This window comes from Camelus ferus, chromosome 5 (genome assembly GCF_009834535.1).
Source record: "Camelus ferus isolate YT-003-E chromosome 5, BCGSAC_Cfer_1.0, whole genome shotgun sequence".
NCBI lineage: Eukaryota > Metazoa > Chordata > Mammalia > Artiodactyla > Camelidae > Camelus > Camelus ferus.
The window spans coordinates 70,730,193-70,858,505 of NC_045700.1; the positions used below are offsets into that span (position 1 = coordinate 70,730,193).

The 128,313-nt window shown below is 37.7% G+C and overlaps 5 protein-coding genes and 1 long non-coding RNA gene across 11 annotated transcripts; 3 read left to right on the forward strand and 3 right to left on the reverse strand.

Moving 5' to 3' along the window:
* The first annotated feature begins 4,554 nt into the window (after positions 1 to 4,554).
* ORC2 (origin recognition complex subunit 2) lies at positions 4,555 to 41,821 on the forward strand. The gene is made up of 18 exons (XM_006189952.3): positions 4,555 to 4,864; positions 7,935 to 7,983; positions 8,905 to 9,008; positions 9,478 to 9,621; positions 16,985 to 17,074; positions 18,540 to 18,632; positions 19,303 to 19,334; positions 22,055 to 22,115; positions 24,339 to 24,532; positions 25,498 to 25,596; positions 28,470 to 28,579; positions 30,677 to 30,809; positions 31,537 to 31,633; positions 33,578 to 33,724; positions 34,319 to 34,490; positions 37,142 to 37,203; positions 37,888 to 38,006; positions 40,027 to 41,821. The coding sequence occupies exons 3-18, from the start codon at positions 8,912 to 8,914 to the stop codon at positions 40,111 to 40,113; spliced, it is 1,737 nt and encodes a 578-aa protein (XP_006190014.2). The 5' UTR covers positions 4,555 to 4,864; positions 7,935 to 7,983; positions 8,905 to 8,911; the 3' UTR covers positions 40,114 to 41,821.
* Positions 41,822 to 42,073: 252 nt separating this feature from the next.
* Positions 42,074 to 58,964, reverse strand: NIF3L1 (NGG1 interacting factor 3 like 1). Its single transcript, XM_032480088.1, is given in 8 exon segments — positions 42,074 to 45,522; positions 49,971 to 50,054; positions 51,694 to 51,832; positions 53,511 to 53,637; positions 55,619 to 55,734; positions 55,736 to 55,782; positions 56,671 to 57,122; positions 58,941 to 58,964. Coding segments are annotated over 7 exon segments (1,125 nt in total). The 5' UTR covers positions 57,098 to 57,122; positions 58,941 to 58,964; the 3' UTR covers positions 42,074 to 45,337.
* A 71-nt stretch (positions 58,965 to 59,035) lies between these two features.
* On the forward strand, positions 59,036 to 68,098 carry PPIL3 (peptidylprolyl isomerase like 3). Of its 4 annotated transcripts, none has more exons than XM_032480089.1 (7): positions 59,036 to 59,107; positions 59,950 to 60,030; positions 61,241 to 61,315; positions 62,370 to 62,463; positions 62,820 to 62,887; positions 65,549 to 65,667; positions 67,735 to 68,098. In XM_032480089.1, exons 2-7 carry the CDS (start codon positions 60,028 to 60,030, stop codon positions 67,859 to 67,861), a joined length of 486 nt encoding a protein of 161 aa, XP_032335980.1. In that variant the 5' UTR covers positions 59,036 to 59,107; positions 59,950 to 60,027; the 3' UTR covers positions 67,862 to 68,098. The 4 variants fall into 4 exon arrangements, with proteins under 4 accessions (XP_032335980.1, XP_014419184.2, XP_032335982.1 ...); XM_014563698.2 differs by lacking the exon at positions 59,036 to 59,107 and adding an exon at positions 59,120 to 59,427; XM_032480091.1 differs by lacking the exon at positions 59,036 to 59,107 and adding an exon at positions 59,468 to 59,496.
* Positions 65,666 to 74,257, reverse strand: LOC116663747. 2 transcript variants are annotated; one of them, XR_004320058.1, is made up of 3 exons: positions 74,085 to 74,257; positions 72,667 to 72,715; positions 65,666 to 66,777 (listed from the first exon to the last, which is right to left on the reverse strand). It is a non-coding gene; the product is annotated as an uncharacterized LOC116663747 (long non-coding RNA). The 2 variants fall into 2 exon arrangements; XR_004320057.1 differs by lacking the exon at positions 65,666 to 66,777 and adding an exon at positions 70,260 to 70,903 and having other exon boundaries at positions 72,589 to 72,715.
* Positions 74,242 to 83,490, forward strand: CLK1 (CDC like kinase 1). The gene is made up of 13 exons (XM_006189956.3): positions 74,242 to 74,395; positions 75,808 to 75,968; positions 76,374 to 76,602; positions 77,627 to 77,717; positions 78,135 to 78,201; positions 80,187 to 80,303; positions 80,387 to 80,553; positions 81,092 to 81,186; positions 81,280 to 81,409; positions 82,006 to 82,088; positions 82,548 to 82,627; positions 82,901 to 82,991; positions 83,113 to 83,490. The coding sequence occupies exons 2-13, from the start codon at positions 75,808 to 75,810 to the stop codon at positions 83,254 to 83,256; spliced, it is 1,455 nt and encodes a 484-aa protein (XP_006190018.1). The 5' UTR covers positions 74,242 to 74,395; the 3' UTR covers positions 83,257 to 83,490.
* A 9,909-nt stretch (positions 83,491 to 93,399) lies between these two features.
* Positions 93,400 to 109,713, reverse strand: BZW1 (basic leucine zipper and W2 domains 1). Of its 2 annotated transcripts, XM_032480086.1 has the most exons (12): positions 109,576 to 109,713; positions 108,270 to 108,343; positions 105,752 to 105,928; positions 103,631 to 103,725; positions 102,778 to 102,843; positions 102,027 to 102,162; positions 101,084 to 101,193; positions 100,765 to 100,935; positions 100,315 to 100,461; positions 99,484 to 99,622; positions 98,156 to 98,278; positions 93,400 to 97,800 (listed from the first exon to the last, which is right to left on the reverse strand). In XM_032480086.1, the coding sequence occupies exons 2-12, from the start codon at positions 108,331 to 108,333 to the stop codon at positions 97,769 to 97,771; spliced, it is 1,260 nt and encodes a 419-aa protein (XP_032335977.1). In that variant the 5' UTR covers positions 108,334 to 108,343; positions 109,576 to 109,713; the 3' UTR covers positions 93,400 to 97,768. The 2 variants fall into 2 exon arrangements, with proteins under 2 accessions (XP_032335977.1, XP_032335978.1); XM_032480087.1 differs by lacking the exons at positions 103,631 to 103,725; positions 108,270 to 108,343; positions 109,576 to 109,713 and having other exon boundaries at positions 105,746 to 105,829.
* Positions 109,714 to 128,313: the final 18,600 nt, after the last annotated feature.

The following is a 128,313-nucleotide window of genomic DNA, read 5'->3' on the forward strand; positions in this document are numbered from 1 at the left end:
AGCATGATTGAAATTAAACTGATATCTTTAAAAATCTCTGGGTAGAAATTATTTGCGGAGGCATCTGCTACTGACATTCTAGACCTATCCTAGCCTTATCAAGTTATGTTTAATGTTACGTTTAATGAATAGCATCTAGGTCATTTCATATCTGACAAAAATTTTATTGCCAGTTTTCATTCTCTTTAGCTCAGTGGTTCTCAACCCTAGCTGCACGTTTAAAATCATCTGGGAATTTTTTTTTTTTAATTCTGATGAATAGGCCACATTCAGATTCTCTGGGATTTGGGATCTGGCATCAATAGTTTTAAAAGCTCCCCATGTAATTCTTATGTGCAATTATTATTGAAAACTCTCTTTAATCCTGTAACAATCCTTGGCATTAATACCTAAACTTTCCTTCTTCCATCCAGAACCACTGACTCAAGAATGTTTTCCTAGAGAAACAGATAAAACAGTAACTGATGATATAAGATAGTAATCCATTCCATAAATATAAAAAAAAGAATAGATTCATCTATATCAGTGCTGCAATTTGCCTTCTCCATTCCCTTACTCAGACCATTGAACATCAATACAACTTCTTTGGGCCAAACTTAAGCCCCCAGTACTTTGAGGTCCTTGTCCTTCTTGTCCTGCCCTCTTTCTAGTCCCATCAGTTTCTGTTCCAAAACTCTATCACTTTAAGTATCACTTTCCCAGCAGCCTCAACTCTTGCTTCTTCCATAAAATGGAGACGATCAAGCTAGAACATTCTTAATTTCCTCTTCTTCCCTACCACTTTAAAAAACAGCTATGTCTAGAACTACCCTCATCTCCTTGCTGTCTGCCTCAGAAGATGAGGTATCTCAATTTCTTACTGTACTCAACATCTCTGGGAAATTCTTAATCTTCCACCTTTGACTTTAATCTCTATGATGATGACCTGTAGACCTCCATCTCTAGGCCTTGACCTCTTAAATGAATTTCAAACTCATATCCAGCTGTTTGCAGGATGTTTGAATGTCCTTCAGGCACTTCAAAATCAAGATGCCCCAAGATAAACTCAATTCTTCTACCCCTTCCCTCTATTTGTAATCTCTCATTCACAGCACAATCAGGAATTGATATCCAGGCAACCAAACCAGAAACCTGGGAATTATTCCTTCCCTCTCCCTTACATCTATAACTGGTCTCCAAATCTTGTGGACTTTATCTTTCTGCCCGCCTCCAGCAAATCCATCATTTTCTCTCAACTTTTACTACTACAGCTCAAACTCATGTCTTCATACCTAGACTGCTTTGATAGTCTCCTAACTAGACCCCTAGCTCCTCTCAAATTTATCTTCCTTTAGTGATTGATATAAAACACCAATCAGTCCCCAGGTTACAATTATTCAATGGTTCCATCACAGAGCATAAATTCTGTGTTCCTTGGCCTGGGATTTACTTCTCCCATCCCATTTCCTATCATTCTTACTTACACTTAAAGTTTTAAGTAACACCAAACTGCTTTGTAATACCACATCCAGTTTGTATTACCATACTCTTCCTGAAATTCTTCTCCACCTTCAATCTCTACCATTGGACGTTGGCTTGGCCTTTCCTCTGCTACCTGGCCCCCTTACTCACTTACCCGTCGGCCTAAGCTAAATGGTATTTGTCCTAGTAGTTCCTCGGTAAATTTTACCTTTGCACTTAACACCTCAGTATTGAAATTATGTGATTGTTTCCTAGATACTTAGTTCTTTAAGGGTAAGGAGCATACCTGGGCACTATGTCTCTGGTACAGGTAGGCGCTCAGAGTTCACTGAATAAACTGAACTGTTCAAAGAAAAGTACCTAGAGATAAAACGGATCTTTTCAAACAGCAAAAGTATCAATATAAAGCTTTTCATGAAACTGGCAATAAAAATAAAAGTTAACTGAGTTTCCCAAATTTAGGAACAAATGCAAATATCTTTTAACTTGTCCACAAGACATTCTGATTTGTTGTGCTGACAAATGAGATCATTGGTGAAGAAAAATGTGCAGCTCATATCTTGATACTGCAGTCTGCTGTTTAAAAATTAAAACTTTAATTTTTTTTTCTTTAAAAATCTAAATTTGATGACCCATATTCCTTTTTATGTTCCTTCTTTTACAGATACAAAATCTTGGTCTCTGAGGTATTTTTAATTACAGTTCTGAGTAAATTTTCTTCTGGATTCTACATTGTCTGTTTGCTCTTGTTCTATTTGTTTTGTCTCTTTCACAGTTTAGGCTTTATCATGAGTTTGGTGCAGCCAAAACTGATTGGAAACTCTGCTTGCAGGGCAAGGCTTATCCGCTAGTAGGTTTCAGTGTGGATCAACAGATGAACTGGCTTTTTCAGTTGGGGCCTCCTCATCTTCTGATTAGTCAGTCCGAAGAGGAGGTATTTAAATTTAAAGGCCAAGGGATATATGACTAGTTGCCAGTGTTCTGGGAGCCAAACAAGAGAAGATTCTTTGTTTTCCACATAATCTGTCTAGTTTCACCCCCCCCCCCCCCCGTTTCAGTATGACTTCTGATTCTTACCCTGTTGAGTCTGGACTCTCTGGTTCACCTTGTAAACTGCTCTTCCACCAAGTAGGACAAGAGATCTAGGATCTAATTGTTCCTTGTTTCAGACTTTGACCAATCCTCCAGTTCTCAGTCCCATCCTGCTCTTCTGACCTCAGAGGTTCCTGTAGACTAATTCCTGAGACTAACCTGAGTTCCGTGACTGGAATAGGCTTCTTCTTAGAATCCCTTTGCTAGCCTGACTTTCATCTTACTCTGTTTGCCTGATCACCACACATCTTCCAAAATTTTGTTAACTCATCTCACCTCCTCTCCTGTTCTTTTGTGTGTATGTTTATACTAAAAAAAACTTTTGTGACTCTTTAGTGGCATTTCAAGACAGTGTTCAATTCACCATGTTTGAGAGATTATATTAGAGACTTTTAAAGCCAGGCCCTTAATTTCAAACTATAACCCAATTTAGCTGCTGGCATCTCTGCCCCCTTAAGATGTATGTAAAATCAACCTGGTCCTCTCTTTCTCTATGGAAAAGTCTAATGTTCTACCCAAAATGTCTGTGAATCCATGGGGGAGTTGCCATTTTATAGTCACCTCTGTCTTCAACTTTCGGCCACCCCTGAATTCTGGTTCTCCATTCTGAATGGTACAGCTCTTTGTTTTTTATCTATCCTAGTATCAATCTGAAAGGAAGACTCAGTTCCTTCTCTCCATTTTCCACACATACACCCTAAAAACAAACCACCACTCACACCAAGTCCTCTAAATCTGTAGAAGACTTTAAGATTTGCAGGGGAGATGGAAGAGAGTCTACACCACAGAAACATGAAGAACATATTAGTTGAATAGTCAATATTCCTAGATCTTCAAGTTTTTAAGAATTGTTCAAGTACTTCATTGTTAACTGTTGGCTGTGTTCTCTTTCCTCTTCTCTCAACTCACCACCCCCCCCCAAATTATTTATTTCTAATGTAGAGACATTTACCTTTCTCTTTTGTTTTCTTAAATCCTGCTAACCAAAATGAAATATTGAGGTATCCAGGCTACTATCATTCCCATTTCTCAACTGGATTTCCTAAACAGCTTCCAAAATGGTATGATTTCATCTCTTCCTTCCTTACCTCTTTTATCCAGACTGATCTTTCAATACCATTATGACTAGTGCCAGAAGGGCCAAACTAGCCCTTCTTAAGAACAGATCAAACTTTGGCACCTGCCTCTTGTCCCTTTGTGCATCTGCTATATTGATTTGGGCTTTCCACCTGGAAAATTTTACCCCTCCTCTTTGCCTGGCTTAAATCTACTCAGTCTTCAAGTTTTAGTATAAATATCTCTTCCTCCAAGGAAATTGTTCCTGAATCCTTCTGTCCTTTAATTAGATACTCCTGCCACATGGCTCAATAAACACTGGACTTCCCAAATCGTAGCATTTTCTCAATATTGTCTGTTCAGTATCTTTCCCTATAGAACCTACTCTGAGGGCAGAGATAGTGTTTAGCTCACTCAATAGAGTAACGTTACCACATGGGTGGGAAATACTGTTACCCCAGCAAGTTCATTTCTTTTCTTCTATTTTACCCATTTCTTCATCCTATTAGCAGCCTGATCCCACTTCCATATTCAGTGCCCAGACCCTAATTTTCTTAACAGACAGCATTTCTCCTCTTCTTGAGATGCTACCTTTCACACCAAATGAGGAAAAGTTTAAAAATAAATAAATAAATAAACGCAAATTCATCCCCACTATCCTTTTCCCTCAAAAGAAGACATCCAAAGAAACCAGTGAGCACTTTTAAGATTGCCTAAACACAGGGAGACGGCTCAGCCCGCTACAACTCCTCAAGTTTCCTCAGGTGTAACCAACACTTCCTTCTCCCTTCCCCGGAAACGGAAAGAGAAAAGGCAAGCCCCAGAACCCAGAGCTTAGGGATTCGTTTTCCTCGGGTTTTGGTGGGCGGAGCCAATAGGCTGGCGCCCATTGGTCCGCAGAACCGTCGCTTTCGGCCGACTCCACTTCCTATTGGCTCCCCAGGGCTCCGCCCCCGGAGCAGGGCGGGAGATTCGGTGTGCTGCAGGCAGGCCTCCCATCCCCCCGCCGGCCTCCGGGGCTCCCCTGCTCGACCTTGCGACCCTGCGACCCTGCGACCCTGCGACCCTGCGACCCTGCGACCCTGCTCCCGCACTGTCTACAAGAATCTGGCTTTCCCTGCTGGGGCGAAGCCGCTTTCCCAGCGCCGACCATTCAGCGGAGTGGAGTCCAGTAGGCGCGCCTGGCGGAGACCTGGCGGTGCGTGGTGGGGCGGCGGGGCAGCCTGCCTCCTCCTGCTTAGCTGGGGCTTGCGAGGTGAGTCTAGGGGAACCCAGTTCCCGGCCTTCGCCTCGGCACTCGGGGCAGGGACGCCGCACCTCCATCTCTGCCCTCCTCAGGCTGTCCCCAGCCCGGCCGGCCTGAGGACCCCCAGCTGGCGGAGCGCAGCCAACTAGTCAGTTGCGCGAGGCCCAGACCGAAGTCTGTAAATACTTGTTGGGGTGACAGGCTCCCTCTTTAAAGACCGTTCGTCTGTCCAGCAGTGATGGGTCTTCTGTGCAAGGGATGTCTGTTACCAGCATACATGTTTTCTGGCCTTAGAAGCCTTGTGCTTGCAGAGAGAGATCTGTAAAAATCCGTAACGAAAGTAGTAGAGTATCCTGGGAGAGGAGCAGGTACAGTGAGGGCCAAGGAGGAAGAGATCTTGTCCCAGAACTGGCTGCCACTGGAGCGAGAACCTTTTAATGTCATCCCAGCCTGGAAGTACCAAATGAATCCTCCTAACTGAACAGTCACCTTGGGACAGTGCTTGATTGTAAAATATTGATAAACGAGGCTCGTTTGACGGAGCTTTTTAAGTTAAAAGGATGTTTATGCATTACTTTTCGTTTTACAAGTGAAATCCTTGTAAATAGAACCATTACACTTTTCCCTAATTAAATTGCAATCTGAAGAAAAATAGCACGGCCCCACACCTTTGTGTAGTAGCACTGCACGTGAAATGGACATCATTTTTTCAACATTTGTTTAGCACTTTTGCTGTTAGTTGTGTCAAGGAAAATTAATCAGTAGTCGATCAGTTGAAAGAAATGGAAAGTTTTGTGCCAAACAGGATTACCACCTGGGAACAGCCTCTTAGAAAACTCTGAAGATTGTTCCATCTGTTAGAGGTCAAAGCACAGTTACATGTTTTTAAGACTGTGGACAGTACATTAAATGATGTATTATCGACGGTTTACACAATCCACATCTACACATTACAAAGCGAGTCGTGGGTCAAGGGTCATGGTGGCCCCCCAAGATTAAGAAGGAATGTTATCTCCTAAGGAGGTCTGGTTAATGTAGATGTGCAATACACTCTAAAGGGGAGGGAGGAGGCCCAAATAGGCAAAGAAAAATTTTATGTTTAAATTCTTCTCATCATAAAATATGAATTTTATCTCATTGGATAAAATTGGTGGGATATAGAGGTGTATAAGAGATCAGCATGGTTAAGTTGAAGTGTAAAGTGAAAATACCCATAATAGAGAGCCTAATTAGCATCTTCATAGGTAGCACGTGATCTCAGTCGTCACAACTTTGTCCAAAGTCACACAGCTGTGTGTATGTATGTGGAATTAAGATCAGAACCAAGGTTTATCTGATACTCAGATTGGTGCATAACCACTAATCTATACAACCTTCTTTTCTTTTTTTTTTTTTTTAAGGATTATGTTTTTTAAAATTTTAGCAAATCCTTTATTTGCTCTCAAAGGACAGTGTCTGCTGTTAACACTCATTTTGTACTGCTGTATTACCTTGTTAACTCCCTGAAAGGAGTCCACTTAAAATTAAGCACCCAAGGCAGTGCCTTGAACAGTAAATTGTCATTAAATATTTCCATTTAATTGTGTGATGTTAGTGGGGGTTTTTTGTTTTTGTTTTCAGGAATTGTTGGAGAAGAACGAAGGAAAGTTTTCTTTCAAGGTCTTTGTAGAAATTTCTTCAATTTGGTGATTCTGTACTGTATAATAAGATGCCTTAAAAATCTAGAAAAGGAAATTACATATAAGTGCAGTCGGCTACAAACAAGACAAAGGCTGCCTCTGTCCAAGCAGTAAGGCAATTCTTATGTAAAATACCACAGGGAAATTGCCTAGGACAGTATTCAGTTGTCTAGACTATTTGTTTGTAAATTTTCCTTGAAAAAAAAATTTTTTTTTTTGCCCCTGAAGGAACTACTAAGCTTTTGCTAATAAGACTTATATAACTGACCTTTACTCCTATAGATTACCAGGAAGCTCAGAGCCAAAATTCTTTATATAATTTTCTGCCTTTACATTTTCCCTGATCCAGATTCCCTTTAGTATTTATAGTTTATCATTTGTTTTATTGCATTTGCTTATTGTCACTGCTTCAATTCTTGCAGAGCACAGCAGTATATAATTTTAAATAATATAGATTATGCTGCTCTTAAAGGCATGCTTGGTGTTCTAGTGATGTTTAACCTAATGAAGTGGAAAAATAGGGGAACCATGGAAGTCCTCGGATATTTGAACTGCCGTGTGGGAAAATGACTAAACAGGTTATGAATAGTTTCCAGAGGTCAAGACAAGCATTTAGGATAGCAGATTTGTATTTAATGGAGGAGAAGTGTGTCATTTAAAAGAATGATCAGTTTCTTTGGAATTAGTCAGACTTGGATTTCAGCCCTAACACACTTTCTAATTGTGTGAATTTGGGTAATTTAAAATATATAACCTCAATTTACTCATCTGTAAATTGGGGAAATTACATACATTTTTAACTACCTCAGAGAATCTGAGGATTTATTGATCTGGTGTATGTAGAAGTGCCTAACACAGAGCTTGACAAACAGCCCCTCAAAAAAACCTTTTCTTTTATACAGGTAGAAAGAAATTGTGTCTCTTAATTTTATATAAATGTCACATAGATGCATTAAATTTTTTCTCTAGTACACTCAAATTCCCTGTAATAAGCAGCAGTATCATGACTGCAAAGTTCGCCCCAAAGTACATGTTCTACTGGCAATGGTCATACAAATTATAGATGAAGTAATACCTTTATATATAAACCTAATAGAATTGTTCTGAGGATTGAATAAGAATACATATAGAATATTCAAAATGGTGTCCAGCACATAGTGAGTGCTCAAATTTCGACCTCCCCTCCACCCACCTGCCCCCTCACAGTTTAGATCTCAGTCTCTAAGGCTTCCCGGCCAAAATGGCAGTGGTCGTTTTGCTGTTTCCTTGCCATCGTAACAACTTTAGCTTTGTAAGAACTGCCTTTGTCTATACATCTTGTTTGTTAAAATTCATAAACTTCTCTGGTTGCTTTCATTTTCCCATTAGCTGATCTGACTGAGTTCTTTTTCCATTTATAGGTGGCCCGACCTGAATTTTCCAGCTGCAGAATGTGTAGTACCTTTAAAGGTAAATGAAAACTGAGACAAAGCATTTAAGTGGGCTAGTTACAAAAGAAAACTTAGCAACATTTAGTAAGTAATCTGCATGCAAAACAACAGTTTCATGCGGGACTCAGTAGATCCTCTTGCCAGGAGAAAAGGCATGAATAGGATTTATAAGTGAGAGAGGAGACAAAAATTCTTTTTTGGGGTACACTGATTAGCTGGCAGCTAGTTGGAATCATTCATTCATTTCAGGCCATTAGCATTATAAGTTCTGAAACTAAATTTTTGTCAGAGTAGCCAGAGTTGATCAAAGTTTTGCTTGCCAAACTCTGAAAATTGTTCACTGAAGAACTAACTATAAAGTATTGCAAAAATTTATGCTTATTGTTTAGTTACCAGGATGCCTAGAAAGCCATATTCATAACTGTAAAGTTGTTTGGTAAGCATGCAATTCAATAGTAAAGGAGGGTGCCTGAGGATTATTTGGTCCGGGCTTGGTACACCAGTGAAGTACACAGACTTCCCCCAGTGGACTATCTTTCTAGTGAACAGATAATAAAATCCACCGAACTATTATTCTTTGTTTGGCTGTCCCTTTTCTAAACTGTCATGTATTAACCTCCCCTTTCAGGTTATGTTATTCTGTAGATTGGTTAGAGCTTTCTTTACAGGAAGAGTTGTTTTCCTGTCATTACATTTTAGTTACCTTGATTGGGTTTGGCTTTTTCCTATCTCAGACACTTCTTCCTCTCTTCCATTTTTCAGATAAAGAATTGAGTTGCTTATTATCAAAAACACAGTATTTAATATAATAATACATAATATATTTTTCATACTTAAAAGACTTAAAAATGTTATACAAATACATATATTCATTATATGAATGTTTATTTGGCTGTTATGAATTTTCATCACTTTTGAGTGCTTTATTGCTTTTGTTTAGGTTGGCAATGATGAGTAAGCTGGAATCAAAGGAAGAAAAGATGCTGGAGGTTCAGTTTGTGGGAGATGATGATGTTCTTAACCACATTCTTGATAGAGAAGGAGGTACTGTGTGATTATACAATTGAAGAGATGCTTATACAATGGTTATGTATCATTTCACTTTTTAAAATAGTTTAACTTTTCATTTTGAAAATATAACAGAATGTTTGATCTAGTAGGACTGCAAATAAAAACTACTTTACTTTTTAGTTTATTCCATTGAAACTTTATTGAAAATTAGAAATAATAAAACCTCATCTAATATGAAATGTTCCTTAGTAATGGTAAGTGATAACTACCCATTGTAATTAAAACGTATAGTTATTTTGACCCCCCAAAATACACACTTTCAAGGTTTTTTTTAACTTATATAAACTGGAAGAGAGGTCTGTACTTGAATCAAAGACAAAACACTGAATTTTTTTCCAGCTTTTAAGTAATGATAACATCATAGTACAGTTTACTTATTTAAATGTAGTGATTAGAAAGAATTTATACCTGTCATGTTCTAATTCTTTTGATATTCTTATAGGAGCTAAAATTAAAAAGGAGCGAGCCCAGCTTTTGGTCAACACAAAAAAAATAGTAAAGAAGCCAGAATATGGTTTGGAGGAAGACGACCAGGAAGTCTTAAAAGATCAGAACTATGTGGAAGTTTTAGGACGAGATGTTCAAGGTACTGGTAGGATTGGGGGGGTGGCTGGAGTTGGGAATGCATGCTTATATTCCTGCAGGTGGCTGAAATTACTTTGCAGGATACATAAAAGTAATCTAGTAGGTTAGACGACATTGTGCTATTTTTTTTTCTAATTTTTATGAATATAAAATATACATAACATAAAATATACCATCCTTATTGTTTTTAAGTGTATAGTTCAGTTGTATTAAATACATTCATAATGTGCTACCATCACCACCATCCACCTCCAAAACTCTTTTCGTCTGGTGCACTGTGTTATTTTTTTTCTCATCAGAAAAGCATTGCTTCATGTTTTTTTCTCTACAGTTGTAAAGGTTGGATGCACTGAATTTCTACTATAGGTTTTTCTCTACAGTTCTTCTTCTTCTTCTCTTTTTATTTTACAAACAACTAGTCTGGCACTTAATTATTTTTAGGAAGAGAGTCTACAGACCAAGCACTCTAAAATTATTTTTTAAGATATTTATACTTTTAACTAATTTGAAATAATTCTATAAAGCGAGCCACTTTACCTTGATCTTCTTTACAGAAATAGTTAGAAGGAAGATTCCAAGAAGTCCTATGTTCTGACCTAGGCATGCTAGTGTTAGTTTTTTTTTAACATCTAAGCCAGATTCCTGCCAGGTTATACTTACAATTTTTTAGACTTGTATTATAATTTATGGAAGTTAGGGCTCAAAGAGCACTAGACTTATATTACAGTGCAAGGAGCACAGATCTACTTAAGTTGACTTAAAACAAAGAGGAAAATCAGTACTGTTGGGCACGAAGGACATTGGAGCTGGGACCACATTAAAAAATGAGGGACTTTGCTTTCATGGACCTCCTGGTCTCCCTCATGTCATCTCTGTGAATCTGTTCTGTTCTCTCTGGGCCTCCTGTCTCCCTCGTGTATGTGTTTTTTACTCCCTCATATTTGGTTTATAAATGGCCACTGTGACTACTCCTGACATTTGTCACTTCTTAAGTGATAACGCTCCTGGTTTTGTTCCCAGTGTTAAATGACATGATACAAAAAATGACCACTGTCCCTCAATAGGTTCAGTGGGCCAGGTAAATTCTTTTAAAAGAGCTCTCAACTAGACAGTTGACATTTTTAGAGCATATTCTGAATAGAACTTTGGATTCTTGACTGCCTATTACGCTAGACCTAAGAAGAGATTGAAAACAACATTTAAATAAAAAGTGTTTTCTTAAAAATTGTTACTTACTGTAAAAGTAATACATCTCTGCAGTAGTAACTCAGTGTCTCCGACCTTTTTCACATAATAGCACCCACAGCAGATGATATTTGGAGGCGCACCCGAATAAAGAGGAAAACGCTCCAGACCACCCCCTCTGCAGGCCCTGACTGCATCCTCAGAGGCCTGAGAGGATCACAACACTCAGCACTGCAGGTTACACGATACCTGTAACCCATGTCTTTAATTTCTGCATACTGGTTGGGGAACTTTGCTTTAAAGCAGTATTTCTCAACCTTTTTTTTTCATTATTATCCCCTAAGGAACCTTTTTAAGATTTTTTCCTCCTAATCACACTCACCCATGAAATTTTAATACTACGCATATGCTGTATGTTTCCTTATGTACTATGACCCGTTGGAGGGCCACAGACCATTGTAATAGCGAAGGTGTTTTTCACATTCCCCCTCTTGCCACTGAGAACCATTTTCATTGCGACAGGAGCAACGTTATTCCTGTTGAGAATGCATGGTTTAGAGAACATGGACCTGTTGACAGTTTGGTGTGTATCTGTCTGTACAAGCATGCACACACATAGGTTTGTCTCTTAAATCCAGGAAGTGAGGCTTCCATTTGGCTGTGGGCATGTGCAACAGAGGAGCCCATAAAGTATAATCAAGTCTTGCAAACAGTGACTCTTCCTGTTTGGATTTGGTTTTTTGTTTGTTTGTTTACCAGAGCATGTAGAGGGGTGGAAAGTGGTGTTCCAGAAAAGGTTTAGGAAGGAGCGTTTTCTTTTCATCTTTTCTTCAGGGATGAAGAGGTAACATATATCAGTTTCCTTTAACCTTATTTGAGATACTGAACAATAAGTTTTTGCCTAATCTTTGATTATAAACAGAAAATAGGTGAGCATTATTTTTTAAAACACAGAAGGATATTTGACAGAGAATCTTCAGGAATATTTAAGAGAAAAAACACATTCAACAAGGAGCTTTAAATTAATAGTTTATAAATTAATCCCTTTCTATTGAAGTGTAAGCTGCTACTTATAAGCAGCACCCATCATGACATACCTGGCATAATTCTCATATTCTATTAAGCCATCCACTCTGGTGAAAAATCATTTCATGGAGGTGCTAGGTGATCACAGGCAGTAAGTAGAAGATTATCCTAAAGATCTCCCCAAAACAATCAGACAGGTTTGCTCAAGAGCAGTTTGTCTCATTGATGCCCCTCTTGAATAATTGTTTTTTAATTTTATGAACAGTATAATTCTATAGTTGATTCTTTATAAGTTGGCGGTTAGAAAACTCTAAGACAAATATGTGGTCTGTCCGTGGTATTTTTAATTTAGCCTTATTCAGAGTTCCATTTTTTAACTTAAGGTCTATATTAGGTTTTTAATTGCAGTTAAATTTAAAAATGTACTTTTAAAAATTGTGGAAAGATATACATTAATATAAAACTTACCATCTTAACCATTTTTAGTGTATAGTTCAGCACTAAGTACATTCACATTATTTTACAGCTCATCTCCAGAACTCTTTTCATCTTACAGAACTGAAATTCTGTAGCCAATTAAACAACTCCATAGCCCCTGGCAGCCACGATTCTACTATATTTGACTTGATGTATTTGACTACTCTAGGTACATCATATAAGGGTAATTGTACACTATTTGTCTCTTTTGTGTCTGCCTTATTTCACTTAGCCTCAAGGTTCATCCATGTGATAGCATGTGTCAGAGTTTCCTTCCTTTATGAGGCTGAGTAGTATTGCATTGTATGTATATACCACGTTTGGTTTATCCATTTATATGTTGGACATTAGGGTTGCTTCAGCCTTTTGGCTATTGTGAATAATGCTACTATGAAGATGGGTGTACCAATATCTCTTTGAGATCCTGATTTAAATTCTTTTGGGTATATTTCCAAAAGTGGAATTGCTGGATCATATGGTCATTCTATTTTTTTTTTTTTACTATTTTAACATTGGTCATTCTATTTTTAATTTTTTGAGGAACCACCTTACTGTTTTCCATAGCAGGTACATCATTTTGCATTTCCACCAACAATGCACAAGTGTTCCAATTTCTCCACATCCTCATCAACACTTGCTTTTTTTTTGTTGTTTTTGATAATAGCCATCCTAATGGGTGTGAAGTGGTAGTGCTCTTTCTAAATTTAACATATTGTTAAATTCTTAGAGACTATTCTCTAGACAAAAAGAACTTTAATAACTGAATAATAATGCACTCTAATCCATAAACAATATACAGTTTCCTCTATTAGACTTTTGAATTGTTTATAAGTTTTTATTATAATAAATAATGCTGTAGTGATTACCCTTGGACATAAATCTTTGTTTGGATATCTTATTTTTTCATCAGAGACTCCGAGAAGTGGAATTACTGGTGAAAGTGTATGAACTTTATAAGGCATACATATTGCCACATTACTTTCTAGGAAGATTGTATCAACTAGTATTAAGATCCCTCATCAGTATTACACATTTTTTCGTATATTTATTAGACACTTTAATTACTTCTGGAATTATATATTCATAGTTTTTTGGTGTGGTGTGTTTTGAGTAATTTAAAAACTTTTTAAAAGTTTTATATATTATAGAAAAGCCCTCTTGGCCAGTGCGATTACAACCATTGTTTGTTGGTCAGTTAATCAAAATGTCAGAAAAGGAAGTCATAAAAATAATTTATATACTCTAAACATTTTGTTTTACACATAAACATATATATAAGTATACATGTATCAGAGTCTTTGAATATAAGTTTGTCAGAGGTCAGCTGATTGAAGAACAACAGCACCTTTTTGTTTTGGGGTTTTTTTAGACAGCATAATGCATCAGCTAGGATTTTCGGTTTTATTTTCTTCCATTAGATTGAGCATTTAAAGACACTTGATGCAATCTGAGTGTGATGTGCTTTTATGTTTTTTAAAATTTTTTTCTTAAGTGTTTTATGATTTCTCATCCATACCTAATTTTTTTTTAACTTTATTTTTTAGTGACATGTAGTTGATTTACAATGTTAGTTTCAGGTATACAGCAAAGTGATTCAGTTATACATACACACACACACACACACACACACACACACACACACACATATATTTAGTTTCTTTTTCTTTATAGCTTATTACAAGAAATTGAATTAATCCCCTGGGCTATACAATAGGTCCTTGTTGTTTATTTTATATATAGTAATGTGTTATCTGTTAAACTCCTAATTTATCACTGTCCCCCTTTCCACTTTGGTAACCATATTTTGTTTTCTATGTCTGTGAGTTTATTTCTGGTTCATAAATAAAATTTGTATTTTTTTTTTAGATTCTACATATAAGTGATATCATATGATATTTGTCTTTCTCTGTCTGACTTATTCATCAATACCTAATTTGAAACCAATTTTTAATTCATAACTTTTATCAAGTCTTTCTAAAGCAATTACTTTAGTTTACATAGAGACCATTTTAAATTCATGTTTTGTCTGTGTGCCAAACAATTAAGTTATGTAATTACAGTAGCAAGTTCTCAATAAACAGACTCATGCATATGTGGAAACTAGATATATGATAGAGGTAGCATTGTAGATCACTAGGCTAAGGTCAATAAATAGTGTTGGGACAATTGGGTGTCCTTATGAAAAATAGAAGTGGCAGTCCTAAATGCCATCATAAATAACTTAACTGCCTTGATTAAAGATTGACACTTGAAAAGGAAATTGTAAATGTTTTTACAAGAAAATATAAGAGAATATGATGTTGGTCTTAACTATAGAAGAATTTCTTTAAAAATATGTAATCAAAAAAAAACTGACAAATTCAACTAATTAAAATTCAGAGCTTTTCAAGAAGACAAACCATAGACTAGAAGGAAATATTGCAAAAGCCATATCTGTTGAAGAACTATATATCCAAAGTATACAAAGAGCTCTTAAAATTCAACAATAAGAAAACAAACAGCCTGAGTAAAAGATGGGCAAAGTCCTGGAAATCGCACCAAAGAAGATACACAGATGGCAAATAAGCATATGAAAAGATGCTCAACATTATGTGTCATTAGGGAATTGCAAATTAAAACAACAGTGGGATATTACTACACACCTGTTGGAATGGCCCAAATCCCAAACATTGACAACACCAAATGCAGGCAGAAATGTGGAGCAACAGGAACTCTCATTTACTGCTGGTGGAAATGCAAAATGGTACAGCTCTTTGGAGGTCAGTTTGGCAGTTTCTTACAGATTAAACATATCTTACCATAGGGCATAGCAGTTGTGCTCATTTGTATTTATTCAAATGAGTTGAAAACTTGTCTACCCAAAAACCTGCACACATGTTTATAGTAGCTTTGTTTATAATTGCCAAGGCTTGGAAGCAACCAGGAAGTCAACCAAGGATAAATAAACTGATATATTCATGCAATGGAATATTATTCAGTGCTAAAAAAATAAATTATCAAGCCATGAAAAGACATGGAGGAGCTTTAAATGCATATTACTAAATGAAAAAAGCCAATCTGAAAAGGCTACATACTGTAAGATTCCAACATTGTGACATTCTGGAAAAGGCAAAACTATACAAACAGTGAAAAGATCATTGGTTGTCAAGGGTCAGGGGGAAGGAAAGGATGAATAGATGGAGTGCAGAGGATTTTTAGGGCAGTAAGTCTATTCTGTATCATACTATAATGGTGGATACATGTCATCATACTTTTGTCAAAACCTATAGAATGTACAATAGTACCATAAACCCTGATATAAAACTATGGACTTTGAGTAATAATGAGATGTCAGCATAGGTTCGTCAGTTGTAACAAATGTACCACCCTGGCGTAGCAGGTTGATAATGGGAGAGGCTGTGCATATGTCAGGCAGGAGCTTTATGGGAAATCTTCTGTACTTTCCACCCAAGTTGGCTGTGAACCTAAAACATAAAGTCTATTTTTTTTTTAATTCAGTACTTCTCTTCATCAAATGACACTGTAGAGAAGAGGAAAGACAAGACACGGGATAGAGAAGATAAATTTTCTTCTAGAAATAAGAAACATGTAAAAAGGTATTCAGCCTCATCAGTGATTAGGGAAAGGCAAGTTAAAACGCCTCTTCCTGTGAGATTCATTTTATACCCACTAGATTGGCAAAGATTAAGGAGTTTAGATAATATCAAATGTCAGTGCAAATACACATCAGTGGGAACTCTTAAGCAGTAAGGAGAGTGAACACTGACTTCGGAAAACTTTGGCACTGTTTTCTAGAAACCATGATAAACCCATTGGATGTTAACATAAATTACATATGTTTTGATGAAAAACAACTATTTTCCCAAAAAAGTTATTAAAGAGAGCATTGTTTTACATTTTTACAAATGTTTTTAATGTCTGGCTTAAAAGACAACTGGATTTTCCTACCTGCTTCACATATTCCATTAGCTGACAGGGTAATGATGTCACCATGCATCATGTAGTCTCTGGAATACCTCACTACACAGTCTTGATTGAGGGTCAGAAAGTCAGATCATGTCTTAGTGTTACTGTGAAATAGTTTTGGCCTCAGGGACCTCAGAGACCACCCACCAAACTACACTTTGAGAATTGCTGTGCTAGAGAGGAGGCTACTAGCCATGGGTGTCCAGTATGTTATAGGTAGCAATTGTTATTTAAAGGGAAGATTAAAGAAAGAAATCAGTGTCTTAATTGAGAGTAAGAAAGCTTCTATAATGTAACTACTGTTTAAATCTTAACCTCAGTTGACAGTTGGCTTTGCAGGTTTGCTTCAAGAAGGAAACATAAGTAATATTGTCCCTTCTGTCCTCCCTCCTCAGGGGCAACTGCTGTCATGAATTGAATGCATATTCCTCCAGTCTGGAGTTTTTTAGTGGACTTCTTATTGTTGTTGTGTTCTTATATATATTTTTGTGTATCTGAATAACATGTTTTCTATGTTTTAAAATTTATATAAACAGTATCATAGTCCAATGTGTATTTTAAACATTTTGTTTATAAATATATATTGTTGAACCTTTATACAAGACAGTAAGGGGTACAAATCTTAACTTTTTAGTTAAAATTTTATCTTTTTTTCCATTAATTAACTTCGCCCATTTTCCCTAAATACATGTTGCATTTTTTTCTTTCAGAATCCTTGAAAAATGGCTCTGCTACAGATGGTGGGAATAAAGTGTATTCTTTTCAGAATAGAAAACACCCTGAAAAGATGGCTAAATTAGGTATGTTGCTTTTCTGATTTCTGTAATCACTTTAGTTTTTTTTTTTATTAAGTGGAGGTTCTGGGGATTGAACCCAGAACCTTGTGTGTGCTAAGCATGAGCTCTACCACTAAGCTAAACTTTTCCCTCTGACTTCTGTAATTACTACTCACCCTTTCTCAGAAGGTATATTAACCACATTTCCCCCAGTTACCATCTCATTGCATTCACTAAAAGAATGATGAGGTAAACAGCAAGTTTATACTGTATAGCACAGGAAACTATATTCAATATCTTACAGTAACTTATGGTGAAAGAGAATATGAAAATGAATATATGTATGTTCCTATATGACTGAAGTATTGTGCTGTACATCAGAAATTGACACAACATTGTAAACTGACTATACTTCAATAAAGATTTTTTTAAAAAGCTAAAAGAATGATGAGGGGTATTATTTTATATCATATAATATTGAGCATACTTTATTATATACAGTAGTTTTTTTCATGCTCGGATGTCTCCTGTTCTTAGCTAGGTTATAAGCGTCTCATAGTAGAAACTCTCTTTAATTTCTCCCACAATATCTAGCATAGCTTCTTAACTAATTTTTGTTAAGTAAATGAGTGATATAAGTCACACAGATATTCTGAATTTATTAAATAAGAGTTTTACACTTATAGACATACAAAAAAAGTATTATTTGTATTATAGAAAACTATATAAATTGTTAGGAATCAGTTGTTAATAACATTTTTCTTACCCAAGTTATGACTTATACTAATTACATATGAATTCCTGATTTTCAGAGGACTAGACTTAAATAAATTACATAGAACATTAAAATTAAACTGGCAATTTAATTCCTTTATAAAATTCAGATGGCACTATATTTGGACCCTGTGGTATAGAAGCGTCATCACTTTTGAAAGCTTGAGGAAAGGAAATAACATGTGAAACACTTTAAAAATTAAGTAGATCCACAAGTATATGAATGCTTGGGAATACCAAAAAAGTTAAGAGCACGGGAATAATAATAAACTACCTGCTAAAATGTAATTGTTGTGTAAGAGGACTTTTAATCTATAATTATAGAACATCTATATATATTTCTTAAGTGGTGTATTTTTGTGCAATCATTCTAGCCAATGATTATGTAAACATTCAAGGTAGAGTGAAAATCACCCTTATTAAATATTGACACTGATGAGGGAACATATAAGAAGTAATTATGAAACCTGTATTTCTGAACATAATATAATTTAATCATTTGCAAAATCCACTTTTTCTGAAAGGTATATTATATGCATCGTTAATTTTGAACTTAACATGGTACATACAATAATTTACATTAGTTGATGTGTTTCTTAGTGTTAGTGTCTACATCAAGAAATCAAAAGTTTTTTTTAACCTGTTAAAATGTATATATATATATATATATATGCACATACATATATTTATATATTTTTTTCTGGTCTCTTTACAGCTTCAGAACTAGCGAAAACACCAAAAAAAAATGTCTCATTCAATTTGAAGAATGATCCTGAAATTATGATAGACATTCCTCAATGTAGCAAAGGTAAGATTTTTATCTCAGTTGTTTAAAGAGAGTTTTCATAGTCGCTTCAAGTTACAGAATGTTACTTTTTTCTTGTCTAAATGCATTTTTATATATATTTTTTCTGTTCTGAAAATTCATTCAACCAATGCAGTTAATACCCTAACCTGTGTACTTCAGTATATACGTATTTAGCTGTCAGTAAAAGGGAAAAATACCTGTGCTGGTTGAAGCTGTACAAATTGACAGGGCCAATTAGAAGCAGTCTTAAAATCCTGTTGTCATTTGCTTGAGTAGCCAAATGTGCATGGAAGATTTGCTTTGGCAAATACTACTTGAAATAAGGCTTTTGAGGTTTAGAATTCTTACAGTTTGTGGAGAATTGTGGAGTAGTTGTTTCTGAATAACCTGTTCCAAGTAGATTAAACAGTGTACTTTTTAAATAATAAGCAATGAAAAAGACTGCACTTTTTCTTGTTACATGAATGCTATGGAAGTGTAGGACGTAGATGTCACTAATGGGAGTAATCATAAAATGAATAGTGACCTTTCGGCCTGTAGTGGAGATGCAATTAATTGAGAATTCAATAATATGTAGTGGTTTCTGGGTAGAAACTGCGACCCTGCTTTTAATGAAACTAGGCTATGGTGAAAAATGTAGTAAGTAATGGTTTTTTGTTTCATTTTTTAGGGCATTCTGCTTCAGACAAAGTTCAGTTGAAGGTAAGCAGTTGACTAAAAACAAGCAAAAACCTTAGTGTTACAAAGTAAGACATGATATAAATTTTCCATTTCATCTCTTTGGGTAGTATTTTACAGGTATTTGCCCATTAAATACTTTACTCATAGATGAAGAATCTGAGGTTCAGAGAGGTGAAGTGTCTTGTCTAAGTTCACCAAACTAGGAAGGAGAAGAGCTGGAAAATGAAGCCAGGTTTTTCTGGATCCAACTGTCATGCCTTTTCTGTGCAGGAACTATTCCTGGGTATTTTTAGCTTGGCCTGGAAATGTGTTGACTTGGTTTTTCTTTTGTATATAATGTTCTTTTGTTTCTTGGGAGATTGATCCCAAGATCCATTAAATCCATTAATCTATCGTTTTACAATTTACACTTGAAAACTAAGTTGGCTTTGGTAAATTCATTCCATGGTAGCTGACAATAATTGACAAGTTTATCCTCTCCTTTGTGTTTTTGTGGTTTTGTTTTTTCATTATACATTGTCACGTGGCCCTGCCTGGATGTGGGCAAGCCCAGATGGGCATGGATGAATCCAGGACAATGAGTATGCAAGTGGTGAGTGTGTCCAGGCCTGGTGGCTGTAGATTTAGACATGCCTGGACTTGTGTACAGGTTAAGTTGAGGAAACCCCTCATAATAATGTGAGTATAGACATTCAAGGCCATGTGCAGGAGTGTCCTATTCAGGCAAGTCCAGGTATGGGATTAGACATGTCAGAGCTTCCCTTGTCTTTAATAATGTTTTTTTCCCATGTTATATCTTGTATATTGCACTACTATAAAAGGAAAAAACTTTCCCATAATCCAGTCAAGAATTTAGATATATTAGCGCATTCTTTTTCAAGTTGTGGATTACAACACATTAGTTGATCTTGTTGGTTCCCTAAAAGACCATCAGAAAACCTGTTAATCAGTGGTATTATACCTACCACGAAAAGAGAGAACGCCGCTCTGAGAAAGTCTCAGTGCATTGTCTTAGAAGGGGGAGTTCAGGAAAGAATATGTGTAGGGCTTGGGGATTTGGACTTGAGGGATTTAAGGCACATCTATCAAGATGGGGAACTGATCTGTATTAGACAAAATTCATGACATGGTGTTTTAGGAGTAGTGGACATAGTGAGGAGAGGGTCTTGAACTGAATTTTGATAAGTAAATCAATATTTGATAAGCAAACTGTTGGCTCTGGTGACTAATCTACTGCCCTGATGGTAGAACAGGTTCCCCAAATGAGCAAACTGTCAAGATAAATTAGTTTGCAGAAATATCAGTAGCAAACAGTGACGTTATTATTTGATAGCCTTGTCTTTTTGAGCAAGAATTTTCTGAAATGGTTATTTTGACACAAATATTCTCAGACCTGATAATTAAGCTCTATGGATATAGGTTGTCTCAACTCTCAATCTTTTTATTTGTTTGTTTTGTTTTGGGGGGGGTAATTAGGTTTACTAATTTATTTTTATTTAGCAGAGGTACTAGCTAGGGATCAAACCCATGACCTCATGCATGCTAAGTGTGCACTCTACCACTGAGCTATACTGTCCCCCTTCAACTTTCAATCTTGAAATCAGTTTAGTATGACATGATCTACAGTTTTAAAAGTGAAATTGTATAAGCATTATTTTATTATAATTTGTTTCAATTGTATAGGCACGTGTGTACTGGATCAAAGTAGCAAAATATTAAAAAAGAATTTTGAGGATCTGGATCAAAAAAGTTTGAAATATACTGTGATATACCTTATAAACCCGTTGGGATCAGCTCCATTATTATAATACTCTTCTTAATACCCCAAATCAAAATTTAGTTAGTTATATTTGTAACTAGCACCAACAACCTATCACAAGACAACAGACTTAAATTTTTTGTCCTATTTTCATGTTACCAAAAGAAAAAAAAAAATGGTACTTTATTTATCAGTACCGTTGAAAGTTAACATGTATACAACAGTGGGCATCTTAGTGTGCTAGGAATTAAATGGTGGTAAAATATGTTCTGTGAGGAAAAGAAAAACATACTTTATACCTCTATAAAATGTTAAAAAATTTACAAATACAGGGGGAGGGTATAGCTCAAGTGGTAGAGCACATGCTTAGCATGCATGAGGTCCTGGGTTCATTCCCACTAACTACTCTAAAAATAAATAAACCTAATTACCTCCCCCACTCCTGCCAAAATAAAATAACTAAATAATACAATGATAAATATATAAAAATTTAAAAATTCAGAAGTAAAAAGTAAAAATCTCTGTGTATTAATTCTGTAAGGAGGGGAGAAAAAGAGATTTCTACTTTTTACTTCTGTATTTTTACATTTTTAAACATTTTACAGAAGTATAAAGTATGTTTTTCTTTATAAAAAAATACATTCTGTTAATATGATGGTGAAGAGTGGTAGATAAAATTATGTTTTTTCTTGACAGAATAATAGAAGTACATACTTCACAGATGTCTGGAATACAGCTTCTAGAATCACTCTACGAATCCCTTGGAGTTTTGTCTTACCATTTTTGTTGTTGTATTCTATTTTTTTCCCCAATGAATTCATTTGTTGTCTTGTAGGACGTAGGTTCATCTAGTGCTAATGTTATCTGTTGAAAACAAAATGTCTTTCTTCTTTTCTTGCCTTTCACTCAGATCTGTCATTAATTTCCATGTCATTATTATTGGACTATTTAAACTATTAATTGCTTTTTTCTTTTTAAACAGAACAATGATAAAAGTGAATTTCTGTCAACAGCACCTCGTGGGCTACGGAAAAGATTAATAGGTGTGTATTTCTTTTTACACTGATTTTTAATAAAAAAAAGATATAGATCTAAACAAGGGCAGTAATGGTTAAGTATAGAGGTTTTAGTCTTGGAATGCATGTTTTTCTCTTTGGCCTGCCACTTACAGGGACCTATGTCTCAGGTGTTTCATTTGCAGAATAGGGATAATAATGGTACCAGCCTCAGAGCTGTTTTGAGATTAACTGAAGTAAAGGATGTCAGAAGTGCTTAGTGTAGTGCTTGACCTTGATATTTGCTTAACAGGTGTTAGCTATTATTATCTTTTATTAATATAACTACTTATTGCTATTTCTTTTCATGAAAAAAAGGATTTGTTCATGTCCTCAATTAGACTGTAGATTCCTTAAGGGCAAGGACCGTAATATTTTAACTTTAACACTTAGCACTGCCTTTCACATTAAAATCAATAGATACTGAGTTTAGTTAAGATGTCTCTCCAATAAAATAACATGCCTTTTAGTATATTTGCTTTGAGACAGTTTGGGAAGTGGTTCTATTGATTTATTTAGAAAATATATATTGAAATAATTTTAAATATTCACAGCTGTACTGGATGTTATACAAAGCCAAGTAAACAGACATGGGTCCCACTTTCAGGGAAATTAAAAATGGTTTTGGGTTTTTAAATATTTAACTTTGGAGCAAATGACTTTGTTGACCTTTATATTTCAGGATGTCAACTCCTTTCTTAGGGTTGACCCCTTGACAGTAATATTAGCTAATATCGTCAAATTGATGCTATACCCCTTCTCTTTTCAAGGGTAGAGTTGATAATACTACATTTTTATCAACATAAAAATAATAATACTAAGTGATTGGATATGTGAAGCTATAAGAGATGATATATGCAGTTACGATTATTATTTTGTCAGATAACATCCCACCTCCTAAGTTTCCTACATACCCCGCAGAAGAATCCTTCTTCAGAGAGAAGGTGAACTTCCTCTTCCTTCTCAATCACCACCAAACAAATATACCTACGTGTGTGATGTATACATGTAAATAGGGTAAAGATGTTTTCTGGCACCTCCTACCACTTCTAACCCATGCGTCTACCATGGGCAGCAATCAATGGAAATCTGAATCTGCTAAGCTATATGTGTGCCCACAAAATCAGGCATTTTTTTTTCCTTCTTTTTTTTTTTAGTATTATATTTGTTATATGCTGACTCTAGATATTCTGAAATATATCTATTGTTCAAAATAGTGATTTGCTTAAAGTTATTTCATTCATATTTTGAAAGTTAATCTTTTATAATAGTTTTATACTTATTGAGTGTAACACTAATTTTATCCTTAATGATTATAAAACTAGCTTTATTATTTCTGGAGGGTGGTGAGGGTGGCCATGGTTTGTTTAAAAATATAATTCTTATATCAACTCTGGATGGATTCTGCCTGTGTATTGGTAGTACTTATAACTATCGTTTATCAAGTGCTATGTCAGTTAGGATGGCATTTTCAGTAGGAAACAATGGAAAATTCTACAATAATGGCTTAAGCCATAGACATTGAAGTATCTCATAAAGAAATCTAGAGATACACAGTTCCCTGGTTGATGTGGTGACTTAACAGTCTTGAAGGATCCAGTTTCTTCCTATCTTTCTGCTTTGCCACTGGCATCATGATCTTTAGGCTTGATATTTTATACTGCAAAATGGCTTCCATAGCATTATGCCGTGGGTATAAGTAAGGGGCTTTTCTTCTGTAAGTGAGAAACATCTTTCCTAGAAGCTTCCGGCAAATTTACCCTGAAGTTTCATTGGTTAAAGGGTTACATAGCCAACCGTAGTTGCAAAGGATGCTGAGAGAGCACGTATCTGGCAAAGGTGAAAAGACAACTAAATTACCATGATTGTTTATCCCATAGGGTGGAGCACACTGCCAGATTTTACAAAGAGTTCTATTAGCAAGGAAGAAGGAAAGCGTTCCTATGTGTCAGGCATTGTTAGTTGCTCTACGTGTATTTCAGTGTCATCTTCACAATGGTTTTTTAAATTAAGTACTGTTAGCCTCATCTGATAAGTGAGGAAACTGGTACTCAGAAAACTTATATAACTGGCTCAGGTGAAACCATCATTAAGTAGTGACAAAACCAGAAGTCCCAGTCTCTTACTTCAAAGCCCACACTCTTCCTTTAACCCCACAATGTCTCTCTTGTCAAACTGTCCAATTTCCCCAATTGCTTGTTTCCCCCACAGTTCCAAGGTCTCATTCTGACAGTGAAAGTGAATATTCTGCTTCCAACTCGGAGGATGATGAAGGGGCTTCACAAGAATATGAAGAGGACACTAATGAAGTCATACTGAGTGAAAAGATTCAAGCTCAGAATAGAGTAGCTTCAGCTCCTGTTTGCAAAGAAACACCATCCAAGAAAATGAAAAGAGACAAAACAGTAAGTGGAGAGAGAGACTTCAGCCTTAAAGAAAAATTATGTAATATCTCAAAGTTAAGCTACCTGAGGGAAAAGATCCAAATTGGAGGATCAACATACTTTTTTTTCTTCATTTTTCTACATTTTTGCAGCGTTTCACATACATTCTCATATATTGTCTGTTTCTGAACTTTGTGTCCTGGCCTGTCTGCATCCATATTCATTTATCAGTACCATAACATGTGCTGAAGGTGACAATTCAGTTGGATAAAAATGAGCTTTTAAGTAAAGATTGATTGGATAATCGGAGGCAAGACTTTTCAGTACATACTTTTTTATATACTTTCATTTTTGTAACACGTCGATGTGTGCAAGTTAGTGTAAGTAATAAATGATGTGACTGTGGATCCACGCTGAGTTGTTTGGAAGAACACTGCAGACACCTTGGCCTGAGAATAGGCTCAGGACCCTGGCGTTCTCTGTAAAGACGCAGAGCAGTGCAGGAAGCCTGCTGCTTGAATGGCTTTCCATTCCTTGCTTTCCACCATGGAGTCAGTCCTGCCCAACAGTAGAACATGAGGGAGTCATTTTACTGGCATAGTAGGCGAGTCTTCTTTTCCCTCGCTGTTGCTGTCTCTCTCATGTTCACAGTTCCTCAGCTGTGCTAATATTAAAGGATTTGTCAAGACTGTGTGAGGCAAAACAAAGGTCCTGATATCTAAATGGGAATTATATGTTGGAATTTAGGAATCATTTTTGGGAACAGTCTGCTTCAATCTAGTCATTTCTTTAACTTTATGGTCCTAAAAGTTTTATTACTAGAATTAAATTTGCTTGGTCCTTAATCTCTGTTGTTTCAAAAAGAAAATGCTGACTACCAAATAAAGAATTTCACATATCCTATTTTTTTGCTAATATTACTGTCTAGTTTTGATATAAAGCAAGTATCTGAAACTAAGAACTGGCATTGCTTTGTCCCCTTTTAGAGTGACTTAGTAGAAGAGTATTTTGAAGCCCACAGCAGTTCAAAAGTTTTAACCTCTGACAGAACGCTGCAAAAACTAAAGCGAGCTAAACTGGATCAGGTATGTTGCAAGGAATGTTACTTCTAAACATTCTTATTGTGAGCTGAAAAATATACTACGTAAGCACCAAATCTAAAGAGTACGTATACACAGACAGCATTAATGTCCCAATAAAATGGAACACAGATTAATGTCATGTAACTATTACATATTTTATTATGTACATGGTAGACAGTTCACTGGATTAGAATTCTGTTTGACACACTATAAGTATACATTTTTTTCTCTTATTACTTTATCATTTCTTCAGCATCTATAATAATCATCAGGGTCATAGTTTCTTTCCTATCTGTGTACCATTAATCTCTGTTCTTCATTTAACTCACATATTCACTGAACCTCACACTAGTCATAAAGCAAAGACTGTGACCCGACTCAGTTACAAACTTTGCAAAAAGCAGAGGGTATTCTGCTTCTTGATATTATGGAAAGTCTGTCCAGTGTAATAAGGTAACAAGGTTACTATATACTATAGTCCTGGGGCGTCATTTTATAATCAATACCATATAGTTATGCTCAGGGCTTTGATACCTCCCTAGGAGAGGACACAGAACCATCTGAATAAGAAAATTTTGTATTAGAAAGTGGGCTGGGTAATTTAAGTCAAGAAGAAGAGTTGGTTGTTGGTTCAAGGAGTAGCAAGATATTTTATTCTCTGCAAACTAGAATTCAGTGCAGTTTTCTAAGGTGCACAGACAAGGCTTTTGACAGAGTTTTCAAGCTACAGAAGAGAAGAGAATATGGGGTAAGCCTCTATGTCCTGGATGGCCTGGTGCTTTGTGGTTGGGGTTTTTTATTTTATTTTCTGTAGGTTTTTTTGTTTTGTTGTTTTCCCCTCCCGGCTCGTTGGTACTACAACTCAGATCACAGACTAGGTGAAAACATGTATCAGCAAACCAAGTTGTTCCAAGGAAGAAACGGCACTAACGTGTGTTTAGTGCTTGTATTTTCATATAAGCAACATGGGGGAAGGATAAATGGATCTGTGGTCAAAATAGGACTTCATAGGACCTGGAGACTAAAAGATCTCTCAGTGGCTGAATGGAACACCTGTTATCGATAATGAGGGAAAGGAAGTTCTTTCTTTGATTGTGGACATAGCTAACGGATACAGTCTCAGTAGCATGTGTAAATTATTTATTTCTCATATCTGTGGGTCAGCTTGGGTGGGGGAGTTGGCTGATCTAGGCTTTGCTCCATGTCTCTTTTCCTTGTTGGATCTCCTTGGAAGGCTAGCAGAGGCATGTTCTTCTCATGACAATATCAGAGATATAAGAGAATAAGTGGAAAAATGCAAGACCTCTTGAAGCCTGGGCTCAAAACTGGCTCACTGTCACATCTCCCTCATTCTAGTGGCCACACTGAATCACATGGCTGAAAACAAAGTCAAAGAGCAGGGAACTGGACTCCACCTGTTCAGTGGGAAGGATTACAAAATCAGGGCAAAGGGTAAGGATGTAAGGCGGGGCAAGTACTGGGGCCAGTAGTGTGATCCTGTACAGATACTAAAGCCTGAAATGAAGGCTCATAGGTACAATAACATTTCAGAGTTCATGCTAAGTGTGAATATGCGCTGATACTTCGGTATAAACGGCTACTGCAAAAAGTGAGCTGTGTTTGATTCAGCAGCGAGCGTGAATTTCCAAGTTTTAGGTGCAGAACAATTCATCTTCCTTAGTTTATTTACGTTACTATTTTTAAAACTATACCATACTTATCAAAGATAAAGGATTTGTTAGAAATAGCTTTTGGCAGTCCCACTCCTGGGCATATATCTGGTGAAAACTATAATTCAAAACGACACATACACCCCAGTGTTCATAGCAGCACTGTTCACAATAGCCAAGACACGGAAACAATCTAAATGTCCATCAACAGATGAATGGATAAAGACACACACACACACACACACACACACATGTATTACTCAGCCATAAAAAAGAATGAAGTAATGCTATTTGCAGCAACATGGATGAACCTAGAGATTATCATATTAAGTGAAACAAGTCTGAGAAAGAGAAATATATGATACCACCTATATGTGGAATCTAAAAAAAATAGGAATTTTATTTACAAATTAGAAATAAACTCACGGACATAGAAAACAAACTGTGGTTACCAAAGGGGAAAAGTGGAGACAGATAAATTAGGAGTTCAGGCTTAACAGATACACAATACTATATATAAAATAGATAAACAACAAGGACCCACTCTACAGCACAAGGAACTGTATTCAATGTCTTGTCATAAATTATAGTGGAAAAGAATCTGAATATATATATATATATATTCTGAACTGCTTTGCTGTATACCTGAAACAGACATTGTAAATCAACTACACTTCAATAAAAAATAAAAGAAATAGCTTTTGGAAGAGGAGCAGTGAATTTTACTGATGATAATAATAAATTATAAAAAAACTTTAATATTTTCTGAGAATTAACATTGAACTCTTACCTCAAACTTTTACATTTTTCAAATCCATAGGTTTTTAAAAGTCTGGATTTGTTGTCAAAGCTGGGAGGCAGGTTTAATCATCTCCTTATGGTAGCAATCTTTTTAGAAATTAAAGCCTTATGTTTGAAATTTATAATCACTGTAAGTAGTTCTAGACAAAACTTAGCAAATTGTTTTCTGTTTTACGTATTTGTATTAAAAGGAACATTTAAAGTATTTTAAGAAGACATTTAAATCGTGTTTGAAGTATTATGTGTATTCGGTTGATGCAGTCATTACTGAACCTGATTAAAGTAATACGTCCATTAATGACCTCTTCTAACCTCTGCCTCTAAGGAAACATTTTTAGTTTGGATTGATTTGATGTATGTGGCTTGAGAGTGATTTTCTTCCCTCCCTCTTCCTTTTCTTTAAAGCAAACTTTGCGTAACTTATTGAGCAAGGTTTCTCCTTCCTTTTCTGCTGAACTTAAACAACTAAATCAACAATACGAACAATTATTTCATAAATGGATGTTGCAGTTACAGTAAGTACTGTCGTCATTGCAAACCCTTATAAAATAAAGAATAATATTTATTTATATAGTCTAAGTTAAAAGCAAAGCAATTTGACATTTAATTTTCTTTTTGCAGTGAACTTGATATGTATTTTTATTTATATATAAAATCTGAAAAATAGGTGTTTTCCCAGTTTTATTATGCAAATGTAGAAATGAATATTGTTATATGACTCTTTTTAGAAGTTCCAGTTTTCAAGAAATTTGTCTTTTCTAAGTTTATCAAATTTGAAAGCTATCAGTAAAACAGCCTTTCTTAGAATGATAGATAATTACTAATAAAAATATTTGAAAATATAATTTGCCAAGATTGATAAATACATCAATTAGATTTTAATCCAGTTTTTCACAGCAAAATTCCTAAAATGAAATACATTTTCTTTTCTCTTAATCTCATTATATACATATACTATAGACCTTCAGAATTTCATATCTGTTCTTATAAACATTATTTTACCATTTAAAATTATTTCTTAGAATATTTTTTCAATTTTATCATTTTTCACATACTTTAGGTTAAATTTTAAATTTTCATTAAAATACCTAGAATAACAATTAAAATTAAGGGTTTTTTTTACTATAATTACTTTCATACTTGTATTAAAAAGGACCTTAGTATAAAGAAGTGCTTAAAGTTTATGTTAAAATGTGAATGTCCAGTAAATACATAGGAACTGCCACAGTTTTCCGCAATTGATCCTGGTTTTCTTTTGCCAATAATACATCAAAGGATTATGCTAGTAGGAGAATGATTATCTTCCCTGTTAGGACCTCTGCTTCTCTCAATCATCATTTATGGATCTGTTCATTATAAGTGTTTTTAAGGTAGATCTTCACTCTGATCCCATCCCCCAGTTCACCAAGTCTTCCTTCTTCCTGGATGTCAGCTTCGATAGCTGGATTTGCTTTACTTGTCAGCCCAGACCTCATAGTCAGCTCCTTTAATAGGATTGCTAGTTCTCTGAACTCCCTTGCTGTTTTTCTGTTGCTTCTGCCTTGCTAATCTCGGCCTTTGGGGGTTATCTCTTTTCTGTTTTTCTATTTCTATGCTATCCTGCATTGCTACAGAGCATTACACTAGTAATGTTTCTGACTGGCCTCTGTACACAATGATGGAGTTGAACTTCAGCTTAACCCCTAGTGCTTGGTGTTCTGGGTCATCTCATTCACTCTCTTGTCTTCAGCTGCTTTTTGTATGTGAATAGCTCCCATAACTGTATCTCTTGCCCAACCAGATCTCACTCCTCAGCAGCAGACATGAATGTATATTGGAAATTTCCATACGGATGTCCTATAAATAATTCAATACACATAAAATTTAACTCATCTTAAACCCATCATTCCCACCTGCCCCTACTACCTAGTGTAATGTCACCCCCTTCATGTAGTTGCCTATGCCAAAAAACTGAGCCACTCTTAGTATTCCCTCCCCCTTCCCTTCCATATCTAATCATTCTCCAAATCCAACTGATTTGACCTATAAAGGTCTTGACACCTTACATTTTTCTCCATGACACCTAATTCTAGTCCGTAGTCTTTGTGGTTTTGCTCTCCTTATCCATTCCCCGACTCAGCCAGTGTAATCTTTCTAAAAAGATTATATTACTTTCCTACTTAAAACCTTTCAGTTAACACCTATTACTTTTCAGTGCTTGTATTCCTTAGAATAAAATCCAATTAGTGTCTTAGTTGACTTAACAAGACCTTTGTGACCTGGCCCCTGCTTACTTTTCCGTTTTAATCTATCAATTAAAACTACTTCAGCCTCTAAAACGTTTTAGTGCCTTGTACGTACCATGTTCTCCCTTGCCTCCAGGCATCTGTCACTTGAAAGGTAATAGGAGCTGGAGAGAAAGCTACTGAAAATTGGAACTATAAGCTTGGTGTACAGATAATAAAATTGTGTTTTTGCTTTATATATAAGCTGGGAATCAGTATAGTTAGCCATTCCCATTCTTCCTGTATTTTTTATAAGCTCAAATTAAGGAAACTGATTGATTATAAAATTCGTAGTAAGAAGTACTGAACTTTAATTAATTTAATAAGAAAGTGTTATCTTTCTTACAGCCTGGGGTTCAACATTGTGCTTTACGGTTTGGGTTCTAAGAGAAATTTACTAGAAAGATTTCGCACCACCATGCTGCAAGATTGCCTTCATGTTGTCATCAATGGCTTCTTTCCTGGAATCAGTGTGAAATCAGTAAGTTTTAAAAATGTTAAAAGAAACAACATCATATCCACTGCCAACCCACACCCCCCATGTTAATGACGATGCTGTTTCACATTCTGGAGTGTCCGATTTTTGTTTTTAGCCTTCACAACAGGAGGACTGCATAGTGCTTAAGATCATGTGTTTGGACTAAGAGGGTTCTAACTTTGAATCCCCATCCTTGGATTTCCTTTTTGGTGACTGATAATGTATTAAATCTTAGGGAAATGTTAACTTTGTTTATAACACCGAATATCAACAGTACTTCTCTGAAAGACAGAATTATGGGGCACTTCAATTTTATTATACTTTTTTGTCACTTTCATACTCTAAAAATAATAAAAATATAAGTAATAGTTTATAGTTGTTTTTAAAAATGTCCTTAATGTTTGTGTCCTCTTTCATCTGATAAATCTACAGTGTTTAATATTTCTCATGTTGTAGGGGGGTGGGGTGGTTTGTTTGTTTTTACTACCTGCTTGTATTATTTTTACATCTTTGCTATTTCTTCCATTTCCTTTTAGCCATAACTTAAGCAAAAATGTGAATTAGATATATTTAAGTACCAGTTGAATTTTTGAAGTGATTTTTTAGACTTTTGGTGGGAAATCCAAATTCATTTTTAATTTATAAGAAAAGAATTGGTCTGCTAGTTGTATTCATCCTACATGACAGAGTAAGTTATAATTGATAAACCTCTTGCGTTTTTATGGCATAGATCCTGAATTCTATAACAGAAGAAGTCCTCGATCATATGGGTACTTTCCGCAGTGTACTGGATCAGCTAGACTGGATAATAAACAAATTTAAAGAAGGTAACATGAAATAGATGCTCTGGTCTTAGGGTGTAGCTAAGCATACACTTCTACTTATTTGTGTACTAGTATACACAAAAATGAGGATTATTTTAATAATGGCACTTCTCTCAGTGCTGATTTAGATTTAGATTTCTTTAAAATACTTTGTCCATTTTCTGTGAGCTTCACTTACCTAACAGGGAAGAATTTCTCCCACTACCTTGAATTTAGCCAAAAGCCTCTTATTTCAGAATAATTTTCAAGTTTTCTTTGGCCGCTGTGAAGTGCCTCCAGTTAATTGGTACATCTTTGTCTGATATTTTTATATTGTTTAATATGTTTATAAAGCATACTTACATCTTTATCCTGAGTAAATATCAATGCATTTGAATAATTTCATTTCTAAAATCTGTGGAATGAGGAAACACATTTGTTATTCTTTTGGTGTGAATGTTTTGTTTATATGCGTATTTCAGAAAATTAGAAATAAAATTAATTAGGTTCTAACAGTTGGCATTTAGTCATTGCTTAAGAATTAAATGGGGGAGGAGGATATACCTCAAGTGGTAGAGCGCATGCTTAGCATACACAAGGTCCTAGGTGCAATCCCCGGTACCGCCTCTAAAAATAAGTAAGTAAAACCTAATTACCTCCCCCTACTAATAAATGGAGTAATTGGTTATGCTTAATGATTTGATGGATAATTTCAATATTGTTTATATGCTTATTAAAATAGGTGCCTGGGTCCTTTTATATATTTATATACATATTATATGTTATAATAAATATATATATTTATATAAAATATATCTATAATTAGATGTTATGTTTTTACATAGTTATATAAATGTTATATAATTATGAATTATATAAACTAATTTTTATATTACATATATAATAATTGTTTATGTGTGTTTATGTATAATTTAAATAAAAAAAGTGACTGTAGTCACTTCTAGAATTTAAGGAACCTTGGACTTTCAAAATGTGTCATCTCAGAATCTTCATCACTATATTGTTCCTCTTTTCCCTCTATCCCCAATGGAAGAGAAATTTACTTATTCTTTCTAAAAGTCTCATCTTCCATTATAAATGCCAATGTCCCATTTCTTACCAACTCCTGAGGGACTTAGCAATGGTTTTAAAACATGTACAGAACTTTTTCCATCTTAAGAAAAAAATCTGCTTGATTCTGTTGCCCTTTCACACTATTTTATTTCCCTGTTTCAGTACAATTTGAGGGTTTTTGAAGACGAGTCTTGCCTTGTACTTTTTACTGATTTGTTTCTTAATTTCTTGCTTCTGTGCTACCTGAACTGTATGCTCAGAGAGGACCTGTAATTTCCTTCTTACTGAACACATTGACCTTGGCTCATCTTTTGTTTATATTGATCGCTCCAGTATTTGTTGGTGTTGACATCTCTGTCATGCAAATTCTTCCGTCATTGACTTTTGTGATATTCTGCCTCTCTGACCCTACTGATGGATGCCTTGAGCAATATCCTAAGCCCCTCCTCTCTTTTTCTGTCTCTTGACTTTTCTGATAATCAGGGTTTACTATATTCTCAATGACTAATGAGAACTTTTTTGGGGAGCATGTCCCCACTCCACTCCCACCTTGCAATTCAATATGTACAAATTCACTTTCAGTTCAATATCTGTCTTGCCTGATTAAAACTGCTTTCTTCATGGTCTGATTCAGGTGCTAACCATTCCACTTAAGTCTCTAACCACTCCAGTCCTTAGTAATTTCCAGTGAATTTCTTTTTTTCAAAGACTATAATAATGTCTTGCCTATCTTATGAGTGACTGACATATCTTCCCCAATAAATTGCATACCCCCAAGCAATAGTTTATTTTGCCCTGTACTACTTTGCTGTGTTCTAATACAGAGGCATTGCATGTGGTAAGGACTTCACAAGTACTCGCTGAAAATAATAATTGAATTCTCTTTCCTTTCAGATTCTTCTTTAGAACTCTTCCTTCTTATCCACAATTTGGATAGCCAAATGCTGAGAGGAGACAAAAGCCAGCAAATTATTGGACAGTTGTCATCTTTACGTAACATATACCTTATAGCATCTATTGATCACCTCAATGCTCCTCTCAGTAAGTTGAAGTGTTACTATTTTTTCCTTCTTGAGATACCAGTCTTACAAAATTCACTTTCTCAATGTTGTAAGTCGCAAGATTTTTGTTTTGCAGTACAGTTTTCCTTTGTTGCCTGTTTAAAGACATGGTTGCCAAAAATATGTGTCCTCAATCTGATTTAGAATGTAATTCTTAGAAATAAAAATTTAGATACTAAAGGGTGTGTTTTATAGCTAAAGTTTCATGAAGGAGACCCAACCATTATTTTGGTTTCCTTCTACTCTTCTCTGTGGTATTGCAAAATTTATTTTATGCATTTAATTCAGGGACTTTGTGATAATTGTATAAAACAAAATGTTACAAGAATGCCTTGGCAGTGCTAATATATTCTGACTTGTATTTAATATACAAATAAAGATTTAGATGTCGATTGACAATGAAATTAGATTGTGATTTGGATGGGGAAATGGCAGAAATGAAAAATTTTCAGGATTCACTTTTTATTTAATGCTTTCTCGTTCTTTCCTAGAGTGGAATCTAATAACATGACAACATGAAAATAATTAGTAATTCTTGTTTTTTGGTTTTTTTTTTTTTGCTTGTGTGCTGTAGTGTGGGATCATGCAAAGCAGAGTCTTTATAACTGGCTCTGGTATGAAACTACTACATATAGTCCTTATACTGAAGAAACCTCCTATGAAAATTCTCTTCTGGTAAAACAATCTGGATCACTACCACTTAGTTCTCTAACTCATGTCTTACGAAGCCTTACCCCTAACGCAAGGTAAGATTGAAAACTATGGTTTCTTTTAAAAAGCTCTATACATTTTAAGATACACACTACGAGGTTTTAATGGCAATGGTAAAATCCTTACTTAGTTTGCACAATTAAGAGAAATAGTAGTAATAATAGTTGCCAGTACTGGGTTATGCATTAGGTAGTCTACCAATTAGCCTGATAATTAGGCAGAGTATCAAATTTTTTTTCTTTAATAGATTTTTATATTTCTGAACAAAAGCATCTCAGCCATCATAGAGAAAGAAGCAGGATTTGTTGAGATTTTACTTCTTAAATTTGATAGTCCTTTTTTTTTTTTTTTTTTTTTTTTTTTTTTTTTTTTGAAAAGGAACCTTTCTCTTAATTGAAGTGTAGTTGATTTACAATATTGTATTGGTTTCAGGTGTCCAACACAGTAATTCAGTACTTCATTTAAAGTTGTCAGAAAATACTGGCTATATTCCCTATGCTGTGTAACATACCCTTGTAGCTTATCTAATTTTATTTGTTGAAGTAGCTGATTTACAATGTTGTGTTAGTTTCTGGTGCACAGCAAAGTGATAGTTATCTATATGTATGTATTTTTCATACTTTTCCTTTTTGGTTTATTACAAGATATTAAATATCATTCCCTGTGCTATACAGTATATACAGTAGTTTGCATCTGCTAATAACAGACTCCTAATTTATCCCCCCATAGTTGTTTAATTACATAATGAACATTATGATTCGAACACAGGGCCCTTATGTGAAATAGTTCATTTGATCCTCACAGTCACTCTAAGGTAGATAGTAAAGGGCACAGAGATTTTGATCCAGATCTGCTTGGCCCCAAAGCTCAAGCTTTTCAATATCTTTGTATAATGTCTGCAGTGAAGCCCTTCAGCAGCCTAAGAAAGAGGCATGTCTGAATTAATAAAAGCTAAGGAGAAAGTTGAATATAGTGTAAGCCAGCAAGAGATAAGCTGCGCAATTAACCTGTTGAAAAGGCTTTTAGTAGCTTCACAGGAGGCTACAGAGAAACGTACAGGGAGGTCCTGAGCACTCCTTCCCCAGCCAGCGCGCTGCCAGCATCACACCACAGAGCAGTGGGAAAGCCGACACACTGATACTGGCACAAGCCATGGAGCCTGTTCAGATTTCACCTTTGATATGTACACTCGTTTGTGCATGTGTGTGTGCGTGAGTTTTGTCACGTGTGTGGCCTTATATAACTGCTACCACAATCAAGATACTCAACTATATCATCATTAAGACTCCCTCATGTTAACCCTCGAATGGTAATTTTAATGAATTTTGTTACTCTGTAAAGCTGTTTTTGTATACTTGAAGATTATCATTGCATTAACGCATTAATATTGAAATATGCATTAAATGGGTAAGTAAAATTTTTGATGGCACTGGAAAGAGAAAAAGCATTCATCCAATTTTAGACTTAATTACAAATGGACTGTTGCAAGTGGCTACACATAAAGCTGGGCATCCATGCAGTGCAAGTATTCACAGCACTAAATATGACACTGACTGCTCTAATGCAAATATGTTTTAGTTTGGCATACCTGAATAGCTGTGTGCTAGCCTCCAGTCCTTTTTATAAAAAATTTAAACTATTTTGAAATTATGGGTCATCCTGTATACTCCAATATCAATTATCTTTACTTGGTATGAATGTGATTGATCAAAAACCTTCACCAAAATTTAGCTGTGTAGTCAGTGGTAGTACTTGATTATAAAGTGGTCATATAGATGATCAAAAATATGCTTGTAGAAATTATCTTCTGGACTATCATAAAAGTGAAAGTGCAAAGGTTTAAAATTTTCACCACACTCAAGGACTCCTGGGAAACTTAGTTTGTGTAGCACTGCTTCCAATCCCATAATTCTACCTGGTGTACTCTCCTACAGAAGCAGTTTAAAATATGAAAGAATATTTATGTACAGTTTTATTAATTAAAATTGGAAGTAATGTGGACATCCAAAACCAGTAGGGAAGTGGTAAATCTGTGGTATGATGGATGAGCAGCCATTAAAAATAGTTTAGGAAGAATTTTTAAAGACATGGGAAATCAGTAAGTGAAAAAGTGAGGTATAAAATGGTAGTATCATATATAAATGCCTGAATTTATATTTTCACCATTTCATTCCATAAAGATTTGAGAAGGGAGCCATACGCAAATGTGATCTCCACATCAGTGCTAGCAGCTGTTACCTTGGTTTTTATTACTTATTCCAGGTTTTCTGTAGTGAACTTGTAGTCTAAAAAGAAAATAGTTGAGCCTTGAACAACACGGGGGTCAATCTGTGTGTAACTTTCACAGTTAGCCCGGCATGGCCATGGCTACTCTACATCCGCAGAGCCGGCTAACTACAGGCCATGTCGTGCTGAAGTACTTACTGTTGAAAAAAATCTGCATATACCCACATAGTTCAAACCTGTGATGTTCACGGGTCAATGGTACTCCTAGATTTTCCGTAAAAGGAAATAAAGCTTCTCCTTTTTAGGTAGACCAGGATATGACGTTCCTTGGAGAAAGGAACAGAAGGTAATACAGACAGACCAAATGTTTCACTTTCTCTTTGTGTATTTTACTGTTAGCTGTTATCTTTTGATGTTAACATTCTGGCTTTGAATTCCTGTTTGTCTGTTTTTTCCTTAGGGGGATTTTCAGGCTACTAATAAAGTACCAGCTGGATAACCAGGATAACCCTTCTTACATTGGTATCCAATATTTATGATATTAAATTGTGTGACTTTTGTTTCATCCCATAAATTCCTTTTTCTAGAATCTACTAATAGCACTGCAGTTTTTCCCAGCAGTGAATAAATGGTTTGCTCTGGGATCAGTGTGTCTGTCATATCGCAGACTTTCAAGTAGCCCTTATAGGTACACTGTGGAACAGGCTGATTGTCAATACGAATTGAAAGACAAACCCAGCTTATTTTTTTTTATTTCCTTTGCTAACTATGGATGTTGTGTCTACCAATTACACATATTTCATATGCTGGGCATCGTAGATTTTCATCCCCTTCGGTAAAAATAACGTTAATTTAAACACATTTTAATAATCATTCAGCTCTCATTTGACTTACTAGTTCCCTCTTTAAAAGTCAACTTTATTCATGTTTAAACTGCCCACAGGACTATGTTATACTTGATAGTTGACTGCTTTGAACTAATCAATTCTCTTTAAAAAATGTAAGCCACAGTATATATAACACCTAAATATTTGTAGTTTTGCTTCTTCCAGAGGTAGTTATTTCAGTACTGACTGCTTTGACATACTTTGGTAACAGTACGTTGTTTTTTGGGGTTTTTTTTCCTGCTCTTCAGTATGGGTATCCATAAATGGGGTCACATCTTAAATACTGACTTACGTTCACATTTCCTTTCAAATTCTCCAGGACTTTCTTTTCAAGACTTTTACCAGCAGAGTCGGGAGGCATTTCTTGTCAATAGTGATCTGACACTTCGGGCCCAGCTCACTGAATTTAGGGACCACAAGCTTATAAGAACAAAGAAGGTGAGACTTTGCTGCTATAACACTGTATGCGAGGAATAGCATATCTCATTTACTCAAGGACAAGTATGTCTGATCATGAAAGTGAGGTTCTGTGATGGGTCACAAGGATCCATTTAAGCAGATGGACCATTTGAGTTGTGTAGGAAGAGATAAGGTAGAAGTACTCTGCTTCAGAGCAGAGCAGAAGACTTAAGACTTCTAGTCCAGAGTAGTAGGCCATTAGAAATGAGTCAAATAATTCTATTCCCTTCTCCCTCTCTTCCTTCTGCCCCATTCATTAATGCAGTCTGTATTCATTGGACACTAACTTTACATCAGATACTGCACTAAGCATCAAGATACAGTAGTAAACAAAATCCTAACTTATTTCCTCACAAAGCTTAAAGCCTAATGGAGGAAATGGACATTTCTCAAATAATCACACACACGTAAAATTTTAACTGTGGTAAGTCCTGTGATCAGAAGGGACATGGTTCTGAAAGAGCCATTACAGTAGGTGGATGTGACCTAGTTATGGATATCAAGAGACCATGAGCTGAGACCTAAAGGAAGACTAGGAGACAACTAGTCAGAGAGGGAAGGGAAGAGCATTCCTGGCAGAAACAGCACGTAGAGGCCCCAGGACAAAATGAAGGCCAGTGGGGCACAAATGAGGCTGTAAAGATGGTGATGTAAGAGCTAGATCATGCATGACTTTTAGGCCAAGGAAAGGGCTTTAATTTTTATTCTAAAATAACAGGAAGTCATTAAAAACTTGTTCTGACTCTGGTATGGAGAGTGGTATGGGGCAGGGTGAGATGGGGATTGCCAAAAGTCGATGCACAGAGACCAGCTAGGAAGGTGTTAGTAATCTGGGTGACTAGGGTAAAGAGAGAAAAGTGGCTGGATTCAGGATACACTTAGGAGGCAAAATTGACAAGAACTGATGATAGATTGGATGTGAGAGCAAAGGGAAAGTGTCAGGAGTGATTCCTGGTTTCTGGCTTGCATCACCAGAACGATGGAAGGATCACTGGATGGGAAACTAGAAGAGCAGCATTATAGGGGAGACACATCATGAGTTCATGATCTTAGTGCATTTGGACTTACTTTATTTTGGGGTTCTTCTGAGATTTCCAAGTGGAGATGTCAGATAGGCATTTGGATTCCTGGGGTAAGAAACCAGAGGAAAGATCTGGGCTAGAGATACAAGATTATGATTCCTACATATTCAGATTATAACTGAAACCAGGCATCGATGGGACTACCTAGAGAGAGGACATACAGTGAGATTAGAGGGCCAAGAACTAACCCTAGAAGTGTGGCATTTCACGGCCAAGGAGAAGGCAAGCCTGCAGGGGTGAAAGAGCCCGAGAGCCAAGGAAAACAAGGTATCACAGACAGCAAGAGAAGCATGTTTTAAGAAAGAAAGGTCAGCAGTGTCAGATGCTGCTGAAAGGCCAAAAAGACAGACTGAAGATACCGAATTGAACTTAGGAATACGAAATTCCTTGGCAGTCTAAGCAGAAGCTCTCGGTGACATGATCATAGTGGCAGTAGCCCTGTTGGCCTGGGTCGAGTGAAAAGTGAGGAAATGAAGACCAGCATTTATAGACAGCTCTTCTGGAAAGGTGCCATGGTTATACGATAGTTGGAGAGGAAGCAGCAGTCTAGTGAGGGTAATTTTAAAATGAGAAATACCTGAACCCACAGCCACTGGGAAGGATCCAATGGAAAGGGGAATAAAAGCACAGAGAATTCAGTGGTATAAGGTTCTAGAAAGAAAAGGAAGGCGGGGGGGAAAAAAACCTCACCTACTCATCCTCCAGTCTTCTTTTCCACTATGAAGTGGTTTAAGTATGAACTCAATGTATTTAAATATATATATATGTATGCCTGTGTGCCCTTGGGCCTTAATTTTTATACTTTTATATTTATATAAAATATTAAAGAAATCAAATCCATTTTGTTTAACCTAAAGTAGGATTCAAATATATCTCTTTAAAATGACTAAAATCCAGGGTATTCTTACATCTTTTAGGGAACTGATGGAGTGGAATATTTATTAATTCCTGTTGACAATGGAACACTGACTGATTTCCTGGAAATGGAAGAGGAGGAGTTTTGAAGCTCTTGAATCTTCTGTGGGAGGGTTTTTGTACCCCAGCTGCCAATCCTCTAGTCTGAAGTGTTGTGTTTACATTCAACATTAGACTCTTTTTCCAATGTATAAGATTTAAAGTTGGGAGGGGGGAATGTCATCAGTTAGAACCTTGATTAGCCTGGCTGGTGTGCCATCTCTAGTACTATGCAGCGGTCCTCAAGTTGGAGAAAATGTGCCTTTCGTTCATTACCTCTCTGGAGACTTCTTGTCGGAATGAACAGGGTGTGCTCAGGGACTATTTGGAACTGGATGTTTCTGAATTCTTTTATACCAGAGATGATGATATTCCTAGTTTTTTGAGGGCCTTTTAGCACTCCTGGAGCTGACTGCAAGTGTGCTTGTTCCAGAGTGTGGAAGTACAAAGACATTGATTGGCATCACATAAATCTACTTTATTTACTATTCCTTGTGTCAGAACTGATGAGTATAATAGAGAAAGAAGGTCATCTCTTACTGTTTCTGAAATGGCTTAACAAAAAAGGTGTGAGACTGGGGACAAGTAGGTGATCCAGCTTTCTCCTCTTGGATTTAGGCTACATACTGGTAGAGGAAGAGGGAGCAGGACACTATTCGGTTGGGAAAGTGGGAAAAACATAACAAATATACAAGGTGTTTACCCACCCAGGAAAGCACAGAACAACAACATACCGCGCTACTCAGGAAAGTTAAGGTCTGTGCCATCACCTTCATGATACAAGTGAGAAGCCAGGCTAGAGAAACACAATCCTGAATTACACGTTAGTCATTTTCTTCTAAGACAACAGAAGATACAGATTTGTTCCTGTATATCAGCATATTTTTCTTCTTGAATAACATGCAGGTGAGTAGTAGCATATTAATTTAAATTAATCTTAATTTCTCTGTCAAGTAGACCTAAAATTCACTGTTAAGACATTTCAGTTTTCTTCTTAAAGTGATGATTTCAAGCCTCCTTAAATACTCAGACAAGCCTTTTTTCTTAGGAAGGAAAAAAAGGCAAACCTTGGCTCCTGTAGTCAGATGACAGTCTTCACATACTCCATACTCATATTTCATACTTGGAAATGAAATTCTTTAAAATATCACTGTAATACACTGCATCAGCATTTTTCACTCATTTCTTATCTTGTAAACCCCTTTCATGAAAGTATTTCCCAAAATGCTCTAATTTAATATTTCTTTGTCATATAATGAAATAATTTTGTTAAATCCACATATTAAGGGGTTTAGTCTTAAATATAATTACTAATCAAAATACTTAAACAAATTTGTACTTGAATATGATTCTAATTGTTTTTAATTGTACCAAAGGATATTCAATGAAAAATCAGTTTCCTTACCATTCCCAAATCCAGTCCACTAGGCAGCACTGACAGCAGTTTAAGCATTCTTCCAGATGCACATCTAAGGGTATCTGTCTCTGTATCTCATTTGAAGAACACAAATGGTAGCATATGACACTTGCTGGTTTGCACCTTGTTGTTGTGTTTTTGTTTTTTTTTTTCTTAATATATCTAGTTTATAATAACTTAGTGTAAAAAGTATATAAAATCTTTAATGACCTAATGTGCAAACTTTGCATTTGCCCTTAAATATCAACTGGTTTATTTTTATAATTTTTGTGTCTATACTGTTTGCAAGCAGTATGTGTGAACAGTCTTTATTATCAATAAAGAAACCAATTTGGATAGAATCACTTATTTTTCATTTATGCTACTGGTTTTTGCTTTGTTTTGTTTTGTTTTACTAAAAATATCTTGAAGTGCTTCAAAAATTTCACAACTGCATCTTACAGTTCTGATGATGATCTTGGCAGAATTATATGTTCTTCATTAACTTGTGTCAAGGTCAGTGTTGCTTAAGCTCTATCAGTTTGACTGCTCAGGCTCTAAACTTCTGCTGTTGTTTGATTCTGGCAAGATGGAACAGACCTGAAACCTTGAAAAATTTTTCTGGATACTTTTAATAAAATGGCCAAAAAAAGAAATAGGGGATGTAGGACAGACAGTTGCACTCTACAGACTTGGCACAATACTGAACTCCTTATGCAGGAAGGGCCACACCAGCTCTTGTGAAACTCCAGAAACTGGACTTTCTTAAACATCATGTTTGTTGTTTTAATACATGAACATTTCATTCATCTAAAAGATCAGTAAGTTTGAGGGACAGTTAATAGATTCTACTTAAAAAATTACTAACAAAACTCTAGAAGTCTGCCACTGACCCCTGAACAGCATATGTTTGAACTGTGTGGGTCCACTGATTGATAGGAAGATTTTTTTCAATAGTAAATACTACAGTACTATATGATCCACGGTTGGTTGAATCCATGGGTATATAAAGACAAACCAAGCCTACGAAGGGCCAACTAAGTTAGACTTAGATTTCTGACTGTGCAGAGGGTCAACACCCCAACCCCTGTGTTGTTCAAGAGTCAGCTGTACTACCTGCCCCCTCTAGCTAATTCACACCTGGAGCCAGTAGCATTATTCTGAATGTATTTTCCTGCATTCTAGGAGATGCGGCAACTCTTCCAGCTTAGTCCTGAGTAGCTGCCAGAGATGACAGTGAGTCATGAGAGTCTGCTTCATCATAGGTTGTGTCCCTTCTTAAAAACAAGGGATGAACACTGTCATGTAATGACTTTCTCAGGCTTTCTGTAATTACTTGATTTCTCACTCATGAGAGTCTTCCACATTTAAATTTTTTAAATTGTTGCTTAATGATTTAAATTCATGTTTGTTGAGCACTTACTAGGCAGAAAGGTCTGTGCTAGACAGCTGAGAGGATACAAAGATGTAATGTGAAATATCCAGCTGAGATTTTAATAGCATTAAAATTACAGTATCTTTATTGTGTTGAATAAAGTAAATTTAAAATAACTAATGCTATGGAAAATATAACTTTAAGTGTGCGTATAACTAAGCTCATTACCAGATTTTCACAATTTTGGCATATATCCCTTTGGCTGTAAGTCTTCCAGAGTTCTCAGGTCACCACCTTTACTTCTGCCACCCAAAGTGTGGTCCTCAAAATGGCAGCATCAGGAGCTCCTGGGAGTCTTAAGAAAAGCTTGGGCCCTACTACTGCATCTGAATCAATCTGCATTTAACTCAGTCTCCACATGTTCTTGTGCACATTAAAGTCTGACAACCACTAAGCAATCAACACGTTAAAATTAACAGTTCAGAAAATCTGATAGCTGAAAGTGAAGAATAATCTTGAGTGACACTTCATTTTTAAAAAATTGTAAAGGATGTGTTTGAGGGTGTTTTTAGTTATCTAGAAATGCTAACATGCCAATAAAGAAACTTTAAAAATATATTACAGTAATAATGTCATTCTTAAAACTATGTGGCAGTGTGTCCAATCATAAACAAATTGTTTGATCCCCTAACCCCTTCTAAAACTCTACCAAAGGAATTCATCTACAACCTTCAACTCCTCATTGCTGTCAGCAGTCACAGTTACAGATGAAATCACATCACACTTAAAAGTGTCCTATAAAGAAAAAAGGGTTTGAGAGCCATTGGCCTCAGGCTATTTCTTCATCATCAGTTCTGTTCATACCTTTCCTGCCTCCTGATTTCCACTGTCAGGTAATGAATTAATTACTTGGGCTTTTTCAATTTACTGTGCTGTTTCTCTATTTAATGCATTTATTTGTTCCAGCTGTCCCTCTTGACTTTATTCTACCCCTTTTTCCCAGAAGACCTTCCCTATAAACCCTCTGCATACCTTTGTCGTAGTTACTTAAGAGTTTATTGAAATCGTCACAAATTTCTGTCCTGCCCTCTCCACATCTCTAAGGGCCCAGCACACAGAAAGCAAACAATGAGTAAGTAAAGAAATACCATTAAGATAGTCTCTCAAAGCTGCTATCTCATTTACTCTGCTTCGACAAAGGTGACCATCTCTCACTGAAGCTTTCTCCTTCTTGGCTTCTGACACTTAGCTGTCCTCTTCCCACCTTTCTTGGCGGCTCCTCCAACTCTGAGGGGCATTTCATAAGGCTCACTCCTACTGGTTATTTCTACGGTGAATCGGTATTATAGGCAAACTACCAAGAAGAATTTATAAGTTAGTTTCCCAAATCCTCCAGGAGATAAAAGATTGGTAGGAAAAGGGCCTTACAAAAGAAATATAAAATTCTATGCTTTCTCATCTTAGTATTGTAAAAGATTTGCTGTTGTCATTATCACAGTAATATGCTCAGTAGAGAAATCAGAAATAAGTATAAAAGCATTAAAAAGAAAAATCTTGCATACCACCCAGAGAAAATTACAGTTAAATGGATTTTTTTCCCCTTTAGGATTTCTCCCATACCTCTTGTAACAATTCCATCATAAATGTATTTGAAAGATACACGAGGGTTAGCACACAGGCTCTGGAGCCAGACTGCCTGAATTTGGGCCCTGACTCCTTCTCTTCCCAGCCATGTAGCTGGCCTTGGGTAACTGATTTAACCCGTGAAATGGAAATAATAATACCTACGTGCTTGTTTATGAAGGACTGAAAGTGTTCATGAAGCACCTAGTAGAGTGCCTGGCACAGAATTAACACTGTATAGTAATCTTGAACCAGTATTATTTTGAGAGCTAACAATCTTTATAATAATTTATAACCATCTTCATAATAAAATTACAGGTGAGTAAACCCAAAATGCAATAAAGCAATAGTTATATGAATAATTATTACGTATATTAAAAAAACTCATCCTGATAAATCTTATTATGATTCTGAAACTTAGGTGGGAGATTAGTGATCTAGGAACAGGAACATACAAGACTATCTGGAGGCTACTACCTAGAAGTAGGTGCTCTAATCCCAAGGTTTTAAAGTATATTTTTAAAAAGAGATCTAGAATGACACAGCTCAGCTACAATTCAGTAAAGATGGTTACTTGAGCTACTTCCCAAAAATGTTAAGTAAACAGACTTTAGTCCATCATTCCTAGATTTTATAATGAATATATATTATACAATATATTCTGTTTTTTATAAGTATTTGTTCTTTAATGGTAGTTACGTTATAGATTTTACCTTATGAGCTATAGTACATTCAGTGAAGCAGATAAGAAACCAGAAATAATAATGTACCTTCTAAGACACTCTTCCAGAAGAATACCAACCCCACTGACTCATGTTATCTATTCAAGTTGGGAGCCAATCAATTTGTAGACTGTATCATCCTGTTGTTCCTATATACATTATACCACATGAAGAGGGTCCCTGTCTGTTTCTGACAGGATAATATTAATCTTATTCTCCAAGTGAGCACCCAGCATATCTTGAAGATCAGAAAGAAAGCCTCTCTCAGTGTTGCTATGTTCACAGAGGATGACACTTATTCCTTGGGAAGCAGCATCCAGAACATCATGATGGGACATCTCACCTGCCAACAAAGGAAAGAGCAAATACTTAAATACTATACAGAGGTCTGTGGAATGCTGAACCATAACACTAGAAATATCAAACTTATATTTTATAAGAGGCAAATGTAATATAGCAGAACTTTACATATAAATCTAGAAAGTTATGTGCATGTTTCTTACACGTCCTCCAATTTAAAAAGAGATGGAGACCATCCCACTGAGAATACCAAATTCCTTCTTGGTGGATCCAAGGCAAGAATCCAAACTCACATATCCAATAGTATCTAATACTGCCACAACTAGACCTGTAAGAACACCCACTCAGTGTTTCCACAATGAAAATTAACAACTGCTAAGTAAAATGGAGCTTTCAGAAAGTTTCTTATGTAAGTATTAAATTAAAAATACCTTAAGAAAATCGTAGGTTTACTTCCCAAACACTCCTTTATGCTTTGTGAGTACCAAAAATTTCAGCATCAATCCTAATCTAATTTATAAAGATGAAGTGAGCTGAAGGTTATTTTCTAAATTAAAAACAAGGTGTTTTCCTTTGACTTAGGCAAACCTGCTAGAAATTCTGAAGTTACTGGTGGATGAGGATCTCATCTTTTACGAAAAGATTTTGGGAAAACTCAAGTGTTTTGAATTTTAAAGAACACCATTTGCAAATCTGGTGACTTCTAATTTAAGAGAAAAAATACACTGTACACAGTTTGGCTTGTTCATAAAAAGCATAATTTTGAAATATACTTAAGGACATAAAGGCATAAAAAACAAGGGAAAAAAAGGTTCTTAAGGAAAAAAAGTCCCCCTACCCCAATCTTCAATTCCCCACACTCCCCCCACCCCAATGTGTCATTTCATTATAAGGAATAGTGTTTAGTCAAGCACTTTTTAAGACATCTTAATCTAAGTAATGGTAGAGGTAAAGTGAAAGGAGAAAAAGACACTATGGTGGCCCAGTGAGAAGTCATGCTCTAGGAAAGACAATCTGGCTGCCTGGACTGTTATAAATGCACTGGCTGGAGAAGGCATCAGAGTGGGGAAATCCATAGAGAGTAAAATAATAGGTGAAGACAAAGGAAAGAAAAGCCTGGCTCAGGATGGCAGATACGGAAAAGAAAAAGCAAGTGAGACTGTTTATACCTGCAAGGAGCAAGCTCCCCATCTGCTGGTCTGTCTAGGGTATTGCCCTTAAGGACCTAACTGTCAAGCTCAAAGGAAGGGTGATGATATCAGCAGAGGCCTGCCTTTGATCTTTTGGCTGGGGCTTCCCATGCCTGAAGGTATATTCAAAGTGATGCCTTACAGATCATAGACATCTAAAGTTAGCCAGATAAAAAGATATTTTCTATTTCCCCAAGTAACCAGAAAGGGAGGACATTTTAACGTTCTGGAACTGTGTATACTTATCTTCTGCACATACTGTTTTATAACAACAACAACAAAAAAAAACCCCTAATTTTAAAAAAGTCATTATTTATGAGGAAACAATCAGACACTCCAAACTGAAAGATACACAACAAAGCAAATGACCTATGCTCTTCAAAAATGTCAACGCTCTGAAGACAAATTTGAGAACTATTTCAGATATGTTGTGTAATCATGGATTGGATATCAATTAGAAAAAAGAAATGCTATAAATCTTGGTCAATCAGAAAAATTTGAATATAGACTGTATATTAAATAAGTTATTGTAACAATATTAAATTCCTGCATTTGATCATTATAACATGATTATATAAGAGAATGTCCTTATTCCTAGGAGATATAATGCTGAGGTATTTAGGGGTCATGTCTACAATTTCTTACAAGTTTGGGAGTAAACAGATAAATATATATAGATACACAAATGTATACACACATATATATTACATTACATAGAGAGAGAGCATACAAATGGAGCAAAATATAACCCTTAGTAATCTAGATGAAGAGCATACAGGAGTTCACTATACTACTGCAACTTTTCTATGGTTCTAAAAGTCCTTCAAAGTAAAATGTTACAATTAATTTTAAAATGGTCACACCGCATTGTAAGATGTCAAACTGCCTATACACTGAAAACTTACTTCACTCTGGTATAAATGTGAGGGCTTATAAAAATCTCACATATTGAGAAGGACAGAAAAGAAAGCAGATAATGGTCACATACATTTTTAACTGGTTCAAAGCAATTACATCAGGCTTGTTTAGATGCTGCACCTTTATACTTGGGGGTGTGACAATGTTTCAAGTGCAGCAGCCTTTGTAAGAGGGTGTGCTAGATAATAAGGCATGGGTGTGGGTGGCAGGAGAGGCTGAGTGATGGAGAGGCTCAGATGTAGCCAAAGGAATGGGCAGAGGGTTAAAACCCTTGAGTCTAGTTCTAGAAGTGGGAAAAGGAATCTTAAACCCTTGTCTCCTAACCCTCAGAAGGCGCAGAGGTGGAAATGCGGCTGGCAGCAGCAAGTGTACAAAGTGTTTGTACAAAGTACAGAATTCCTTTGGAGGAATGATGGGCCAATTAGGTGTTACCTGCAAGGACAGAGTGGAAAGCCTGGGAGCCAAACAACTGCTCTCCAACAGAAATGCATATTGAAGGTTAAGGACAAAGAGACAGGAATCAGGAGAGGAAGGCATGACCATCAGGGGCAGGAGCCGGACATGGTCAAGAAAAAGCTTCTCAGAGGAGCTATCTTTGAGCTTATCACTAGAAGTACAAGAAAGGAACAAAGAAAAGGCATCCTAGCCAGGGAAGACTGCATGAGCTAAGGCTGCATGAAAGAGGATGACACGTTCAGGCTTCACCAGGACAGATAAATCAACAAAGGGTTTTTAGCCAGGATAGTATTATACGCCACCATATTTGTACTTTTGAAAGTTAATTTTGGGGGAGTGTGTGGAAGACTAAGACGAGAGGCTTGATGAAATATTTCAGGTAGATGATGCCTAGATGGAGATAACGGAAAAGTTCTACAAGGATTTGGGGCCGAGCAGTCAGACCAGCCACTGAGAGGAGTGCTTCCTGGGGGCAGGCTCTGCACATCATGGGGAGACAGACACTGCGGCCTGGGAGCCCTGGGCCCTGGCAGCCGAAGGAGAGCAGGAGGAAGAGGCAGGACCCAGACCAACAGTGGGCAGTGTTCGAACAGCCAGGCTGTGGAGGAGATGGGGCTGTGTGAGGAATCAAGCCCTTGGCACGGGACTGAGGATATTGGGGCTCAAAGACAACGTTGCTGTGGGGATCTGGGCTCCAGATGGGACTTAGGGAATGGGGGCAGATGTGAGTTTGGCACCCAAGGGAAAGCGGGCTGAGAGGGACCATATTTTGAGGACCCGTGCTTCTAAGAGGGTTGAAAGGAACGGGGCGTGAAGACATGGGCTCCTGAGAGAGCGGAGCGGTGAGGACTTAGGCTCCTAAGAGGCAGAAGCAGGACAGTGAAAACCCAGGCTTTGAAGAGCTCAGAAACAGGGCAGCGAAGGCTTAGGTTCCTGGGAGGCAGGAGCAGTAAGAGAACACCTGGGTTTGGGAAGGAACAGGAGCGGGCGGTGAAAACCTGCTTCTGTGTGGACAGGATGGGGGCTTAGAGACGCCGAAGTACCTGAGGGACCAGGGCTGTGAGGACCTGTGCTCCTAAAAGCGGAGAGTGTAAGGGGCCGTGGCTGTGAGGAGATCAGCCTCCAGGGAAAGGGAGAGAGTCTGGGAAAGATATAAGGATCCATTTCTCTCATATTCTCTGAACTGAGAGTGGTAAAGGATGTATTCAGGAAAGACGACTCCTTCACGCTGCCTACTTGGCTTTTGGTAGGTTTCTTGCGTCAGATACAATCTCAGAAGCCCACTTGCAAGCATCTTCACTTTCTGCTTCATTCTGGGGAAGCACTGGTATGAAGCTGAAGCAGTTTGAACTCAGTTACACACTTGCTAAGTGCTTTCAATACCATTCCACGCAACTCTGACTAAACACAGATCTCTGCATCTCAAATAAGAGAATGTCAGAGATGGAAAATCTGGGTTCTTTTAAACTCATATTTTATGTGAAGGGAGGCTAAAATCCAAAGAGGCAAAAAAAAAATTTTTGGAGCCAGAACTCATATAAACTGATGATCGTCTTTAGGACTGAGTAAGAGGAAATATTTTCTACCTAAGGCGACAAGGTGAAAAGTGTCCCATTAACTTACATATGAAATCTGAGAGAAGTCATGTTTAGGAAGAAGACAGGTTAAATAAATGCTGAACAGCAGTGTTTTAGAGAACCTAATTCTGAGACTGTTACTTTTTCCCTCCTCAAAGAATATGGTATGGTATGTCCCCAATTTTGGCATAGTTTCTGTTGAGTTCAGGTTCAAAGAACATCATTTAGATTCATCTGCATGCCAGGTGCTGTCCTAAAATGTGCTATTTTATAACTTGTAAAAATATAAATCAAGGTAGGGAAGGGATGCACAAGGAAAGGGTAGAAAACAGATGCAAAGGCTGTCCTACCTGTGAGATAAAGGTCGGCCTCGGCCCCCTGCAGCACACTGCTCCCAGAACCCGCGCACAGGGCCACGACTTTGACTGGGGACTCTTCAAGATAAAGGAGACAAGAGAACAATACTTTACAATTCCCCTTCATTTTAGTATCATAATTTGTACTGAGAATCCTAAACGTAGTGCAGATTTCACTCCTGATGTTATCACCAGTGTATGAATTTTGCTTACTAAATTAAAAAATATATATATGTCTTTATATAGGTGAACAGACGATTCCTCGGTGTTGCAGAGTTAGCCCAAGGCAGGGTTATCATTCCTTTGGAACGTACACTGCTGCACAAGCCCACATAAGGCAACTCTGAACAGTGTTCATCACTAACCCTAGGCTTTAGGCTTCATCACAATGCTGCTCAGAAAGCAGCCTCACGTGGGTCTCCAGGCAGCAGTGAGAGGTGGGCAGGTACCACCTCTGCTGCCCGGTGAGGAAGCTGAGGAACTGAAAGGGCTAGTCAGTGGATACTATGAGTGCATTTGCCACATTTTTTTAGTGGCATATTTATCCTAAAAGAGTATCCTCTGAAGAGTGGAATACAGAAACTTTCAAGCCAGAATCCAACAAGTGTTTAGCACTTAGGTTTCTAGAATGGACGCTTCATTAGGGGTATTTCAAAAGAGGGGCTTTGGAGCTGCTCAGAAATCAAAGCCTGTCTCCACCATCCATCTTCTTTGGAAACGAACTCTCATGAGTTGTTTGATCCAACTGTGGACTTTGGATAAGTTACTTATCTCTCTGAACCTCAATTTTTTCACCTGTACAACAGGAATAATAATACCTACCGTGCAGCTAACAACAGCTAGCACCTATTGTCCTTAACCTGCGGCAGTCACTGTGCCTTGTCACATGAACTACACCACCTCCTCAGTGAGTCAGGTTTTATTATTACTGCAGTTTTTACAGCTAAGGCTACTTAGGACACAGAGGGGTTGAATAACCCGTCAGAGTCACACAGCAGACAGGACAAATCTGAACCCCAGGTGTTCAGACTCCACACTCATAACACCTGCGCCCTGCTCACCACCTTTGTAGCGGGAACTCACACACGCAGGACACTTGGTACGGTGCTAGGCTCACAGCAAGGGTCCAACAAATGTCCTGTTCCTGTTGTTCCCCAAAGTACTGGGAAGAGTCAGAAGGAAAGACTGGCTACAAGACTCAGAAAAGTGCAGTGGATCGTTTCACTTGGCAGCACCTCACTGTGACATATCACCAGCACTGTAAAACTTGAGATTTGCGTGGTAATTGGAGCAGCCACAATTTCCAGCTCTCTTCCTGTACTGTGGTAAGGCTCTCTTCATGTCCTCACTAGGCTGTGCTGAGCAATAGGACTGATAATAGACAATGAGTTGAACAGAACATGTGTCATTTCCAGGCTAGAATGTTTAACTGACAGTTAGACCCTCCCTCTGCAACAATGACCAGTTAACAATGAGCAGACTTCCCCTGCTGACTTGAGATGAATGTGGAGTGTGACTGAGAAATAAATCTTGTCTAGACCAATGAGATATATACCACAGCATAACCTAGCCCAGCCTCATCGATAAAGTAAACCAGTCGTCTTCTGTGAGCTGCTAACCAGTCTACTATCACTTATATTGATATAACCAAGAGTTTGAATTTTTGCCCCACATTATCAGTAGGTACATACTGGACAAATAAAGGGGACATATTTACCTAAGGTCCTCCCTACTCCAAGAGCAAGGCGAACATGAGACAGTTTTAGGTGCCTTTTAATTCGCTCAATCATAGTTGCCAAGGAGACAGACTCATCCAGTGTGCATAACCGTCCCATTCCAGTATGTAGAAGCAGAGGCTGAAGAGAAACAGAGGTTAGAAAAACTGTCCATCATCAGTCCTAGAAAAGTCCTAGAAAACAAGCCTACAGAAATGCTGAGATCAATAAAACAAGCATACCATGAACTTACTATAGCCAGCTCCAGGTTACAGTTTGGGGATGCAAACCTGGCAAAAATATTCTGGCTTCTAGGAGCTCACAGTCTCCTGGGAAGACAGATGTTTAAAAATCATAATAAAAGGTGCTTAAATACAAGATAAGTGCTGTCTTTTATGGGAGCATAAAGGAATGACAAAATAAATGAGTTGAAACTTGGTGGGTACTTGGAGCAAGTGGAGTCTAACAAGGACTTGGATCTCGAAGACAGACCAGAAAAAAGTTAAAAAAGGAATGTGAGTCAAGTGCAGTGTGGCAGGTTAGGGATAGGGTGAGATCTGGAAAGGCATTCTAAGCAGAGAACGCGCAGAAAGGTGCCAAGGTGTGAGAGAGCACACTGAGGGCAGATGCAAAAGCAGACAGAAGACCTGGTGTGCAGAGCAAGGGATGGGGATGGAGAAGAGGCTGGAGACAGAGGTCATGACCTGTGAATTTTTGCCCCAGCTAAAAAGCCTGGATTGTCCCTTGTAGGTACCCACTTAGGAGATTATTCACATCCCAAGTGAGGGAAGATGAGAGCTTCAACTACTGTGGTTGCAGACAGAGAGGAGAAATATTGTTTAGATTTAGGGACAAAATCAGCAGGTCTTGGACTTATGGGGGCAAGAGAGAGTTGGGCAAACCTGTAAAATAAGGTAGATGATGATGATGTCACCAATAGAAGAGAAAAAAGAAAAGTCGTATTTAAAGTAGTGGTACAGTTAATATTTGTATATATTGGATTTTAAATACTTGTGCAATTAGTAAGTGGAAAATGTCCAGAAAGTGGCCAGAAATATGGCTTCTTTTTTAATTTTTTATCTTAAGAAAGCATTCCGAGCCAGAAAGTGAAGACACAGGAAACATCAAACAAATGGCTGTCAAGTTAAAGGAGTGAATAAAATGGTCCAGGCCAAGGGTATAAGAGGCTGAACTTATAACTGAGTCTCTAATCCTGAAGAAGTAGTGCTATGGTCTGGGAGTTTCTGTCCCCCCCAAACTCATATGCTGAAATCGTAACCCACAAAGGTGATGGTATGAGGTGTAGCTTTTGGGAGATACTTAAGTCATGAGGCTGGAACCCACATAAATGGGATTAGTGCTTTAAAAAAGAGGCGCCAGAAAGATCCCTAGTCCCCTCTACCATTTGGGGACAAGAGAGAAGGTGTCATTTTGAACTATGAAGTAGGCTCTCCCCAGACACCAGTCCAAAGCTGCCAGAGCCGCGATCTCGGACTTCCCAGCCTCCAGAACTGTGAGGAATATCTCTGTAATTTATAAGCCATTCACCCTGTTACAGCAATCCAGACGTGTTCTAAGCCATCCACTCCGTTGCTACAGCAATCCAAACGTGTTATAGCAGCTCAAGTGGACTAAGACAAGTACCAACATTTTTCTATTCCTGACATGTCTCCCTTTTTCAATATACTTCTCAGGGTATAACACGCCCTCATCACCACTTTGTGCTTCTTTAGGTAATAGTTAACAGTCTGTTTATCTAATGATTTACATATGAACTTGTCAAACAAAAATGCACAGTAATATAAGACATTTTTATTACCTTCTCCAGTGAGAGAATTTCAGTCTTCTGATAAAACTCTCTGTTCTGGGAAAGAAAAGCCACCACCTGCATCAAAGCCTGCTGACTACAATTCAGACTGAGTCGTGTTTGTTCTTCATCATCAGTCCTACAAAAAAAGTCACTTGCTGGCTTAGGATAATCATAAACAATATATTTAAAACAATCCACAGTTTACAACATCCTGTAATAGATGAGATTTATATGGAGCTTAGATTTCATTCCAAACCAAGCTATTTTCTAGAATAGTGTTTCTCAAACTTGAGCATGCATCAAAACCACCTTGTGGCCTTATTAAAACACGGACTGCTAGGCCCTAGCCTCAGAGTTTCTGATTTAGTAGGTCCTCACTGGGGCTGAGAATTTACCTTTCAAAGAAATTCCAGGTGATGCTGATGATGCTGGACCAGGGACCTCACTTTGAAACCCCTGTTACAGAACTGCTCTTAGTCCTAGCAGTGCATCAGAAATCTCCTGCTAGTTTCTTAAAATAACAGCTGCTGGACCCTTCTACTGATCCAGTGACATCTATGAATGGGGCTGGGACAAACTGAAAAAAATTTTTAAAGCCCTAGAGAAGTTAATTTTCAAACATCATTGAATACAAGAATCTCCTGGACAGATTCTCAGGCAAACCCCTCCTAATTACATAGACCTAGGATGAAACCAAAAATTTGCATTTTTCATAATGATTCTAGGGGTCCGTGAATCACCTTCTGAGAAGCAATATCCCAAAGCCTCTCCAAAAAGAAGGCATCAAGAAAGTTGTGTATTTAACCATAAACTTTAAATATGATCACAGAATTCTAGAACTAAAAGACACATTAAAAGATAATCTAGAAGTATAGTTTCAACATTAGAATCATCTGCGGAGCTTTGAAAAAACAAGGGAAAAGCAGTGCCTGGGCCCCAACCTAATGGTAAAACCCAGATACTATCTGTAATGTGGAGAAACTGGAGTTAAACTAAATATGCATCCATTCTTTAAAAAGTCCATCAGTTAGGAAGAGGAATGCTTCAAGAAACTACTGTACATCTATAATAAGAAACACTACACAGCAGTTAGAGAGAGATAATTACACGGAAAAATTTCTATGACTTAAGTTAAAAAAGGCAAATACAGCACAGCATTTAATTAAGAAAACAATGAATAAAGCAAAACTATTCACGTCTTCATTTCCCTGTACGTGCTTGGAAAGGTACCCACTTCTCTGAAAACAGGAAAAGGTGAGTTGAAGATACCCGGGACTGAGTAGAGGCGACAAGGAAGACCCGTTGTCATTTGAATTTTTCATGCTTTATTGGTGTAATTTTCTTTTTATTTCAGTATTTACACAGTATTTTAGGATGGTTAAAAAACATCTATGACTGGAATCTAATTTTCCTTGAGATTCTTGAAATTCCCCAGTAGTATTAGAGGACATTTAAAATGATTTTACTATAAGATATCCACATTTAAAAACTACTCATTAAAGAGTCACTTTTTGGTGTAGCCTGATATAAATCTCCGTTTTATTAAAAAGTCACTTTCTTTGTTTTTAAACAGTTATTAAGTCCTAGCTTTGTTTAACTTGTCTTTTATGAAGCTTCAGCAGACATTAGGATAAATTAGCCTAAAAGAAAATCTCCTAGGAGGCAACATTTTGGTATCTCAACCTTAATTAAAGAAATGATTGAGCTTGTAAGAGGCACTTTAATGTATTTTTCCCTTTCAAGTGTTTGGGAATCATCATTTGCTGGGAACAGATAAAAGTAAACCTATGTCATCAGTATATCACTAGGGTTTATCCATATACCCTAAGGGAAAAATACCTGCCCTTTCAACATCGCCAGGATTAGATATACTGTAAGATGTGAAGTATAGCTCCTCCCACGTAGAAAATTGTCAATTAGTGTTACTTATCATTTTTACTGTTTTGAAAAGGTCTCACATTTTTCTTCTTCAAGAACCCATATGCAAATAAGTATACTGCTTTGTAAACCCACCAAGGGAAAATAATTTGTTGCAAACTAAAATAACAAGGCTATGGAATTTATAAAGAAGATCCTCACAAATGAACAAACATGAAAAAGAGGAAAGCACATCGTACCTCGCAGAAAAAGAAGTGACAGAAACACCTGCAATTCCTTTCACTGCAGAAATGACTCTGTCCAGGTCCTGGGTGTGTGTAACATTGAGTTCTACTCTGTGTGTTCCCTCCGTGGGGATAGTCAGGAGCTTTGGAAGGATGGATGGGCCTGGAGGTACAAACTCCTAGAAGAAAAATTGTCAGGAGCTGGAGTTTTTGTGGAGTTTTTTTTTTAAATTAAAAAGATAAACGATTATGGGCAAAACTTCTAAGAAATGAGTATTTTTCAAAAGACTCATTGTCAGATGCTTATATAATACACACACATATACATATCCCTAACATAGACATCCAATAGCTCCCATAATTTAGGATTTACTACAGACATACAAAATCAAATTTATTTTCAGAATTATTTTCCAGAAGACTCTTAAATGTCACAAAAACTTGGACAAGAAAGACTGACTCATGAAATTTTTTTTTCTGACTCATGAATTTTTAAAGGACATATAGAATTGTGACTGCTCACTAAATTTACTCATGTAAACCATGATTCAAACTGCAAATGCTCATTATCTGCTTGACCACATTAATCCAGATTATATCATCATAAAAGCTTCAGCCCCAAATGAGTAAACTAAAAAGACTTCCTAAAAATAAAACTAAAACACACTTGTTAAATTCCCTCACTGTGGTCATAAGTAAGCATTCAATTAAAACTGTCTATTTGACTGACATGTGAATTAAATTCTAAAGAGGCCTGAGCCTTTAATTTAAGCAGCATTTCTGGACTGCCCAAGTGCTAGGCACTGTGCCACATGAGTGAGGAATCACAAAACTCAGTCAAAAATGAAGATTTCCTATGCTCTCCTTATTCATTAACGATAAAAATTTCATTTTTCAAATGCAATTTAATTGCCAGAGTTCTGCAAGATTATTTTTAAATATATCATATAAAAATAGAATAATGGTCCCTACCCCTAAAGCAGTTAAAACACATTGGAAAGACATTCTAAAATGCCAAAGCATTGGTAGGAAAAATACTAAACACGAAAGAACAAGAAGCTTCTCACCAAGCCCTTTAGCTAACCAGTTGTTGACTCCCTGGGGAGCAGCGTCATAGGCCGTGTGAGGAGAGTAGATTGCAACTCTGTTCTCCAGAGCCTGGATCACCAGGCGCTCCTTCCAGCTTTTCCAGGTAATGCGTTTCATGGGTCGGAAAATAGGCGGATGGTAAGAGAGGATGAGATCAGCCTTCTTTTGCAGCGCCTCCTCCATCACTTCCACTGTCAAGTCATTGGTCAGGAAGAGTGTGTTTACAGTGTGTGGTGGGCTTGGTTCCACCAGTAATCCAACATTGTCCCAACTCTCAGCAAATGAGAGGGATGCAAAGTCATTCAAGGATGAAAGGAGAGCTTTCAAATCCATGAAGGAACGGGAAGAACTGCAGATCAGGGAACGGACTGTCGTGGGGACCAGGCGGACACGAGATGACAACATACAGAAATCAGGTAAAACTGAGTATCTGAAGTGAAAACACAGAAAATGGAACACATGTACACTTAAAACTCAGACCTCTGAGGCATGCAAAGCACATGAGCAAAAGAGCTGTAGCCACACATACCTGGGTTTAAACACTGCCTACACATGGTATCATAAGTAAGTCATTTAACCTCTCCAAGCTTGTTTTCTCATTTACAAAGTAGAGATACTAAAATTTACCTCACAGGCCACCCAAAAGGAGTAAATGGATTAGTATGTTTCAGTCTCCTCGCACAAGCCTGGTACATAATACACACTTACGCCCATCCCCTCCTCCCTGGCCCACACGCAACCTTGCTATTGTTCTCCCCAAACTTGCTTCAACCACCTCCTCCCTTCTCTACTTCTTTAAGTATTACCCTTTTTTCTAATTTCCCTTCGACTTCCTAAATAAAGTTTTTCTTGACAAACCTGTCTTTTCAGTGTCTCCCACTCCCTGCCCCACACCTGCTTCTGTCCTAGTTATTCTTATAATGTTATATTCCTGTTTGTCTGTCTCCTCCAGGACGCTAAAGCTACTGGAGAACAGGAACTCTTTTCTGTATCTCGGTATCATCATCACAGGCCAGCACTAAATGCTCACTGCACAAATTGACACATTCTCCATTCCCCCATGAGAGCAGAATGTGGAGTTAAGGGTGGTATATCTTGACATTAAAAAGTGCTTTATCAAAAACAGTAAACATACTATAGATCAGCAGCCAGAATCATGGGATGCATAAGTGGGTCACTCTAGGAATGGGCAGGGTCCAGGCAGTAAAGGGCAGCAGCTGCTGCCCCTGAATCAACGCCTGCCACACAAAGGGCTGGCTCACGAGGTGGGGGAGGTTAAGTTGCAGGGTATTCTGCCCACACAGTCTGTCAGCCTTCTAGACAGCTATATCCAAAACAAAAGACAACACTGTCAACTCCATTCTTAAATTTAGTATCTACGAACATTATTGTTCTTGAAAAAAAGCATTTAATAATATGCAAAATAACAAGCATAATCAATTGTGAACATGGAATATTCATAGCCCAATGATTTGAAAAGCAAATTTTTTTCAGTATTTCTACAGCAAAAATATTTAATATTTAATGTGAGTACTTAAATACGCGGTTCGGAGAGATGCAGAGCCTCCACAAACCGCTAGAGCCAGGATCATGGAAGATTTTCGAAGGGTCCTTATACCACACTACTTTCCAGACTCTTCTTAATCTGGCAAGCGCAGAAGTGAAGCTCTAGTGGGCCACCACGCTGGTTCTGAATTATCTCCTGTTACATATAAACGAACCGTTGGAAATTATTAATAAAATACCCCCCCATTTCCTACGAAGCTACGTAGCATGAAGCCACAACAGTGAGAGGCAGCAGAGCACAGTGAGAACAATGACTAAAACCAGACTGACTCCCAGAGCCAGAGCTTTGTATCAGATTACTCTACCTCCGCGGTTACCACCTCTGAAGAATGGAAAAAAGTGCCCAGCTCACACTGTTGTCGCAGAATTAAAAAATAAACCGTGGAAAAATGCCTGGCCAAGTCAGCACTGTTATTACAATTAGCAGGGCCTAGTTTACAGCCTTAAAACTGCGCCCTCTTGTCTCAGTTCCACTTCAGGCCTTTTCCAGGACAATGAAGAGCCCAGGTGGCATGGTCGGTAAGCCCGTGAGTCAGGACCCTGTCCCCTCTAGAGCCTTATGCTCTCGTGCGGCCAGCCGGTTCTCTCCGCCTGGCTTGTCCCCGGCCGCCTTGCCCCACAGCACCCCCATAACTACAGCCTACACGGACCACAGCCTACCGCCAAGGCCTTAGCTACCCACATTGAAACGTAATTCACCCAAGACTCACCAGTTCCGGGACTGCGCGAGCGCTACTTCCGGTCCTGCGCGGAACTTCTTGGCGTAGTGGGCGGGGGTGGGAGGAACCCGGCGGGGGTGGGAGGAACCAGGCGGAAGTGGGCTTTCCCAGTTTTACATCTGAGTCCGAGGTATTTCTAGAGGTTGCTCAGAATTATGCTTCTTGTCCTAGTGTAATTATTAAGCGAGCCCCCCTTTCGCGGTCAGAAGTGTTCTGGTGGGGATAAATTACATTGTCTCCCTAGTTCTGGTCCTTCTGGTTTGAGATCGGAGGGAGGAGGCGGGGAGGAAGAAGGAGGCGAGCAGGCGAGGGGCGTTCTCGCAAATGGGTCCCCTTCTCGACTTCCGGTGCCTGAAGAAACTAGTTTCGAAAATACAGACCCAAGGGGGCACCCGCGATTGCGTCTTTGCTGTTTTAACAACAGCTGTGCTAATCGAAGTGGTTAAGTAGGTACGGTGTAAAGTCACTTATTCTTTCATTCACTTAACTCAAATGCTTGCAGGGTGCTGTGTTTTTCGAGTGAGTTTCCTGGACGGGTAAGGTGTTGAAATAAGACAATAAAGCATATAGTGTATTAGTACTAAGCGTTATGGGTAAAGGAAATTAAGGCAGCTTTAAATGGAGTTAATCAGGTCAGTGAGACCTGACTTTTGAGCAGAGGCTTGGTGAGGAAAATAACCATTTCAGGTAAAGTGAACCCCCAGTGCCTAGATCCCAAGGCGGGAATATCCCGCCTTGTTAGAGAACTTGCAAGGAGGCTCTTAAAAGAAGAGTGAACAGGGGAAGTAAGAGGTTGAGGGGTTTAAGTTGTGTAAGATAGCCTCATCCGTTTCCATAACCGGATTTTTATTACTTGCCGGGGATGGGGTCGGAGTGGGGAGAGTGTACTTCGAGAGTTTTTCTTTTAAATATTTAGTAAAAGATGAGCATGTTTGAGTTAAGGAAATGAACTTTATTTTTTTTCTTTTGTAGAGACTCATTTTTAAACTTATCCCAATAAACTGAGAAAGTAACAAACAGTAAGTACTTCCTGAAACTATCAGAAGAAAAATGGTAAGTTTTATAGAATTATTATGTCTTTCATTATAAGTAATTTTTAGAAATTCAAGGGAAATAAAACTGCATGGAAATTGCAATGACAAGATAGAGAAAGGATACAGTGTAAAATTATTCTAAACAAAACCAGAAATAAGCGAAATAACTTTAAATCTTTGTTTTTCACTTAAAACACACAATTTACCTTTTATGGAAAAAGATTGATTACAAAGTGGATAGAGATAGGAAGAAGGTGTTGCAGGAGTGGAAGAGTGTAGCCAGGTGTGGTAATTTTAACTGAACAATTTTGCGCATGATCTAAGGAGGGCAGCTAGAGCTTAACTGGAAGAAAAGCGTTGTGCCCCACCTCCACCACACACACATTTACACTCATACTCCTGCCCTCTGTTCAACCTAGTCATAACTCTCACTACTAGATATTTTTGTAAAAAAGAAGTGAAATTAAAAAGGAAGCCTCAGAATAGTTTTCTACCCTTTCTGGAATGGAGCAACAAAAGGAGTATTCTAGCTACCAAAACAACAGATTAAACAAACAAGCAAGCAAGAGCCCTATGGTTAACCTCTGCACATTTAGGATCTGGGAACACTTACGCTTTTTATGTCTGTTGTCTTTAGTGTAGAAAGAAATTGTCTTTTAACTGTCTCTCACAATTAAATTACATAAGGGAAATGGTGAAAACTATGTAAAATTCATTTTCTTAGTGGGTGTATAGTATAGCTCAGTGGTAGAGCACGTCCTTAGCATGTGCAAGGTCCTGGGTTCAATCCCCAGCACCTTCATTAAAAAATTTTTTTTCCTAATTCATTTAACTCATTGTCTGTTTTTCAATAAATATTAATGATTTAGTGAATTGCCATTTAAATCAGTAATGCTAACATAAAAATATTTTTATTTATGAAAAATTCAAATTTAATGTAATTATTTCCATCACAATATTTGCTCCTAAATTTTTAGCATAGATACCATTTTACCTTACCATTCATATTTATCTTCTGGAGTTTTTTTTCTACTGATGAAATAAATTTTGAAGAAATACAACTTATCTCTCAGAGCTACTATGTGAACAGGTCATCTCTGTAATGGTGTTTCTTTTTATTTTTGTTCAGTTTATCATCTTTAGTATCTAGTTACGGAGATGATAAAGTGCATAAAGTCACTTGAAGAAATCTCATTTTTTTTCTCATGTTCTCTCCCTCTCTTTTTTAGTCGGTGACATTGCATACAGACGTAGGTGATATTAAAATAGAAATCTTCTGTGAGAGGACACCCAAAACATGTGAAGTGAGTACCATAATGTACATATGAAAAATGAGTTAATGCAACAGGATAACTATTTTGAAATTGAGTCATCTAACTTAACATAAAAAAAACTTTTCTATAAAAACCATTGTCAAGAAAAACCACCAATCATAATTTCTGGCCTCATTTCCACTTCCTTTTCTGATACCAAAGGTGGACAAAGAAAAGTTAGATAATTTTTCTCTAACCATAGAGTAGCTGGTATCTTTTTCTTTTAGCTTGTTTTCCTCAGGAAATGTAAATAATCATTAGATATTAGGTAATAGAACTGTTCCATACATTATTTCACTTTTTTAAATGACAAGGATGGAAGGAAAGAGTCAGCTATGTATATTCATTAATTCAACAATTTATTTGTGAAAGGCTGTCTTGCCCGTATCTGAAACACAGTGATGAACAAGAGACATTCCTTGCTCTTGTGGAGCTATTATTCTACCTGGGAAGATAGGCTGGGGGTGGGGGGTGGGGTAAAAATTATTTCCAGAAAAAAAGCATTTCTAAAGGTTGACAATGCTTTGAAGAAAATGAAGTATTGAGATAGAGAATAATGGGAAATGATTTATTTAAAAGGAGGGCAAGCCTAGCCAAGGAAGTTATACTTTAAAAACTGAGTGTGAAATGTAATGAAGGCATCTCCATGCAAAGACTTATAAAAAGAACATTCCAGGCATAGAGATAGCAGGTACGAGGGCCTCAAGGTGGGAAAGTCTGCCTTTTTTAGATGAATTTTCAGAAGGCTGATGGGGTTAGCATAGTAAGCAGCAGGGAAGAGTATACTGTCATTTTGAGATGTAGAAGTGTAGGCCAGGTCATGCAGGCCTTGTTAGACTCTGCTGAGGACTTTGTGTTTTAGTCCAAGAGCAGAAGAAAGCTATTTAAATGTTTTAGGCAGGGAAGTGACATTGTCTAAAGTAATGCCTTAAAAAGACATAGTTTAAATATGCTTTTGTGGTGTTTTCAATAAATACAGTTGGTTCCTTATCTTAAATGTGTTTCTGCTACATCATATCTCAATCGTTATTTTTATTCTCTTCAGAATTTCTTGGCTCTTTGTGCCAGTAATTACTACAATGGCTGTATATTTCATAGAAATATCAAGGGTTTCATGGTTCAAACGGGAGATCCGACAGGTAAGTTATCCCAATAATATCTAGGGAATTGGGTACACAGTGTGAAGAAGAGAATAGACAAAAAAATAGACAAATAAAAGAATGTGGAGTTTTTATAACTTATTTTTAAGCAGAAGCTACTAGCACTGAGCCCTAAAATATGAAAAATATTGATAAAGGAGGGAGAGTTTTTGGTTTTTGTAGAGACATTTTATTTTTCTGATCTTTAAAGTTAAATTTTGGGAAGTAAGAGGACATATCAAATTTTATTTGTATTTAAGAGTTATACTATGTAAACTAGCCCTTATGTTTAGAAAATGAACCCTTTTTCAACTTTAATTAAATACTTCTTTTCATTTATTTGTCTGGTAATACAGGTACGGGAAGAGGAGGTAACAGTATCTGGGGCAAGAAGTTTGAGGATGAATACAGTGAATATCTTAAGGTATATCTGAAATACTTCAAAATCTATTTTTTCATGCCTTGTTTATGGGAACTTTGATACATATGTTGTAGTAATACAAGTTAAAATAATTAGTAAACAAATACACTTTTTTGGTATTTTTTGCACACTTGATAAATGATGTCAGGAAGAAGATATAAATGGCAGTTCTAGCCTAATATATACTGGAATCTCACCATCACACGGATCTTGACACAAAGTGAGCTCATCTTTTGGTCCAATCTGAAATTTTAAATCAGTAATATACCTAAGGGGCTTAATGACTCACTACAAAATTCATGTTGAATGACATGAATCATTGGTCTTTTTTGAGAGTGGGAAGGAAAGACTATCAGACCTCCTGGTGGCAATAATGCCCATTATCAGTCTCCAACTTTTATCATCTTTTGTTAAATGTTTGAATATTCCTGAATTAACTTTGTCTGTGGTAGATCTCAACTAGGTTAAAAAGAAGTGCATATAAATAAATCTTCAGCATGGTAAAATTAGATATTTATATTTCCTTTGGGGTTTTTTTTTTTTTTGTATTTTTCAAACTTTTTAAAGAAATTTTTTTCTAAAGTTAAGAAACTAGTACATACCTTTTTTTAAAAAAAAAAAATCAGTTCCACTCCTTAGAGAAGACATCAGTTAACAATTTATTTTGTGATCTTTCAAACTTGTACCGTGCATAGAATGATAACTTTATAATTAGAAAAAAAGAGATCAATTCTCATCAATCAAAATATATAATTTAGTATATTATATTTCAGTTATAGTAAAATATACTCAGCAAAACTTCTGAAAATTATTCACTGCAGTTTTTATCTCTAGATGGGGGAACTCAGAGTAGTTTATCTTTTGGCTTTTCTATCATAAAGAAATATTGTTACAAAGTTTGGGTTGGGAGGTGATAAATTGTTTAAGAAGTCATCCTTTTCCTGAATTGGAAACAAAACAATTTTTTAGGCATTAATTATTGACTGCTTCCATGGTACTAATCTGCTATCCTATACCAGTGGTTTTCAAACTTTGCTGCTACAGACTCACCTATGGAAGTTTTAAAAATATAAAAGATTAGGGCCTTACCTCCTAAATCTAGAGAAAAAGTCAGTAGAACTGATTAGGACCATGATTATAATTTAAGGTTCTCTGGTGATTCCTATGTAGCCAAGGTTAAGAACTATTTTCTTATATACCACAGTTGAGAATGTGCATTGAATATTCATATACTCTAACCCAGAAATTCCATTCCCAAGTGTTTACCTTAGAGAAACTCTTGCATGTGTGCACCAGGAAACATGTACAACAGTGTTCCTAGGGTTGTACAAAACAACCCAAATGTCAATTAATCTTTAAATGGACAAATTGTAATATATTCAATTGTAAAATATTATACAGCAGTAAAAGAAATCAGAACTATAGCTATATATACATATATGTATCTTAGAAACATAATATTAAGTGTAGAAAGCATTTCCCAGAAGGCTACAAATAGTATGATGCTATTTTATTGAGCTCAGAAATGAATGAAAGGAAACAATATATTGTTTAAGTAGGTATAAAGATATTAGAATAATGTTTACCTGTTGGAGAGGCTAAGGTGATAGCTGAGAGGAGCACATAGGCATATGCAACAGTTTGATAAATTTTACTTCTTATAGTTTGGAAACAGGTTGATGAGTGCTTATTTTATTAAGCTGTAAGTGGTACATACATTCTTATGTATGTATCAAATACTATACTTGATTGGAGGTCACCTTTTAGGGAGACAATAAAGCATTAGTATCTCAATGTAGCTGCATCTCTGTGGCTTGTCTCATTTGGGTCCCCTGACGAATAGCTAATCATTGAGTTACTTATATTTGGGCACCCCTCGGTAATGTGGTCCTATCTGTCTTCAATCTTATCAGTAAAGTGTACGTAGTCCCTTATATAATGAATGTTAGAGCTCGATGAGGCCTTCCTTAGATCATCCAGTGCTGGGGTTATGAACTAACTGCCCATAGGTGGAAGACCCGCAGATGCATTCTCTATGGCCATTGGTTCCAAAAATATTGTAAATGTCATGAGGCAAGAGATACATTATTCCTTTTGCCAGATCCGACCACTCTCTTACATTCATGGGCATGGGTAAAATTGGGCATGTTTATATTCTGCCCACTTATCAATTTATTATTTGCTGAGCCTTGTGAGCATTTGAATTATGAATAAACCCCTGAATAGTCCAAACTCCCTTGTTTTACAGATAAAGAAACTATCCAGAGTCCACTGTATGTGTGAAGAGATTATGGGGATTTTGGTTTTGTTGTCTGCCTGATCATTTGTCTCATGCCAGCACACTGTTACTTAATATAAATGTAAGGATTATTTCTATCATATACTGCTATTGCCAAAAGTGTTTGTGGCTGTACTTTTCCAAAGTGAAAATGAAATTAATTGTGGAATATGATTGGATATATAAACAATTTACATACAAGTTTTCAGAGATACAGATAATACAGAAACTGAATATTTGGACTAGCCCTAATAGAAGCTGATTAGATGTTTTCTTGATCCCTTAAATATTGGAAAAGTAAAGAGTACATGTCTTGTTTTAGTCCTATTTTGGGGATACTTATGTAAAGACACAGTTAAATTAATAGTGTGGTCTCTCTTTTTCAGCACAATGTTAGAGGTGTTGTATCTATGGCTAATAATGGCCCAAACACCAGTGGATCTCAGTTCTTTATCACCTATGGCAAGCAGCCACATCTGGACATGAAATACACAGTGTTCGGAAAGTGAGTATTCTGGTTATGGTTTTCTTTAAGTCTACCACTAAGTCTAGCCCTGTGACCTCAGGAAACTTAAAATTTCTCTCAGAATCAGTTTCCTTATTTTGTAAAAGAGGGGCCAGTACTTTTTTTCAGGATTATTATGCAAGTTAGCAGTCATTTATCTGTTTTCATTAAGAATAGCATATTGCAGCAGCTAACAGATCTGAATTACAGTGGCTTAAAAAAGATGGACTGGGGTGGACTCAATAAAATCAGGCTTCTGTGAATAAGGGGACAAGGGAGGGTATAGCTCAAGTGGTAGACTGCATGCTTAGTATGCACAAGGTTCTAGGTTCAATCCCCAGTACCTGCTCTAAAAATAAATATAAATAAACCTAATCACTCCCCTCCAAAAACACCCCAAAATAAAAAAATAAAATAAAGATTAAAAAATGATAATTAAAAAAAGAAGGGGAGACTGGATCCTAGGGAGGTGTTCAGCAGTCTCTGCCAGAATATCCATTACAAGAACTGTACCTGGGAATTGCTTTTATAAATCAACAGAAAGTCAGTTTGTCAACAAATATTTACTATACTCCATAAACCAAGGCACAGTTCTAGGGTTTGTTTTATCTAAAACAATGGTTCAGATGCCAACCTAGGTTACTTAAAAATACAAGAGTCAGCAACTTTCTTTCTCCTTCCATATCATGTCTAATTTATAGATTAATAATAATCAACGAAGAGGAATTTTACAGCCTGTAATAGTTTTTGTGTGTATATGGATAATCTAGATTCCTTTCCTTTTATTTTCTCCCTAACCTACCATTCAGAATTACTGATCAGTAATTACCAGGACTTATTTTACATGATTTGTAACAAAACTATACTTTAGGACAAGGATTCTTAACCTTCGGTCTAGTAACTCCTTGAAATTGTGTTTTGTGTAAATGCACACACAGTTTTTTTGGGAACATGATAGACAGCTTTCCACTGGTTCCCAAAGGGGCCCATGTCCCAGATACTTAACTAGACTTACCTCAATGCTACATGCCCTTTTTTTCTCTTTCTTTTTTTTTTTTTTTTTTTTTTGCCTGAGATTTGTTTCCTGTATCCTCTGTTTCTGTTACTGACCTAGAAGGTAGGAAAGCCTTTAAAACTTAACGATTTAAAGACCTTAATTCTCCTACATTTGGGAGTAAAATCAAAAGCTTTTGATTATAGTACCATTTTAGTGGAAATGTAAAATAAAATGTAAATCTGATACTTCTTTTAAAATTTATTTTTATTTATTTATTTTTTGGGGTGCAGTAATTAGATTTATTTATTTATTTTAATGGAGATACTGGGGACTGAACCCAGGACCTTGTGCATGCTAAATGTGCACTCTACCACTGAGCTATACATTTCCCTGCTGTTACCTTTTTTTTTTTAAGTTCATTGTGTTTTGAGAATTGATTTGAATTGCACTAAAAGGTATAATCTAAAAAGCCACATTTTCTTGGCAGATGTTTCAGACTAACTTTCGAGAACATATTTGAAATACAGCTCTCAATATTTTTTTTTCTTGCAAAAACATGAAATGAGCTTGCTGGAAGTGGGCTTAACTATCTTTTCTGCTATTCTAATGACTGCTTTTAGTTGTCCAGAAGCAAAAAATAAAACACCATATTTAAACAATAAAGTGCAAAGTGGCCACTTACTTCAGGACCTTCAGTGTAGGGAAGAACTGATGATGGTGTCATTCTTACATACTTTCTTTAGGTATTTTCTATAGCAAAGAAAACCTATGACTGGTTATATTGGCTCCACTTTTAGCTATTTTGTGTGAATGAGGCAGAATACAGTGTTTGGATACATTAGTGGAAATATTCCTGCCCACTGCTATTGTTGTCTAAAGGCATAAGAATGTTGGCCCATACCTATGGCAGAAAATCAACACAGCATTTTATCATACACTCAACTAGGGAATTCAAAGAACTATGAGGCATGGTTCTTTTTTCTTAGGGAGAGTATAATTGCTATAGGTATCTGGATATTATGTTTCAATCTCAGAAGAAATGTTAAAACATGATATTGTTTTTCTTTCAGGGTAATAGATGGTTTGGAGACTCTAGATGAATTGGAGAAGTTACCAGTCAATGAGAAGACATATCGACCTCTTAATGATGTACACATTAAGGACATAACTATTCATGCCAACCCATTTGCTCAGTAGCTATAATAGACCTGAAAAAATATTTGGCAGACTACTAAAGAATCACACCTATTTTGGTTTACCCAGTGTTAATTATGTCAAGAGATTACATCATCGGCTGCTTGTTTACCAGTAGGATATTCTATGAGTTGGTGGTAACAAAGGGAGCCAGTTTTTACTCTTATTCTTATAGCATGTTCTTTACTGTAACTATTATCCAATGTATTTTTTAAAGTTTAATTAAAAAAAAAAAAAAAACCCTGTTTAGATTTGTTTCTACATATAAACACTCATTCTTAAATGCTGAGTCTTGGGGGTGGGGAGGGGATAGCTCAAGTGGTAGAACACATGCTTAGCATGCATGAGGTCCTGGGTTCAATCCCCAGAACCTCCTCTAAGAATTAAATAAATAAATAAGCCTAATTACCTCCCCCAACCAAAAAAAAAAAAAAAAAAAAAAGGATAAATGCTGAGTCTCAAGTCCAGGCATTTTTGATGCACCTAATTACATCCTCATATATAGTTCACATTCTGGAAGTATTATTTTCTATTAATTTATTCGCTTGGTACAGTTAGAAAGAGGAAGGACAGATAAAGAGATGGCCTAGAAAGGCCAGTCAATCCATTTGCTGTTTTCCCTGGACTTTAAATTTATAATAAAGGCTTGGAGAAGTCCTGGAGTATAGTAAACACTCAGAATTTCCCAACTGATTTGCCCATGGAACTTTTTTTTAAGTGTATCTTTTAGGAGTAGGCAGTGGCAGAAAAAAAAATAAAAATAAAGTATACCTTTTAAAACATTGCAGGATAGAGTTCCACAGATAATCCACTTGAAAAATACAATTAGTTGTAGAGTCCTAGTCTGTCTGAACCACAACTCTGCCCCCTACTAGTGACTTTAGGCAAGTTAACATTTCTAAGCTTTAATTTTCTCATCCATAAATAATATTCCTTCATATGACTATTGTGAGGATTAAATGAAATAACATGTGTAACACTTCTGGCATGTAACAAGTGTTCTGAAGCAAGTAAATGGAAGCTGCTCTCCTACCACAGCAGGGCTCTAACCTAATCAAGCCATTTAGCAGGCTCTCCCATTGATTTGATCAAGAATTATGCCCCACTCACTGTCTAAATCACCTAGATTAGATTTTGGGTATTACTAAAACTGATAGCAAAATTCTTGTTTTGTATCATTTCTGCAGATGGCTGATATAATTAATGTTTTGATTCTTCCTTAACTGCAGTTTGGGAGTTAATTTGTAGTTATACTCTTGTTACTATCAGTACCCTCCATACCTTCCACTAAACCAAGGGGCCAATTATACTAATTTGATCACTTAAATTTAATCATTAGTATCTAGAATTAGCATTAAGGCTTTTTTGGGCCAGAATTTGGTTTGCCACTTCTTATACTTGATATTTTTCTTTTCTAAACATGTCACTGAATTTTTCGTCACCACCCTTGAGAGGATTTCACTGATTATCAGGATTTTTTTTACTGACTGACATTCCTCAATTTTTATTCCAAACTGCCATTTTTTTAGTGGTGCCAACATGGTGACTTTTTAGTTCTTAGTTCTTAGTTCTTAGAGCTCATTCTTAGGTCTACTCAGTTATAGACATAAGTATCTCATAGATGAGGAGGTATACTGGCTGCCCACCTTGGGCCTCTTGTAGGTACCATGAGGATCAAAATCCAGAACACTGATTTCTGTCCACTCATACTGAATTGACCTGTTCACTGATCACATTAGCAGTTCTGTTCCATGTATTACTTGGCAGTAAATATGAACTACTTAGAAGACTAGAATATTGCTGATCAACTCAAATTCTCTTTAAAACAAAAGTAATATAGTTCCCCATTTAGATCAGAGTTTGGCAAACTACAGCTCTCAGACTGGCTACCTGTTTTGCAAGTAACATCTTCTTGGAACTCATTCCCATTTGTTTACATAATGCCTCTGGCTGTTTTGTGCTACAACAGCAGAGTTGATTGGATGTGACAAATACCAAATGGCCGGCAAGCTGCAAGCCTAGAATATTTACTATCTGGCCCTTTAGGAAAGTTTGGCAACCCTTGATCCAGACTATCAGAAGTTGCCAGATAATTATGGTTTCACAGCAAAGGGAGTTGGATGAGTTTAAGGGATAATATAATCAAACAATATCTGAAACCTCCTTCACCACTCTAGAATTGTACCTGACCTATCCCTTAGAATTCTTGAGTCCTATTTAATCTTGGTTTGGAGCTCTCTTTTGAGTAGAAGGCCTGCAGACCTTCTAGTTAATGGCAAATTGAATAGTTGTAATTTATACCTTGTTGAACTTGGAAATTTCCAAATCCATTTAGCATACATTTATAAGCTACCTATGTAAGGCATTTTTTTTCTCTATTTTGGTTTTTGTTTTGTTTTGGTTTTGTGTGTGGGGGAGTGTATGTATTTTTTTTTTTTTTTGCATTTTTTTTATGTTGGGTATTTCGGAAGATATGTATTTTTGTTTGAAAAACTAAAACTAGTAATTTACTGAGCTGCTTCCAGATTTGGAAACAAAGGTGCACAGGACAATGCCTACTCTATGAGAGCACTAAGGAGCTAAAAGATACTGTACATCGATACATTTTAATACACAGGACTTAACTTTTAATCAGTTTAGTGAACTGGATAGATTAGTTACTATTTCACTAGTGAATTAAAAAGGAAACTGATGGTTCTTTTCCATTCAATTTGTACCAATTGTGGTTCAGGTAGTGGATGGGAACGCCACATAATAATTTTAAAGGAAATCTAGAATATATGACAATGGAAATTAAAAAAATAAATAAATTATAATGAAAAAGGAATTAACCCCAATCTTTTTTTTTCTATGTAAAGTATGAGTATTTATTTCAAGCTTTAGATCCCAATTGATTTCAAAAAACAAAATCTGATTTCTCTTCTCAGAGTAGTTGAGGCCTCCCTCCTTGTTAGGATGATTTTCTGGGGGCTGAAGGGGCCCTGTGCCCTTAGCAACACAATTCACCAGGCTTAGCAGAGTCCCTGATGCCCATTGTACCGCAGTCTTAAGAAGAGAAAGAAACAAAACTCACCACCAGGGGCTGAACAAATGCACACACGCTAATGTAAATGAGCAGCTAAACCTTGGCAAATTTGCTTTTTTTTAAAAAGTGTTTTGTGTGGGTTTTAGCCTTTTTTTTTTTTCTTTTGCTACCCAGCATATGCAGCACTTGTGAACTCCCAATGGGTTCCCAGCTTTAAATACATTAAACATCTTGATGAAAGACTAATTCTTCAAGAATCTAAAAACAGACCAAATGTGTTTCACTGTGAACACTTTGTAGAGATGATGTGAGGTGGGAGTTTGGGTTTAAAGAAACGGAAAAAAAAGAATCAATCCAGTGATGGGAGGGCAAAGAATGCAAGAATTCAGACATTCTGTGGAGGGTTACGATCTGTCCGTTAAGAGGTCCATAAAAAGAAGCAAACTGAGATCCACAAGGGGAGTCAGCAGGAGCCGTGTTTGTTTTCCCCACCCCTGTGATAGGTTTTTGCTGAGGGGCCACTGCTAGGTCCCCACTTGCTCCCCTCCCTTTGGCCTGAGACCCAAATCTTTATAAAGTTGCAAATGTTAAAACTGATGGTGTAGGGAATAATAAAATAATAGAACAAGAATATAAAAAGCAGTGTATATAGGAGTTTAATTACTGCAGTATCCAAAATTATTTTAAAAAAGAGAAGTTATTCCATAAATTGTGTTAGGATAACTGATAAATGACATGGATGAAAAAAAGCAAAAGAACTTCAGCTCACAGGATACACCAAAATTCCACATGGATAAAAGAGCTGCTTTTTAAAGAAAACACAATAAACTTAAAACATTTCAAAGAACTCCTCTGGAGACGAATGGAATTTCTCAGTTTACAAACTTGACAAAAGCAAAGATGGACTAGGTTTAACTACATGAAAATAAAAAACTTTTTTTGCAATTTAAAAGGACAAAAGAGAACTGTATGATCAAAACCAGTAAGGTATGAATGAGCAAGTCACAAGAGAAAAGAAAAAATGTTCAATTCCACTCATTAAAAAATAAAGTTACAAGTTCAGTTTCCACCCAAATAACATTTTTTAATGTTACACACTAAGTTAGGGTGGCCATAACAAAGTACCAGAAACTGGGTGGCTTAAACAGCAGAAATTTTTCTCACAGTTCTAGGGACTAGAAGTTGGTGTGGGGAGGGCTGTTTACTCTGAGGCCTTTTTCCTTGGCTTGTAGATGACCATCTCCTGTCTACATTACCTTTCCCCTGTGTGTGTGTGTGTATCCTAATCTCTTTTCATTTAACACCAGCTAAATTGGATTAGGGCCCTCCCTAATGACCTCATTTAGTCATAATTACTTTGGTAAAGACCCTATCATCTGGTTCTGTAAGAATGAAGTCACTAGCCCGTAGAGTCACTGATCTTCAACACACCCTGAAAGGAGCTCAGGGTGGAGATCAGGAATGACGCACTCTGTGCTCTGGGAGAAACTGGCAAAACAAGCCCTCAGACCAATATTTTCAGAAGAGTTCATGAGCCCAGTGTCTTGCACCTCCTCACATGTAGAAAAGCGCTAAAATCATTATCAAGTCTCTCAAGGAGACATCTGCTCCTCAAGACTAGCAGCAAACCTCTGCCAAAATGTGTGCCTGACTGCATGTAACCCCCTTCACTAAAATCACATATAATACTGACCTCTCCACCTACCTCTTTTGAGCAGTTCTTCAGAATAATCTGAGAAGCTGCCTCCTGGGCCATAGTCCTCATTTAATTCACAGCTCTCACCTTTTCTTGGTGCACTTTTTTCAGTTGACACTCCAAATACAGTCGCACTCTGAAATAGTAGGGGTTAAGACTTAAACATATGAGTGTGCGTGTAGGGGGTGGGGGTAGGGAGGGCATTGTCCTCCAAACATTCAACCCGTAACATGCACTGAGACACTAAAACAGCTAATTTCATTAATGAAACTTTCAGTTTATCCCAAATCAGTAATTAGTTGGATGCGAGCTTTGCTACATTTAAAACCATTCTGCAAAGCAGTTTTGGCAATATGTTCAAGATTTTTTTCAGTCTTTCATCCTGTAGTTTTACTGTGTTTTCTCCTAAAGAAATTTCTCTCTACACAGTCATTCACTGCAATTCTTCCCTGTAAGAGAATATGGTTGATGCCCATCTTGTAGACTGTTGTTAGGATTGAGAACTATGCAGTGTTTAGCTCAATGACCATGATTAGCTGTTAAACTCCAAAGACTAGGATTCCCTAGGTTTCCCTAACAATTAAATATGCTGTTAAACACATTCCGAACAGCTATACATTTTACAAGTTATTGTGAGGAATTTCTCCCTCACAGGTGAAATATTTACCTTATATTTAGTGATCCTGACCCCATGTAACAATTTGGACACTAATGGTTTTAAAGCATTTTCAAATCTGTTAGGAGAAGCGGCTTAAGAAAAGCAAATCAGAAGAGGAAATTTGGCAATGTGTATTCCTCATCCTCTACCAGACAGTAGTTGTGAATCCGTATTGGGCTGGTTATCTACGTTGCTCTCCTGTGCAAATGACTAGAAAATTATGCTTTAACGTAACGCGTGATAATTTTACGTGTTCTTCCAAGTTTGAATGCCTTATGTGAGGATTTTTTTTCAGGTGACAAAATGGAGAAGGGGCGGAGCGTGGGGGGGTCAGGATCAGCAACTACTTTGTTGTATGAAATCGCAGCTTGAATTTTGTACAGAAGTTGCTTCATGATAATTCTGTCCTCTCTTAATGACTTTCCCTGTTCCCCTTTTACAGTTTACTTGAGCTTTACATCGCAGAGGCTCGCTTAATGCGAAAATGTTGCGTAATTATGAAGAGTCCCCACTTCCTGTCTCCAGGCTCTTGCTCACATTTCTTCAAATTTTCAAACCCTGGGGAAAACCTTTCCAATTCAGTTTCAGTGCGTGTGGGTCTCAGCCACTAAAGATTTTACTAGTTTTAAATAGGTCTCAAAACCTTAGCAAAAGCCCAAATCTAGACAGTAACTAATTAGGCTCTATTCAATGCAGGTGGCTTCATTTTTTTTTTAAAGCATTGTTTTAGTAGTTGCATCAGGGCACAGGCTATTTTGTATCTGCTTCCCTCACTTTCCCTTATTTCTAGCGTTCACATGCGCGAATTTTAAAGAGCATGGACGAGTTTCTTCCCCCCAACACTTACTCTGTTTTCTCACACTCCGAACGGAGAGCCTGGCCAACATGGCCGCCGCCGCCAACAACCTCCCTTCTTCCTCCCTCCACCTTCTGCCCCAGCGCTTCCGAGCCCGCGCCTGCGCACGAGGCGGCCAAGGCGCGCCGGCCCCCTCCCCGCGGCGGAGACGCGCTTGCTGTGTCATCGTGTTTTCCCGGAGAGTTCGGACGCTGCGGCTGTCAGCTCCATCTTGTTTTGGAGTCCGTCGCAGCCGGCTGAGGTTTCTCCGTTGTTGTCTTGCAATCATCGTCTCCTTGGGCTTGGAGTCTTTGGCCAGGACGGTAAGACACAAGAGGAAGCGGGCTAGGGGTCAGGGCCTCTTTTCTGTGCCTCGAGACCGCTGGTGACGGTCCCCTCCAGGCTGGTTGGTCGCCCGCAGTCTCCAGCACGATGACCCCCTTTCCCCCCTGCATGTCCCCGCCCCTGGCTGCACAAAGGTGGCCTGCTCGCTTTCTATGCTTTGCCGAGCCCGACGCTGCGAACTTCTGTTCGAATTGCGACGCCCCCAGACTCTGTCGGAGGGGAGTCGCAGGGTTTGCTCGGCAGGGAGAGCTTCTCGAATGTTCGTCTTCCCCAGAGGGAGTGGGGAGGGCCGAGCCCGGGCGCCCGCAAGCGCCATGTTGTCTGCGCCCGCGGCCGAGCTGTCGCCGAGCTGTAAGATGGCGGCGGGGCGGAGGCGGCCGAGTTGTGGCCTGGGTGGCGTTTCCTTGGGTTCTGGAATTTGTGTAGGTCACGCTCTTAGAGAACTTGTTTATTAACAGATGGAGAGAGAGATGACAGCGATACCACTGATGCTGAGTCTTAAACAGTTCGAGGGAAAACGGCGAGTGTCTTTGCCCGTAGTGGTGTCAACAAAAATCGGGTTTAGGAACCCGGGGAAAGAGAAATAATGTTACATCTGAAGGAGTGGGTGGGAGAGGTCAGGCGACCGGGAATTCTAGGCGTAGGAATTTGCCTCTCCTCCCCCATTTCTTGGGAACAGTAGGAACTTTTCATAACAGAGTTGTGTTCAGCGACGAGATGGAGCCGGGCGGGCGGATGGTTCTCGTGTGTACTGCAGTTGATGAAAAGTCGTTTTTATATGTCTTTTTCAAGTTGTTGGGCATTTTTGTTCGCAACCTTTCTGAAAGGAAAGTGGCTTGCACATTGATAGTGTAAGTTGTTTTTAGGCTAAACTAGGTTTTGTTATATATAGGACGTGCTGGGGAGTGGTGGTTTTTACCAGTGCCATGGTTGGCTTCCGTGTATAATGAAAGGCCTTGTTAGTTTGATTCACCTCCCTTAAGGAAGTATAATGATGGTTCTGTTGCGAAGAAGAAAATTAAAATTGCGTTTAAGTTGGAGTCAGGTTTCGGATACACATGTAAATGGGTGAATTACGTGTAATAAATGTATGTTCCTGCCGGGAAAGGGTTTTTCCCAAAGTTGATAAATTGAGATTCCTTTGTTTTTTCCCCCTTACACTCTTCCAATAAATTTGAGCATGACGTATAAAGTTAAGGCTCCAGATTTTGGGACAACAAAATCATTGGGCTTATCGGTGATTTCCGGTTAGGGTGACAGTGACTTTTGAACTTAAATTTAAAAGAACAATTAAAACGTCACAACTACAGTTAATTTGCAAGGAGGAGTTAGATAAACAGTGTTGACGTGTGGGTTACAATTTAACTGGAGAAACTTGTCTTGTTTGTAGATGAGACACTCAAAGAGAACTTACTGTCCTGATTGGGATGAAAAAGATTGGGATTATGGAAAATGGAGGAGCAGCAGCAGTCGCAAAAGAAGGAAGAGATCACATAGCAGTGCACGGGAGAACAAGCGCTGCAAATACAATCACTCTAAAACATCTGATAGGTAAGGAGGGTATTTAAAGTGTCTCAGTATAAAAGTGCATTTTTCCTACCATGTTACATGTCGGTTGTATCTCAGTAAAACGGGGCGAAGATACATTTTTACAGTTAAAACAATGTATCAACTTAAAAACTGATTATCATTGGTTTCTGTTTCCAATAATGGCTTGTGATGGTTGCAAAGTTGTATGTGGTTTTTCTGTTTGTTTTTGGGTGGGAAAAGCATGAAATTTTATTAAGAGTACTGTTTTGGGAGGGGAGGATGTAGCTCAGTGCTAGAGTGACTCTTAAGCATGCACAAGGTCCTGGGTTCAATCCCCAGCACCTGAATCAATCAATCAATCAGCATTTTAAGAGATTGAGAATTTGAAGATATTTTGTGTTAACACAAAGCACTTTCTTCTTCTAGCCATTATTTGGAAAGCAGATCCATAAATGAGAAAGATTATCATAGTCGACGCTACATTGATGAGTACAGAAATGACTACAGTCAAGGATGTGAACTTGGACATCGCCATAGAGATCATGAAAGCAGATATCAGAACCATAGTAGCAAGTCCTCTGGTAGAAGTGGCAGAAGTAGTTATAAAAGCAAACACAGAATTCACCACAGTACTTCGCATCATCGTTCACATGGGGTATGAGCTCTTTTAAAATATTTTGGAAATTTTATTTCCCATGTGGAACAGGAAAACTTGAATTTGTGTTTGATCATTTGAGGAAGTTCTGTTTAAGATGAAGTCATCTCATTTTTAACTTGCAGGATTCTTTCTGTGTTTGTGCATTGGATTAGGAAATTCCTGAAATACAGTACATGTTTAGTTATATAGTAAGATTTTATTAGTAGTTGGCAACTAATTGTCGTTACAGTGGAAAAGTGAAGGTAATTTGATTTAGGTTAGCTTATAGCAGGGATTACAAGATATTCTGAAAGATTTTTTTATGGTACTACAAGAAATCTGATTTGTTTTGATAAAGTCTTATTACAAATAGGAATAGGATTTTTATTTTTGTATAATTGAGGATTATGCGTGCCTCTGATTATTCTGGCAAAGCATGTGCTCTAGTTTTTTTCCCCACTAAACCACTTAACAGATTTGAAGATTATGGGTTATGTGTTCATTTGGAGGTCAAATTCAGATGACATTTTAAATACCTTAGTGTAATTGTGTGCCAAATATTTTTTTCTCCCCAAAATTAAGATTTTTATTTTATTTACTGTTTTAATATTTGTTTTCTTAGATAGCTAGGAAATTAATTTGGCCACGGTCTACTTCTGACAAGTAAATATTATAAACATCCTACAATTTTGCAACATTAAATTAGAACACTAGAAACGTAAAATTATGTTTCAGTGAATGCTACAACTAAGCATTTTTTTTTTTAAAGAACAATTGTATTATGTTTTGTTGCCTTGCCACTTTGAGTATCTTATCTGAAAATCTGTTCCTTGCCATGTTTTTCTCCTGTTAACATAAACTATGTGCCCTGTGAATTTCTGGGGACTGAATTTGAAATTGCTCCTGCCAACCGTTTGTGGCCTGGCGCGTATCTGAATGCCTGAATATCTCCCCGCTGAATGAATTTCGTATTCTGCCCTGAATTCACTCGGGTATATTGATTGGCTGGATGATCTTGGTGCCGCCCACTTGACGTTTCCAGAAGAGTCACCGAAGGAAAAGAACCAGGAGTGTAGAGGATGATGAGGAGGGTCACCTGATCTGTCAGAGTGGAGACGTACTAAGTGCAAGATGTATAGAATATTTTTCAACACTTCTTAACTTTTCAGATAACATAATCTTTATATAGATTAAGATTTCAGGGATTTGGAAATCTTTTTTCTTTCTCTGTTTTTGTTTGTTTTGTTTTTTTTTTTGTTTTTTTTCCATTTCTTTTGGTGGGGGGGGATTGTGTTTTTACTTTCTTTAGAAATTTAATGTTTGTTATGCAGAACTTCCAAAACAGTAAATCAAGTTAATGAAATTAGCTTAAAAATGGAATTATACCTAAAAATAGTTTTGTTTTGTTTTTTTTGGCAGTGTTGACCAATAAAATGTCTAGTGATGAGGAAATTTGTAGTATCAACTAGAATAATCTGCATTTGATAGCCTTTATTATAAGTAAACTGTTTCCACTTCTTGATATAACTAAGTTTTATTTCTTTTTTTAGATGAAATTGTTGATACTTTAGGTGAAGGAGCTTTTGGAAAAGTCGTGGAGTGCATTGATCATAAAGCGTAAGTTTCCTGGCCTTGGATTGCACTTGGGAAGGTGAACAGTATAGAAAATTAATTTAGCTTCAGGATATAGTCTGACCATAAATTAGACATGTCATTGTATCCTTTTAGCTGTGGTTTTTGACTTAGGTGTAACAAACTCCCAGTAAAAGTTACTAGCCTGTTGTATTTTGAGCAGTAGCTATTAATAGTATGTGTAAGCCTCTAATTTCAAGCTGAGAACAGATTTTGTTTCAAGAAGTATTTTGTTGTCCTACTAGGACATTGTTAAGGCCTTTTTTTTTTTTTTTTTTTTTTTTTTGCTGTTGTTTGTTTTTGTTTTGTTTTTTTCCTAGATCAGTGGTTTTCAGCCTTTGTTTTATGTTAGGAGTCCATGAGCTTTGCTTACCCCAGGCATTGAACCAGCCTTCAGGGTAGTTACCTAGGAACCTTTATTTTTAGAAAGTAACGTAGTTGATCCTGATGATACATCTAGGGCTGAGAACTCTTTTGTTTGATGTCACAAGTTTTAACTTTTTATGCCCTTCAGACTTCTGAATGAAGTTTCTTAAGATAGTATAAGAATAGATAAACAAGTTTATACTTGTTTGAATGAAAAAGTAATGAAAAAGAATACGAAAACAAATAAATGATTGAAACAGACGTATGATTGAAACATTGTGCTGTACACCAGAAATTGAGGCAACATTGTGGACTAACTATACTTAAAGTTTTTTTTTTAAATGTTAAAAAATAAGATAGTGTAAGAAATTTTTTCTCTAAATTTCTTGTTTGAATTTTTTTCCCATTTGGAATGGCAAAGCTTTTGTAAATGAATTACTAGAAGAGGTTTCCTACCATTGGTTGATAAGGTTCTGAGAACTAGAGCTTTAAACTTTGCTCCCAGTTTGGTAACCTGGACCAAAGAAAGATTGAAATATTTGCCAGTGATTGGTACTGTAAGAGGAAACTGTTTTATGTACATTTGTTTTAAGTCTTAGTTTGAATGTCAATAGAGGTGATACCGTTAGAGCAGGCAGATAGCTAGGTATGAGCAGAGAAAGGAGGACACAGGCCAAATGGCAGGAATTGGGCAGAAAGGAGGGACACAAGCCAAATGCAGGAAACCACACATCATGTAAGCAGCAGGGATCCTTGGGCAGACAAAGAAAAGCAGGAGCCTTGGGGCTGATAAGGGATCATGCTTTTTGGGGTGACTAGTGGCCTGGAGAAGAACAAAGAAAGGTGAGAAAAGGCAGAAATTTCTAGTGTCAGAATGTAACCTTTTGCTCATTATGCCCTCATTTCAATAAAATTAGCCTTGCAGATCAGATGTACCCATCATGCACTGATGCCTTGACACTTCCAATCCAGACTAAATAAGGACAAAAATCCCTCCTCCCTTTGGGAAGGTGGAGTTGGGATGATAATCAGGGAATACGATCCCAAACCCTTCCCTCCCCAGTGAATATTCTGCCCATTCATTTTTACACCCTATGTAGCTAACTTGCCAAAGAAACTTAGGGCAGCCACTCACCTGAGTCTGCCCGCTCTCCCCCTGAGAGTGTACTGTCCATCTTTTAATAAATCCTCACTTTACCTTTTTAACCACTACATCTTGTCTCTGAATTCTTTCTGGGACGGGACAAGAACCTGGAACACCGGTTGCATCTGTTGGCAACAATACTATCCCAATATTGTGAAGTTAAAGCTATTGATACCTAGTTGAAAGGACATCATGTGAGTGGTGGTCTGATGAAAGAAATTTGTGTCATTCAACATGTATTGACATGTTGACCCTACCAAATGCCCGAAGATCATTCTAGTTTCTTAACATTGACTTGAAGTTAGAGTACTTACATATAATCAGACGAAACTGAATGCTACACCATAAATTTTAAAAAGTGGGTCAGAGAAGTAGTAGTAGAGTTTGAAGAGTGATAAGAGAAATGGAATTGGATATTATCTTTATCATTTTTCTAACTTGAACTTACTCTCTTTAACAGGGGAGGTAGGCATGTGGCAGTAAAAATAGTTAAAAATGTGGATAGATATTGTGAAGCCGCTCGCTCAGAAATACAAGTTCTGGAACACTTAAATACAACAGACCCCAGCAGTGCATTGTAAGTATCAAAATAAAATTTCAAAAATGGCCTCAGTTGGAATTGCGAGAGGCTGTACTCAGTTGTTTTTCATGTGTTTATAGCCGCTGTGTCCAGATGTTGGAGTGGTTTGAGCATCATGGTCACGTTTGCATTGTGTTTGAACTACTAGGACTTAGTACGTATGACTTTATTAAGGAAAATGGTTTTCTGCCGTTTCGACTGGATCATATCAGGAAGATGGCTTATCAGATATGCAAGTCTGTGAATTGTAAGTACTTGGCATATATTCTAGAAACTTGAGTTTACTGAGACTGATTTTAATGCCAGATCAATTTGGATCTTTAAGGAAAAAATAAGGTCTAACATATAGGACTTGGAAGCCTGGCTTAAGAGTAGGTAGGAGAAAGGTGGTGTTGATTACAAAACTGTTGGTAAGTTTATTGCATTTCATTGAGTAATATTGTTGTGTCTAAGACTGTCATTTAGCCTTTCTGGTTTCTAAAAAAAATAATCTAGAATCAGTGAGTTAAAATTAAGGAAAGACAAATCTCAGCTTCAGAAGGGAAGGATACTTCTTTCTTCACTTTTTAAGCAGTTAACTGTCAGTGAACTAATTTTTTAGAAGGGTGGCGGATTTTATTTGGTCCTGATGGTTTTCTAGCGGGCTGTTGAATGTTGACCACTTCTTTGGACATGTGAGAAGGCATCCAGAGAGGATTTTTGTTACCAGGCTTTGGGGTTTCGTTAGGTTAGGTTTTCTGGTTTTGACTTTTATAATACAGGAACTTACTCTGTTTTGTTCTCAGTTCTGCACAGTAATAAGTTGACTCACACAGATTTAAAGCCTGAAAACATCTTATTTGTACAGTCTGACTACACAGAGGCGTATAATCCCAAAATGGTGAGTCTTTGATGTTTTGTCTTCACAGTTCCAAATGAGTGTTTTATGCCTTCTTAGTATTATGCATCTTTAATCATCATTTATGATTTTCAGAAACGTGATGAACGCACTTTAATAAATCCAGATATTAAAGTTGTAGACTTTGGAAGTGCAACATACGATGATGAACATCACAGTACACTGGTGTCTACAAGACATTATAGGGCACCTGAAGTTATTTTAGGTAAGTATTTCTTAATTGTGCTTTGAGAACCAGTATATGTCTTTATTGAAGCTGACTTTAAAATTTATTTACAGTTCTACATTTTATTCTTTGTGGGACTTTATCTTTTTCCCTTTTAGGGATTAGTATAATAAAACACATTAAGGATTTTAAACTCTTTATTTGTTCCAGATAGCCCTAGGACTTTGAGTAAGTGGCTTAACCTTTCTAGAATTTAGTTTGCCTGTTTGTAATATGTGGTGGGATTTTAAAACATAACCATTTAATGCCTGTTATATTCCATACACTTCATGTCTGTCTAGTCAGTCTTCATGTGGTATAGATGGCTCCCATTTTATAAATTAGGAAGTGGAGGCTCAGGAAAAAAATGCTTTTCCTTAATCAATACTCCCAGAAGAGTGTGCCAGGTTTGGGACTTGAAATCAAATGTCTCCAGAGCCCTAATTATATCCTATGCTACTGTATTATGTTTAAACTTGGATTAAGTGATTCCTTTAGGTTCTTTCCAGCTCAAACATCAGATTATATACTTTTTAAAAACATGTTGTTGAGAAGTATTGAGGATTTTTTCATTAACAGTTTGGTTTGATTTGCAGCTCTAGGATGGTCCCAGCCGTGCGATGTCTGGAGTATAGGATGTATTCTTATTGAATATTACCTTGGATTTACAGTATTTCCAGTAAGTGACAATGATCTGTTTCAGTGGCTTTGCAAAAGTAAATTGCTATTATATGAATGAACACTTTAACACAAAGTACACACATTTAGGTCATGCTTTTTTCTTCCTTGTTAAAGACTATCAATTGTGGATAAATACAAAGAAGTAAAAATCTCATGTCATCTGACACTGTTGGGCATTTGTATTTCCTTCATAATTTATCATTTTATTTAAAACATTTCTCAGTATATTACAGTACATTACATTTGTTTTATTTAGGGAAGTTATTGGTGAACTTGTTCTGTAGGCCTTAATTTTTTCTTGTGCTGTATAACTTGCTAAAGGTATGCCTTTTTTCAGCGATCACCTTCCTTGTGACTTGTAATAATCTATGGACTAAAAATTTAGCAGCTCTGTTAAATAAGAACAAAGTGTAGTGTGCAAGTAGAGATAATTAAAAACTTTTCTTTATTATTTTAGACACATGATAGTAAGGAACACTTGGCAATGATGGAAAGGATTCTTGGACCTTTACCAAAACATATGATACAGAAAACCAGGTATGTCTTATTTAAGAGTAAGTGCTATCATTAATACTACTTGCTCAAGTGTTCTGGTCAGAACTTTATAACACAGTGAAGTCAGACCTAATGCTTTATCACTTTTAAATAGTAGACTACCTTGCTGGGGAAGCCTGTTAATACTTCTGTGCTGCTTTTTAAATCTCTGGAAAGGTGTTGATTTAATTGATAGATCAGTCACCTTTGCTAGATGTTGTTAAGTTTTCATTCTCAGCACTCATACACTCAGAATGGATATTGACTTACTCTTAGGAAACGTAAATACTTCCATCATGATCGCTTAGACTGGGATGAACACAGTTCTGCTGGCAGATACGTTTCAAGGCGCTGTAAACCCCTGAAGGTAAGCCTGGGTTTTTGCTTAAATGGTCAAAACCTTGAGTTACCCCTCTTAACGGGGTAGAAATGAAATTACAGTAAATGGTAGTAGAAAAGGCTATTGACTGTATTTCTTTTCCTTTCAGGAATTTATGCTTTCTCAGGATGCTGAACATGAGCTTCTCTTTGACCTCATTGAGAAAATGTTGGAGTATGATCCAGCTAAAAGGATTACTCTTAAAGAAGCCTTAAAGCATCCTTTCTTTTGCCCCCTTAAAAAGACTATATAAATCTTTAATTGTTCCGCGCTCTTAAAAGAGATTGTATGGACTGTATCAGTCTAATTTTTAACTATTAAGTTATCTTGTACAGTTTTTGTAAATTTCTACATTTTTGTATTGCCGTGTTTTGTTTGGATGACTTGATTTAAGTAAATAGCGAAATAATGAACATCTTTTTCAGTAATTACTGTATAACCTGATTTATTGAGAATAAATTTGTGCTTATGAAATTTATATGAATTACACAGTTTTTAGCACCATTTTTATTCTACCTCTGTTATTATGAGAATGGTGGTGTGTCTCTTTCTTGGAGGTTTTTGAAAATACTCCCCTTTGATTCCATTTTAGGACTTACCCCTTCTCTAAACGCAATGTAATGAAACTAAGTTTTAGGATACAAAGAACTAAAGATTAGCCAAGGAAATTTTGTTCTCCCTTTATTCCTATTCATATTTAATACTTCTTTTTGGAGTATTTGTAGTTTCACAGCAAAATTGAGAGGAAGATACAGAGATTTCCAATATACCTCTTGCTCCACATACACGGTCAGCCTTTCCCCATTATCAACGTCCCTCATGTATCCAGCATTATAGTTCACAGGGTGTTTTCACTGCTCTCAAAATCCCTTCTGTTCATCCTCCCCTCACTCCCAACCGAAGGCAACCACTGAAGTTTTTAATGTTCATAGTTCTACGTTTTCCAGATTGTCACATAGTTGGAATCACAACCATATGTGGTCTTTTCAGACTGGCTTTCACTTTTTGAGTAATACGCATTTAAGGGTCCTCTATGTCTTCATAGCTTTACAGCTCATTTCTTTTTAGTTTACAGTTTATTTTAAAATTCTGGAAAGGTGCTTGCAAGATCTAAACTTTGGTAGTGCTCCCCACACACACTTTTAAAAAATAATTTATCCCAAAATCACCGTGTAGAATAATGGCAACTTTTCGTTCAACAAATTATTTTATACTTCTTCAAAACTCAAGTGAGCTTGGAATGTTTTCCATAATAAAGATTTAGCATTACTATCTAATGCTGTTTTATCCCAGTGTCTTCTGAAACATTCCTGTTTAGTTTGTCTTTATCCCTTCATTATTGTGTTTGTCATAAATATCTTTTACACAACCTATACAGGCATGTATTTTTCAAGGTGTTTTGGTCCAGTGAAAAAGTTGTGTACTAGACAGGACTATCTGGAACTAAAGAATTCTGGTTGCAAATTCTAAAACTCCATTCCTTGATTAAGATTCTGGCCATTTTAGACAAGTAGCATTCAAACATTTTCATAGGCCATCTGGAGGAATGGGCTGTGTTTTCAACTCAAAAACTGACTCCTCATCTTGTTTTCTTTTTCAGTAGTAATTGTATCTTCCATTATCTGTAGTTCCTTTTTTTTTTTTTTTTTTTGAGTACTGAATCAGTAGACCATTGTCTGGATGTACCACAGTTTATCCATTCACCTATTGAGGGACATCTTGATTGCTTCCAAATTTTAACAACTATAAATTTGCTGTTAACATCTGTGTGCAGGTTTTTTTGTGGACATAAGTTTCCAAGTTCCTTTGGGTTGATATCAAGGAGTGCGATTGCTGGATCCAATAGTAAGAGTAGTTTTGTGAGAAACAGCAAAGTTGTCTTCCAAAGTAGCTGTACCATTTTGCATTCCTACCAGCAGTGAACAATAATTTGATCAGGTGGTTTATTTTCTTATTGTTGAGTTCTAAGAGTTCCTTGAATATTTTGGACGACAATGTTTTATCATTTAATAACTTATACAAGTGTTTCCCTGAAGTCTGGCTTGGCTTGTTCTCGACATTGTATTTCACGGAATAGAAATTAATTTTTAAGAAGCCCAGTTTATCAGTTCTTTGATAGATTATGCCTTTGGGGGTGTTTCTGAAAAGTCAGTGTCATCCCCAAGATGTGTAGGTTTTCTCTTAAGTTATCTTACAGTTTCGTTTTCTACATTTAAGTCTATTTAATCTTTGTGAGGGAGATTTAAGCCTATAGATAAGTTTTTTGCATGTAGATATCCAGTTCCTGCACCATTTTTTGAAAAGAGGGTTTGTGTTGAGGGGAAGGTATATTAAGGCTGAGAGATTTTAAGCAGATTTGAAGGCCATGCTATACTTGTTGCCGAGACAAGGCTCCCAACTCCAGAGCCAAACTGCCTAGGTTCAAATCTAGCCCTTATGAGGGACCTTGGAATGTCACTACAGCTCTGCGTTCCTGTACTTGTGTAATTACAGATTATAGTATTTACTTCAGAGTTAGGAGTAGAAATTAGTTTAATATATGAAAAGCACAGTTGGAATAGTGGCCTATCTACATAGGCTACTTGTTCTGGGAGAAGGAACCCATGTTTTGACTGGTATTTTGCATATTCTGGTATTTTTCTTTGGCCTATGCAATAGTCTTAATTTACTTCCCACTCAAAAATTACATCAAGGTTACGTATATAGAGGATTTCTGAATTTTTTAAAGAGTAGACCCTAAATTGTTGGCATATTTTAAATTACTTAGGTACCTTAAATTATGTACTATAGTGTAACCTAAATTTTGAGTTTTGTAATTTGCCATTGACGATGGTGACTTGGATGTTCAGTTACACTAATTGCTAGCTAACATCTGAGAGTCACAATGCATTGGTTATGTGTTTGACTGAAAGATACATTAGAGTGGATGACACAAACCTATAGGGCCTGTATTTTCCTAAATTTAAAAGAGAGGCAGTTTCAGGCTTTGAGGCTTACCCTGCTTCCTCAGGAATGGTGTCCCAGAGCCAATTTGCTGACACCCTATTGGTCAAAGAAACAAACATGCCTGGGCCCCAGAATCTACATGGGAGGGTATAACAATATTACATAGCAAAGGGGTATGGACAAGGCAGAAGTGGAGAATGTACACCATCAACAGAATCATCCACCCTACCTCCTCCCAGTCTGTTACTAGGAGTCAGAGTGAGACTTTTGAGTATCAAGTCATTCATCTCCAAGACCTTCAAGTGTTTCTGTATCAGTTTTACCAAAGTCCTTATAATCACCTTAATATCTGTTAGTCTCTCCATCTTTCTGAACGCATTGCTGAGTCTCTTCTCTAATGCAGGGCTGTGTCCTGACTGGTCTCCTTGTTCCTCAAACTTACCAAGTACTGTCCTTCCTTTTATAGATATGTACGTCTCAGTCTTTCTCCTTCAGGTGTTTAATTCAGTAAGGCTTTCCCTGACTACTTGAAATATTGCCACAATCTCCCTTGTCAAGACCATCCATATGCCTCTTCTCTGTTTTATTTTTCTCTGTGGGCATTTATTTTTACACCTCTGAAAGGTAAACTCTATGATATTAAAGATGTTTTGATTTGTTCACTGTGTCCCAAGAGCCTGTAACAATGCCAGGTAGATAGAAGGTGCTCAGTAAATGTTGGTTGAATGAATGGATGATAAACTTTGATTTGAGCAGAGTTGTTAGGGAGAGATCCATGTAGATAAACCAGGAAAGATTGCAGACAGAGGAAACTGCCTCTGAAGCAGAAGCATCCTTAGTATGTTCAATGAGCAGCAGTAAGGATATCAGTGTGGTTGAAGCTGAATGGGTGTTTGAAAAAAGATGTTAGTAGATAAGGTTAGAACAAAGGGGCCAGGTCATGTAGGGTTTTATAGATTGTTGTAGTAAAGGCTTGATTGTGTTCTGCATGACATAGAAAGTCACTAGAAGTTTCCACATGGTTGCAAGAATGGTTGGCTGCAGCCCCTGGCTTATATTCTCGCAGTAGAAGAGAGAAAACTGTTTCCCTTTCAATGGCCACAGAACAGGATTCCCAGAAAAGTTATGGTATCTTGGTATTTCTTCAAAAAAAAATCCAAGGGAGTTGGAGGAAGCAGTTGGGGTGAGCACAGACAAGATTGGCCATGAGATAATAATTGAGACTGGGTGATGGATCAGTAAGGGTTCACTGTATTTTTTTTTTTTTTCTTGTATATGTTGTAAGTTTTCCAATAGAGTTTGGGGAAAAAAACCCTTTCCTTGGAGCTGGACCACTTTGTGAATGAATGTTACTGTATTCCAATGAAACTATTTACAAAAAAGGGCAGTGGGTGGCTGGATTTTCAGAAGTTTGATGTGTCATGCTGTATAATTCTTACGGTTTTTTCTATTTGGTTGTACTCAGCTTCTCAAATATATAGGTCAAATTTGGGAAATTTTCAGCCATGTTTCTTTGAGTATTTTCAGCCTTGTGGTTTTTCTCCTTTCTGAGATGTCAGTGACATGAATACTAGATGTTTTATTATGGTGTCACAGATCCCTGACCCTCTGGTCATCCCCCACCAACCCCCCATCCATTGTGTTTATTACTCAGTTTGGATAATTTGTATTGTTCAAGAGTATGAGTTCTTTCCTCATTCCCCCCACCCCTTTCTGTGTTTAGCCTATCCACTGAGGATTTTCCCCCAGTGTGTTTTTCAGTTAACAAAATTTCATCTGGTTCCTCCTTATGTCTCCTTTTTATTTGCTGAGAATTTCTAGTTTTCCATTTGTTTCAAGTGTGTTTGTAATTGCTCACTGCAGCATTTTTATGATGACTGCTTTAAAATCATTATTGGATAATTCCAAGATCTGTGTTATCATGGTATCTGTTGTTTATCTTTTCTCATTCAAGTTGGGGTTTTCTTGATTCATGATATGATAAGTGATTTTTTTTCATTGAAACTTGGTCATTTTTGGCATTTGTGTTATGAGACTCTGGATCTTATTTAAGTATTCTATTTTACGAGGTCTCCTCTGACACCATCCTGGTGGGAAAAGAGGGGGCACCACCTCATTACTGCCAGTTTGGGGGGTGGAAGTCCAGGACCTCCACCTGGCTTCTGTTAACACCCAGGGTTGGGGAAGGCCTTCTCATCACTGCTGTGCCCAGTGGAGTTCTGGCTCCACACTCGGCTTCTATACCATGCTGGCTGGGAGAGGCAGGATTGCTTCATTGTCGATATACTTCAGAGAGGTATTCTGGGTTCAATTCCAGACCACTGCAATAAAATGAATGTCACAATAAAGCTTTCAGTTTCCCAGTGCATATAAAAGTTGTATTTACCCTATGCTGTAGTCTATTAATTGTGCAATAACACGAAGCCTAAAATAAACAATGTGATTTTTAGAAACTGAACGTGGCAACCCTGTGGCGAGCAGGTCTGTGGGCGCCATTTTTCCAACAGCATTTGCTTACTTTGTGTGTCTGTGTCACCTTTTGGTCATTATCACAATTTTCAAACTTTTTCGTTATTATCATATTTTTATAGTGACCTGTGATCAGTGATTTTTGATGTTACTATTGTAGTTGTTCTGGGGAGCCGCAGGCCGCACCCACATAAGATGGCAAACTTAATTGGTAAGTGTTCTGATGGCTCCATGGACTGACGTTCCCATCTCTCTCCCTCTCCTCGGGCCTTCCTTCCCTATTCCCTGAAACACAACAATTTTGAAATTAGGCCAATTAATAATCCTATAATGGCCTCTAAGTGTTCAAATGAAAAGATGAGTTGCACATCTCTCACTTTAAATCAATAGGTGGAAATGATTAAGCTTAGTGAGGAGGGCATGTCAAAAGCTGAGACAGACCAAAAGCTAAGCGTCTTGCGCCAGCCAGCCAATTTGTGAATGCAAAGGAAAAGTTCATGCAGGAAATTGTAAGTGCTATAACTCGCGAATGAGAAGAAAGCGAAACAGCCTTATTGCTGAAATGGAGAAAGTTTAAGTGGCCTGAATAGAGGATTAAACCCGCTACATTCCCTTAAACCAAAACCTAATCCAGCCAAAGCCCAACTCCCTTCAATTCTGTGAAGGCTGAAAGAGATGTGGAAGCTGCAGGAAAAAAAGTTTGAGGCTAGCAAAGGTTGGTTCATGTGGTTTAAGGAAGGAAGCAACGTCCATAACAAAGGTGCAGGGTGAAGCAGCAAGTGCTGATGTGGAAACTGCAGTAAGTTAAGATCTAGCTAAGATCGTTAAGGAAGGTGGGAGGCTACCTTAAGCGATAACTTTTTCAGTGTTAGATGCAAACAGCCTTACCTTAGAAGAAGCCGCCATCTGGGATTTTAATAGGTAGCAGTCAGTGCCTGGATTCAAAGCTTCAAAGGACAGGCTGATTCTCTTGTTAGGGGCTAATGCAACTGGTGACTTTAAGTTGAAGTCAGTGCTCATTTACCATTCTGAAAGTCCTAGGGCCCTTAAGAATTATGCTAAATCTACTCTGCTTGTGCTCTATAAATGAAACGGCAAAGCCTGGGTGACAGCACATTTGTTTTATAACACAGTTACTGAAAATTTTAAGCCTACTGTTTAGACCTACTGCTCAGAAAAAAAGGATTCCTTTCAAAATACTGCTGCTCATTGACAATGCACCTTGTCACTCAAGAGCTCTGATGGAGATGTACAAGATGAATATTGTTTTCATGCCTGCTAACAGCATCCATTCTGCAGCCTATGGACCAAGGAGTAATTTCAGCTTTCAACTCTTATTATTTAAGAAGTAATAGGCTGTAACTGCCATAGATGGTGATTCCTTTGATGGATCTGGGCAAAGTCAATTGAAAACTCTCTGGAAAGGATTCACCATTCTAGATGCCATTAAGAACATTTGTGATTCATGGAGAGAGGTCAAAAATTCAACATTATCAGGAGTTTGGAAGAGGTTGGTTCCAACTCTCCTGGATGACATCGAAGGGCTCAAGACTTCAGTGGGGGAAATAACTGCAGATGTGGTGAAAATAAAAGCATTAGAAGTGGAGCCTGAACATGTGACTGAATTGCTGCCATCTCATGGTAAAACTTAAAACGGATGAGGAGGTGCTTCCTATGGATGAGCAGAGTGGTTTCTTGAGATGGAGTCTGTTTTTGGTGAAGATGCTGTGAGGATCATTGAAATGACAACAAAGGATTTAGAATATTATATAAACTTAGTTGATAAAGTAGTATCAGAGGTTGAGAGAATCAGCTCCAATTTGGAAAGAAGTTATACTGTGGGTAAAATGCTATCAAACGGCGCACTGCATGCTACAGAGAAATTGTTAGTGAAAGGAAGAGTGAATTGACCTGGCAAACTTTATTTTCTTATCCTAAGAAATTGCCACAGCCACCCCAACCTTCAGCAACCACCACCCCGATCAGTCAGCAGCCGTTAACACTGAGGCAAGACCCTCCACCAGCAAAAAGACTACGACTCACAGAAGGTGCAGATGATGGTTAGCGTTTTTTAGTAGTAAAGTGTTTTGTTTTTTGGTGTAAGTGATTGATAAGAGCCAATCATTTATTTTCACTGCCCCAGTCACAAGCTCTTCCTCTGTCCCCACTTCTGCCTGCTATGGAGAGTGCCTTCACATGCTTTCCCATGCTCTCCGCACCACCTCATCATCACTCTCCCAGTAGTGTTTTCTGATTAAGGTGTGTACATTGTTTTTTTAGACATAATGCTGTTGCACACTTTAAATAGACTATGGTATAGTGTAAACGTGTATACTTACTGGCAAACCAAAAAATTATTGTGAGTCACTTTATTGTGATATTCTCTTTATTGTGGGATATCCTCTCCAGCCCACTCCCGTCAGTCTATCCACATGCTTTTTTTTTTTTTTTAACGTAAGTGTTTATTAAACATTAGCTTTTACCATTTGTAAGTGTTATTCAATCCCTGGAGAATCTGAAGTGGCCCTACTCAGCTCTAAACTGCATTCCTGCACTTTTGAGGTATCCACATGATTTTTCTCCAGGCCTTTTTGTCTCCCTTCTTTCCATTTTATTCCTTTCAGGCCCCTGACTTACCCACTAATTTATTTGCCCCTGATGCTCAGGAGTCCATATACATATATATCCATACATCAGGCCACTTTTGTCTCTAAAACATGCTAATGACCAGGTAGACAACTCAAAGCTCTGCCCCCTGGGAGAGTTTTCCCTCACCACTATCTTTCAGAGCCACCCCTGAGTGGGACTATAACGCAAAAGCAGTCCATTTTCAGCTACACCAACCTACTGATCTGGCCTGTCCACGACAGGCCTGGAACACCTGCTCACTCCCTCCCTTCACCACACCAAGACCAAAGGTATGAGATGAGAGAGAAGAGCTGGTGCAACGTAGGTCCATGATGTGACCTACTTGTGCTCCGTGGACCTGCTCGAAATGGATCCTGTCCATAGATTGTGTTGGAAGACAATGCTCCATGAAAACCTTCATGCTTCTGCACAGTCAGGGCTTCCTGACTGTCACTCTAAAGAATGACTTAATGACAAACATACCTTGGAGATTAGAGATAATGAATTGCTGATTTCTGATCAAGATAGTGGAATAGTAGGACCACAAGCTCACCTCTCCTGGTGACTACAACAAAACCACAACTGACTGCTAAACAACCATCAAAAAAAAAAGGCTGGAACCTTGCAAAAAACATTTTCAACTGGAAACAAAGAGGGAACCACAGCAGGACGGTAGGAGGGACGTGCTCTTGATATAACTGGGCCCCATACCCACCGGGTGGGCAATCCACAGCTGAAGGATAATTAAGTCACAGAGGCCCTCCCACAGGAGTGAGAGTTCTGAGCCCCACATCAGGCTCCCCAGACGGATTCCAGTACTGGAAGGAAGAAGCCCCAAGATGCTGCCTGCCCAACTGCTGGGTAGAGCTTGGTCCTGGCCCTCTGGTGGGTAGGGCTGTGTCTAGAGGCGTTTGTGGCTCAGGAAGCCTGCTGCTGGGTGGGGCTGCGTTCCCACCCAGTGTGTTGTTTGGCCTGAGGCTTCCCGCTCTTACTCCTACAGGCTGTTGGGTGGGGCTAGGTCTTGGTGCTAATGACCTAAGCGAGATGTCAGCCTCCAGGAAAGCTCACATAGATTAACATTCCCGGAATGTCCTCCACCAGGTTTTATGTCCGCAGGGTGAACCATAGCCGCCCCTACCTCCCCAGGAGACCTTCCAAAACCAGCAGGCAGGTCTGGCCCAGGTTCCTATGAAATCACTGACCTCATGACTGGGTCTGGGCCTGGGGATGCGAGTGTCTGAGAACAGGTGCTCAGGGTGGGCAGCTCTGGTCACAGAGCACCTTGACGTCTCATGTTCAGGTGCTCACTGTCTCCTCGGACTCAGTTGCATGCCAGAAGCCACTTTTCAAACCGTGATTGGTTCTCTGCTACAGACAGCATGGCCTTGCTGCAGACCTGGAGAGATCCATGCCCAACACTCCGGTGGAGGCCTTCCCACAACATCCTTCTCTGCGTGGAAACTTCCAGTACCATGCTGTAAGGCTGTTAGCATAACTGATGCCATCTCAGGCTTGTTCAGCTCTCCTGTCCTTCCATTGACCCTGCCTGGGGCTGTACTGTGTCATATCTCTTATCTGTCATCACGGGCTCTGTAGTTAATAGATATTGTTTGATGATCATCAGGTCCAGGTGGCCTCTTATGCTCTGCTAGTCTCCAAACAATGATGAAGAGCTTCACTGACGTATTCCTGGCACCCATGAGACTAGTTACTTATTCATAAATCCTGACTTAGGACTGCACATCCTCTTTCCAAGCACATACCCTCGTAGCCTAGGTTAACTATAAAACTGTCCCAATGACTCCTCAACAGTGCTGAAGTGCAGCTCCAAATACTTCCAGTTACCACCTGTCTGATCCTACCCTTTACATGAGGCCTCTTTATGGTTGTCAGGGAAAACGTAAGGCACTGCCCTTTACTCTAGCAAGAGTGGGCCACTCGTGCCATGTCAGAGGGTTCAGGAATCTGGGGCTTCGAGGTTGTTAATAGATGTTGGCTTGGATTCAGGTGGTGGCACCGGAGAGAAGTCATTTCTTAACTGGAATGGGCAGGACTTGATCTGTTAGATGTGAGGGCTGAAAGGAAAAGGGACTTGAAGCTTTCTGAGAGGGAAGATGGCATTACTATTTTATTAAGTAAAACACTGGCATTTTTTGAATGTGTACATTTGGGTAAGTTTGAAGTACACATGAACCAAACAAAAGCAAACGTGGTCTGGAGGAGAAGAAATTGTTTGATGGTATTTTAATACCAAGGCAAATCAGAAAGGACCAGGATTTACTGAGCCTTAACTCAATCCTGCACTCAGGTTTTTAGTATACAACCAATGCAAAACATTGCTTTTCTCTTTACATTAATAAGGAGTCTCATGAAATTTTATTCAATTTCAAGGGTACAGATAAGAAGCAGATTTCACAGTTAAACAGAAATAATGCAGCAATGTAATCACTGGCTTGGGTGGCTGTACTTGAGGTTGTCCAGAGAGCCAAGCACTAGCTGGATTATCAGCTATCCAGTTTTCTTCATTCTTCAGCTGTTTGCCATGCCAGGATCCATCAGTCCTAACTAGAATGGAAATGAGGTGTATTTACAGAGATAATATTTTATTCTTAAGATGCCACAGAATGTAGAACATCTTTCTGAAGTAACAGAGGCTTCAGTCTGTAAGTGAGTCACTTATTTCCCCATAGGTTTACCTGTGAGTCAACTTGAAGCACAGCCTTCAGGATTTCAGCTTAAAAAATGGTTTAAACTATTTTCATCCTAAGGTATTTAAAAATGGTTACACTGACTGGAAATTCCCTGAAATGAAACAGCTCTATTATATTTGATAACTTTGTAGCACCCCAAATTCATTACACACACTTAATGCATAGTTCCTAAACCTGCACTAATACAACCATAAACATTCTGAACATACTATAGTTTAACAAGATATTGGTCCCTCTAGATAGTCTACAAAGCAGAGGACTGAGCAGTTGTTGCCACTGTCTCTAGAGCACTAAACAGGCACAAGCAGTTGAGCTTGGGAGGAGTTACTAAATTGACAGTGATTGCGTGAATTTGTAAAGTATCCTGTTTTTTTCAATTCATTAAGCAGTGAAACGATAGTCTTAGAATAAGGATAAAAGCATTATAAGTGTATTGGAAAATTAAAATGCCTGGATTTGATGTGGCCGCTAATAGTCCATAGTTAGAGGGAAAAATGGGGAGGGAAAGGGAGTAGGGAAGCCTTTCTGATCCACACCAAGTTTCATACAATTTTGTGTAAGATTGTGTTCAGGCACAAATCCACTGCAATTCAAGTTTTTAGACAGAGGCCAATTATAAATTCATTATTTACGTCAAAAGCATTTATCATATCTTCTGGATTCCGCTTAAATAAAGCCTACTTACTTCTTAATGTATTTTAAACCGTTAGGCCTCAGTAGGCTGAATAGACATACTCTACATCAACACTAGAGGACTAATACTTTACATGAATAAATCAGCATGGCAGTTTACCAGAATTTTCACAGAAATGCTTATTAGCCTATTTTACATGGCACCTGTAAGTAGCATCTGAGGACATTTTTACAGAGGTAATTCAGTAGTCTAAATAATAATATACACTAAAACTTTTGGCATTTATGTTACATTTAAAGCCAACCAACAGTTCTTATCAGTTCCTGCCATCAGCCTACTTGACTGTGACAGCAGACTCACCAGTAAAATTTCAATACCATTTATCAGTGTTATAACCAAGAACTTCAATTAGAACAAACCATTTGCCTACGATTTTAACTGACTTTCATAGATGAGAAGGAACCTGAATGATTCTGTTTATGATCCATTTATAATCAAGTAAGAATCTGTCAAGACCTCCAAAGCCAATGGGAAATGCCATGTCTGACTTCCCTGTGGTGGGAAGGGTGTAGAGCCTAACTGTTAAAAGACGGTGACTGGCAGAAGACAAACTTCCTCTATTTGCCAGTGACTCTGGCAGAAAAAAATGCTTCAGGATTTGGATACACATAAAGTATGTCTGCCAATGCAAAAGTTTATCACTAGGTCCTCTCCCCTTTAAAAAAAGATATATTAGGGCATGCATTCTGAATGGGGGTGGTTTCACCCCCAACTAGGACAATAAAACCTTACTCTTTTCATGTATAAAGCAGATACAATACATATACAGCTTACCTGTATTAAAATTTATTGGGGCACTATTAAAAAAAAGTTTTTAAAAGGCTTCGGTGGTGGGATTGATGAGAAAAAGCTTTAAGAAACACTGAATTAGAAGTAAATTAGTCACATGCATTTCCTTTCCCCACCATCATTATGTTATGTCAAAATATCCTGTGACATTTTTGGTATTTGGAGTTTTCATAAGAACATAATAAATGTCTCTAGGACAATGCTCCCAGAATAATTAAGAAACTTGTAATCAGCTCTAAACACACATTTAATTATGGCATCTGAGAGGAGGCTTATCCTTAGAAACTGACACCAAGTTAGGAAAATCAATCAACATTTATCCAATCATAATTACAAGTACAGTTTTAACATGTGTACCAAGAATTACAGTATTTGAGGCCATGAGTTGGTACTAGTAGCTGTTTCAAACTGCCACTTAAAATTCAAAATGAAAATCTTTTAAGTCTTTTTAGGAAGCATTCCCTTTCTTTACACTACACGGTCACAGGTGACTTACCCATTTACCAAACACTGTAGTAAGTAAACACTACTTTATCATTATGAAGGATAAAACTCTATGATCAGACAAAGATCATAATGTAGTTCTCGAAGACTACACACTCTTTCACTATACACAGTATATAATAAACAGGGTACACTTTGTACTGCAGTAACATGCAATGATTTGTTGCAGAAATGTTAATGTGGCTTCCGCTACATCAGAATTTCGTGTAGGTGTTTACAGTTTGGGAGTCATGAGAATGAAAAGAGCAATTATTTAATGCTTATACAGCAGAGACATCTGAATGCATAACATACAGTTATCACCAGGTATTAACATGGAATTTACAAAAAAATAAAAAATTAAAAAAGAAGACTGACCTATATAAACCTAAGTGTAAGGATGGACTTTATTTTTTTTAAAAAAGTCTTTTAAGGACTACAAGTTACAAAGTAAAAGCAGATCACTATGTAGAAACCTAGTGAATACATTTTGCCTGTGCATGAAAGCTTTATCAAAGTTATTCATTTAACAATTTCACCCCACTCACAATGGTATCAGTTATAATGCTCTTCTTCATAAGGTTATAATACCTTTATTTCAAACTATATTACATGTTACTCCCTCAAGATGAGTTTTTAAACACGAAATTCTTGGCTCTTAAGAATGGCACCTTTGAAAGGGGCAATTTCCATGCAGTCTCTGGTGGTATTATTCCAAGCTCGTTTCTTTCAACAATCAAAAAACTGTGAAAATACTCGTTTTTAACATGAATTCTTTCCACCAAAAAATCTGGCCACATTTTGTTTTTCTAACAACTACATATAAAGATGGGTAGCAGCAAGAAAAGAAAGATGGAAAGTAAAAGGCAACCATTAAAATAAATAGATCAACTGTATAGAAGAGATATTTGGCTCATGGCTATTTAAAAAATTGGCAACTAGGTAAGTTAATAGCCAGATGCTTAAATCATAAGTGAAATTTGTGAAGAGAATGAAGCTGGTCCAGTATGACCAAGTAGGAATATATAGTTATCACCGCACTTCATTCTTTACAACAAATACTCTAAGCCAACAGGAAATGGGAGTTATATTTAGAGTCCCAATTAGAACATGCTGACAACAATTTAGTTGTTTCTTTTCTTTCAACAATTTTAGTTGTTTAGTACAGTCATTTGCTTTTCTCACACTATTTTATGAGTCCTTTCTTACCAATCTAAGTGTATGATAAATTTAATACTTTAAACGACAAGACTTTTCTTTGAAGATGGTTGTATGAAAAGAATTACCCATGTTTTGTCTGGAAAGATACAAAATGAATGCAGAAGTTTCTCAATGGGAAAAAGCTCTATTTTCTTCTTCCCACCACCTCTGCCACATACAATTTCCCAAAGACCTCACTTTCAAGTTTGTTCTCCATGGCTTCATTTTAAGGAATGAAAATCAGAGAGCAAACAATTGGGCTCAAGCACATTTGGGGTTAAAAATGCAAGAAAATATTAACATGCAAACAATGGTCCAAATACTCAAGATTCATGTTAATGAATTCAATTACTGTATATGAGATTTTCATTGATGAGCAGGGCTTTGGGCATACCAAATTATGACACAAATCATTACTTTCTGAGACTTTGGATACTTTTACAGTTTAATTTGCAAACAGAATTTTTATAACAAATTATTTTTAACCAAATCATATCTTGAAAACTGTTCATATAGAAAACCCAGGGAATAAAGTGAACTGTTCATCGTGGAAGGCCTTAAATTACATTATTACAGTAGAAAATACAGGAGGTAGAAGATAACTAAAAAGACTAATGCAACATTAGATTCAAATCTATAGCTCCTATAGCTACCTCAAACATGGTTTTAGAAACTAAAGCCAACATTTCCAGTAACCATAGAAACAGTTAAAATAAAATTTGCCATGAAAGCCCTTATATCATGCTTGATATAGGGAGGTAGGAAGATGTAAGAACCAGGACACATGAGACATGACATTTTATCTACAACTCCTGTTTGCTTTACTGAGGGTGTAGTTTCAAAATTCAGTCACCTTCTTCAGCTTCAGACTCAGATTCTAGAAAAGGGGGAAAATGTAGTCAAGCATTACATGATATCAGAAAGCAAAAGTTTCCATTTGTAACTTTAAAGCTTTTTTATTTAAGGACTTTTATTAACTCTCAAAATCCATAAATATTTATTAAATATTCTCAAAATTTCCAATTTTCCTAAGAATGTTAGCATTATGGTTGAACCTCACCTGCCTTAAAGTAAGTGAGTTTTTGCAGGTCTGTTATAAATGAACAAAAATTTGTACTCTAGGTACAAAATGGTATCTGAATGAAAGGCAAACATGCATGGACACATTTTTGGCTACATTAAAATTAGTCTTTAGGCTTTACCAAATAAACTGCACAAATGAAAACACTTACCTTCTTCAGCATTTTTGAGCCACTCTACGAACTTTTTCATTTGCTCAAGGAAGACACTTTTCCCCTTTGCAACATGTGCATCTTTATACCACTTCAGAATGGGTTCTTCACTCAGGACTTCAGCTATAAAGAAAAGAACAGCCTTTACATTCAGGGAGTTTTCACATAGTACTTCTCTAACTAAGGCAGAGTTAGAAACCTCCTAAGGTGCAAATGACTATGTGGCAAAAAAGATCCTTTGAAAAGTAAAATACAAACAATTATCTTCGCTGCTTACAAACAATGTCTTAACTGGTTTCTTCAACAAATTAATTTTTAAAGAAAAGGAGAGAAGATGAAATGGGAACCCTATATCAAGAAACTTTTTTACACCTGAAACTAACAAAACACTGTAAATCAACACTACTTCAATTAAAAATAAATAAATAAAAGAAAAACACTTAAAAATTTGGCCAATTTATGAACCTACAACCACGAAATCAACCTTATTAAACCAGGATCCTCTCAACTGAAAGCAATTTTACCCCCTGGGGACATCTGACAATGTTTATAGACATTCTTGGTTGTTACACTGGGGAGAGGTGCTACCGGCATCTGCTGGGAAGATGCCAGGGATGCTGTTAAACACTCTACAATGCAAAGGACAGTCACCTACAAAAGAGTTATGTAGCCCCAAACAGTATTACCAAGGTTGAGGAATCTTGTGATAATCAGGGGTATTTGATATATAATTCATTCATATTTTTAGGTGTGAAAATGTTAACCGTGATTTTATTAAAAAGCAAAAAGTCCATGTATTTTACAGTTAAAATTTAATTATTAATCTTCCCAGAACTAAATGAAGATTTCTAAGATTTATTTCTAAATAGTCTAAAGAGTGAAGGAAGTAGGGGTTATAGATACTTTAAAGAAACCTAAATACAAGCTGATAATCACCGAAGCACAGGGTATAAATAATAAATAAATAAATAAATAAATAAATAAATAAATAAATAAATAAATAAATAAATTCTGGGGATGCAGGTAGATCTTTAAGTTTAAAACACAGGAACTAACAAAATCATCTGTCTGGGGAAGGGGACTGGTGGAGTACAGGAAGTGAAGTTTGAAGCCTCATCAAGAAGGCTTTAGATTTTAACTTGTTAGTAAGGTTGAGAGATGATTTTACGGTAATGTACTAAAAAGCACCCAATTCAAGCAGACAACTCAGTCCTGTGATTAGAGTAAAATATTTTAGGGTGATGTTTAGAGGACTACTCAGAATTATTTTGAGTTTTTTAGGATTTTTATTAAATGTATTCATTTACAAAATTCAAAATTTAAATTACCTTTATAAAAAAGCACCACTATTTTCTGGAAGGCTTTCATGAAATGAATGTTGTCATAGCAATACTCCTGAATCTTCAGTAACAGAGTCAGCTCAGACTGACCTTGAGTTGTAAAGGCAGCAAGTAGAGGGCTGTATTGCTTTTTAAAGGGAAGGGAGAAAAGATCGAGTCACTTAGTAAAATGACCATCCATTACAAAATTCCTAAAAGACAGAACATACCTCATCATTTACAATCACTGTAAATTATATTCTATTTAGTGGAAGTTGGGGGGGAAAAAGAGAAAAGCAGAAAAATCTAAGTATCTAAGCCAAAAAGCAATACTATACCAAGGATTCCAGATAACTGTCAATACAATGTTAATATTTTAAAGGGGGGAAAAGGAAAAGAATCCTTCTATTTTCCAATATTCTCTCAAAAGCAAACACCAAATTGCAAGCTTAAGCTACTTAAAAAAAATTCTCTTTTTAAAATTTTTAATTGAAGTACAGTCAGTTACAATGTGTCAATTTCTGGTGTACAGCACAATGTCCCAGTCATGTATATACATACATACATTCATTTTCATATTCTTTTTCATTAAAGGTTATTATGAGATATTGACTATAGTTCCCTGTTAAACATGTATTTGTTTTTAACCTGTGAGCCAAAGAAAGTCAGACTTTTCAAAAGGTTATCATCAATAGTTAATATGTTATTTGTCTACTTACTGCTGGTTTATTCCCAGGAACCACAGGATGTGATACACCCTTTTAGAAAAAAAAGTACACTGACAGTTCACTTATCCCCACTTAAAGAAGAATCATGTTTTATCAAGGCACAGTTTAATACCTTCAAGTGCTTGATGGCTTGCTCTGCTACAAGCTCCTCTTTTTTGTTCCATTCCACGGTGCTCATTACACTGGACCACACTATTCCGATAACAATGGGTTCTGGAATGTTGTTTTTCTTCATCTCCTCCTTGACATACAAAATTATCTGCAAAAGAACCCAAATTTAGTACAGAAATACATTCTGATATGTATATACTCCACACATCAAATGCAGACCTTTTACAAAAGCATGAACATCTTTCCATGCAACTAGCAATGACTACATACAATCACAGAACTTTCAGAGTAAGAAGGGATAGAATTCCAATTCAAACCTTATATTACATATTAGCAAACCACCTAAGAAAAGATCAAGACGGAAACAGAAGGTCTTTCCATTGGCTTGCACCCTACAAAATCCCCAAATGTTATGAGCCATATAAAGATGATTTAAACAAAAATATCTCACATCCTTAAATGGATCACCACGGGACATCTGTTCTTGAAGTTCTTTCTGGAGTTCCTTACGAGCTCCTATGGTTTGCTGATTCCGAACATATTCTGAAAGCTCTTTCAAGCCTGCCTCAGTGAAATACTTCGTGAAGTGTTCAACGCTTTGTTTATTGGCAGGAAAAAGTTCCTGAAAAGAAAATGTGACCTGGTTAAATGGTCTTCAAATCAGATTAAGAAAAACACTTTTCCTCCTTTCACAGATTAAAAATGGGAAAGTTGTCTATTACATTTTCCTAAAGTATTGGCAAGAATGTGAAGAGTAAAAAGTTACAAACCATCAGTCTGTTATCCATGCTCACTTTTCGAAGACTTGCAGCTACTGCATTGATATCTTTCTCATTTATCCATGATTTAAAGAGCTTTACAGCAAAAGCTGCTGAAACCCCTGTAGAACAAAAGAGCTTACTCAACAGAAATACTTTCCTGGATTTCAACTACTGTTATCTCCCCATTTCCTCCTTCCAAGGTTCCACCACATGGGATTATTCACTTTATCCCCAAACTTAACACTAGAATATTCCCTTGCCACTGCTTACCATTAAACTCCAATTTTGCTAGTTGTATATTGTTAGTCAAGTTAAACTGTTTCCTTTTTATAGAATTTAAAACAATTTTTTTATTGAAGTTCTGATTTACAATGTTAGTTTCATATATACAGCAAAGCGATAGTTAAACTGCTTTGTGATGTATAAAATAAGGGTAACAGTTCTTACACTTGACAGGGTTGTTGTGAGAATTAAAATAAGGCATGTTAAATACTCAGTATTCTAAGCAGTAAAAAAGACTAGCTTTTAAATTACTGTAAAGAATAATTTAACTGTAGAAATCACAAAAGGGAACTTTCTGTCCTTTTCAGCTCGCCATTCTCCCCAGTGTCACTTTCTCCATTAAGGATGTTCCCAAGTCTCCCAACTGGGATTAACCCCTCTCTAGGTTTCTACAGCATTTCTATTTTTACTTTATAATCACATTTTGTCTAGATCCTGGATATATGCTGTATGTCTAAAGAAAGCCATTAAGCCTAGATGTCCAAAGTATACATTAAATGACTAATGAGTTGAAATGAACCAATTAAATTTAAGGATAGTCAAAAACTAAGACTATTACACAAGTCAAATCCATATAAACTATGTATCTTTTTTATCAGTTCATCGTTTATACTCTTATCTACCTGACCCTCAGCCAACTAAAGATCACCCTTTATTAAAGGTTTATTACCTTCTTTAACCAAATTCTCATTATAAAGGCTATTAAGAATGGATGCATTAAGTGTTCCATTAGCCAGAAGAACACCAGTCAACATAGCCAGCTTGTTCCTCTCCGACTCTGAAAAACCCTTTAAGAACAGCAGCAGCTATAAAAGTAAAGAATTAAGGGTTAAAAGAGCAACTGCATTATATAAAGAGCAGCAGTAAAACATACCATATTGGTTACAAATGTGGGCTCTGGGGTCTGACCATCCAAGTTTGTATCTCAGTTCTAATACTCACTAGCTGAGTGATCTTGGGCAAGTTACTCAACCTCTACCCCAGTTTCCTCATATGTAAATATGGGCAATAAAACCTGTCACACAGGGTTTTTGTGAATGTTAAATAAAATAATAGAACAATGCCTTGTACTCATTAAATTTTACTATTAACATTACCAAGTTTTCTGTGCACTTACATGTAGAATATTTAAGACTCAAAGAACAAGTGTGTTAAACTTCTCTTTCTCAATGTGTTTAGTTCTGATCTGCTACCCTCGTCTTCTGAACCAACCCCACTTTGAGTTTTACCCCTTTGCCACTTGATTGGATATAGAGATAAGACACAGTGTACAGCAATTAAACTAAATGATATACCCCCAAATTTCAGAGACAGCCTACCTAAATATCTAAAATTATCTCAAATCCATGGAAGAATTAGGATTTAGCATTCCCTTCTGATTGCAACCTTTTGTTTTTCACAAAGCATACTGCTGCTCATACCTTTTTTACTTCATCTTCAAAACCTTTCTCCAGGTATTTGTAGCGCCTGATTAACTTGTTAAAAACCTGTAAGAATGTAAAGGAACTGAATGATAACTCCATATGTATAAATGTCAGATTCCTAAAAGATCTAGGTCAGGGCCGCTGAGATTTCTCCCACAGTATCTCTATAACAGCAAAGAAGTGAACCTTTCATCAGATGTTTAACTAGCTTGAGAAGTCTGCCAGCTCCCAAACACCACAATACTGTTAACACTTTAATCACCGCCAGGCAAGAGACTTTTACTGCCAAATATTAAATAAAGCATGGACTAATTATTGCTCAAATACAAGTCATTTACACATTTATAGGATATTAACAGAATAAGATCATAAAATACAGTTCTACTTTCCTAATGACATAGACAACAATACCTAAGGTTAGATGTACTTGAATTCTTTGCTTATAGTAACACAAGCATAACTGTGTATGAAACTTTCAAATGAAATTTTTGACTAATAAGCTAATCTCCCTATAACTCATTCACCTTTAAAAAGCTATATGCAGAATAATTCAGTGATGAAAATCACTACAGGGAACTGATTTTCCTTTTTCAGCTTGACTTTTTCTTAAAAATGAATTAATTCTAGAGGGACAAATAGGAAAAGGAGAGCTAATTCAATTTTTTTCTACTTTGTTTTCCTCAACACATTTTAAGTTTCTATATCATCATACTGTGCCAAGAACATCTCTAAACCTTCAGCTCAAATTCCTTTAACCTTCTACCTGTGACCTCTTAAAAGTAGACTATTCCTTGAATACTAGTCAGATGGATAATAGCTAACTGCAATAATTACATGAAGTTTGGTTTACCTGAGCAAATGCTTGCATGGTCTCTAGGTCTTCTTGTGCTGCGAACACACAGACATCTGTACGCATCATGTCATCTGCCAGTGTACCACCTGGGGCTAAGGTATATTTCACAAAAAATTTGTGAAGACCTTCATTTAAAATTAGTAATTATTTCAATCTTACTTTTTAAAAAAAATTCAGTTTTTTATTTTTACGGTTCAGGTGTACAGCAGTACAGTTCAACATCTGTGTACAACTATTCAATCTTATCATCTGTAAAGATTCTCATAAAATAAAATGGTAATTTTAATTTATTTATTATAAGTCAATTTCCCAATAGTTCAATATGTATGAATAAAGTGAAAACAATTTACTGGAATAAACAAAATAACCCTCTTTAGCAACCCAATGGAACTCACTAGATTAATTCAGCAGTGCCAAATCTTCACTCAAGTGGAGATGTTCAGAGTTGGTTTTGACGTTCCATATAGGAAACCACCTTTTAGAAGCTTCCAAAGAGGCCGGGCTATACAAATCCTCAAATTAAAGACTTTATCTTCTAGACACATTTGTAAGTATTTATGGATAAAATGATATCTGATGTATACTTTAAAATACGGGGGGGGGGGCGTGTGGAGAGGAGATGAAGTCAGTGGGGGCATAGATGGATGAAGATTGTTAAAAACTGAAGTTGGGTAACATCAGAAATTCATTAACCTAGTCTCTTAGGCTATATTTGAAAAACTCCTTACTAAAACAGATTCTTTAAAAAGAATTTTAAAAAGTGGCTTATTGATAACAGCATTATGAATAGAAAATAGACACGTTTCCCATTTCTTACCATAAAATGGTACTACAATAAAAGGGATACTCATTAGACCAGGCATCAGAACATATGAACATTAAGTTCCCAGTTCCACCACCAAGCAATTGTTTGACTGCATGTAAACCAGAGAAGCCTGTCTAAGCCTCCATTCTGCATGTATACAAATAGAGTTCTGATGCTATCAGCTTGACTGTGAGGTTCAATACAATGTTACTGTAAGAACATTTTGAAATACCTTAAAAGAGCTATGGAAATGAAATTACTATCACCATTTGAAGGTACATAAGTAAGTAGCACATTCTGTTAAGATATCTGTTGAGGGTGAAGGCAGGAGTAAGAGCAGTGCTACGCAACAGAAGTATAATGTGAGCCATATAATGTAATCTCAAATCTTCTAGTAGACGTATTAAAAATAAAACGTGAAATTAACTTTAATATACTTTAACTCAACACATGAAAAATATGATTTTAACATCTCAGTATTCAAAATATTACTGAGATATCTTACATTCTTTTTAATACTGTCTTTTAAAATCCAATGTATATTTTACATTTTCAGTACATCTCAATTTGGACTAGCCACATTCTAAGTGATTGATAGCCACATGTGGCTAGTGGCTAATATACTGACAGCTGCAGGATTACAGTCTTCAGATATATAGTCATCCTGGATTGGTTCTAGAACCCACGTGGATACCAAAATCTGCAGATGCTCAAGTCTCTTAAATAAAACGGCATATCTTCATATAACGTACACACATCCTTCTGTATACTTTAAACCGTCTCTAGGTTACTTATAATACCTAATACAATGTAAATGCTATGTAAATAGTTGCCCAGACTGCGGGAAATTCAAGTTTTGCTTTTTGGAACTTTCTGAACACCATCCCGCCACCCGGTATTTCTGATCCACAGTTGGTTGAATCCATGGATGCGGAACCTTTGGACATGGCGGACTGACTGTATAGAAGTATTTGGTAACACAGGACAAGAAATAGTGGTTTCTTCATTAACTGGGAGTTGTACAAACACAAGTTGGAAAAAGCACAGGGGGATGCTGTGGGGAATTAGCTATCAGACAGAAAAGTCTTCCCCAAATGGTATGGTTCTGTAATGGATTTCAAATATAAAGCTAGACAGAGCAAGGCAATCTGCAAATTTACCATAATTTGAGAAGAAAAAAAAGGAAAAATCGTAAGGGGGTAAAACAAACAGAAACAAAGCCACCCCAACTTGATACGCCTGTCAAATAGTTCATATCCTGGATTCTACATAATCTCCATACATCACATTCCCCACAAAACCCAGACACTTACCCAGCATTCCACCAGCCACCAGAATGTCAAAGAGTGTTTCTGCATATCGGCGGTAATCAAGTTTTGCTCCAGAAGCATCAAGAAACTTTGCTACTGCTTCCAAATCAGTACCAGTTTCAGTTAAGCCTTGAATAATACAGTCTTGAAACTGAGTAGGGTCAAACCTCTCTTTTTCATCTGGGGGAGAAACCCCAAAAGATTTAGTTTTAGATTAAAAGGCTTACCAAAATGCCATGAAATCACAACTTTATGAAGCTATAACTACTGAATACATTAACCACATTCATCACAATTTCACTTATTTCAACAGCTGGAGAAAACAAACACTACCTAGATTACCCAAGACCTGAAATATGAGCAAACACAACAGAAGACTAAACGCACATCCCTTGCAAGTTCCACCTTTGCAAATGCAAGGCAGGACTGCCTAATCACAAGACGTGTGTGGCTTTTCTCCCACTATTTTTTCACACAAGACTCGTAAGTCAGCTAAATGAGCTAGTGTGTTCCTACTGCCAGGAGATAATTTCTACCTGGAATGCTCTTCCATTGCCTCTGAGCTTTTCTGAAATCTAGGACATCTTCTTCACCTCAGGTAAATTTTATTCCTGAGTGAAATTTTGTTCAAAAACTGGAGCTCTTGATTTTCTTTAAATGCTTGTAACACTCTACTTTAAAAAAAAAATTCACTCACTTAGTACTTATTAAGGTATTGTTACAAAGTACATTTATTCAATACTCAATATATGACAAAAACTAAAGTAAATCTACCCTCAGTAGATATTTGTTCCCATTACTCAGAAGGGAAATTGAAGGCCAGAGAAGTTGAGCCATGAAGAGATTATACTGTGCAGCAAACTGCCTGATTCAAATCATGATCACCATTTAACTGTCTGAAGCTGAGCAACTAACCTCATTCTTCATGCCTAAACTTCCCTACTGTAAAATGGTGATTAAGACTAGTATCTATCCCATAAAGTTGTTGTGAGTATTTGAAAATTTTTTTTTAAATTTTAATCTTCTTTGGGGGGGAGAGGTAATTAGGTTTATTTTTTTATTTTTAGGGGAGGTACTGGGGATTGAACCCAGGACCTTGTGTATGCTAAGCATGCACTCTACCAGTTGAGCTATGCCCTCCCCTCAAAGTTGTTGTGAGTATTAAATCACATAAATAAAACAGAAAGCACGCTGAACAATGCCATGGGTAAGTACACACCCTAGCCTTTACTGAGTTGCTATCACACACTCAAGGATAGGGTTTGATTTATCTAAGTTAGATGATATCTTAATTTCCACACAGCACTAGGGTGACCAACTCTTCCCTGTCTGCCTAGGACTTTGTTTTTAGCACTGAAAGGCCTATGTCCTAGGGACTCTGTTCAGTCCCAGGCAAATGAGGATGGTTGTTCACTGTAGTCAGGACCTAATCATCAAGAACTAGGAGGCCATGAGTGATCTCAACCTGGAAGTGGGGAAGTGACATCTCTTCTCAGTACTAACAACAATAAAACTACTTGATACTATATTTACACAAAGGCGGTACCAATAATCCACTGTTTGCGGATACAGACTTCCCCCATTACTGCTGAATTCCTCTGGTTCCCAACTTCTATTCCTCTTCTTGAGAAAATTTACTGGCTCAAATCTAAATGAAACTGCAAAGACTAGGATCAAATCATTCCTTGGTCTCCCTGCTATAAGTAGGGCAGATGACAACCAGAGATTATAAAAGATTTTGTAATACATATCTCAAAGTGTCTGCCACACAGGGTAGAAAAACACAATTTATAACCAGTAGCCAACCCAGTTCTCTATTTCCTCAAAGTTTCCTGTAAGATAAGGTCAATATGTGCTTTTGAGCAACAACACTGTAAAGTTTGAGGGGAAAATATTAAACCCAATATAAAATATATCTGAGACCACATATTTAACTTTGTATAACTAGTGCAGTGCCTTACTACAGAATTCAATACTCATCTAAGTACCAACTATATTAAGTAGTTAATGTAATTCTTGTACTTTTCTTACTAAGTCTGTGAGGAAATAGTTTCAAAAGACTGCAATGTGAACTCTGTTCCAGTATTAACTTCCATGGGTTAAAGTTTGACTTTTCTCTCACAAATCTTCACAAAGTTTGGGTCAAACTAGTAATCACGTTAGGAGCTCTTCTTTTATTAAATTAACCCTTTCCCTCAAGCTAAAGTTTGTTTAAATGAAACTTAGCTAGTGAAAACACAAGCCATGCTTTTTTAGAGCCCCTTCATCTTCACAGTAAAAAGATAATTCACTAGCCTGTTTAGATATATATAAGTTGACACCAAAAATCTTAAAGGCTTGGAAAAGCAGTAGAAATACTAAGGGTATATCTAAAATGGCAGTGAACTAGAAGAAGTTCAAGTTCCTTCCTGGTATTTTCACTTCAGGTTTTAGTAGTAAGCAATAGTCTGCAGGAGAAACCAAGACATGAAAGTTATCCCGAAGGCTTGAAGAGAGAGATTATTAAAACATAAATATTTACCTCTTTTTCTGGTTTTAAAACGCTGGCCTGATAGCGTTGGCTTTTGCTGCTTTTGATTATTCATAAAAGACACCCTGGAAGGGGAAAAATAAGGCCTTAAAAATACCAGTGCCATAACATTCATTTTAGAAACAAAGCATCAAACCTCAGCGTAGTCACATATAAACCACACAGAACATACACTTTCAGCCTAGCAACAGACCTGGGCAGGCACAAAGAATTACATTTGCCTGAATTAAATATAAGTTCAAAACCTGCATTTCTCCAGACAAAAACCCTTTAAAGATGAAACGTGAAGTACACTTTCAAATGACTTTACAGAGCAAGAGAATGGTGGCAAAACAGCCCATTATAAGCAGTTTACCCTCTTCCTGGTTCCTCTTTAAATTCACCTACATCTTCCACTACTTCTAAGCCCCACAGAGGACTAACAGAGACGACCACCATAGTCAAGAGGTATCCAAAACATGTATGTCAATTTAAAGACATTGTCAAAAGGCGAATGCCCTCAGTTGCGGGACCTGTTTATGAGCAGCAACACCCTACCCTCAAATCGTGCCCATGACCGCAGCGGCCGCTTGCAGCCACTCCAGCCTGCAAAATGAGCAGAGAGCAGGCCTAGCCTCCTTCGCCCTATATCCCTACAATCCAAGCCTCCTCCCCAGGCGCTTATCTCCCTATCAAACCCCTCCGGGGCCTCCCGCCCGAGCAACAGACAACCTGCCCCCGCCCAGGACCCCCTTGGCCTCGGCCGGGCGCCGTGGGGGCTGCTCCTCGCTCGCAGCCCCTTCTTCACTGACCCCGTCGTTGGCGGTGGCGGCCGCCGCAACGAGCGGACCACAAGCGCCGAGGCGCTTCGCGCCGGGGGCCCAGCCGCCCCGTACATCCGCCCGCCCTCCAGCGAAAGCAGCGGCGGCTGGAGGCGGCCGCAGTGGTGGTGGCGGCTCCTCCGCCCCGCCCGCCGGAACCCACCACGCGTACATCACCCAACAGAGGCCGCGGCGGCTTTGTTACCCAGGCCGGGCAGGGCCGGAGAGGGGCCTGCCTCCCCCACTGTCTCTGCCTCTGGCGCCCCAGGGCACACTCGGGCCCCACGTTCCGGCCCGGGCAGCCGCCCCTCTGCCTCCCAGCTGAGGCGGCAGCCCCGACCCCGGAATCCAGGCCCCGGATCCGGCCTGGCCTCCTGCGGCGGCCTCCGCCCGGGCCTACCCAAGCCGGGCCGCACAAGACCTGCCGCCTCCCTCACCCTCTGCCCGGGGACGAGGGACCATAACCTTGGCCCAAGGCGGCGGATCCCGCGCCTTACCGAATTTAAGGCGAAGAGAAAAGAGCCAGAAATCCCCGAGGTGGCAGCAACTGCGGTGGTGTCTCCTCTGCTACCGGAACTAACGCGAGGAGGCGGAGGAGGAGGAGGAGGAGGGAAGAGGTGAAGCCCCCGCCCCGGCCGGCCTCCTATCGCGAGATTTCTTCCTCCGGTGTCCTCCCCTACCCCTCCCTGATCGCGGCTTTGGGGCCTGGGGTGGGAAAGAAGGCAAAGAAAACGAGAAGGGTTTTCAAGGTTTCTTTATACCCTTATTGGATTCCAGGTTTCCCAGACACTTATCCTAGACTAGCCCATCTTTCTTCCACCACCGTGTCATCCAGCCTCTTAGCGAGCACATGGAGGGGTTTGGGAGAATGAATATCCCCCACCACCCCTGCCAGAGCCGAGGAAGTTGGACACGTCCGCCTCGAGTCCCTTCCCCACCGACCCCCTCTTCCAGCGCCGGAAGTCGGAGCCCGAGGGCGGGGGAGCTCGGGTCCTTCTTGGGCCGAGGTCGAGTTTGGTAAGGGTTCCACACCTGGCTTCCACTCCGGCCGGGATTGGCAGTACTTGCTCAGGCTAAGTCCCAAGCAGGGCAACGTTGCTCTGCGGTGCTGGCAGGGTGGCTTCGTGCACTCCTTCCCTTAGGAGCGAGGAAGATCCTGATAGGGGTCTGAAGGAAATTCGACCCTCCGACTGCGGCTGCCATCCTGGCAGTGGTCTCTAGTTCCCTCTTGAGTGCGGTGGTTCTGGGGACTTGGAGAGCATCAGAATCCCCTGGAGGACTTCTTAAAACACATTGCTGGGCCTCGCCCGCAGAGATTATGTAGATCTGGTGTGGGACCCAAGAATGTGCATTTCTAACAAGTTCCCTGTGATACTTGATGCAGCTGGTCTAGGAACCACATTTGAGAACCACTGAATTAGAGGATGTATTATCAGAGAGCTGGGGGAGATAAGATTGTGTGTGTGTGTGTGTGTGTGAAGCACTGTGGACATTAAAAACGTGTACAAATAGTGATGCAGAGTGTCTCCAGGATCTAGCCTCATTTTTAATTCTGTTTACACCTTAGGAGTTTGCCTTTCTATGTGATTCCTTACGCTTCTCCTACCTACTAGATAGAGAAACCTCAAAAGCAATGTTTGTCCCTAAAATCACCTTTTCTGGACCCTGCTTCCCTTCCTTATCAAACATTTAGGTAAATTAGTCTATATTAATTGACTTATTTTCCTTAACAGTCCGACCTTTACTCCCTGTACCTACTTCATGGAAAATTACTTTCTCAGAGTTTTTTTTTTCCTCCCCCAAATTATTGGTACTTATATCACGATCATAGACTTGACTATGGAGGAGAAAAGGTGATAAGTTCAAGCTGGTTTTCTTGTAGGTTTGCAGGACAATAGACATCTAAAGGAAGATCTAGTCCCTCGTTATTTTTGTGATTTCACGAGTCACTTAACCTCTTCGTAAAACACAGTACCAATGCTTTACATGATAGTTAAGACTTTTCTAACTCTCATAAATGGGGCTCCAGATTTGTTTGTAGCGTTGTTACTGGTATCCTTGAACTGATTGAAGTTCCTAACAATACATTCTGCTCCTATTTGATAAATGTTGTACTAGTGTAACTGATGACCTTAAGGAGAGGAGGAATAAATCAGATCTTGGCGGAAATGACTCATAAGACAAGGCCCAGCCTCATATTGGCTTTTGTTTTGTTAGTGCTCTATAAGACTTTATTTTTCAGACGTTCAGGGCTCAGTTAAGAATTCTAAACTTGCTAAACTTGCAGACTCCAGCTGTAAATAATAAAGGTTTTGGCACAGTATTAGCAACATTCAAGACAGCATCTTATGATTAAAAAGTATTTTGGAACTTTCATGATTGATAGGCCAGATTGAATTACCTACGTTGATTTATTCATGATTTATTTCATGAATGAGCATATTTTAGTGATCACTTCTGGCATTCTTCATAACATTTGTGTGGGCTTAGTATTATTTTCAAAATATTTGATGAAATTTACATGGGCCTGGGCTTTCCTCTGTGGGAAGATTTTTAGATAATACTTCAGTGCCTCTGCTTGTTTTAGATCTGTTCAGAGTTTCTATTTCTTCATGAGTCAACTTTGGTAATTATGTCTAAGAATTTGTCATTTCATCTAAATCGTCTAATTTGTTGGCATAACGTTATTCATAATATTCTATTATAAATCATCTTAGTATCTCTGAAGTTGGCAGTGATGTCTCTTGTTTCATTCCTGATTTTGGTAATTTGTGTTTTCTTTCTCTTTTTTTGGGGGGGTCAGTATAGATTTACTGATATATTTATCAATTTGTTGATGTTTTCAAAGAAACAAAATTTTTAGTTTTCGTTGATTTTTTTCTATCTTTTGTTTTACTTCATTAATTTCCACTCTGATCTTTATTATTTCCTTCCAGACAAGAATGCCACAGAGCCCCTATTCTTATCCAAGGTTTAGCAGTTTTTCATGAATAAACATTTCTAAATTTGTTGTTGCCCTTTGGTTGATTTCTAGAGTCCTGAATTGGTAGTTTTGGACAATTTTGCCCAGTTTTATAGTTTTTTTGGAGAGAAGATTTGCTGACCACTTCACTCTGCCTTTGCTGCAAGATCCCCAATCCACTTTTGGATTAAAAATTTTGACCTAGTTAGATGAAAGGTGCTAGTTGCAACATGTGAACTTGATATTGCTTTTAACTTTGGTGGTAGAAATAGATAGATGTTTCTCTTTCAAGGGCAAGTAACAGTAAGTCTTTATTCCAATAACTAGGAAGATGCCAAGGGCCTATTTCAGAAAAACACATTGCTTCCCGTTGAAAATGACCTGGAAAAAGTATTTATACTCCCATGCTTTGAAGAGAAGATTATAGAACAGCTGATGAACCTGGGTTAGACACTATATCACATATACTCACACTCATACATCCATGTGTTATGTGTGTCTTTCACCTACAACAAATAGACTGCCCATTATTTCTCCAGCAAAAATAGGTTTATCTGGGATCGGCAGAGAATTATAGTTACTGCTCTGCAGCCATGGTGAGCCACATGCAAGTCCTGGCACAGGAAGGGAAGGAGAACTCTTATAGAGGGGAAAAGGAAGTGGGGAGGGCTATAGTGAACAAAGAGTCCATGGCTTTTCACTGGCTGAGGTTGTTGCTAAGAAAAAAGGATTCTTTCTTATCCTTGGGCTCTGCTATTGTCCCAGGCCATGAGAGCTTCTCCTCCTGGTCTTCCAACTCTGAGGTTTTGCTTATTAATGTTTTACAGTTTTCCCTTTTGATCAAGGTCTTTCTCTGAAGGCATCACTGATTGAGGGTCAGGTTTCCCAGTTTCAATGGCATTTTGACCCTCAGTGCCGGGAAGGACCTTTCCCGGGTGTAGTGTCTCATCTTGGAGGGAAAGCACAAGGATTGGAAACCTACTGAGGTCATGTTTGAGGGAGAGCTCTGAAGCAGTTCTTATCTAATGTCCATATGTTGTCAAGATAATAGATGTTGGAGATTATCTGAAGTATTAAGTCCTCATCAGAGGTTTGGCAACACACTTCCAACAGGCCCGGTCTGGATATCTTGGGAAAGCTGTCTCATTAAATGTCATCTGCTTCAATTCTGGAAAATCTTTACTTTCAGGTCACAGATGATTTGCAGTTCCAGTCAGAGTTTGGTGCTTTCTTCAGTGTGTCATGTGAATCTAAGAGTCTGTTCCCTGGACTTTGGTGGCACAAGTGTTGGTTAGTAGTACTTAAAAGGCCCTACCCAGTGAGGTCTTCTGGAGGTATTTTTACCCAAAGACAAAATCTCCAGGTTTCAAGGTATGATGCTTAAGGTGTTTGTCTCCTAAGAGTGCCTGTGGAAAGACACTACCAAAACATGCTTATTTTTCATAGAAGTAATAATGGAGTGTCTGTGACTCTCTCAAATGGTGAGAGTTTATGAGTTCCGAACTAGAAGGCATAGAGCTTAGATTTAGAAAGACCAACTGCAGTGCTTTTGGCCAAGATATATGGAGGCCAAAAAAAATTTTTTTCCAATTGAGTCTTAATAGTGCTGTTAGTGTGTCCAATGAGTTCCTCCATCACTATGAAGTTGGAGAAGTGTTCTCCAGGCTGAGATTACTTTTCCAAAAGGACTTTAGAAGAGACAATTACCTGTCCGCAAGGGAAGTCTTCAGTTAAGTATGAAAACATATGGACCATGACAAAAACATATTTATAGCCATGAGCTGAAGGAAGCTGTATGAAATCCATTTGCTAGAGTTTGAATAGTCCATTGAGCAGTTTAAAATGTCTGGGAGCAGTATGGACAGGAATCCCTGAGTTGTATTTCAGACAAGTGGAACAAGGAGATAGGTACTTTTTGCAGCCTTGTTAGTGTTTCCCTACTGATACTGATTTATGAAGGCTCTCCTTTTGTCAGTAGAACAATGGTTTAGTGCAGGTGCAATGGTGAGGAGTGGGAATTTTAGAGTCTCCAGTAGGACTAGGTTGTTATTTGGTCCAAAACAGAGCTTTCTCTTTTTATGAAACCAACAACTGTTGAATTTTCAATCTTGTTTTTCCTTTTTTGAGGCCAATTGTTGGGCTTCTCTGGCCGATTTTCCTAAATTATCATTTGGGGAAATATCCCTTTGGACCATGACAGAGGTTTGGCTGTTATTGGTTCCTTCAAAGGCAGCATTCCTTGTGGAGATGTCAGCAAGGTGGTTTCCCTTAGCTTCCAGAGACTCAAGTTTAGAATGCCTCAGAATCTTAATGATAGTTAAAGTGCCAGGTAAAAGTATTGCATCCAATAATTCCTGGACATAGAAGACATTTTAAATTTTATTCCTGATGGAAATAAGGAAGCTATGTTGCTTCCAGAACATTCCAAAATCATAAAAGTACTCCAAAAGCACATCTACTGTCAGTAAAAATAATGGGGTTTCTGCCCTTGGCTAAAGTGCAAACCTGTGTAAGAGTGTATGTGATTCTGCATGTTGGGCTGAAGTAGTCATGGGTAAAGATGCTGCCTCCACAACATCAAAAGGAGTTGCAGTAGCACACCTAGCACACTGTTTGCCATTGTCACCTGCTAAATAAGAGCCATCATTGAACCATGAGACGTCAGTGTTACCTAAAGGTATTTCCTGCAGAGGTGACCCGTAAAAATTAAGTAGTGGTGAGGGACTTTGTCATTGCTGGCGGGGAGGGGAGGAGAGTTGCAAGATTAAGTTTATTACAATGTAAAAGAATTATGTAAGGGGCATTTAACAAAAGGACCTTACAGGAGATGAGGCAGCCGTCTGAAAACTGTGTGTGATGAGAATTGAGGAGGCCTTCTACTGTATGAGGTACACAGTGGTCAAAGGGGATCCCACAATTATTTTCTTGGTGGCCTTAACCAGAAGTCTATAATGGCTGTAAGGCAAGGGGTGGGTATCCCCCTGTCACAGCATCCTATTTCTGGTTATAATACCCTATGGGTTCATGGAGATCCCCATGTTTTGGGGTGAGATACCCCAAGAGCATTCCCTTTTCATATACGAAAAGGAAAAAGGGGATATGATGATTGGGCTGCCCAAGGGCAGGTGGGCTCATCAAACTCTCCTGTAAGGCCTTAAAAGCTATGTTGTCTGGTTCTTCCTATAAAATTGGATTGGGATTGGTGTTCTTTAGTAAAACATACAGAAGTTTGGCCATCAGAGAGAAATTTGGAATCCAATTTTGGTAATAACCAACTAGCCTGAGAAGACCTTGCAGTTGGTGCTTTGTTTTGGGTTTTGGGAAACTTAGGACACCATGAAGTCTATCTGGATCTAGGTGTAACCCTTGCTCTGCTATCAGATGCCATAAATATCGAAGCTGGGTTTGAGTAAACTGCAGTTTTTCCTTAGTGACCTTATGTTTTTTTTAAGGCTAAAAGCTTTACCAAGTGGGTGGTGCCTTCCTGTGAGGAGGCTTGAGATGGAGAGCAAAGAAGCAAGTCATCCACACATTGCAACAAAGTAGAACCTCTTGGGAACTTAATATCACCCAGATCAGCCTTCAGGATTTCTGAGAAATAAGGACTCTCTATTAAAACTCTGAGGCATTAGTTATTGTCCAGGTGAACTGCTTTACTCCCCAAGTGAAGGCAAAATGGTATTGGCTAGCTTTCTTAATCAGAATTTCAAAGCATTCACTCCATCAATCAGTTGAAGAATTTACTCTGGTGCAAATGGATATTAATAACGTGTAGGGGGTTTGGAACAGCAGGGTGTCAAGGATAACAAAGTTGTTTATTGCTTGGAGGTCCTGAACAAAACTACCCTTGGCCCTTAGGTTTTCTCACCAGTAATATAGGAGTATTACAGGGACTAGTACAAGGGATAAGAAGGACTTGAGCCTTGCTGTCTTCTATTATGGGCTTTATGCATTGAAGGGCGTCTTTACTTATAGGTTATTGGTTAATTCTGTGAGGAGGTTTTGAAGGATCTGTTTGAATTTTGATGGGAGGTGTGCTGTGAATTTTGCCAATATCAGTTGGAGATTTTGCCCATAAGGAGGATGGTAACTCCTGATTCAATTTGGACAAATGATCAGTGTTTCCAGAATCATTTCTAGCGCCATGAGAGACAGAGCAAATCAAAGACTTCAAAAGGTCATTTAATTCACCTGGTTGGCTGCTTGGATAACTCAAAGTCTAGAATTAGTTCCCCCCTTTGGGAGCAAGAAATTCTGGCATGATACTTCTCTGAGAAGTTGTAGCCTAATAAATGGATAGAGGAGGAGGAACTAAGGAGAAAAGGGTGTGTGTATGTCTCAAGGGGCCTCAACAAAAGGGAATAGGTTGAGACCTCAAGAGGTTCATTAGAGACCCCCACTCTTTGAACTGTGTAAGTACTCCAAGGCAGCTGCTGCTTTATAACAGTAGGCTTTAGCACTGAGTGTGTGGCTCTGGTGTCAGTTAGGGCTAGAAGAGATTCAGCCCCAGTCAGGAGAAATGTTTCTCCAAGCTGATTAAGAGGAAAGATTGGGAAGAGCCCCTATAATTCCTTGGAGCCCCATCGCTGAGAATTGGGAGGTTGCTGGATAGGGTGGTTAGAGGGCTGAAGGTGTCTGAAGTGCATGAATTTGTAAAATCTTGTTTCTAGTGTCCTAGCTCTTTTCAGTAATAGCAGAAACTAGGAGGGTTTTGGTTTTGTTTAGGGACCTTCAATTGCTGGAATTGAAGATGAAGATTTTGGCAGTCTTCCTTTGAGGTGACTCATCTAGAGTGTGGGAGAGCTGGCTTGCCAGATTAACTAAATCTGGAGTGGACATAATTTCCATTATGGCATTTTTTACTTGAAGGGAAAGGTGCTGGTTCAACCCATTATAAACTTAGTGTTAAAAGCCACCTGGGTGGAATCAACTGCTGAAGAAAAATCAGATTTTTCTTTAAAAATAATCTGAACTCAGTTGTAACAGTCATGAATAGGTTCATCAGATTTCTGTGTGCAAGCCTGAATTTTGTTCCAATCAATAGGCTTTGGGAAAGCCCTAGGAACTGCTCAGTGAAGTCCCTTAGTGGTTGTCCAAGCCTGATAATGTGGTAGTGGGCTGGTTTCCTCTTTGTAATTCCAGAGATCTTTTAGGATTTTTTTCAGTTAGCTGTTTTCATGCAATAGTGGGCCTGGCCTTCACTGACAAGCATATGAACTAGCTGATATAAGTCAGAGAAACTAGGTTGATAACTTTGAATGACTATATTAAATTCCCCAGCAAATCTGTGAGTGTCCTTGATTACTTTGGGAAAATCCTTGACTATGGCTCATAGTTCAGCTTTATTCCAGGGAATATAAAAAATTAAGGGTTTGAGGGAGAGGGAAATATCTTGTTGTTAGAGCTCATGCTTAGCATGCATGATGTCCTGGGTTCAATCCCCAGTACATCCATTAAAAATAAGAAGAAATTAAGGGTTTAGCCTCTGGATCCTCAGAAGGCTTAATCTTAAAGGGACAGGTTCTGATAAGTTCAGAGGGAAAGGGAATGTGGAGAGTTTCAGAGAAAAAGGGAAGTTTAGAGAGAGAATTAGTATGGGGAACTAAGGACATTTAAGGGAGGGAGATGGCACTGGAGGTGGTGCCTGAGACAAAGCTGAGGAAGAAGAGCCTGAAGCTTTAGGAGCCATTTTTTCTTTGTTTACCTCAGTTAATCTTAAAATCTTGTCTTGCAGAGAGGCAATTTTAGGTTTGGAAGCCTCAAAATACTGATTAAAATAGGCATTTCATTAAGTTCTAGATATTTTAGAGCTATTGTAGTACAATTTGGTTTTAAGAAAATTAAGTTTGGGGATTTCAAAAGTTCCCCATAATGGCCATTAATATTCTGAGTTGCCTTTGGTCAGGTCAGTCCATTTAGTCAGAAATGTTCATGAGGGAGGACAGTGGGTTTTAAACTTGAAATCAGCTAGAGTCCCTGGAGGTGGGGGGGGGGGGGTGGCCTCAAAATATTTAGATAACTGGGATCCCATTTCTCAGCGGTTTTTCTCCAGAGAAAAAGAATAATTTACCAACAGCTTACAGATCAAACAACTCAATTCAAACAGCTTAAACAGTTCAGATATCTCAAACAACCTACAACTCAGACAGCAGGCCTAACACCAGCCAATTGTGAGGGAGCATCCTGGTGTCAGAGGAGCCAGACTGAAGGCCTCTCAGCCAATTCCCATAGAGCAGCCTCTGTTCCAAAGAAACGCTGAAGGCTGAACTGGCAGTTTCAGTGAAGCAGCCCCTGTTCCAGAAGGAATGGGCTGAAGGCCTTTTTTTTAAAGCCGATTTCAGTTGAAACAGCCTGATCTCAAAATCAGACCAAAGTGCCAGATGAGTACTCATATATAGAATAAGGCCTTAACCAGAAAGTCAGAACCTTAAAATAGATCCTGAATAAGGGCTGGAGAGCTTCTAATGTAAAGAGGGTGGAAACTTGAATCCAGGAAAAAGAGATCCCTTCAAACTCCAGGGTCAGCGAGAAGAGCAGTGAACTTAACGGGCTCCGTCGTGGGTACTGCCCCAGCCCGAGAGTTATCAGGGATCTTCTCTGGTCCCCGTATGGGCTACCAAAATGTTGACCTAAAACAAATAGACCGACAGTTATTTCTCCAGCAAAAATGGGTTTATTTGGGATCAGCTGAGAATTGCAATTCAGGGTCTACAATGATGGCGAGCCATGTGCAAGGCCCCACATGTAAGGGAAGAAGAATACTTTTATAGAGGGGAAAGGAAGTAAGGAGGGCTAGAATAAACAGAGTCCAGGGCTTTTCACTGGCTGAGTTGTCAGAAAAGGAGTCTTTCTTCCTGTGGGACTCTGCTACCCTTGCAGGATGTGAGAGCTCCCCCTTCTGGTCTCCCTACTCGATTTAACTGAGATTAACGTTTATTAATTTTTTATGGTGAGTGGCTAGAAGCATTTTCATGGGCTTCACAAAACTCTTACAATAAAGAAGCTTTAAGGTGTAGTGAGCTTTCAGATAACTTCATTTTAGATGAAAATGTGTTAAATAGTTGCTACATATCATATATACAATTTCACTTGCTACATGCAATGATTTTAATAGTTATTTGACTACTATGGATATTTACTATTAATATTTATTATAGAAGATGTAGAGAAAAATAATTCTGTGAATATTTCAGTAAAATCTGGTAAATGAATTATCCCTTTAACAGGCTTATTTTGCCTTGTAAGCAATCACAGTCTATTATTTAGATTTTTTGAGGCTTAGGGATTCAAGAGGGTCAATCGCTCTACATAGGAATGATGATAGGTTAAGGTGAAAACTCTTTGTTCCTCAAGTGTTTACTCAGAAAATAGTTTGAAGTGACCTGCCAAGTAAATAATATTTTGGATGACCATATCTACATTCTAAGTTATGTAACATTCAAGGCATTCATTAAAAAAAAAAACCAAAACCCAACAAGATGAACTGTGATAGCAGTTTTGGTATAATTGTTATGTATAGGATTATTTAGGAAGGACTGTATTGCTTATTAATTCACATCCTTTAATATATCAAAATGCAAAAGAAATCTTCTCCTTGTCCCTAAAGGACAGAAAAACTGACTGATAACCCAGATTTAAGTGTTTCTGTGTTAGAAAATTATCTCAAATGTATGTTGAACTGTTGCTTGGCATGTTTACATGGCCATCTTTCTTTGATGTCTTTTTATAAACCAAATTCTACTTTTTTTGGATCCCTGTGTGCTATAAAGTTATTTACCAAAAATGAAAAAGCAACTAAACAAAACAGAACTTAGTCACTGCTTTACTATTACTGTTATTATTGTTATTATTAAAAGTAGTATAATAGTAGTAGGAGCAGCAGTAGTAATACTACTACTACTAGCATTAGTTACTACTACTACTGTTACTGCTCGGTGTGTTCTGCTGCTGTTAGTGGTGATACACTGGTCACGGTAGACTTTACATTTGTAGAGGGTGTTACTGTTTGCAAAATATTTTCACATGGATGTTATAATTCTACACAGAAACTGTGTGAGTAAGAAGCACTGCTTTACTTTCAAAGTAAGCTGATGATGATGATTATTCTTCCAAAAGGCCAAGGACTACCATTAAGCTTAATGTCAATTTATCTGATGAGAAAAAGTAGAACCTTTTTTTTTATGATGCATTTCAGATTCTACTCTTAAAATGCAATATTAAAACTGTCTTGGAGGACTTTCCAGATCTTTCTGGGATAAAAAATTTTTTTCTTTTTTCTTTCTTTCTTTTTTTTTTTTTTTGCATTTTTACTTATTTATTTACTATTGAAGTATAGTCAGTTTACAATGTTATGTTAATTTCTTATGTACAGCATAATAGTTCAGTCATACATATACATACATACATTCCTTTTCATATTGTTTCTCATTATAGGTTACCATAAGATATCAAATATAATTCCCTGTGCTATACAGTATAAACTTGTTGTTTATCTATTCTGTATATAGTAGTTAGTATCTGCAAAAAATGTTTTTCTTTAAGACATAGCTTCCTTTTTCAGAACCTGACCAGTGCAGAAGGCTGTAGCCTCAGAGGATGTTATACAGTACGCCCACAACAGAGCTTCTCAGCACTAGGTGACTTGTTACAGGAAGTGTTAAAGTAAAATTCTCCATCAGTTGTCTACACCTATTACTTTGAATTCAACTCACATTTTAAAATACATAAATTCTATGAAGAAGTCAAGTAAAAAGTGTTATGAAATAACATTAAGAACTTTGCTGTTTTCTAATTCAAAAAGACATGCATCTCATTGTTCATAGCAGCATTATTTACAATAGCCAAGACATGGAAGCATCCTAAGTGTCGATCAACAGATGAATGATTGGGTTGTTTATTTTTTTCTTATTGAGTCATATGAGCTGCTTATATATTCTGGAGATCAAGCCTTTGTCGGTTTCATTTGCAAAAATTATCTCCCATTCCGTAGGTTGTCTTCTTGTTTTACTTCTGGTTTCCTTTGCTGTGCAGAAGCTTGTAAGTTTCATTAGGTCCCATTTGTTTATTCTTGCTTTTATTTCTTCTAGGAGAAAATTTTTGAAATGTATGTCAGATAATGTTTTGCCTATGTTTTCCTCTAGGAGGTTTATTGTATCTTGTCTTATGTTTAAGTCTTTGATCCATTTTGAGTTGATTTTTGTATAGGGTGTAAGGGAGTGTTCTAGCTTCATTGTTTTACATGCTGCTGTCCAGTTTTCCCAACACCATTTGCTGAAGAGACTGTCTTTATTCCATTGTATATTCTTGCCTCCTTTGTCGAAGATTAGTTGACCAAAAGCTTGTGGGTTCATTTCTGGGCTCTCTATTCTGTTCCATTGGTCTATATGTCTGTTTTGGTACCAATACCATGCTGTCTTGATGACTGTAGCTCTATAGTATTGTCTGAAGTCTGGGAGAGTTACTCCTCCAGCCTCTTTCTTTCTCTTCAGTAATGCTTTGGCAATTCTAGGTCTTTGATGGTTCCATATAAATTTTATTATGATTTGCTCTAGTTCTGTGAAATATGTCCTGGTGGGAATGCAGTTTGGTGCAGCCACTGTGGAAAACAGTGTGGAGATTCCTCAAAAGACTAGGAATAGACTTACCATATGACCCAGGAATCCCACTCCTGGGCTTGTATCCAGAAGGAACCCTACTTCAGGATGACACCTGCACCCCAATGTTCATAGCAGCACTATTTACAATAGCCAAAACATGGAAACAGCCTAAATGTCCATCAACAGGTGACTGGATAAAGAAGATGTGGTATATTTATACAATGGAATACTACTCAGCCATAAAAACCGACAACATAATGCCATTTGCAGCAACATGGATGCTCCTGGAGAATGTCATTCTAAGTGAAGTAAGCCAGAAAGAGAAAGAAAAATACCATATGAGATTGCTCATATGTGGAATCTAAAAAACAAAAACAAAAACAAACAAACAAACAAACAAAACAAAGCGTAAATACAGGACAGAAATAGACTCATAGACAGAGAATACAGACTTGTGGTTGCCAGGGGGGTGGAGGGTGGGAAGGGATAGACTGGGATTTCAAAATTGTAGAATAGATAAACAAGATTACACTGTATAGCAGAGGGAAATATACACAAAATGTTATGATAACTCACAGAGAAAAAAATGTGACAATGAGTGTGTATATGTCCATGAATGACTGAAAAATTGTGCTGAACACTGGAATTTGACACAACATTGTAAAATGATTATAAATCAATAAAAAATGTTTAAAAAAACCCAGATGAGTGAATATAAAATGGAATGCTACTCAGCCATGAAAAAGAATGAAATTCTAGCATTTGCAACAACATGGATAGTACTGGAGGGTATTACGCTTAGTGAAATAAGGCAGGCAGAGAAAGCCAAATACTGTATGTTATCACTTATATGTGGAGTCTAAAAAATAAACAAATGAGTATAACTACACAGAAACAGACTCACGGGTATAGAGAATAAACTAGTGTTTACCAATGGGGAGAGTGAAGGAGGTAGGGGCAAGACAAGGGTAGGGGATTAAGGGATACAAACTAAATATATATAAAATAAATAAGCAACAAGGGTATATTGTACAGTACAGGGAAATATAGCCATTTCTTTGTAATAACTTAGAGTATAACCTATAAAAGTTGGGTCATTATGTTATACACCTAAAACTAAAATAATATTATAACTCAACTATAGCTCAAAAAAAAATTCACATAAAGGTGAAAAAAAAGGAATTTTGATGTTTTATGACATTTTGAAAGTCTGGAAAGAAAAAAAAAAACAAATTTGTCTTTGAGAAATGCATTTGCTGAGAACATATTAGGAAAGTCTCTGCTTTTCCTAGGCAGAAAAAAGTTAACAATGAAATGTTCTAAGACCTCCATTTTTATTTCCCCTATTCAATAAATATCCACTCAGTCCCAAACATCAATCCCTGTCAATCCCAACCATGTGTCAGGTGTACTGTGATGGAGATCCGAAGACAGTAAATCATGATACTTACGGTGTGTATTTTCCAGTGAGGGACACAGACAGTAATGACAAACACAATACCATTGTGAATGTGCAGCTGTAGAGGTTCGTACCAGATACCATTAGAACATGGAGGAGGGAGTGAGCAAATCCACAGCTGGGGAGAAAGGGATTCCCAAAGGATCTTGAATAGGAGATACTTAAAGTGGGTCTTGAAGAAAGGGAAGAGGTTGGTTAGAGAAGTAGGGGCAAGAAAGAAGCAGAACATGGAAATGCCTGAATGCGACAGTAGCTGCCAAATTCTAAGAGCAGGAAGCAGCTTGGTGTGTCTAGTGTAGAGCATGTGTGTCTGTGTCTGTGTGTGTTTGGTGTGGGGTGGCAGAGATGTGGGGATTTGTTTGAGATGAATCTAGGAAGCAATGCTGAGTTTGTTCTTAATCTGTTCCATTTACTGTGTAGTAATTTACTTTAAAATACTTTAGAAATTTTGTATTAAACTATATGATATATTTAAACATAAGTTAATTTTTATGTGTACCCTAGATGTAGCCAGGTGTAGTAAATTTGCATTTGAAGAATCCAAATCATGAATTCACACTTAAAAATTTGTTCCCTAAACATTTCAAGTGATTTTCTAAAACTCCATCTTAAGGTTTTGTTAACTGGCATAGGGGATGTTAGAAATAAGGTAAGGTGGTTGCCTAGAAAGATGACACCAGACCTATGAACCTTTTCTGAATAAGGAGGAGGAATCCAGCGGGCAGTGCTATGAGCATTATTGGTTCTGACTGCCTTTTTTCCAGAGGATGTTGTCACTTGTCCAGTCGGAAGGTTAGATGATTCTGCCATCAGAGTGTCGGGTCCACTCACAATGAACTTGCCATGTGAGATGCCTGACCTAACTCTTAACTGGCGGAGGCTGCTGATATTTATTAAAAGAACATGTCAATTGCTGTATTTGTCAATTGCCTAATTGCTTTAGATCAGTTTGTGACAGTCTGGTCAGCAGTGGAGAACAACTGGAGATGATCAAAGCATGCCACGAGCACTGTCAGTGTTCTAGGAAGATGGCTTCTGGGGGAAAGGAAGTGTGGTGGGCTGGAAAGTGAGACTCCATTAGATTCTAAGTTGCTGTATCCCTGTTACAGTGTGTTTTGTTTGTTTCTCTTCTTCCTCCTATAGATTTTTAAACTACTCAGATTCTGGCAATATCCCTGTGGGGTAGTATATCAGGATAGAGTAGGGATGGAAAGCTAGATAGGGGAATGTTGAAAAAGCTCTTTGCATGTTTATGATATGTCTACCGCTGCTTCCTCCAGGTGCTTAATGGAGTGAGGGGAAAAGGAGAGCAGGAGAGAGGACAGGGTCTTGTTGTTTTGTTTTGTTTGTACGTCCATCATATCTCCTTAGTGTTTATGGATTGTGGGCAACTTGAGAATAGGATGTTGAAATAATAAGCTCCTAAACTTTGATTCATCTAGTCTTTGGTTAAAAATATAAAAAAACTATTGTCACAATGGGGTTCGAAAGGCTTGGGAAGGAAAAAAATCAGGTACTTTGCATTTTCAGTGTACTGATTTGGATAAGCCTTGGAGAACATTTGAATTCCAGCAATTTCTGGAGCACAAGGAACTAACAGATTGAACAGGTGGAAAAAGGTTTTATTTACGTTGGTACAGACTCTGCTCTTGTAATATTTGTTTAAAAAAGAAAGAAGTTTCTCTTTAGTTATATATTTAATATTAATTACATTGGGCTGTTTGTTCAAAGAGAAGACAAAGTTCCTTATATCTTCTCCCTGGAATGTAATCATCTACTGGTTACATTTAGTCAAATTGTATTTGTTGTAGGATATGAAATTATTTCATTTAAATTGTAAATGAACTATGCTAATCAAATTCATCACTATATAAATTGTGTGGGCTCTTCTGACATATGGGAAAATCTCAGAGTCCTGTGTCTGTTTTTCCTTGCTAGTTGTGTATGAATGTCTAACTTTAAAAATATTAAAACCATTGGGGGGGTTGGATATGGCTCAGCGGTAGAGTGCATGCTTAGCATGCATGAAGTCCTGGGTTCAATCACCAGTACCTCCATTAAAAATAATAATAAAGAAATAAAATTAAAAAATTAAACCATGACTCTTATATAATGTGTAATGAGCAAGGTAAAAGATACAGTCAATGAGGGACCCAAGATGATAGCACAAGTTCAAAGATAAATATGAAAAACTGATATGTAAAAAAAGAACGCCAGAATAAGATTACATAGTTAGCCCCAGAAAACCAAAAACCAAAAATTAAAACAAAACTGATGAATGTCCTACAGGACAAAAACAAAAAAACAAAAAAACAAAAAAACAAAAAAACAAAAAAACAACCCTGAAACCTTTGGGGTTATCTTTTCAACTATATGGAAATCATTTGCAATTTGTCAATGTTCTACAAGTAAACATCTGTATTAGTTTCCTATTGCTGCTGTAACAAATCACCACAAACTTGATATCTTAAAATAACACATACTAAAAAACCCCCACAGATTTATTATCTTACAGTTTTGGAGTCATATGTCCAAAGTGGGTCACACTGGGCTAAAATCAAAGGGTCAGCAGAGCTATGTTCCTTCTGGAGATGATAGGGGCGAATACATTTCATTGCCTTTTCCAGCTTCTAGAGACTGCCTATCTCAAGACCCAGAGTGTGATCCCAATAAATGGTAGATACATAAAGCTACATTTCCCTAGAACAGTACTGTCCAATGTGAGTTTCCAGGATGATGAATGTGGTCTCTTCTGTGCTGTTCAATATCGTACCCACCAGCCACACATGGTTACTGAGTACTTGAAAGGGGGCTTGGGCAACTAGGGAACTGATTTTCACATTTAATTAATTAAAATTAAAATCTAAATAGCCACATGTGGCTTGTGGCCACCATATTGGAACATTACAATTACTAGAACATTACATTACTCTTTAATGGGTTTATTAATACTGGAGTATGACCTTGAAACATCCCACAGTATTTTCCCCTCTTATTTCCAAGTTTTGGAACATTTTTCTTAACATGTGAAAGTAACATAGTGACTCCAACAGATTAAAATCCGATAACAATGTAGGTTTCTTTGTCAAAGAACTATGGTTTCTTTCTTTTTACCTTCCTTAGATCTTCTGGCTCATGAGTATCTGAGGTGCACAGTGTAGGTTTCACAGATACTTTCTGTCTGAATAGGGCATATTTGTTTGCCCTTCCTTAGCCAAACATGTGTAAGTATCAGTTTGAGATAGACTCTGTGGTAAAGAAGGAGTAAAAGACACTCCCTGCCACCAGTCAGTGGGGACATAGTCTAGAAAGGCAGGATGCACACGTAGACAGATCGATGGTGAGAGAAAGAAGAACCAGGCACAGTAGGGCGTGAAGGAGGAAGGGGCACTTTCACCCCACACTGCATCTGTTAGTCTCAACAAGGAGGCTTATCGGCATAGTGGGTTGAATAATAATTGCCCCAAATTCATGTCAGCCTGGAACCTCAGAATGGGACTTTATTTGGGAACAGGGTCTTTGCAGACAAAATTAGTTCAGATGAGGTCATACTGGATTAGCATGGTTCCAAATCCAGTGATTGCTATTTTTATAAGAGAAAGGAGAGAGGGATTTGGACACAGACACACAGGGAAGAAGGCCATATGATGATGGAGGCGGAGACTGGAGTGATGCAGCTACAAGCCACGGAATGCCAGGAGCCTCCAAAGAGGCAAGGAAGGATTCGTCCCTGGAACCCATGGCCTTGCCAACACCTTGATTTCAGACTTCTAGCTTCCAGAACTGTGAGAGAATAAGTATTTAAGCCATTCAGTCTTGGTCACTTGTAACAGCAGCCCTAGGAGAGTAATACAAGTGGAAAAATACTCTGTAGCTCACAGAATCGAGGGCTGAGCTGAAGAAGCCAGCCTTCAGATGTGTAGGAACAGGGGCTCCTCTGAGGATCTCAGCCGCAGGGCCCGTGTGCTTTCCATGGCCCGGCCATCCAGGCAGTCTGCTCCAGGGCCTGTTAAGCTGGTGGACCTCACTCAAGAGTCTGACTCTTATCAGAGAGACTCTGACCCAGCTTGTCCTGTGCCTTTCCCAACAGCCCTCCTGGAACATATGGAGAGGAGGACAGGTGACTTCCCAAAGGAAAAGACCCCAGGCAGATAAAAACGACAGGTGACCACTATGCCAATGTTAGTGTGGTCCTTTTTGGAAGAAGGAACTGGCCTGTTGGCTGCTACTCTTTTACCCGGGAAGGGTGGGTGGTTACAGATGTTGAGAAGGATTATCCTGGCAGCTATGTGCAGAATGGTTTGGAGCAAGACAGTTGGTTGACGTCAAGCCAGCATGAAGTGAGGGGAGCTTGGGGGTGTGCGTCCTCAGCCAGTGGCTGTGCCAAGGAAAGCACACTCTCGTTTTGCACTTAGTGGTTTCTTAACGTTGACTCATTTAATGTTGACTCATTCAACGCCTTTATTTTCTGTCTCCAACTATTTCTACCCAAATTTATGGACTTCTTTTAGGCATCTTAAGAATCAGAAAGCATATCTTTTTTGCTACTGGTCTACCCAGTTATATGTGTCTGATCAAGTGTTAATTTTCACTGTTTCAGGGTTGGAGTGGGGAGCACATTGTTTTTCCTTTAATGAAAGAAAACCCACTCAGAGAACTCAGGCTCTGAAAGCAAGTGTACAAATGCCTCCTGTGCACCCAAGAGCCAGGGGGAGGAAAGAGGAGGGTCAACAAGACCCAGATGAGTGTTAACGGTTATAGTTCTTCACTGTGGTGGGCACGAGGGCTCTCTGATGTGGGGAAGGTGGAGGAATCACGTAGACAGAGAAGGGGGAGCAGCATCTCACTCAACGGGTCCAGCAGGAGTAGTAGGGACAGGAACCAGCTACTGGTCCTGCTGCCTTAGGCTTCCATTCACATCCTGACATTTGGCCTTTGTGTCCCATCCCTGTGCGGGGCCAGCTGAGAGGAGCTCTAATCTTGGTAAGGGTGGCTGAGCATTCTGGGACTGGCTATTCCTGAAGGAAAACAAAATGTAAAAAGTAGCTAATAAAAATGGTTACACTCTGTGCTTGTGTAAGAATCGGCTGGGTGGGGATGGTATGAGAGCAAGTCTTTACACTGTATACCGTTTCATATTTTTGAACACTGTGAATATATTCAAAATATTTAGTGTATTTTATCCTTTAACTATGCTTATAGAGCCCAAATAACTGGT

Excerpts from the sequence above, each read along its gene's own strand:
- CLK1 (XM_006189956.3), top strand. The coding sequence starts at position 75,808 with ATGAGACACTCAAAGAGAACTTACTGTCCTGATTGGGATGAAAAAGAT. Across the intron at positions 80,304-80,386 it reads ACAGACCCCAGCAGTGCATT|CCGCTGTGTCCAGATGTTGG; the intron begins GTAAGTATCAAA and ends ATGTGTTTATAG. Across the intron at positions 82,992-83,112 it reads GGCGCTGTAAACCCCTGAAG|GAATTTATGCTTTCTCAGGA; the intron begins GTAAGCCTGGGT and ends TTTTCCTTTCAG.
- PPIL3 (XM_032480089.1), top strand. Across the intron at positions 61,316-62,369 it reads GGACACCCAAAACATGTGAA|AATTTCTTGGCTCTTTGTGC; the intron begins GTGAGTACCATA and ends TATTCTCTTCAG. Across the intron at positions 65,668-67,734 it reads AAATACACAGTGTTCGGAAA|GGTAATAGATGGTTTGGAGA; the intron begins GTGAGTATTCTG and ends TTTTTCTTTCAG.
- BZW1 (XM_032480086.1), bottom strand. The coding sequence starts at position 108,333 with ATGAATAATCAAAAGCAGCAAAAGCCAACGCTATCAGGCCAGCGTTTT. Across the intron at positions 102,844-103,630 it reads CCATGCAAGCATTTGCTCAG|GTTTTTAACAAGTTAATCAG; the intron begins GTAAACCAAACT and ends ACATTCTTACAG. Across the intron at positions 97,801-98,155 it reads GCTCAAAAATGCTGAAGAAG|AATCTGAGTCTGAAGCTGAA; the intron begins GTAAGTGTTTTC and ends CCCCTTTTCTAG.
- ORC2 (XM_006189952.3), top strand. The coding sequence starts at position 8,912 with ATGATGAGTAAGCTGGAATCAAAGGAAGAAAAGATGCTGGAGGTTCAG. Across the intron at positions 33,725-34,318 it reads TCACCTCAATGCTCCTCTCA|TGTGGGATCATGCAAAGCAG; the intron begins GTAAGTTGAAGT and ends TGTGTGCTGTAG. Across the intron at positions 37,204-37,887 it reads GGATAACCCTTCTTACATTG|GACTTTCTTTTCAAGACTTT; the intron begins GTATCCAATATT and ends CAAATTCTCCAG.